Source organism: Sceloporus occidentalis, unplaced genomic scaffold (assembly GCF_023333645.1).
Source record: "Sceloporus occidentalis isolate IW3139 unplaced genomic scaffold, rSceOcc1.0.p SCAF_5, whole genome shotgun sequence".
Taxonomy (NCBI): domain Eukaryota; kingdom Metazoa; phylum Chordata; class Lepidosauria; order Squamata; family Phrynosomatidae; genus Sceloporus; species Sceloporus occidentalis.
The window spans coordinates 283,811-387,093 of record NW_028316985.1 but is presented as its reverse complement, the minus strand read 5'-3'; the positions used below and the strand labels follow the sequence as shown (position 1 = coordinate 387,093).

The following is a 103,283-nucleotide window of genomic DNA, read 5'->3' as shown; positions in this document are numbered from 1 at the left end:
AGGGAGCAAGCTTGTTTTCTGCTGCTCCAGAGAATAGAAGACAATGGAGCAATGGATTCAAATGAAAGGAAAAGAGATTCCAGTTCAACATTCGGAGGAACTTCCTAAGAATAAGGGCTGTTTGACCGTGGAGGAAAGTCCCTTGGAGAGCGGTGGAGTCTCCTTCCTTGGAGGTCTTTAAACAGAGGCTGGCTGGCTATCTGTCCCAGGAAGGGCTTGAATGGTGAGTTCCTGCATGGCAGAAATGGGGTTGGACTGGATCAGGGCCCTTGGGATCTCTTCCATCTCTAGGATTCTATGTTTTCTGTGGGTTTCTCAGGCTATGCGTCTGTGTTCTGGAAGAATGTCTTCTCGATATTTCATCTGCATCTGTGGCTGGCATTTCCCGAGGCTGGGGTCATGGAAGTGAGTGGGGTATATATACCAGTGGGACCCTTGGTTTGGGAGGAAGTGGGGGGGGGTTACAGGTTAATGGTGGAGTGAGTTTGTACTGTGCTGAATGGCAAGGCCTGGAGGTGTGTTGCGTTGGGGATATGCAAGGGGGATTTGCCTCTACTTAGTTTCATGTGCTTGTCTTGTTTCCTTTCAGTGTATCTTCTTTCCTGTGGAGGTTGTCCAGGTGTTTGTGGATTTCAGTGGCCTCCCAGCGCATCCTCCTGACCCAGGAGCAGGACCCATTAGAGGCCAACTGGGGCATCACATGCTGTTTGAAAACACTGAAACTATCAGGTCAGGATGCCTAGGGAAGCCATGGAAATCCACAAACACCTGGACAACCTCAACAGGAAAGAAGAAACCCTGAAAGTGAACAAAGGTTGGCTCTCCGTCCTGAAAACCCCCCAAACCAAGACTCAGGACAAGCAAATGAACAGCCCCAGGCCCAAGGGCTCTCCCTGCAAGACATGGAGGACCAACTGAACAGACACAACTGTCCCCCGTGCCCCTCCCCACAAGACCCCTCCAGGCTGCACCATTCAGTGCAGTGCAACACACAAACCGTTAACCTGTTAATGGTGGGGTTAACCTGTAAAAATCCCCCACTGTCTCCCAACCCAGGGCCACCCAGGATCTATGTGCCCCACTCTCTTCCATGCCAGCATTCTCTGAAGATGCTGCCACAGATGCTGGCGAAAGGTCAGGAAGAAACTCTTCCAGAACAAGGCCCAAACCCCAGAAAGGCCTATGGCTGCTGCCCAGGAAAGCCTTTGGCTTCAACTCAGACGTTGTTAATGTTGCTGCTGCCCAAGCGGCCCAGCTGTCCTCTGTCTTTAAAAATGGGCTCTCCGTCCCCTTTGGTCCCAGACTGGGCAGAGGGGCACGAAGGCCTTGGGGGGCTGGAGGAGGGGGCAGATGGGGGAGGAGAGGGGGTCTGGGGGGGGAGTGCCCAGGCTTTTGGCCCTTCGACCTCTGCCCAGTGTCCAGGGGCTGGGCTGGAGGGGTGCCCAGGGTCCTGGCCAGGCAAGGTTCATGGGGGCAAAAGGGGCACTCAGCCCCTGCTGTGCAGGGCTTTGTGGTGGTGCCCCTTGGCATGGACCCAGCCCTTTGGAGCTCTGTGTCTGACCTGGCCGGAGGGGGCATGGGGGGCAGGGCAGGGCAGGGCAGGGCAGGGCCCCATGGGCTCCCCCTCTGACTGAGAGTCCTCTCGGCCTCCCTTCCTTGGGGCAGTGGGTCAGGGCCACTTCTCGGGGGGGGGGCTTGGCTCCGATTCCGGGAGGCTGGAGAGGCCCTTGCCTCCGGTCACTTTGGGGCTTGTTTTCGTCTCCTGCCCGGAGGCCCCAAAGAAGCCCCCCCTCCCCCGAGGCATGAGGGACCCCGGACCTGCCTTTGGGAAGAGGGGGGAGGGAGGAGGGGGAGCAGCGCCCTCTGCAGGCGCCCCGGGGCCCCCTTGGCCTCTCCGCAGGGAGGGAGGGAGGGAGGGAGCAGGGGTCCTCCTCCTCCTCCTCCTCCTGGCCGTTCGGACGCCTTCGGGGCCTGCTGCTGCTGCTGCTTGCTGCTGCTGGAGGGCAGGGGCTGCCATGGAGGACGCGTCCGGGGAAAGGAGGGCGTCCCTGCTCTGAGCCCCGGTCCTCGGGGCTGCTGCCAAGCCCAGCCCAGCCCCTCCTGCTCCCTCGGAGGCAGCAGCAGCGGGCAGCAGCGGGCAGGGACTAGGCAGGGCTGGGGCGTCCGGGCGGCGGCGGCTGCTCCATGGAGCTGGAGGCCGACCTGGGCTGCGGGGGAGGCAGCCCCTGCTGCTGCTGCTGCGCCCCTCCGGAGGAGATGCTGGAGGCGCCCCGCTGCCCTTGGCCCCGCCGAGGGGGCCACCACCAGACGGCCGCCCAGCGCCACGCCGCCCGCCTCCTGCAGGCCGGCCTGGAGAGCCAGAGGTAGCCGCCGCGGGGGGCCTCCCTTCGGGGGCACCTGGGGGGGCACCTGGGGGGACCCTCCGCCCCCCTCCGGCCCAAAAGAGCCCTCCCCCCCCCCGGGGCTCCAGCCACACAGAGGCTCCCTGCCCTCCGCTGCCGCCCTTCTTGCCTTGCCCTCTGCTGGGCTTCTCGGGGGGCAAGGCTTCTTCGGAGGAGCTTTGAGAGAGAGAGAGAAGAGACCCCCGGGGGGCCCTGATCCAGTCCAAGGCCCTTCTTCTGCCATGCAGCAACTCTCCATCGAGGAACCCCCTTTTGGCCGATGGCCCTCTGCTGAAAGGCAGCCCGCAAGGAGGGCGGCGGCGGCGGCGGGGGGCACTGGGCAACTGAGGCCGGGGGCCAAGAGGGGGGAGGGGGGCTTCTGGGGGGAGGCTGGTCGTGGGCCCCCCACTTGGCTCCGATGTATGGAAACTATCTTGGGGTTTTCTTGGCAGGATTTGGGGGGGGGGGGGTTGTGCCGCCATGGCCTTCCTCTGAGGCTGAGAGAGTGTCCCTCGCCCAAAACATACATGGCTGAGCAGGGATTGGAACCCTGGTCTCCAGAGTCCGAGTCCCAAGCTCAAACCCCTCAAGCCCTTGCCAGGATGGAGACTGGAGAGGGCTCCTGTGCCTCCTTCAATGGCTGCTTGGAAGAGAGCATGTCGCAGAGCCCTGGGGCTGGAAGGGGCCACCCACGCCAAGCCCCTTCTGAAGCTGCCAGGCAGGAATACAGAGAACCAGGGGACCTTAGGGCTGGGAAAGGTGGAAATGGTGTTATAAAGACTCGGATTATTGGAAGGGGCCCCCAAGGGCCATCCAGTCTGGCCTCCCATCTGCCATGCAGGAATACACAGGATCCTAGACTTGGAAGGGGCCCCCAAGGGCCATCCAGTCTGGCCTCCCATCTGCCATGCAGGAATACACAGGATCCTAGACTTAGGAAGGGTCCCCCAAGGGCCATCCAGTCTGGCCTCCCATCTGCCATGCAGGAATACACAGGATCCTAGACTTAGGAAGGGGCCCCCAAGGGCCATCCAGTCTGGCCTCCCATCTGCCATGCAGGAATACACAGGATCCTAGACTTAGGAAGGGGCCCCCAAAGGGCCTGCTTTGCAGGAATATCTACAATCAGAGAAGCCTGGAACTGGAAAGGACCTCAAGGGCCATCCAGAACCGATCCCCATTCTGCCATGCGGGTCCATCAGGTGTTGCTTGTTACTTGGTGTCCAAGTGCCCTTCTTCCCTGCCATCAAAGGCAGAGGAGCTTTATTCAGGTTCCACTGTGGCAACCCTTTGCCACCTTGAGCACCATGCCAAGGCCAAAGCCTTTATGCTTTCTCTCCTGGTGGCACCTGAGCCTTGCAAAGTGGCCCCTGGAGAGGAGCAGTTGCCATGCTGGTCCCCCAGAGAGACGAGGAGGAGGAGGAAAATTAAGGGGACCCCCAACCTGCCGCCCCACTTTTTCTCTGCCAGCTTTGTTCTTCCTGGGGTCTCACCTGGGTGGGCTTTCCAAGAAAGCAATGCCTTTGCAGGGCCACGGTTGCCCTCCTGATGTCAAGGCGCTAGTCCTCAGCGAGTCCTGCCTGACCCCGCTGGACATGGGCATTGGCCCTGGAGGTCAAGGGGGCACTCTGGCCAATGTGATGCCTGCCTGCAAGAAACATCCTGTGACTGGCATGTGCCTGTCTGCATCACCCTTTGAGACCAGTTTAGTCGACTTCAAGACCTACCTACAAGAGCCTGGGATTTGTAGTTTGGGGATTTGTTGTTGTTGTTGTTGTTGCTAGAATCATAGAGTTGTAAGCTGCCCCCAAGGGGCATCCAACCCAACCCTATTTTTCTGCCATGCAGGAACACACAGTCAAAGCACCCTGACAGACAGACGGACATCCATCCATCCATCCATCCATCCATCCTCTGTTGTGTGTCTCCAAGTCATTTTTGACTTACGGCGGACCTATTTTAGGGGCTTTTGCCATTGAGGTTGAGAGAGTGTGACTTGTCCAAGTTGGGTTTTTGTGCTGGAGCGTGGAATCGAACCCCAATCTCCAGTGCTCAGACCACTGCTCTATCAGGTATTGGAGCACTCCAACAGAGGATCCTAAGTACCCTCCTTCCCCAAACTACAGATCCCAGGACTCCCTGAGACACAGCTTTTGCTTGCTGTGTTCCCGCAAATCATTTCTGGACCATGGCAACCCTAAGACAAACTTAACACAGGGTTTTGGGAGAGGGTCACCCTTGTCATCATCTGAAGCTGAGAGAGTGTGACTTGCCCAAGGGTCACCCAATAGGTTTCCATGGCTGAGCAGGGATTTGAACCCTGGTCTCGAGATTCATAGTCCAATGGACAAACAATGTCAGCATGCTAAACCTCTCAGGACACAAGTGCAACAGGTTTGTTTTAATTCCAGTCCTGTGTAGAAAAGGATAAGGCTTGCTTTGGCAGAAGCGCGTCTGAATCCTCATTGCACTGATCATGATCCTATCTGGACTGACCAGGTTAGAACAGGCCCAGGGCTAAAGTGATGAATTTATTTAAACACACCTTGTTTTTGTATCTTATCATCTTTCCATTTATTATACCACAACAGTTTACGACTACTGTATTGATTTTAATTAATTTATACGTTACCTCGTATTTCAGTGTATTTAGTGCGTTCCATGCGCTATATTTCCACATATTTTACCACGTTTGATATTAGCTGTTTTGATATAGTTGATTGACTAACCAATAAACCAGTGGTCAATCAATACGGTCAATCGACTAACCAATAAACGAAGTCCCTGACCTCAACAGCTGCAGCTATAAAGGTTCCCATCATACAAAAGTTAAAAATCTAGTCAGATTATCGGTAGAACTAAAAGCCATCAATGATTCACCCACAAAAAGAGAAGACGCAGCTACGTTTTTCTTCATCTGGTTGTAATGCCCTCCAAAGGAGCCAGCATGGCATAGTGGTTAGAGCGCTGGACTACAACTCTGGAGACCAGGGTTTGAATCCATGTGAAATCCATGGGTAGCCTTGGGCAATAAGTCACACTCTCTCAGCCTCAGAGGATGGCCATGGCAAACCCCCTCTGAAGAAACTTGCCAAGAAAACCCCATAATAGGTGCTTCTTTGGGTAGAAGACACACAACAACAACGACAACAACAACAGCCCCGCCTGGACCTCAGGTTGATGATGATGGTTTCACAGCCTTCCTTTCCCCTCAGATCAAAACAGATTCAAAAGTGAAATCCTTAAAAATGAACAAGTGGGTTCAAGTGGTATTTTCCCACTAGAGTTGGGGTTGCCAGAGTAAAAACTAGGCAGGGCTCCTCTGCTATTGATAATTGTGCAGACGAGGGGGATTTTGGCACCTGTGGCTCCTTACCTGGTTGCATGAGAAGCAGCACTGTCTGAAATCCCCAATTCTGCCCAAGCGTTAACGGCACAGGAGCCCTCCCCAGGTTTCCTTCTGGCAACCCTTCCTAGAGTAGAAGCATTGAATCAGTGGGATTCATTAGTATTTATTAATTTAGTGTTGACTAGCTGTTGTGCATTTGATTCCTTGAGTCTTAGTTGTTGGGACTAAGCCATAAGGTTTCAGTGAAAATACAATGAAAAGCAACAGAAAAGCATCTCCCATTGTGCTTTGAGTGATGGAGGGGCGTCTTCCGGTGCAGCTGTGTGTGTGTGTGTGTGTGTCTCCCTCTCACCGGCTGCGGCTTAGTGGCCATTAGTCGGTTGATGCAAAAACAGCAACGGATTTTGTGGCCGAATTCTGTGGCCATAAGGGATGCCTCTCCAAATGCCCCTATCGCCAAGGCTTAGGAGAGGGATGGCTGGCACTGTCCAGCTGGCAGCCTTCATTGGTCCAAGAGGCCAAGTGTCATCCAAAAAGGAGGCTGGGGGCAGAAAGGTACCCAGGGGTCTTGTTGCAGAAAAGGTGCAAATCCAGGTACCTTTGGTGGGGTGCAATGAGACCCCCCAAATAAGGCCAGAGGGAGAGAAATGCACCTAAGTATTGCCTTTGACTCAATGGTCACCCCGCCCCAGGGCTGCAAAGATGATTTAATTCTCTATTTGTTAAATGGGATTTAATTCTCAATCTGTTGACAGATGCATCAGAAGAGCACTTTCCTTCCACCGGCCGCATGCCAACCACCGGTCACTCTTCCTTTGCAATGGCCGGTCCAGAGCTACTTAGGTTTCTCTGCCCAAGCGCCTCTTACATAATAACCCTTTTAAAAGCTTAATATGAATTTGATGGGCGTTGGATCATGAGACACGTGGGCAGCGGCCGTGTGCCTTGCGGGGGCTGAGGAGGAGGAGGACGCTTTGGGGCAATTGGCCAAAGCCCTTCCGCAGGGGTCATCAGGGACTGGGTCAGCTGCAGTGGACACCAAACCCCATCGGGGTCCACCAAGCCCCATCGCCATCTAGAATTTATTTGGTTTATGCATTGAGTTTATACAGTCGTCCCTCTATATCCACAGGTTCTTTATCTGAGGATATTCTAAAATGTATACATTCCAAAAACCAACCTTGGTTTTGCCATTTTATATAAAGGACACCATTTTAATCCCCCTTTATATATAATGGGAGTTGAGCATCCATGGATTTTGGTATCTAGAAGCAGTCCACATTATTATTATTATTATTATTATTATTATTACTACTACTACTACTACTACTACTACTACTAATGCCCCACTGTATATAATGGGACTTGAGCATCCACAAATTTGGAACCAAACACCAGCAGATACCAAGGATTCATAATAATAATAATAATAATAATAATAATAATAATAATAATAATATCATCTGAAGTCTGATCCAAATTGCCATAGATGGGATCATCCCCAAAAGTAGCGTGGCTTGGAACAGGCCTCATTTTACAACGATGCTCCAGTGCTTCCTGGACCTCTGGACAGAGTCCAAACCACTGATGGTCCAAAGCTCCAGCCTATAAGCCTATAAACCAAGATAATGCCTATATCCTGCCAGTACTGAGTGTGCAAAGACATGCTGGTTGCATAGAGAATGCACCAGGAGAGCTGCCCTGCGGTGCCAAGAGAGAATGGGAGATGCAACTCTGCTTTGGAGGCATGGCATGCATTGCATTCCTCTTTTGCCTCACTCACTTGTTGGGATGAGCATGTCTTTATTTGCCTCACTCACTCAAAGCTGGGATGAGCATGTCTTTATTTGCGCTGACCCACAGAGAGAAAGGCTGCAGGACCTTCCTGTGGCCCTGCAAAGCCTTGCAAAGCTGCTCCCGGCCAGGCTATTTTCTGCTCCAGGACAGATCCCTGGCGTGAGCTTGAGAGCGCTAATCTCCTCCACAGCAGCTCCGGTGCACCAAGACTCATGGGGTTTTCTTGCTGGGATGGGGCACAGAGGTACCGGCCATTGCAGCAGCCCTTGGCAAGAGAGACAGAGGTGGGCAACTGTCCCGGGGCTGCCAGGGACCAAAAATGGACCAGTTTCTCCCCTCACCTGAATACATAGAATCATAGAGTTGGAAGAGACCTTAAGGGCCATCCAGTCCAACCCCAATCTGCCATGCAGGAAATCACAATCAAAGCATCCCCGATGGGTGGCTGTTTAAAGACCTCCAAGGAAGGAGACGCCACTGTAATCTCCGAGGAAAGAGTGTCTTCCACTGTTGAACAGCCCTTACTCTCAGGAAGTTCCTCCTAATGTTGAGCTGGAATCTCTTTTCCTGTACTTTGCATCCATTGCTCCATTGGGTCATATTCTCTGCAGCAGCAGAAAACAGGCTTGCTCCCTCCTCAATGCGACATCCCGTCAAGTATTTAAACAGGGCTCTCATATCACCTCTTAACCTTCTCTTCTCCAGGCTGAACATCCCCAGCTCCCTAAGGCATTCCTCATAGGGCTTCATGGTTTCTAGATCCTTCACCATTTTAGTCGCTCTCCTTTGGACACATGGCTCCAGTTTCTCAATGTCCTTTTTAAATTGTTTTGCCCAGAACTGGACACAATATTATTCCAGGTGGGGCCTGACCAGAGCAGAATAGAGTGGCACTATGACTTCCCTTGATCTAGGGACTATGCTTCTATTAACACAGCCTAGAATCGCATTGGCCTTGTTAGCTGCTGCATTGCACTGTTGACTCATGTTCAATTTGTGGTCTACTAGGACTCCTAGATCCCTTTCACATGCGTTCTTGTCAAACGACATCACGCAGATCCTGCCACTGAAGCAGAATTGCCTGGCATTTTGCATTAACAGGAGTTTGCATTAATGCACTGAGGCTTCAATGATGGGAAAATAGTGTTGCGATCTGAAAGCCTTTCATGGGATCGCAGTCAAAGATGGGGCATGGACCGGGGAGAGATTCTGTCTTTATCCCGTCTCTGTGCTACAATCTCCTTTGATTCTGATTCCTCACATGATATTCTCTGCACGCAAGTTGAACAAACAGGGTGATAATAGCCCCCCTTGTCTGACCCCTTTGTCCACTGAGAGCCATTTGGTCCCTCTCCTCCTCATTCCAGATTCCTCATCAGGAGAACCGAATGGGCCAGTTATGCCAGTGCAAAGGAGGCTGTGGTTCTTGGTCAGGCCACAAGAGGGCAGCAGCTGCCACCCCATTTCCATCCCCAATGGCTGTGACTTTCTCCTGAAAGGGCCATCCTTCAAACTGGACCTGCAACTTCATTTCTATACACAAAGGATTTGCCATTTGAATGGACATCCTCACCTACCAAGGGCATGTATATATACTGTATATATGTCCTTGCCTGGCTTCAACTCCACCAAATGCTTCTGAGGAAGTAGACTGAAGTCTAGGAAAGCTCATGCTGCCAACCCCTTTCTTTCAGTGTGTCTCAAAGGGGCCAAAAGCTCTCTCTGCATATTATTACTATTATTATGATTGCATCTAAATGCACCTGAGGAAGCAGACTGAAGTCTAGGAAAGTTCATGCTACCATCTTTCTTTAAGTGAGTCTCAAAGGTGTTACAAGATCTCTTAACATATTATTGTTACTATTATGATTATTATTGTTGCATCTAAATGCACCTGAGGAAGTAGACTGAAGTCTAGGAAAGCTCATGCTGCCAACTTATTTCTTGCAGTGAGTCTCAAAGGTGCTACAAGGATCTCTCCATGTACTGATTCTACAGACTAACATGGCTATGTTTTAATCCTACATTTTTAGGTGCAACAGGAATCTGTGTGTCTCCCCAGTGAGGATGGATGGGGTCAGATAGCATTGAAATGTGTGGAGTGAGCCAGGCAGCCCTTGTCCTTGCTCAGTCCATTGCTGAGGGACTGTCGCTGGTGGATGAATTCCAGTTCTGCTCTTTCTCTTCCCAACCTGTCTTTGTCTTTCCATTCCCATACACAAAAGCTTTCAGTCTGCCTGGGCATTCCATGCCAGACCTCAGAACAGCCCTCCTTGAGCAAAAGAACTGCAAAGGTAGACTGGAACTGCTACTTCATTTCCATCCCCAAAGGATTGCGGATGTGAATTGACATCCTCACAGCAGAAAGGGTTAGGGTTAGGGTTAGGGTGGCCCTTGGGGTTTCTCCCAACTCTAGGAGTCTATGATTCTAGGTCCGGGGTCCAGCAGGGCAGTCCCTCTTCCTTTCTCATCGTAGGCGTTTTGCAGCAAAAGACCCCAGTTTCCCCACCACCACCACTGTCTGATAATCTCCATGCACACACAGAGACACAATGCATACTGCACTGTGTGCACTGGAGGCCCGGAGGGCGCATGCACGCGCGTGTCACGAGGGGCCAGTTGTGCCCCTCCAGCGGTCAAGACGCTGCCAGGTCAGCTGCCCTCCAGACCCACATGCCCCTCTCTGGCCTCCCCTTTCCCTCCTGACCTCCATTTGAGAAGCATCAATCCAAGGCTTGTTTGCCAGCCAGGAAAATCCCTCTTGTGCCTCCTGCCTGACCAACTTTTCCTGCCCAGAAGGGACTTTTTGGCCCCGGGGGCATCGGAAATTGGGGGCAACCAGACCCCCCCGACCCCCCCTCCCGGCTCAAAGGGGGCCATTGTTGGGCTGCATCAGGAACTTTAATCAAAATTAAACGGGAAATCACTTGAGTTGCATTTCCTCGCCAAGCTAATTTTTTGGTTCCTTCTTTTTCTCGTTAGTTAAAAAAGTTCAGAGAGAAGTGAGGGAAGGAAGAACCAAAAGGAAAGTCCAGGTCCTGGGTTCAAGGAAGACTTGCCTCCCCAATTTCCCCACCTTTCTCACTAGGATAATGATAATGATAATGATCCTTCCTCTCTCACTTTTCCGTTCATAGCATGCAAAGGGACCTTGTAGCCCCTTTGAGACAAACTGTGGAAGAAGTCGTACCATAGGCTTTCATAGACTTGGGTTGCATCTTCACTGCAGAAATAACCCAGTTTGATATCAGGTTTTTTCCTGCCATGGCTCCATCATTTGTAGTTTGCTGTGGCACCAGGGATCTCTGAGAGAAGGCTAAATATCCCACCAAATCCCAGAATTCCATAGTATGTGCAGCTAAAGCACAGTCAAACTGCATTATTTCTGCAGTGCAGATGCATCCTATGTGAGCATGGAGGGGGATTTGGACCATGCGTGGGGCCCTGATCCGTGGCTGGGGTGAAGATGAGGGAGACGAAGGAGCTGAGGAACGACGAGGAAGAGAGGAATGGAGGGCAAGAGGCTTCCAGGAGAGCCAGGCATTGCTTCCTCCATCAAAGGCTCTTTGAAGAGAAGTGCTGCTGATGCAGAAAGGATGCAGGTGGCTTTGAGCATCTCTCAGGTGCTCATTTAAAGGGAAGGAAGGCTGTCTTCAGGGAGCCCTTGCTTTGGAAAAAGCGTCCGGTGCAAACGAAGGCTCTCTCTCTCTCTTGTGTGATATGATAATCCTGCATTGTGAGCACCGTCCTTTGACAAACTGCATGAGGTGCCTTTTGGGGTAGGTTTCCCTGTTTACCCATCTCTGGCTTCCAGCAAACCACAGATTAAAACTTAGTACATTTGGCCCAACATATCTATGCATTTTTTTAACCATGGCTTCTATCGTCCACAATTTGGAAAAGTTCCAAAAAACATCTCAGGCCTCACCTGAGATAATCTTGTGTCCAGTTCTGGGCAACACAATTCAAAAAGGATGTGGAGAAACCAGAGCCATGCGTCCAAAGGAGGAACACTAAAATGGTGAAGGGCCTGGAAACCATGAAGCCCTATGAGGAAAGGCTTAGGGAGCTAGGGATGTTTAGCCTGAGAAGCGAAGGTTAAGAGGTGATATGATAGCCCTGTTTAAATACTTGAAGGGATGCCTTATTGAGGAGGGAGCAAGCTTGTTTTGTGATGCTCCAGAGAATGGGACCCAATGGAGCAATGGATGCAAGTGCAGGAAAAGAGATTCCAGCTCAACATTAGGAGGACCTTCCTGACAGTAAGAGCTATTCAACAGTGAAACACTTTCCCTTGGAGGATGGTAAAATATCCTTCTTTGAAGGTCTTTAAACAGAGGCTGGATGGCCATTTGTCGCAGGGAATGCCTGGATGGTGTATTCCTGCATGGCCTTGCCTTGCAGTCTCTTCCAACTCCATGATCCTATGATTCTAGGATGGCCCTTCTTAATGCTTGCGTGCCCAGAGGCCACAAGGGACCATCCATCCACCCAAAGGGATGCATTTACCCCACAGATGGGCACACATTTGCTTGCTTGTACTTTCCAGTGTTCCTGTCATGTGTTTGTGGTGAGGTCTGGATTTCAATGCAAGTAATTGGCCACGAGATGCCAGTTATTCCAGATTACACGCCTCTCTTGTTTTCCGGGTGAACCTCCCTCCTCACATGATTTTGGAACTTGCTGCCCTTCTTTCAAACGTCTTCTCTGCATCCTTTATACAGAAATCTCAAATACTGTACTATAAAATAATAATAGTCATATCCTGATAGTGCCCAGTTGCAAAGCAGAAACAGTGTCTGGCTGCACAGAGCTGCCTTGGGGTCTCCTGCGTCCAAATCTAACACAGCTGGCACTGCAAGAAAAAAGCCAGAACACGATCTGCCTGGGAGCAAGACCTTGGTTTATGGTGGAAATAGCAAGGAAATAAATAGATGTTGCTTTTAAAAACCCCAATAGTCTGTACCCAGCTGCAGGGACGTAGCCAAAGGGGGGGTCTTGGGGTCCAGACCCCCCTTCCATTAGAAAAATGAATGGTGCATGCTGCTGTGCCACCGCGCCCAAGCCCCATTATAATGGTGGCACTTAGTCTGGACCCCCCCTTCCCAAAATCCTGGCTATGTCCTTGCCAGCTGGTTGGGGGCAATTGACTTACAGATTGTAAGTGCTCAAACGCACTGATAAGCAGTATGAAAATGTACTTGCTATTGCTATTCCACACTCTTGGCTGGAAAGTATTAAAGGGTGTCAGCCTTGCATTTGGCTGATGCTGGACTCCGGTGTGTCCCTGTTTTGCATCCCTTCCATCTTTCTGGGCTCTTGGTGCAAAAGGGTGCCAGACCTGCATGAGAGGCAGATGCAAATCATGGAGGCCAGGGGAGGCTTGGCTGGTCCTCTCTGCCCAGGTTCCTGGCTTCCTTCCCTGCTGCAGAGAGCGATGCTTTTGCATTGTGCCTCAAGGGGAGAAGAAGGTCCTTCCCTGCCTCCTAGTTAATGGCAAACACCTCATCACTGTGGATTGGGGCCATGGCCAGGGAGCGCATAAGAGATGGACCATGCCTCTTCCTGCCCACTATGCTACACAGCCCTCTGCGCCACTCAGAAGCCTCTCTCCAACATGAAGGGCAGCTCACTGTAGTCAGACACCTTGGCCTCTTTATCCTTCTCTCTGATCTGCCAATTGGAAGCCAGTTTCTGGATCAAAGTGGGCAAACAGATGGGCTTCTAGATGTGATCTTGTGTTGTATATTCCCCCACGCACCCACCCCTAAGCTATGATTAACAGGGGATGGATCTAGGACTGTCAGAGCCCCATACTGGGGCAGCCCAGAAGGTGAGCTTTGATTCTTTACAAGGCCGGCTCAGAATCAGGAATCAGAGAATTATCCATCCGAATGGAGACTGAAGAGGAAGTAAGGCTTGGCGTAAGAGTAAGAGAAGAGTAAGACTTGGAAAGTGCAGCTGTGAAGGAACTAGAACAAGATCCTGAAGCGGGAAGAGAGATCATGGAAAGTCAGCATGGCATCGATGCCACTGTCTTTCCAATGTCTCTGTAAGTTTGGTGAGAGCTGGCCAGGGAGGAAAGAAAGGTGGCAGGAGTTGAGATGCGGCGCTGGAGGAGCGTCTGGACGGAAAAGACATGAAGGGGTCCTAGAGCAAAGTGGTGAAAGGCAGCACGGTATAGTGGTTTGAATGCTGGATTATGCCTCTGGAGGCCAGGGTTCGAATCCTTGTTCAGTGACAGGGGTTGCCATAAGTCAAGGTTGGCTTGGCAGCGCTTAAGAACAATCCGGAAGGAGAGGCCTGCATTGCTGCAAAACAGAAAGGCAAGGCTTCTGCAGGCCCCCCTCCAGCCCTGTCTCAGGGCTCACAGCCCAGGGCTCCCTCCCGGGGCATTGGCTGCCCCTCAGACCCTCCCCCTTGGCTCACCTGGGGAACCCCCCCCCAGGTCCCCCTCCATCCCGGGAAACAACTCTGGGGCCAGCATCCCCCCCCCCGCCCCCCGAGGCTGAGCATAGACTTAGACCTAGAGATGATGCCCAGAGAAGCGGCCTCTCTAGCAACCTGGAGCCTCTCTGGCTTCTGGGCCTTGGCAGGAGGATGCCCCTTGGGGATGGAGGGGCCAAAGGAGGCCCCTGGCTGGAGAGAGGAGCCCCCGGAGAGCCCTGGATGGAGGAGAAGGCAGCTCCTCCCTGAAGGGCTGGTCTTCCTCTGCCTTGCCCCTTCTGTCCGGGAGGGATGCCCTTCACTCCCCGGCCGGGGCTCCCTCCCTTCTGCCGCTGCTGGGCCTTCCCAGGGAGGGAGGGAGGGAGGGCCCTGGGGGCGGGGCCTTCCGAGGGAGGGCGGGAGCAGGGCTGGCCCCGCCCTCTCCCCTCCTCCTCCTTCTCCTTCCTTTTGAGCGGAGCGTGGCGCCCGAGGAAGAGCCTCCTCTCCTCTCCTCTCCTCTCCTCTCCTTAGCTGGCCTTGGCAGCAGCTGACTCGGAGCCCCGGAGGAGGAGGAGGAGGAGGGCGGCCAGGAGGCCCCGAGCGGAGCCATGGGCGAAGGGGAGAGCCCCAGGTAGGCAGGCAGGCAGGCAGGCAGGCAGGCAGGCAGGCAGGCAGGCAGGCAGGCAGGGGCCCCGGGATGGAGGAAGGGCCTGGGGAGAGGGGCCGGGGGAGAGGCCCTTCGGGGAGCCCGGCCTGAAGGCAAGGGAAGGGAAGGGGGCTCGCGGGCGGGCGGGCGGGCGGGCGGGCAGAGGCCTGCCTTCCATCCCTGAGGTCTCCTCCTCCTCCTTCTCCCGGCAGCAGCAGCCTGGCCGAGTACCTGATCAGCGGAGGCACCGGCTACGTCCCCGAGGACGGACTCAGCGCCCAGCAGCTCTTCGCCACCGCCGACGGACTCACCTACAAGTAAGCCCCCCAAAGGCCCCCCAAAGGGTGCAGCTCTTCCTCCCTGCCAATGGGCCACTGGGGCCTCTTCGGGGGCTTTGGGGCCTTGCCCTACTCCTTTTCCCTCCCCTTCACGGAGGAAAGCCCCTGGTTTGGGCTGGGATCCGGAGCAGGAAAGGGGTGCCAGTCCGGGGGCGCCAAAGCCAGGGAGCAGGTGACCCTTTCGGCTGAGCTTGGGCAAGGGAGGGCCCTCCTTGGGCCTGGGGAGGTTGGGAGCCCCTTGAGCCCCTCCTGGGAGGAGAAGGGCAGAGCCCCTTTCCTTTGGAGGAAGAGTTTCTTTCCGAGTAGAAAACAGAAACAGCCTTCAGCCAGGTCCTTCCATGACCCCCCCCCCATGAGACCCAGCCCCAGCCCCTCCTTTTCTTCTGCCAGGCAGCTCCACTCTTGGGGCGCCCAAGGCTTCACCTAGGCCTCGGTGCCCCCAAAAGCAAAACCCAAGGCCTTGCCTTCATGGAGAGCGCCTTTCCCGCCTTCATCCCCGCTTTGATTTGGGACTGTCCAGCGCTGCCATGACATCTGCCCCAGGAAAGGCAGCCAACCCTCCTCCTCCTCCTCCTCCCCCCAAAAGAAGGCCACATTTCCTGGCATTATTTTTCATACGGAACTAAGAAATAGTTGAACAACTCTTTCCCTCTTTGCCACGTTTCCTCCCAATGTTGCCAAGAAACAACCTACATGGATTAAGAAAGAGGAATGGAGCCGGTGGTCTGGATGGCCATTGTCTGGCTGTCACCCCAAACAACAACAACAACAACAACAATAACAACACATGTCTTTGTACCTGGCCTCTCCAGTCGATGGACAGAAGACAAATTGTTTGAAGGAGCCCCTTTATTTCTCTCTCTACCAAAGGAAGCCATTTCAGCCAATACTCTCAGGATTGTTCTGGCTGACTGCCACCAAGAGGACCTTGATTGACAGTGACCCTTGGCAGAGAGACCCCCCCCCCCCTTTCCCCATTAGTCCTGGTCATCAATAGTCCTGGTACCAAAGAAAATGGATGTGTTGTTTGAGATTGAATTGCTGTGGTTGGAAACAAACATGGTTGCCCTTGATTGACCAGGCCTTGCAGACTCATGCTGGAGGAGTCTCTATGGCAGAGGAAGGCCATGCTTTATGCCCCTCACTCCCCCTCTGCGTTTGCCAACCTTACTTTAGTCCTCAGCTCTCTCTCTCTCTCTCTCTCTCTCTCTCTCTCTCTCTCTCTCTCTAATCCCTGGCTTTCTTTTTTCTCCACCTGAAAAGGCCCAGCCTTTAAAGCCTTTCTCTCCAGAGGAGGGGGAAAATACACAGTCTGCCCATTAGCCAGATTGCCAGGCTCTCCTCCCTTTCCCCACCTGCTTTTGCTTATTGCATCCCTTCAAATGCTGGAGGCATGCATGCTTCTAAAAGGGTATTAGGCCGGTTTAGGGAACAAATGGCATTTGGCTAGGAATGTGCAGGAGGTTGTTGTTACAAAGTGGGCACAGAATGGGGACATTGCTCCCCCAAAGAAGAAGAAGAAGAAGAAGTCTGACCCCACAAATGAATTTCCCCCTTCAGTCCCCAAACTTCTAGCCTTGCAGAGAAGAGACACTGAAAGACCATCCCTGTTTAGGATGCCTCTGTTTGCTGCACAGCTGGCCCTCCCTTCTTTGCAGCTGCGACTTTTGTGGATTTGATTATTTGGGGTTTCGGAGGCTGGATGGCCATCTGTCGGCAATGCTTTGATTTGGATTTCCTGCATGGCAGAATGGGGTTGGAGTGGATCAGGGCCCTTGCGGTCTCTTCCAACTCTATGATTCTATGATTCTATATGTTCTCTCTAGGAACCTCTTAAGTCCTCCAGCGCAACTCCTGATAGAGGTTGGCCATAGAGTTGTGCTGGAGAACCTAGAAGGGTGCTTCTCAACCTTTGGTCCTCTAGATTTGTTGAGACTTCAACTCCCAGAATTCCTGGACAATGAGCCTAGTGACTGGGACTTCTGGGAACTGAAGTCCAAAACATCTGGAGGCCCAAAGGTTGAGAGCCACTGTAGAGAAAAGACTTCTCTAGGCATTTGTAGGTCCTTCAATAGGATTCCATGATCAACATCTGGCAGATTTGCAGAGAATGAAGGGCTGAAAACCGATCCCATTTGGGGCTCTTTGTGTTTGCTGGGCTTGCGTTCCCTTCTTGCTTTCTCTGCCCCTTTTTGCAAGAGACCTTTTCCAAAGGCTCAAGGCAAGTTTAAAGCTATTGCAGTGCTAGAAATTTGGAAACTGAAGGGAAATTTCATGCAGAGGAGAAAGTATATACATACATATCTATGTACTGTCTATAAAACTATGTTGCACGCTTGAATGTATAGGATTGCAGGATCCCACAAATGTTGTTTTCATACCACAATACAGCGTAGCAAGTTCTTGTTCAAAATTCTCCCCAAAGTCCTTGCAACAGAGTTTTATAAATGTATGTCTATTGAAAAGTTCTGTTAGTGTTACTCCATTGCTCTGTTATTTGGCATATATTGCAATTGAGGGGGGTGCTCACTTTGTTTTGCTGACCCCCATGAATTTCATAGGGTTTCCTTAGGCAAGGAATACTTAAGAGGTGGTTTTGCCAGTTCCTTCCTCTGAAATGCAGCCCAGCAGCACCTGGGATTCGTTGGAGGTATCCCATCCAGGGACTAACCAGCAGTGACCCTGCTTAGCTTCCAAAATCAGACAGTATCTTATGCCTTTAGTCTGTTTAGGTTTCCCTTAAATAGGGTTTTGAAGCAAGGAATCCTCAGAAGTGGTTTTGCCAGTTCCTTTCTCTGAAATAAGGACTTCTGGTATTCATTGGTCGTCTCCCATCCAAGGACTATCCAAGGCTGACCCTGCTTAGCTTCCAAAATCAAAGGGTCTTTGTTCCTCTGAGTGTCTGTATGTGACTTCAAGTCACCAGTTGACTTATACTGACCCTACAGATTCCATAGGGTTTTTCTTAGGCAAAGAGTCCTCGGAGGGGGCTCTGTCTGTTCCTTCCTTTGAAATAGAGCCTGCAGGGCCTGGCATTCTTTGGCGGTCTCCATCCAAGGACCAACCAGGGGTGACCCTGCTTAACTTCCAAGAAGAGACAGGATCCGGTGCGGTGCCTTTAGGGCAGTGGTTCCCAAAGTTTGGTCCTCCAGATGTTTTGGATTTTAGCTCCCAGAATTCCTGACTGTTGGCTAAGTTGGCTGGGGCTTCTGGGAGTTCGAAGCTGGAAAATAACTGGGGGACCAACATTTGGGGACCATTTCTTTAGGGTCTTGGGATGGTTCTCTCTCTAGAAATTGCCCAGTCCTTTGGTTCTGCATCTCCAGAAGGGGAAGGGATTGCAGCCGGGACCCCCGGACCCCCCTCTGCACAGCCCTTTGGGGCCGGCATTTCCCTGCCTCCTCTACTGTCCGGCCTGTTTCCATTGTCAGACATTATTATTATTATTATTATTATTATTATTATTTACTTATATCCCTCCTTTCTCCCAAAGAGGCACACAGCAAATTCAAAACAATGCAGTCTGAAAACGGTTCAAAAAGCATTAAAATGTATATGCGCTGGTCCCTCCACATCTGCAGCTTTGACTTTTGATTATTCATGGATTGGATTCATATGTTCTCTCTAGGAATCTCTTAAGTCCTCCAGCGCAACTCTGCCAGACGTTGACCATAGAGTTGTGCTGCTGGGGAACCTCAAAGTTCATAGAGAAAATGCTTTTCTGGGCCTTTGTAGGTCCTCCAGTATGGTTCTATGGTCAACGTCTGGCAAATATTGACCATAGAGTTGCACTGGAGGACCTGGAGATTCCTAGAGAGGAGGTGTCCTCTCAGGTACAAACGTGGTGTTTTTGTTATTTGCAGCTCCTTCGCCCTTAACCCCAGACAAAGTGGAGTTGTATATATAATTTCAAAACAACAATTAAACCATTTTAAAAGTTAAAACAGCATTGTAAAGTGTAAAATATGTTTTATTACATTATACAATCTTTAAAATCTGAATGACGCAGCATTTAAAGCTCCAACCCTTGTCAGTTTGAAAAGCTGGAAGCAGCACTGCATTGCTGTCATTGTCAATATATTTACATACACACACACAAACACACATTGTAATTGTCAATATATACATATAAATATGTATATATTGAGAGAGAGAGAGAGAATCAATGTTGTATTCTCTCTATATATATATATATATATAAACAGTGGTGTGATTGTCTATATAAACACACACACATATTGTCAAAATCTCTCTCTCTCTCTCTCTCTCTGTATTGACAATCACAGCAAATGGAGTGACTGTCCCAGGTGCACAAGCCACAAGACATGGTTTTGGATTGTTTGGTGGTTGTATGCAAAAGCCTGGTTGGCTAATGCAAATAAATAAACAATAAAAATACACACACATTGTCAGTTTCTCAATCACAGCAAATGCAGTGATGTACACAGCAAATGCCTCCCAGCCTGTTTCCCTTTGCAGTCGTGAGGACTAGAAATATGGCTCCCTTTTCAAAATGGAAGCTGAAGGGAAGACTGCGCCGGTAGACCTGGTTTCTGTTCCCCGCTTGGTCAGAGCCACAGCCAGGAATACTTCACAGTGGTCAAGTCTTTGGCATATTCTGGTTGTTAAAAGAGCAGGAGGTTGATGCCCACCTTTTGGAGTACATGACCGTGGATGTTGTCAGGGATGCTTTGATTGAGAGTTCCTGCATGGCAGGATGGGGTTGGACTAGATGGCCCTTGTGGTGTCTTCCAACTATGGATGGAGCCCTGGTGGCGCAGTGGGTAAATGCCTGTACTGCAGCCATTCACGTTCAAGACCAGCAAAAGGGCCCAAGCTGGACTCAGGCTTGCATCCTTTCGAGGAGGGAGCTAAAATGAGGACCCAGACTGTTGGGGGCAAATTAGCTTACTTGCTAATTAGCTTACTTGCTGTTCACCGCTATGATCTTTGGAATAGCGGTATATAAATAAAACATATTATTATTATTATTATTATTATTATTATGGTTCTACCAGTGGATTCCTGTGCCAGTGAAGGACTGGACTCTATGGCCTTTGGGATCCCTTCTGTGGCCCTGTGAAGTCTGACATAAAAGCATGCGCAGTCTTGTTGCATTTCTTAGGGTGTTTGGTCAGGTCAGGATGCTTAGCAACCCAAAATAGGGGCCACTGTGGGTCCCCCTCCTCTGCCTCCATCCCAAACCAAGATCTCCATCCTGGGCTGCATCTGCACTGCAGCAATAATCCAGGTGGATACCATGGACAGGGATAAGGGGATTTATGTATTGGTTTATGTATGTAAGTATGTACGTATTTTATTTTATGTTCTAACCCTCCTCGATCCTTTTCGGAGAGGCAGGATGGAAATTAAACTAATAATAATAATAATAATAGCAACAACAACAACAACAACAACTGCCATGGCTCAGTGTTATGGGATGCTGGGATCTGGAGTTTGCTATGGCACCAGAGGTCTCTTGGCAGAGAAGGCTAAAAATGTCTCACAAAACTGTAAATCCCAGGATTCCATAGCATTGAGCCATGGCAGTAAAAGCCATGTCAAACCTCATTATTTATAGCACTGTATAAATAAAGCTTAATACATTATTATTATTATTATTATTATTATTATTATTATTATTATTATTTCTGCAGTGCAGAGGTTCACACCTGGCTTCAAACCCATTCCCCGTCATGCGTAAATCTGGGCCATTATTTTCCCCTCCAGTTTGGCTTCTTTTGCACCCAGCGCTTACTATTTCTCTTTCTAAAGCTTAACTGTGTGGGGACCTGAGGGTGGATTTGCTGGGAGGGAATTGTCCCATGCAGAGCAAGTTTAAAGACATTTTTCCTGGGTGTTGGTGGTATCCTAACCAGGATGATGATGATATTTATTTCTATCCTGCTTCCCCCCAAACATTGGGACACAAATTGTGTGAGTAGGAGGCTCTCTGCTCAATGATGCAGTCCTGACATTCAGATTGTGATGAAAGTGACTGTCTTCACAAAGAAAGAGCTGCAGATGCATTTGTTCTCATCAGTATCTTTAGCAGTTTTTCTTATCCTGTCCAACCCTAGAAAAATGTTGTAGTTGTTGTCAGTTGCCTTCAGTTGCCTTTGACTCATGGCGGCGACTGCATGAATGAGACCCCTCCAAACTCCACAGTCCTCCATCACTCTGCTCAGGTCTTGCAAATTCAGGTCCATGCCTTCCTTGATGGAGTCCGTCCATCTGGCCTGGGGTCTTCCCCTCTTCCCCAGCATTATGGTCTTTCCCAGTGAGTCCTTCCTTCTCATGACGTTGGCAAAGTACAACAGCCTCAATTTGGGCGTCTTGGCTTCCAGGCTTCATTTGTTGTAGGAGCCATTTGTTTGTCTTTCTGGCCATCCATGCTATCTCTCCTCAGCACTCTTCTACAGCACCACATAATCGCAAATGAAATTATCTTTGAGGGAAAAGGCAGGATAGAAATCAAATCAATCAATCAATAAAATAAGGGATTGCAAAAGATGTGGACCCTTGGTATCTGCCGGAGTTTGGTTCCAGACCCTTCCGCACATTGATACTAAAATCTGTGGATGACCAAGTCCCATTGAAAACAATGGCGTAGTAAAATGGTGACCTTTACATAAAATCATAGAATCCTAGAGTTGGGAGAGACCCCAAGAAGGGCCCTGATCCAGTCCAACCCCATTCTTTTGCCATGCAGGAATTCTCCATCAAAGCATCCCCATTGACAGATGCCCATCCAGTCTCTGCTTAAAGACAGCCTCCAAGGAAGGAGACTCCACCAAAATCTCCATTGAGGAAGGAGTGTGTTCCACTGTCTAAGAACCCTTACTCTCAGGAAGTTCCTCCTATGAGCTGGAATCTCTTTTCCTGGAGCTTGCATTCATTGTCCTATTCTCTGGAGCATCAGGAGAAAAGCTTGCTCCATCCTCAATGTGACACCCCTTCAAAATACTTAAACAGGGCTCTCATATCACCTCTTAACCTTCTCTTCTCCAGGCTAAATATATCCAGCTGCCTAAGCTGTTCCTCATAGGGCTTCATGGTTTCCAGATGTAGAAGTTCCTCCTAATGTTGAGGTGGAATCTCTTTTGCTGTAGCTTGCATCCATTGTTCCGGGTTCTGTTCTCTGGAGCATCAGAAAATAAGCTTGCTCCATGACATCCCTTCAAATATTTAAACAGTGCTATCATATCACCTCTTAACCTTCGCTTCTCCAGGATAAACATCTCCAGCATCTCCATAAGTCTCTCCTCATAAGGGTTCATGGTTTCCAGACCCTTCACCATTTTGGTGGCCCTCCTTTGGACCCGCTCCGCCTTCCATCTCTGGGACAAGGAAACCTGTCGGCCAAAATGAACAAAGGAGGGGAGATCTAAGACTCTAAAGGGAGGATGCAGTTGAAAGATTATTTTGGCTTTCCGGATCCGATGGCGCAGAGTCCTGTGTCGGAAGCTGAGGGCTTCCTCTGTTCCCTTTTGGGAAGCAGAGGCGGGACAGTGACCCCAGCGAGGCGGAGGCTTCATTTCCTTGCGTGGAAATGCAGTGGGTGTGCAGACGAGAAGAGCGGCTGCGTAAGAGTGTGGGTTTGGCAGCTTTTCTCTTCCCCTGACGACGTGAATGATGGAAGGAGGAAGCCAAAGCGAGTGGCTGTTTGCCTTGGGCTGCTTTTCTCATCTCAGCTGAATTTCTGCCTCTGCCTGCCTTAATTGCGCCTCTTTGCGCACATCGTTCAGGTGCCACTTTTAGGGCCCTGCTCCGTCATGTGGGAAGCCTGGGGAATAGGAGTCCCTTTGTGGGAGAAAGGCAGGATATTAACCCTGGAAATAAATAAAATAAAATAGCATATGGGATAGTGGGTTTTGCTACTATGGTATAAACTGCACTGCAGAATTAATGCGGGTTGGCACCGCTTTAACTGCCATGGCCAACTTCAGAAATCCTTCCTGGCGCGTTGGGTCATTTTTACTAGAGACCTGTTGGAGACATTTGCAGGCATATAATGTTTTTTATGTTTATAGAATCATAGAATCGTAGAGTTGGAAGAGACCACTAGGGCCATCCAGTCCAACCCCCTGCCATGCAGGAAATCACCCTCCGAGGGAGTGCGTTCCACTGTCGAACAGCCCTTACTCTCAGGAAGTTCCTCCTAATGTTCAGGTGGAATCTCTTTTCCTGTAGCTTGCATCCATTGTTCCGGGTTCTGTTCTCTGGAGCAGCAGAAAACAAGCTTGCTCCCTCTTCAATATGACATCCTTTCAAATATTTAAACAGGGCTATCATATCACCTCTTAACCTTCTTTTCTCCAGGCTAAACATCCCCAGCTCCCTAAGTCGTTCCTCATAGGGCATGGTTTCCAGACCCTTCACCATTTTTGTCGCCCTCCTTTGGACACGCTCCAGTTTCTCAATGTCCTTTCTGAATTGTGGTGCCCAGAACTGGACACAATATTCCAGGTGGGGCCTGACCAAAGCAGAATACAGTGGCACTATTACTTCTCTTGATCTAGACACTATATACTTCTATTGATGCAGCCTAAAATAGCATTGGCCTTTTTAGCTGCCGCATCACACTGTTCACTCATGTTCAACTTGTGGTCTACTTGGACTCCTAGATCCCTTTCACACGTAGTTTCATTCAGCCAGGAGTCACCCATCCTATATCTGTGCACTTTATTTTTCCGCCCTAAGTGCAGTACCTTACATTTCTCTGTGTTGAATTTCATTTTGTTAGCTTTGGCCCAGCTTTCTCGTCTATTCAGGTCATTTTGAATCTTGATCCTGTCCTCTGGGGTATTAGCTATTCCCCCTAATTTGGTGTCATCTGCAAATTTGATACGTATGCTCCCAATTCTGTCATCCAGGTCATTGATAAAGATGTTGAATAGCACTGGGCCCAGGACAGAGCCCCACTGGACACTCCACTGGTCACTTCTCTCCAGGATGAAGAAGAGGAGCCATGGCTGACCATCCTTTGGCTTCGGCCGGTCAACCATTTACAAATCCATGTAACAGTTACCTTGTCTGGTCTGCATTTTAGAAACTTGTTTGCAGGAATATCATGGGAAACCTTGTCAAAGGCCTTACTGAAATCAAGATATACTAGATATAGGTCATTTTGAATCTTGATCCTGTCCTCTGGAGTATTAGCTACTCCTCCTAATTTGGTGTCTGCCAATTTGATAAGTATTCCCCCAATTCTGTCATCCAAGTCATTGATAAAGATGTTGAATAACACTGGCCCTAGGACAGAGCCCTGTGGGACCCCACTGGATATCTCTCTCTCTCCAGGATGAAAAGGAGCCATGGTTGAGCACCCTTTGCGTTCGGTCGGTCAACCAGTTACAAATCCATGTAACAGTTGCCTTGTCTAGCCCACCTTTTACAAGCTTGTTTGCCAGACTGTCATGGGAAACCTTGTCAAAGGCCTTACTGAAATCAAGATCTACTACATCCACAGCATTCCCTTCATTTTATCAAAGAAAGAGATCAGGTTTGTCTGGCATGACTTCTTTCTCTGAAACCCATGTTGACTTTTTGTGATGATGGCATTGCCTTCTAGATGTTCACAGACTCTCTGTTTAATGATCTGCTCCAGAATCTTTCCTAGTATAGATGTCAGACTAACTGGAGGATCATTGTTGAGATCCTCTTTCTTCCCCTTTTTGAAGATGGGGACAACGTTTGCCCTCCTCCAGTCGGCTGGGATCTCTCCTGTTCTCCAGGAGTTTTCAAAGATTATTGCCAATGGCTCCGATATTACTTTTGCCAGTTCTTTTAATACCCTTGGATGGAGTTCATCTGGTCCCGGAGACTTAAATTCATTTAGATTAACAAGGTGTTCCTCTACTATCTCTTTACTTATTCTGTGCTGAAATTCCCCTATTCTGTCCTCTGCTCCATTATCCTCAGGTTGAGCACCCTTTGCCTTTTCTGAGAAGACTGAGGCAAAGAAGGTCTTGAGTAATTCTGCCTTTTCTCTCTCTTCTGTTAGCATTTTGCCATCTTCTCCACGCAGCGGCCCTACCGTTTCCTTCTTCCTTTTGCTGCGGACATATCCAAAAAAGCCCTTTTTATTGTTCTTAACCTCTCTAGCAAGCCTGAGTTCATTCTGCGCATGTTGTGGTCCAGATGCCATGTGACTTTGGTGGACGTTGCAAAGCCATGGTTTCCCCGTGACTGTGGTGAAAGCAAACTCAGTTGTGCTACAGCCATGCGCTTAGGCCACTAATGCAGCTACATTGCACTATGTTGCTACTCAACGTATGGGTTGCGCAAGGCAAGCAGAGCACAATTTCTCTGGCAATTGTTTATGTGATTCAGCACCAACGTAGGAACCTGGCAATCATTAGCGTTTACACTCTTCCGAGTGATTCATGTGTGTTATCACTATAGGATTGCCAGGTGTCCCATATGGCCAGGAACGTCCCTTATTTTGAGGGCTGAAAATCATCCCCTTTTATTTTGGGCTGAACAAGATGTCCAAGATCCCACATTTGGGGACGTGAGCTTTTTGAGGCAAGATGAAGCCAAGCTGCCGGAACAAGCGAGCGACTTTGGAGCTCGCTGCCAATGTGGATAATTAGGGTACAATTAAAACGGAGTCAGGATTCCTGATGCATGCTGAATAAGAAACCAAGTGTGGATTTTCATAAACGAGTTGTCACTCCCATATGTCATGAATTTTTACTCTCCCTTATTGGTATTTTGCAAAAAGCCCGGACAGGTCTTTCCAGCATCCCTGCAGTGCGGGACAGTGGCCATAATCCCTGTGGCTGATATGAGAAAGGAAGGGAAAGCTTTAGGTTTCTCTGTCACAAACACATTGGTGGAAGAGCCAGACCAAGATTGAGATGATGATGTTTTAGTTTGGGGTTTTAGTACTGTTCAACTTTAGGGTTGCATCCCCCTTATCTGGAATTCCGAAATCCTCCAAAATCCAAACTTGTTTCATGAGAGGCTGAGATAGAGACACTTTTCCTTTCTGGTGCTCCAATAGCCGCAAAATGTGTTTCATAAATGAAGTTGTTGAAAATATTGTCAGTCCTCCTTATCCACGGATTTTTTTATCCACGGATTCAAGCATCCATGGCTTGAAAATATTCCAAAAAAGTATAAATTCCAAACAGCAAACCTTAATGTTTCCATTTTATATAAGGGACACCATTTTACTATGCCATTGTTTTAATGGGACTCAAGCATCCAGGGATTTTGTTATCCATGGGGGGTCCTGGAACCAAAGCCCAGCGGATAACAAGAGGCCACTGTATATATAAAATTACCTTCAGGCTTTGTATAGAAGGTCTATATGAAACAGACATTAATTCCGTGTTTACGCTCGGATCCCGTCTCCAAGACAGTTCATTAAGTATCTCCTCTGAACAAATCTTGCCAAGGAAACCCCATGATAGGTTCGTCTGCCATAAGTTGGAAATGACTGGAAGGCACCCGACAACAACACAATCCAAAAATGCAAGTGCAGACTCAGGGATGCTGGAGGGGGCTGTTTCTGTTTGCCCCCTCCCCAGCTGATATTCTCATGCCTTGATTTGCAAAAAGGGGGTCCTTCTGTCAGCCCCTCCAGCAATTCGGACATTCAGGTTGGATTCTGCGTGACTTTTGTCATCTGGAAAACGGAGGAGAATGGGGCCCCAGAAGGCCATGCTCCAGCTGCGTATTCTCCACAGCTGGGTGGCCTTTGGCTCCGTTGCTACTTTAGTGTAAAGCAGGCCTGCCACTAAGCCCCATTACCTATGGCCGGTGCACATGAATGCACAAAGTACAATGCAGCAGGGGTTGTGTGCGGCTGCTTTTGTTTTAGGCGTCTGAGCTTAGATGGATCCTCTGGGTGGACGCGGGTGCGGATTAACCCGTTGGGTCATGAGCAGCCAGTCCCAAACCTACTCTAGTGAGACCTTTGCTTTCTGGTCGCACACAAACTTCTTTTTTTGTGCCCAAAATTATTTAAAATGTTTTTAATATATGTTTTTTATTAATTAAAAATACAATAAAAACACTATTTAAAAGTTTAGAGTTTATATGTAGAGTTGTTGCTCAAAGTATAAGGAATACTCTTATATATACTCAGGCAATAATTGTATGCTATCTTATGAAGATGTCGGAGTTGTTAAAGATATACACTTGTCCCTCCACATTTGTTAGGGTTCAGAGCACAAGACCCCTGTGAATATGGGACAACCGTAAGTAACAAAAACACCATGTTTTTACCTGAGAGGACCCACCTTTCTAGGAATCTCTGGGTCCTCCAGGGCTACTTTGTGCTCAACGTCCAACAGACACTGGCCATAGAGTTACGCCAGAGGAGCTACAAAGGCCTAGTAGAGTATTCTCTCTAGGAATCTCTAGGACCGTCCTTCAGTGCAACTTTTAGTTAAAGATGACCATAGAGTTGCGCTGGGGGACCTAAATATTCCTAGAGAGAACATATGAATCAAATCCGTGAATAATCAAATCCACAAATGGGTGACATGTCTGTACATGTTGCAGAGAGATATTGCAGCACCTTTGAGACTAACTGAAAGAAAGAAATTGGCAGCAATTGGTCTCAGTGGTGGTCTCTCTGCTGCTGCTTCTACAGACTGACACGGCTATATCCTCTGTCTCTGTACTTGGCGACGCACCTAGTTTCCAAGTGTTTTATATTGTTTTCACTTTCAAGTTAAAGACCCCAGCTCACCATCTATTGCATGCAAATGCTGCCATTTGCAAGAGATGCTCTGCCTAGGAAGTCATCTTCAGCAGCCGCCCGGAGTTGTTTTGTATTTGTGTCTTTGATGATAATGTTATAAAACAGAATGCATCTAACAAAAGGAAAAAGAAAACAGAACTTGGTGGATCCTCTTTAGTTGGAGGCTTTTGAAGCAGAGGTCTGATGGCTGTCCCTTGGGGAAGATTTCCCCATGGGTTTCTTGCAGCATTGGGGAGCAAGGGGGCTGGAACAGGCGATCCCTTGGGGTCCCTTCTTTTGGCTCTGTGGCAGCCATCCCCTTTGCCTCCCATTGCCTAGCAAAGCCCTAGCAAGGACTCTTTCTTCCCTTGGTAAAACAAAATGGGCAACTCCACAGCGGGGCTGGCTGTCACCCCATCCTCCCTTCAAGAAATAAAGACCTTTTCCTTGTCACTCTATGGCTGAGCAGTGAGAGTGATGCCTCCTTCCCTCTCTTTCTCTCTCTTTCCACAGTGACTTCCTCATCCTTCCCGGCTTCATTGACTTCACAGCGGATGAAGTGGTGAGTTTGAGTCCCTGTCTGGGCCACAGCATTTGCATGTTTTTTGTTTCTGCAGATGGTCTGGGAACCATGAATGCTAGGAGCAGCTTTTCGATGGGGTTGGGTGGCCAGTCGCTCTCCCAGAGTATCCTCTCCTCTGCGAAGGGCCCCATCAGAGGCTTAAACAATCATGTTCAGACTGAATGTTTAGGGGGACCTTCCTGGTGTCAAGAGCCATTCAGCAGTGGAGTATGGACTCTCTCAGAAGGCAGTAGTTTCAACTTTGTTGGAGGTTTTTGGATGGACAGCTCTCAGGAGGACTTCAGACGTTGGTGTCCCTTCAATTTCTGCTGAAAGCACCCTGCTGCCTGTGGCCTTCCAGTGGAAAGACCATGAGCAGGACGCAATTGCATTGGTCCCTTCCTGGTCAGCAACTGGGATGCAGAGGCTGGCCACCTTTGCACCCCAGGGGCCTTTTTGGCCAGTAGGCACCAGTTGATGTGTGCCAGATGTGTGTGGGTCGGGGATGAGGTTGCCTCTGGGCATCACCAGTGCTCTGGCTCTAACCTCTGACTCCTCACAGACGTGTGCCTGTCCTATTGTATTCCCACGACATACCTGCAAGGAAGGCTTGGCTGACAGGTGGTGATTTCCACACTCCAAGGCCAAGCATCGGTGTTTAATTCTGCTTAAGTCCATCCAAGCTGTTTTAGTTTGGGGCAGCAGCACTTAAAGTGGTGTCAGTCTAGATGCACCCTGTGATTACACTCCATCTCTTGGAGCCTTGGGATCTACAGTCCAGGGAGGACTGTACTTCGGATTCTCTGTGCCCAGGATGCAGCCATGGCAGTTAAAGTGGAATCACACCGCTATAATTGTGTATTAATTTTTTAATTTGTTTTATTTATATACCGCTATTCCAAAGATCATAGCGGTGAACAGCAAGTAAGCTAATTAGCAAGTAAGCTAATTTGCCCCCAACAGTCTGGGTACTCATTTTAGCTCCCTCCTCGGAAGGATGCAAGCCTGAGTCGAGCTTGGGCCCTTTTGCTGGTCTTGAACTCGCAACCTTGTGGTTTTGAGTGAATGGCTGCAGTACAGGCATTTAACCACTGCGCCACCAGGGCTCCTGCAAGAGCGTCCCTTGAGTAGGTTGGTACAGAGAGGCTTGCAAGGAACCTGGGCTGGGAGGGCAGGGGGGCAGACCCCTTACTGCAGGGACTGGCACCAGCTGAAGACCCTGCCTGGGCATGACCCACCCTGGCACCCCTCCAGCATGCCTGGATTGCCAGCATAAGGTCTCCTGTCCCTTTAAGAGTGGGGCAAAAGGGGCTTTCAGCAGGTGTTGCCTCTTACCTGGTTGTATGAGAAGCAACACCTGGTGAAATTCCTTTCTTTGCATGACCTTCAAACGTCTGGGAGCCCCTCCAGTTTTAAATATAGCAACTGCTGACCAGGTCATTTCAGGGCACAGGTTAGCAAAGTGTGGCTCTCCAAAGACCATTAATGAGACCTCCAAGGGTTCCTCTGGCACCCCTATTAAGAGGTTGAGACTCCCTTATGCGAAATGCTTGGGGTCAGAAGTGGATTTGGAATATTTATGGACATCCCCTTTTGCACCACCGTTAAAAGAGACTCCCGTTCTCATGCTAGCAATTAGGAAGGGTTGATGGTGCCATGGTGGGTGATGCCCAGAGCAGGGTCTTGAGCTGGTGCCAGCCGCTTAATAATGAGTTACCTTGGAGATGAGACCCGAGTCTAAACACAAAATTCATTTATGTCCCATATACACCTCACATACATAACCTGAAAGTAATTTTATGCACACAGTTTCACGCATGAAACAAAGTGTATGCATACTAAGCTATCAGGAAGCCAAGGTGTCACTCTCTCAGCCACGCATGAAAATTCATTTTGGATTTTGGAGTGTTTCAGATTTCAGCATTCCAGATAAAGGAGCCTCATACTTGGATGGGAGACCTGCAAGGAATAGCAGCTGCTTGGAGGCACCATTTGAGAGGTCGTTGTTGATAAATGTGTTTGAGTCGATCTCGACTCATGGTGACCCTATGGATGAGAGCCCCCAAGACTCCCCCCTGTCCTCCACTGTCCTCTCCTTAATTCCTGCAACCCCATAAAACCCACAGTGACCTCCTCCATAGAGTCGATCCTCCTCCATCTGGCCTGTGGCCTTCCTCTCTCCCTCCTTCCCTCCACCTTTCCTAACATTGTGGCCTTTTGCAAGGAGTCCTTCCTTCTCATGATGAGTCTGAAGCAGGCCTCAGTCTGGCCATCTTGGCTTCTTGCAGGGAGGTCTCTGGCTTGATCTGCTCCAGGACCCCTTGGTTTGTCCTCAGCCCTCTTCATCTCCCTCCAAGGAATGGGTTTTCTCCCTGTCATCTTCCTTCTCTGCCCAGCTCTCATATCCATAGATGGTAAAAGGGAATGCAATGGCTTGTCAGAGTCTGACTTTTGTGCTCAGTTGTCTCTCTTTGCATTTTAGGATCTTCTCTCCTTCTTTCAAAGCCATGCTCCCGATTCTTCATCTTCCTCTGGTTTTCTGGCTGGATTCCCCATTTCTATCAATGCTTTATCCTCAGCTAGAGAACACTTTGACTACTTCTATTTTTCCGTCGTCTAGGTTGGACTTGTGAAGGTCCTCGGTGGTCATTATTTTGGTTGTCTTGTCTTGTTTCAGAGGTGGGACCTGGCAAAACCACCACTAAATGCTCCTTGCCTAAGAAATCCCTAGGAGAAATCCATAGGGTTGCCATAAGACTTGGAGGTGTGCAAGTGCATACACACACACACCTGATTACATTAGGAGTGTGTGTCAATGGAGGGTGTGTTGTCTCCCCAGGGCAAAGATCCGTGATGTGACAGAGAGGTTGACAAGACTGGTCAAGCCTACTGACCAATACCCCTTCCTTTTGGTCCACGTGGAAACTAATGATACTGCAAGACACAGCCTGCAGAACATCAAAAGGGATTACGAGGCGCTTGGTAGGAAGCTGAAAGGAATGGATGCACAGTTGTCATTTTGTCTCTTCTGCCAGTTGAAGGGTCCAGGAAGGGAGAGGAAAATAGCAGATGTGAACAACTGGCTTCGCAGATGGTGCCGCCGAGAAGGATTTGGATTCTTCGATCATGGGCTGCGGTTCCATGAGGAGGGACTTCTTGCAACGGACGAGTAGCATCTCACGCCAGTTGGAAGAAATGTATTTGCCAACAGTCTCAAGAACTTGATCAGGAGAGCTTTAAACTGAGTTCCGAGGGGAAGGGAGACAATATTAAGGAAGGCGAAAGGGATGGCGAAAATAGTCAAACTGACATAGAGGAAACAAGGCAAACAGTGCAAGGACCCAACAGAGGGAGGCAAAAAAACTTGCACAGGCAGCAAGTAAAAGGGAACCATGGTCTGCGATGTCTCTACACTAATGCACAGAGCATGGGAAATAAGCAAGATGAACTCGAACTCTTAGTACAACAAAGCAAATATGATATAATAGGCATCACTGAAACCTGGTGGGATGAATCTCATGATTGGAATGTGGAAATAGAGGGGTATAACCTTATTAAGAGCAATAGGCCAAACAGGAAAGGAGGAGGAATAGCACTATATGTCAGAGATATTTCCACCAGTGAAGAGATCCTGGACATCAATCCTGGAAGCCAGGAGGAGAGCATCTGGATAAGAATCAAAGGGGAGGGAAACAACAAGGATGTTTTGGTGGGAGTCTACTACAGACCCCCAAGTCAGACTGAGGAATTGGATGATATCTTTCTAGAACAGATGACCACACAGTCAGAAAAGAGAGATGTAGTAGTGATGGGCGACTTCAACTATCCTGATAGTTGCTGGAAGTCAAACTCAGCAAAATCCTCAAGGTCTAGCAAATTCCTCACTTGCCTGGAAGACAATTTCATGGTCCAAAAGGTGGAAGAGGCAACAAGGGGGTCAGCTATTTTAGATCTGATCCTAACCAACAAGGATGACTTGGTTAATGGGGTGCAAGTGGTGGGATCCTTAGGTGGAAGTGACCATGTTCTCCTGGAGTTTGTAATACAGTGGAAAGGAGAAGCCAGGCAGAGTCAGACACGCATCCTAGACTTTAGGAGAGCGGATTTCAGTAAACTTAGAGAAGTATTGAGAGCGATTCCATGGTCAGAAATACTAAAAGATAAAGGAGTTCAGGACGGATGGGACTTTCTCAAAAGGGAGATACTGAAGGCACAATTTCAAACAGTTCCAGTGAGAAAGAAAAACGGGAGGTGTCTCAAGAAACCAGGATGGATGACGAAGGAACTTTCAACCAAGCAAAGTTTGAAACGGAAGATGTATAAGAAATGGAAAAAGGGGGAAATCACAAAAAGGAATTCAAAGAAATAGCAGGCATTTGTGGGGTAAAGTCAGAAAAGCTAAAGCGCAGAATGAACTCAGGCTTTCCAGAGAGGTTAAGAACAACAAAAAGGGCTCTTTTGGATATGTCCATCTGCAGCAAAAGTAAGAAGAAGGAAATGGTAGGACCACTGCGTCGAGAGGATGGCAAAGTGCTAACAGAAGACAGAGAAAAGGCAGAATTACTCAAGACCTTCTTTGCCTCCGTCTTCTCAGAAAAGGAGAAGGGGCTCAACCTGAGGATAATGGAGCAGAGGACAGAATAAGTAAAGAGATAGTAGAGGAATACCTTATTAATCTAAATGAATTTAAGTCTCCAGGACCAGATGAACTCCATCCAAGGGTATTAAAAGAACTGGCAAAAGTAATATCGGAGCCATTGGCCATAATAGTCTTTGAGGACTCCTGGAGAAGAGGAGAAGTCCCAGCCGACTGGAGGAGGGCAAACGTTGTCCCCATCTTCAAAAAGGGGAAGAAAGAGGATCTCAACAATCATCATCCAGTTAGTCTGACATCTATACTAGGAAAGATTCTGGAGCAGATCATTAAACAGAGAGTCTGTGAACATCTAGAAGGCAATGCCATCATCACAAAAAGTCAACACGGGTTTCAGAGAAAGAAGTCATGCCAGACAAACCTTATCTCTTTCTTTGATAAAATGAAGGGAATGCTGTGGATGTAGTAGATCTTGATTTCAGTAAGGCCTTTGACAAGGTTTCCCATGACAGTCTGGCAAACAAGCTTCTAAAATGTGGGCTAGACAAGGTAACTGTTACATGGATTTGTCATTGGTTGACCGGCCGAACCCAAAGGATGGTCAGCCATGGCTCCTTTTCATCCTGGAGAGAAGTGACCAGTGGGGTCCCACAGGGCTCTGTCCTGGGCCCAGTGCTATTCAACATCTTTATCAATGACCTGGATGACAGAATTAGGAGCATACTTATCAAATTTGCAGATGACACCAAATTAGGGGGAATAGCTAATACTCCAGAGGACAGGATCAAGATTCAAAATGACCTGAATAGACTAGAAAGCTGGGCCAAAGCTAACAAAATGAAATTCAACACAGAGAAATGTAAGGTATTGCACTTAGGGCGGAAAAATAAAATGCACAGATATAGGATGGGTGACACCTGGCTGAATGAAACTACGTCTGAAAGGGATCTAGGAGTCCAAGTAGACCACAAGTTGAACATGAGTGAACAGTGTGATGCGGCAGCTAAAAAGGCCAATGCTATTTTAGGCTGCATCAATAAAAGTATAGTGTCTAGATCAAGAGAAGTAATAGTGCCACTGTATTCTGCTTTGGTCAGGCCCCACCTAGAATATTGTGTCCAGTTCTGGGCACCACAATTCAAAAAGGACATTGAGAAACTGGAGCGTGTCCAAAGGAGGGCGACAAAAATGGTGAAGGGTCTGGAAACCATGCCCTATGAGGAACGACTTAGGGAGCTGGGGATGTTTAGCCTGGAGAAAAGAAGGTTAAGAGGTGATATGATAGCCCTGTTTAAATATTTGAAAGGATGTCATATTGAGGAGGGAGCAAGCTTGTTTTCTGCTGCTTCAGAGCATTGGATGCAAGCTGCAGGAAAAGAGATTCCACCTCAACATTAGGAGGAACTTTCTGACAGTAAGGGCTGTTCAACAGTGGAAGACACTCCTTCCTCTGAGATTATAGTGGAGTCTCCTTCCTTGGAGGTCTTTAAGCAGAGGCTAGATAGCCATCTATTGGGGATGCTTTGATTGAGAGTTCCTACATGGCAGAAGAAGGGGGTTGGACTGGATCAGGGCCCTTGCGGTCTCTTCCAACTCTATGATTCTATGAGGGGAGAGAGAGTTGTGGTCCTCGTGGAAGGGCTCTGCTGCCCCCTGGTGCCCAATTGGCTTCATCACACACAGTGCTTGCATGGCAAATGGGGTGGTTCCTCCCCAAGACCCCAATTGCCCCACTGTTGGATTTCTGAATGCTGGCCTGAGAAGCCTTTCCCCACCCAATTATTATCTGATCTTTGACACCGTTGCACCCTGGTTTCAAGATGGGCTGCCTCCAACAGTCGCTGGTGTGAAGGCTGACGCGGCTGATGGTCTCAGTTCAGACTTTTAAATTGCTGGCCCTATTGCACACACACACACATAGTGTATAAGTTCCTCCTCACCCTATAATAATGGGGATAATGTAGCTTTCTATTAAGGGTTTGCATTTGGAGGAAGGACTGTAAGGGGGGGAGAGGGACTTTCTCAAAGACACAAGAGGGGCACGTGGCAGAATTGGGGTCTCAAAGTGGATCCCACCCAGTGGTCCCCATGCGTGGGCATCTGCCATGCTACCAGATACACTTGTTTCTTAGCAGATCATTAAAGGAAAACAACTACTAAAGGAAAACAACTATTAAACAAGACAGAGCATGCCTTCAGCACATCGTGTCTTGCAATGCTTGTGGTGATATTCAACAAGGATTGGGGTTGGGGTCCCCCTTTGGCCCTCTCTGGGACCTTGGGGGGGCTGCCCCTGCCATGCCACACTCTCTCCATCCATGCATTTTTTACTTTAAATAAATATGATCCAAATAAGTGGTTTGGATAATAGTTATGGACATTCTTTGGGGGGGGGGCACAGTCCAGCCTTCCCCATGCCTGACCCTAAATAAGTGGCAACGTGAGGAGGACTCCGAGGTCCGAGCGCTTGAGAATCTGGTCCGGTGGGGATAAACTCGTCAGGGCTAATTAGGCCAAACGGACTCGTTGGATAATCTGCCAGCTGAGCTGGTGAAGGTCAGGCCAGGGAGGGCTGTTGTGCGCCTGTGTGTTGTGCGTGGACTTGAACAACATCCATAGATTTGGGTATCCGCAGGGAGTCCTGGAACCAAACCCCAGTAGATACCAAAGGCCCACTATATTTACACTTGGGCTGCATCCACATTGGAGAAATAATCCGGTTTGGCACCATTTTAATTGCCTTGGCTCAAGTCTATGGAATTCTGGGAGCTGGAGTTTGTTGTGGACCCAGAGCGGAGCGGAGCTCTGCTCTGGGCCCCACAACCTATTCCAACTCCCAGAATTCCATAGACTTGAGCCAGGATAGTGAGAAGTGGTGCCAAACCGGGTTATTTCCCCAATGTGGATGCAGCCCTAGTTCCCATCAATATGCATTTATGCAAACACAGGTATTCCAAATTAAAAATAAATAAATCTGATATCCAAAACACTCCTAGTCCCAAGCGTTTCAGATAAGGGAGACTCAATATGTACTTTGTTTTATTTGCTCCTTGGGTGCCATGGCGGAGAAAGACGAGACAGAAATAATTAAAAATAAATAAATTGATTAATTGGTTGATTGATTAAAGGGCAGTAACCCTCAGAGCGGATGCTCTTCTCTTCACTGCAGGACCTGACCTCGGCTCTGACCCGCAAGATCACCTTGAAGACGCCGCTCATCTCCTCCCCGATGGACACGGTCACCGAGTCGGACATGGCCATTGCCATGGCAGTGAGTACCCACCCGGATTTGGGGGTGGCCACGTCCGTGTGCATGGAGAGGCCACAGAAGAAGGGCCAGGAGGACACCCTTCCTCCCTTGTGTCCACCATCATCCCCTTCCTTCTTAAAGGCCTGGGCATGTTCATGTAGCAGCCTGCCCTTCATGCTCTTTGGTTTGGGGCAGAAGTGCCCATCTTCCGGAGATTGGAGATTGAGTCTAGTAAATCTTTTCCCTTCTCTGCGAAAAGGCTGTACTTGTGGTCAGTGGCCATAATGGGTCAGGAAAGAGAATCCACACTGGGCCAGGTGGGCAGGTTGTGGCAACTTCTCCCCATGGATGGTGGGAGTGTAGTGGAATCTCCTTCTTTGGAGGTCTTTAAGCAGGCTGGATGGTCATCTGTCAATGGGGATGCTTTCATGGAGAGTTCCTGCATAGCAGAATGACGTTGGACTGGGTGGCCCTTGGGGTCTCTTCCAACTCTATGATTCTGTGAGTGCTCAGCTGCCTGGGCCCTTTCCTGGTGTGGCAGAGGCTGGCGATGGGTTGGACTGGGTGGTCTCTGGGTGCCCCACCTGGCCTTTGCAGCCCGCCTAATGTCCACTCCTCTCTTCTGCAGCTGATGGGCGGCATTGGGATCATCCATCACAACTGCACCCCCGAATTCCAGGCCAACGAGGTCCGTAAGGTGAAGGTGAGCATCTCTGAAGGGGAAACGCTCGATGGGTTGGAGGCGGTGGGAGAGCATTTTGGAACGTCAACCCTGGAGGGGTTGGGAAATGTCTTCTCTTCTGGGCTGGTATCGATTATAATTCTGGGCTTAGTTTGGTACAGAAAACTGACACATACTCACACACATCTCCACTAAACTTTATGGGTGGTAAGTGGATGCAGCGGGTGGTGCACAGTCAAGGAAAGTATCTTGGCCGTTTGACTGATGGACTCCAGCATCCCCTTGCAGTGACCGGTAGAACTGGCCCTTCGACAGCAGGTTCTATGCAAACGATCCCAGGGCCAACACATCTTGTAGTTGCACGACAGGGTCTTTGCAAGGCTGGATCCCTGTGGTTACATCCAGGGCAGAAGGACACAAAGGATGCGCCAGTGGCCAGGCCAGCCAGAGAACCCAGTAGTCGAATTGTTGGGGACTGACCATCAGAAGGAGAGGAAAGGATGGGGAGGACCTCACACAGGGGCTCAGGTGTGATTTTGGGGGGGGGGGGGGCAGGCTGGCCTTGGACTCCATTTCTGCCGTTTTACTGGTGGATCTGAAAGTTGGAGAGATGATTATTTTGCAGTATCTAAAAGCACAATGAAGCCCTGGAGACCCCAGAGGGAAACTCTGCAGGATGTACATCCCCTCTTCACAGGATGTGCTTTTAGCTTCAAGGCTGCCTATCCCGCAAAAGCTCCAAATTCGATGATGTTATTTATTTATTCATTCATTCATTCATTCATTTCCCACTTTTCTTCAAGGCTCAAGGCATATTAAAATATAAAATGCAATCAAAAAACACATAAAAACAACATACAGTATGAAGATTGATTCTAGACTGGATGGCCATATGTCATGGGTGGTTTGATTTAGAGTTCCTGCATGGCAGGGGATTAGACTGGATGGCCCTTGTGGTCTCTTCCACCTCTAGGATTCTATGATTCTAAGAGAGAGAGTCTCCTTTATCCGAAATGCTTGGGGCCAGAAGTGTTTTGAATTTTGGATTTTTGTGGGCTTTGGAATACCTGTGTTTGCATCAGGGTTGTCTCTCTTATCCAGCATTCCAGAATCTGAAATATTCCAAAACTGTCCACTTTGGTGGCTGAGATAGTGATAGCATCCTCTGCCCAGATCCTCCCCGTGGTTTTTGTCTCTGTTGGTAGCATAGCACTTGCACCGTGGCTGGTGTTGGGGGGACTGAGGGTGGGCACATTTGGGGTGGGTGGGCTTCTGCCAAAGGGACACTTGGAACCCAATGCTTAAAAGTATCCTCAAGTCTCTCCTCTCCTTTGAACCCCCAAATTCATTTCCCCACAGAAATTCGAGCAGGGCTTCATCACGGACCCGGTGGTGCTGAGCCCGACCCACACGGTGGGCGATGTCTTCGAGGCCAAGATCCGGCACGGCTTCTCGGGCATCCCGGTCACTGAGATGGGCAAGATGGGCAGCATCCTGGTGGGCATTGTTACTTCCCGGGACATTGACTTTCTCTCCGAGAAGGACTACGGCACCCCGCTCAGCGAGGTATTTGGGGTGGATGGGTTGGCAGGGATGGGGACGGGGGGCTCGGGTCACCCTCGTTGATTAAGGGACCTTGGTCTCCCTATACCCCACCTGGCAAGGACTTCAAAGGGAGCAGCCGTCTGGCACCAGGAATACACCCAAGCCACATACCCACAGCAGTTTGATACCACTTTTGACCACCACGGCTCCATTCTGTGGACTCCTGGGATTTGTAGTTTTTTGTGACGTGTGCAGCATTCTCTGCGAGGGAGCTCTAGTCCACTTCCCATGAACTAGAAGCCCCAGGGATGCATCCATAGGATGCAACCATGGCAGTTAAAGTGGTAGCAAAGTATAAATTGCACATTCACAGCTGTTGTAACTGCTGTGGCTCCGTTCCATGGGATCCTGGGATTTGTAGTTTGGTCAGCAGCACTGAGAGTTTCCTAGTGTGCAGTGGATGGAATGGCTTTGTTTTTTCCTTGGCAGTGAGCTACCTTGGGTTGCATGTTGGGGGAAAGCAATAAATAATGCATTGGAGCTTTCTAGCAGAGAATTCTAAGTATCCTATGAAAATAAAAATCCCAGGATGGAGCCATGGCAGCTGAAGTGGCATAAATGTTCTGTAATTATGTAGAGGCAGATAGTTTCCCCCTCTGTACTTGCCCCAGTTACCCACCCCATAGGCTCTGTCCACCCACTAAATGGAAGCGGATGGCATGGCTGGTGTCCAGCATACATTTGAGCTATCAATGGAGAGTCCCCATTTCACTGGCCCCCCACCTGCTGTGCCGGGATTGGGATTGTTGGATCCCTAAGGTTGGGGAGGGGTCTCTGTTTGCAAGTCCTCCATGTGTATACATAGCTTCCTGGGGAGCATTTGGAGAGCTGAGTGGGGATGAGCAAAGATGGTCCAAAACTCGCAGAGGAGAGGAGGGGGGGGTCGTCCTGTGGCTAACTGCTCCCCCTCTTTTCCACTTCCCCCCCCCCCCCCGCCCCGGCCCCTAATGCAGGTGATGACCAAGCGCAGTGACCTGGTGGTGGCCCCAGCTGGCGTCACCTTGAAGGAAGCCAACGAGATCCTGCAGCGGAGCAAAAAAGGTGCCATGGGGACGGCAGGATCGTCCATGGGTGGGGATAGGGGCCATGGGGTGGGACAGGGGACACAGCTGCCCTTGACCATCTGGGCATGGCAGACCAATTTGGCACCCAGGGCTCATTGGGGGACCCCCTCCTCACAACCCTCCCCATGTTCTCTGTTGGTTAGCATGATGCCCACCCACCCACCCATGTTCGGTACAAGGACCATGAGATGGGCAACTGCCAGGGCAGACAGACCCTCCTTAGGTAGACTCAGCCCTCACTTTGTCAAATTACTGTATATACTCATGTATAAGTCTAGATATTTACGTTAAAAGATTGACCCAGAAAACCTGAGTCGACTCATCTATGGGTCATCAGTGAAAGTTCTGTATCTTAACTCTTATGTAAAAGAAGGAACCATGCCCTGGTAAAAAGCAAGAGTGTAATGTGTGAAGCACCAACCCGCTCTGCTCTCATCCATCCAGTCTTAAGAGTAAGCACAAAGAGTTATGTCTGCTGGAATTTTATAAGTTCTTTGAGACTGGTTTGGTTTGCTTTGCTTCATCCTTTAGATCCTTTCCTATATGCCTCTCAATTTTACCCTTGACTTATCCACGGGTCATAGCAAAATCCATAATTTTGGACCTAAAACGTGCCCTTGACTTGATTTATAGTCAAGTATATATGGTATGTATTTATTGGTCCCAGATGGTCCTCCACAAACCCTCTAAGGTGCAATAGACTCAACTTCACCACGTTTTTATCCTCCCTCTTGGCCAATTTAAACTGCTTTTGGAAGAGAAGGTCCAAAAAGAAAGCCCCAAAATGGCCCAGCAGGGGCGCGAAATGTGCCAAATGAGCCAACTTGGGTCCCAGTTTGGAAGAAAGGCAAGACATGAATTATGATGAGTGAATGAATAGATTATTTCCTGTGGTGATGGTATGCAGAAGGGGCTGGCAATCCTATGGAGACTTCCTGCCCAACCACTAGAATTTGGAGAACCATGCCATGTTTCTCTATGGTGGTTGTATTTGGAGACATCACCCTGTTATTCTGGAAAATTGGTACTCAAAAGGGTCTTGTATCACCCTTGAGATTAACTGAAAGGTAGAAGTAGGTAGCATGCGCTTTCATAGACTAAACCCTCAGATGCATGAAGTGGAGTTGAAAGTCCAGGAACGGACCTATATGAGCCGGTTATGGGTGAAAATGGCCATAGTGAAAATGCAAAACTTTGTGGGTATGGAGATGAGGTGGGCAGTCCAGTTTAAATGATGGCCACTGGGGGACAAAGGCAGAAAGAAGGATGTAGCCCAAGGCCAAGGAGAACAGATAATCAGATGAATATCGGGATGTAGTGCAGGGAACAGAAAAGGACGTGATGAAGGGGTCAAGGCGCTCATGAAGATGGGGTTAGATAGCGTTGAAATTGGTGCAGTGTGCCAGGAAAACATTAAGAGACTGATGAGAGAAAGATGTTCCTAGCAGAAGCTTCTGTGTACTTGCATCTGATAAACCAGATTTAAGCCTATGAAAGCTTATGCTCCCAACTTGGTTCTCTGAATTAGTCTCAAAGATGGTGAATGATCCCTTTGCATCCACTCTATGGTGCAGGAGGAGTGCCAAAGTACCTTTGCGCACCATAGAGCTCTACAGACTGGAAAGCCAGAGTGTCTCCTTTTATCTCAGAAGAGAAAGGAAGGAAGAATTATGTATGTATGTCTGCGAGAGAGAGAGACACTTTCCCACCCACATGATAGTGAGCGTTGAAGGCGACCCCAAAGGGATGGTCCAGTCCAGAGGTTGTCAGTCTTTGGTCCTCCAGATGTTTTTGACTTCAGCTTCTAGTATGGCCAGTGGTCAGGGATTCTGGGTGCTGAAGTCCCAGACATCTGCAAGACTCTATAGCATGAAGGGAGCATGGACCTCATTCAAACCCTGCCAATTCAGGAGATTTTGGGGAGGTGGCCATCCAACCACTTCTTTAAAAATCTCCAAGAACGGAGGATCTGCCAGGTCATATGACTTGTCCCATTCCACTGTTGCTGGGATCTATTCAGTTGCCTGACAGATGCCTGTGTGAGGCTTCTATGTGTGCAAATTTTAGGAGTGTTGGCAGCCCCAGTGCCAATTTTGGCTAGCATCATGGCAACCATTTAGAACGGGCTCACACCCTTTTATAGCCTGTGGCTTATGGGTCCTTCGTGACACTTCTCCATGTGGCAACCATTGGGGGTGATGGGGGAGATTTCTGGGTTTGAACAGGAGCCGAAGGGGCTTCTCTTCCCTGGCCAGATGTCTTTCCTGGAGGTCCACCATCTCTCCGTGTCCCACTCTTTCCCTTTTGCAGGGAAGCTGCCCATCGTGAATGACGAGGACGAGCTGGTGGCCATCATCGCCCGCACCGACCTCAAGAAGAACCGCGACTACCCTCTGGCCTCCAAGGACTCGCGGAAGCAGCTGCTCTGTGGGGCTGCCATCGGCACGCGGGAGGACGACAAGTACCGGCTGGACCTCCTCATGCAGGCCGGCGTGGACGTGGTCGTGCTGGTGGGTCCCCCCTCAGCCTCCCCGCTTGGCCCAGCGTCCAGCTTTTGTGGCTGGACGGTCTCAGGGAGCCAGACGTCCCACAGAATTGGGCACAGCAGGACTGGGCTGCAGCCCATCATGATGATGATGATCATGATCCTGCCTTGCAATGGCATCCCCCCACAAGAAACTTGCCAAGAAAACCCCACGATAAGTTGCAAACAAGCAACAGTGTCCTGCCTTTCTCCTGAAATAGGGGCTCAAGGTGGCTAACAAGAAATTTAGAACAATTCAGCTTTTAAAGGTTCTTTGTATTTGTCATCTGAGCTGAAGCGCCAACATATCCTTCTGCAACAGAAAAGGGAAGAGAAACATGAAGGACTTCTGTTTAAACAAGTTTTGCTTCATTTCTATCTGGCCTTGTTATGATTATTTTAAATAGTCGTGGTGCAGAAGCATAAAAAGTGCTCAAGCCTTTGCCCCAAAGTGCCGGAAATCTTGCTCGGTCTTCTCCCACTCCCAATCTTCCTCTGGATTTTTATTGTTATGGTTATCAATTAAAAAAAGATGACGGGGGATAGGAATGCAATTAGAAAGCGACGGACAAAAATGGGAACAAGGCTGAATATGCAAAGATGGCCATGTGGGTTTTTTGCATCATAAAGAAATACAAAGGAATCCAGTTGCAGTTTGCTATTAACTAAGAAAATATATTTCTAGCACAGAGGTTTGTGGACTCCAGTTCATTCTTGGCCTCTGATGAAGCAGATGGGAGTCCATGAAAGCTTATGCTAGACAGTTCTTAGTCTCAGACGCTACAGCATTCATTTAAGGCTGCATGTGTATATATGCAAAATTCATTCTCTCTCCTTTACAACCTGTAGGTTATAAAAGGATGATGATAACAAAAAGTTCTTCCATTAATTATTATGCGTTGATGCAGGAAAGCAGATGTTATTACAGTCTGAGTCTCCCTTATCTGGAATTCTGAAAACCGAAATACTAAAAAATCCTTTTTCATGGGTGGCTGCAATAGAAGCACATTTGCTTTCTGATGCTCCAATGCACACAAACTATGGCAGGTTACAGACTGCCATTAGGGACGTCCTGAGGATGTCCCAGTTTGAAAAAGGGGCATCTCTTCCAGACGCCCCTAACCCTATCACGGACAGAGTCCGTGACAAATGGCGGTGGCCGTTCCACACAGCTGCCGCCATATTGACGTAGCGGACGCTGTGCATCCGCACGTTGCACCCCACAAGTGACACCGCAAGTGCACGACTAGCACCTCGCGGCGTCTCTTCCGGGGCCCAGGAAGGAGCGCGATTTCCGTGCTCCTTCCTCGGAGCGTCCGAGAGCCACGCGGTTTGGCCGCTGTGGCTCCCGGACGCTGAAAGCGGAGGCGGAGCCAGACCGCCACAATCCGGCGGTCTGTAACACGCCTATGTTTCATGCACAAAATGATTAAAATATTGTGTATAAAATGACCTTCAGGCTACAAGGTGTATAGGAAACACCTTCTATTAGGTGTATATGAAACATCAATGAATTTCATGGTTAGACTTGGGTCCCATCTTCAAGGCATCTCATTATATATATGCAAATATTCCAAAGTCCAAAATACTTCCGTTCCCAATCATTTCAGATAAGGGGACTCAGCCTATTTTATCATTATCAGCCTGTGTTAGATAAGGTTATGCTCCATCTGAAGACACAGGTCTGCAGCTTAGCTGTGCTCTGGGATTCAGCTCTGAGACTGGAAACCCAAGTTTCAATGGCGACAAGGAACACTTTTGCACAATTAAAGCTAGTGCACCAACGGCGCCCGTTCCTGAGGAAGTCAGATCTGGCCACGGCGGTACATGCCTTCGTCATATTCCCTTTGGATTGGCCAAGGAGGCGACTTCTGCTCAGGCAGCCCTCTTCTTATTTTTTAATTTTTGCTGCTCCAAATGTGGCAGCTCATTTTGCAAAGAAAAATTGGAATAGAGACAGTTAAGGGGTGATAAGATAGCCCTGTTTAAGTATTTGAAGGGATGTCACTCTTAGGATGGGACAAACTTGTTTTCTGCTGCTCCAGAGACTAGGACTTAATGGAGCAATGGATGCAAGCTCCAGGAAAAGAGATTCCAACTCAGCATCAGGAGGAACTTCCTGACAGCAAGAGCTATTTGACAGTGGAACACACTCCTTCCTTGGAGTATGATGGGGTCTCCTTCCTTGGAGGTCTTTAAGCAGAGGCTGGATGGCCATCTGTCAATGGGGGTACTTTGACTGAGAGTTCCTGCATGGCAGAACGGGTTGGACTGGTCTGTTCCAACTCTGAAAGCAGCAGTGGTCATTCTCCCGGGGTCACCTTCTGGCCACCCCTCTGGCCTTTCTTTTCTTCCAGCTGCAGCCCAGTTCTCTTTTTGAGCCACCTTCAATCCAGTTTAGTCTTCTTCTTTTTCTCTGCCTCTCTGTTGCAGTTATTAGCCTTCTCCTCAGCGCTTTGTCCTTTGGGGGCAGGAAGGGATATGATTTATCAATCAATCAATAGAACATTCCTCTTGCCCTTCCTTTGTGCTAATGAGCTCCCCTCTGCTTCTCCTCCTTTCTGTCTCCATGGACCCTGGCTGCCCAAAAGGACTCATCTCAGGGAAACTCCGTCTACCAGATCAGCATGATCCACTACATCAAGCAGAAATACCCGGAGCTCCAAGTCATTGGTGGCAATGGTGAGCATCTCCGTGGCCCCGCCAGGGTGGCACTCTTTCCCAGGATGCCCTGGTTTCGTTTCTTTTCCCTCCTCCGCTTGATGCATGTGTCCTCCATGCCCTCCCCTTCATGCCCCTTGGGGTGCAGCCATGCCAATGTGGGGCTCAGGGTGGAACCTTGTTTTCCCATGTTCCTAGATCCTGCATATATATACCATGAAAACTCTCCTCCGACTTGCTGCCTTTGCCACAGATCTCTTTCAGACATTAAAAAACAGATTCTCAGTGTAACAGCTTTTATTGCAGAAAAGATGTCTGTGACTCTCTTGTCAGATCTAAAGGTGAAATACATAGATGACACTTTTATAGATGTATATGACAATTCCAACCCACAATCATTGGCTATAATGGAGAGTTCCTGCATGGCAGAATGGCGTTGGACTGGATCAGGGCCCTTCTTGGAGTCTCATCCAACTCTATGATTCTATGATTCTAATTTCCCATGTTTTCTCTAAGCTATGATACAATGGTTAGAAGTCCAGGAGCCTGGGAGCAAACCAGCTCTTAGCCAAAACAACCTTGAACAAGATGCACTGCACTATATTAACCTTTAATATCAAACTATAAAACTATGGCCCGGTACAGACCGCCCAAAAAGGGTGGTCTGCCGGCACCTTGTTTTGCTCTGCGAGGAAGCTGCAGCTGACAAACCGAGAGGCTTCCTCGTGGAGCAAAAAGCAGGTTCTTTTTGCGGCGCGATACTGACGCCATGGTGCACCAGTGGTGCACTCGTGATGTCAGTATTGCACCGTGACGTGCGGACACTAAGCGTCCGTCACGTCGAAATGGCAGTGACCATCTGTACAGGGTGCCGCTATTTTGACATACGGAATGTATGCTAGGGTTGCGGGGCATCTGTAAGCGACGCCCCGAGGCAACCCTAACATATCAACAAGACGTGCGTTGAGGTCTGTCTGTACTGGGCCTATATTAACTATATAAACACACACATATATAAAACAGCTTTAAACCTAACGTTATAAAATCCCCCTCCTCCACATTCCTTTTCTGGTCATCTCTAGCAAGTTCTTAGCATTAGAAACATATTAACCCTTTTTCCATCTCACGAACTGAAACCACATTTTAAACTACTGTAACTCCCATCTTTCTCATTTGAAACCCTAAATCACATTAAATCCTTCCTGGCAGGAGTTTATTCCTGACAGCTGACCGGGTATTTCATGGGTCCCTTTGTTTTCTCTCCTATGGGATGCACAGTGGTGACAGCGGCGCAGGCCAAGAACCTCATCGACGCCGGCGTGGATGCCTTGCGCGTGGGCATGGGCTGCGGCTCCATCTGCATCACGCAGGAAGGTGAGACACACACCCCTCCGAAAATACACACACACACAGATATACACACACTCCATCTTGCACAAGAAGAACAGACTCCATCTGGGGCTTTGTGCAAATCCCACAACCTCTTTTCACCTTCGTTTTTATTTTAAAGATTTAGAAACAGCAATGGGGTAAGCAATCCTATTAAAACTTTGAATCAAGCCCTGCCAGCTGGGAATCTGTCATTGAGCAAGTAAGGGAGAGCGGGCGAGGAGGCGGGGTGGCTCTGGTTTATAGAGACAATCTCACCTTGACCGGGATACCTGTCCAGAAGATGGATCGCTTCGAGGGTATGTACCTGCGCCTGAAGACCAGGGATACTATAGGGATTCTGTTGGTATACCGTTCACCCCGTTGCCTAACAGACTCCCTATCCGAGCTGTTGGAGTCGCCTAGGCTTTTCGTCCTGGGCGACTTCAACATCCCACTTGAGACCAGTTTAATAGGTGCAGCTCGGGAGTTCATGGAAGTCTTGACAGCCATTGGCCTCTCCCAATTGGTTACTGGGCCCACACATTGTGCGGGTCATACTCTCAATGCGGTCTTCAGTACGGAACAGGAATATCCATGGGCAGAGGTAGTTAATACCTCCGCATTGTCATGGACGGATCATTTCCTGGTCAGGGATGAACTAAGAGCCACTGTCTGTCTCCCGAGGGGGGGGAGGGCTATTAGAATGGTCCACCCGCAAAGGCTAATGGAACCAACTGGATTCCAGAAAGCCCTAGAGGGTCTGTTGGTTGATAATGCCGGTGACTTTGTCGAAGCTCTGGTGAACACATGGAACACCGATCTTGCCGGGGCTATTGACACAATCGTTCCCAAGTGTCCTTTCTCACCTGCTTTGAATCGAAAGCCCTGGTATTCCAGAGAGCTGAAGAATGTGAAGCAGATGGGACAACGACTAGAGTGCAAATGGCGCTCGACTGGACTCTTATCTGACAGAACTCGTCATTTCTTAATTCTTATAGAGAGGCAATAAAAGCAACGAGGAGATCCTTCCCGTCTGCGCGCATTGCATCTGCAAAGTCTCACTCGGCAGAGCTGTTTAGGGTGGTGAGGGAACTGACGGTGATGCCATCTACCCAGAACCCTCTACTTAACCTGACAACAGTCTGCTGTGATGCATTTAACAGCTACTTTGCAGGTAAAATCTCTCAGATAAGGGCCCACCTGGATGCCAATGTTGGGGCAAAATCAACTGATGAGGTGTCCAGTCAATCCGTTTATGAGACTAGACTGGATCAATTTGAGCTTGTGAGTACTGATGATGTGGACAATATCCTTGGAAAGGTGAGGAAGACGACATGCTGTCTTGACCCCTGCCCATCATGGCTGGCCATCCGGGGGGTGATGCCTTGATGGCATTTCTTACACATGTCATCAATGCATCCCTTAGGGAAGGTTACGTACCATCCTCTTAAAGAAAGTAGTTGTTAGAGCGCTTCTGAAAAAACCTTCCCTGGACCCCCTGGACATGAAAAATTATAGGTCTGTTTCCCATCTGCCATTTTTGAGCAAGATGATCAAGAGGGCTGTCGCTCCTCAGCTCCAAGTGGTCTTGGATGAAGCCGATTTTCTAGATCCATTTCAAACTGGCTTCAGGATGGGATTTGGGGTGGAGACTGCCATGGTCGCCTTAACTGATGACCTCTGTCTAAGCATCGACAGAGGAAGCGTGACCCTGCTGGTGCTATTAGACCTCTCAGCGGCATTTGACACAATAGACCAGGAGTAGGCAATCTTTTTGAGCCGGGGGCCGGGTTGCTATCCCTCAGACAACTGGGGGGCTGAAGCCAAAAAATAAATAATTAAATAATTTTTTTAAAAAAATTTAAATATATAAATAAACCAGGACAAATGTAGGACAACATTTTCAAATGGAAGACACTTTTTTTAAAAAAAATGGAGGACACACGAAAAAATTTGCTGATTTTTTTTAAAAAATGTTAATATAAATGCATATTTCTGAGGCTTCTATAGACAATTGCCTCCCAAAGGCCCCGGCGGCAATCGGCAGCAGGACCGGGCTGGGGCCGGTCTCAAGGCCTCGCCAGGCCGCTTCTGGCCCGCGGGCCGCAGGTTGCCTACCCCTGCAATAGACCATGACATCCTATTGAATCGCCTGAGAGAGCTAGGAATTGGAGGCACTGCGTTGCAGTGGTTCCGTTCCTTCCTCTCAGGTAGATTCCAGAAGGTGATGCTCAGGGACAGTCACTCCTCAAAAACGGAGCTTAATTGTGGTGTCCCACAAGGCGCCATCTTGTCCCCGATGCTATTTAACATCTATATGAAGCCGCTGGGAGAAATCATCCGTAGACATGGAGCGGGGTGTTATCAGTATGCCGGTGACACCCAAATATACTTCTCCATGTCCCAGTTATCAGCAATGGTGACAGATGGCATCTCTCCCTTCAATCAGTGTCTTGCAGCAGGAATGGACTGGATGAGGGAAAACAAGCTCAAGCTGAATCCAGACAAAATGGAGGTACTTAAGGTAGGGGGCCCCAAACCAGGTATCAGGCCACAACCTCCAGTCCTAGAGGGGCTCACACTCTCCTCAAAGGACTTTGTTTGCAGTCTGGGGGGTGCTTCTTGACCCGTTGCTTCAGATGAGGAATCAGGTGACCGCGACGGTCAAGAGCGCCTGTTATTAGTTCCGGCTGATATGCCAGCTGCACCCTTTCCTGGAACAGGGTGACCACAGAACAGTAGTACATGCGCTGGTAACCTCAAGACTTGACTTTTGCAATGCGCTCTGCATGGGGCTACCCTTGTGCCTAGTCCGGAAACTCCAGTTGGTACAGAATATGGCAGCCAGATTGATTACAGGAACAACTAGGAGTGACCACATTACACCTATATTGAAATCATTCCACTGGCTGCCTATTCATTTCCGGGCGCAGAACAAGGTGTCGGTCATTACCTTTAGAGCCCTCCATGGCTTGGGCCCAACCTACTTAAGGGATCATCTCCTTCCGTATAATCCGCCCCGTAGCCTCAGATCCTCTGGGAGGAATTTGTTGCAGTCCACAAAGACCAGATTGACGGCGACCTCCCAGAGGACTTTTCCCGCGATCGCTCCCACTTTATGGAATGACCTTCCGGACGAGATCCGTCAAATTACCAACCTAGAGAGCTTCAAGAAAGCTGTCAAGACGGATATCTTCCGGCAGGCCTTCCTGGAATAGATCCCAGCCATGTAACGCTCCCCCACAGACATATACAAGCGAAGACTCTGCCCACCGTTATTCTATTATTGTAGTATTGTTTTTAGATTGTTATCGTCTGTAATCTTAATGGATGGAATTGCTTAATCCTTTTTTAAGGAGGGGGGATTGTATATACTGTATTTTTTAAAAGGCTGTATGCCGCTTTGATTGTGGAAACAAAAAGCGGGATATAAATTAAAGTTTTATTTATTTTATTTACTATAAACTCCAGCCTAAATCCCTGACTAAGTAGACCCACCGTATCAGTGGGATTTACCTGCGTGTTAGCTCACTGCTTAACAATTGCTCAGATGGCTCTGCTCCAGTTGCGATGAACCAACAAGAGGCAATGAAGGTGAAAGCCCCAACAATTCTCCCTAAACCACTAGAAACCCCTTTTGCAGAATAGGAAGGGAATAGATTGAATGTAAGTAAGCTGAACAATGAATGTGATAGATATCATAAGACATCATACATATAATAGATTAATTAATAGAAGTTATATGCTTGATAGTAGAGGTGCTGTAATATAATGATTGTATGCCTGTGTGTGTGTGTGTATCCTTTTGCATTGGAGGCCTGCAAAGGTGATTTGAGAGTCTTGGGCAGACTGGAAACAAGAGAAAAAGGAGGAGAAACCAGTCACTGAATTCCATTATACAAGATTCCTGAATGGTGGGAGATAATAAATGCACTGGATGACAGTGTCTTGTTTACCTGCTGATTAGACTACTGTAATGTGTTCTACGTGGAGCTGCCCTTGGAATGCATTTGGAAGCTGCAGCAAGTGTGAAATGCAGCAGCTGGACTGGTGTCAGGTGTGTGCTTTGGAGAGTGTGTATTGTTAGTCTTGCAAGAACTACATGGGCTCCTAGTTTGCTTGTGAGCTCAATTCAAGGTGCTACAATGGCTTAAACAGCTTGAAGACAGGGTTTGGGGGAAACTGCCTCCTCTCTGTAGGAACTGGAGATCCTCCAAGGAAACCCCTGAGACTCCCTTTTGCACCAAAGTACTCATTGCATCTTTCTTGGTACATTTAAAAAACCTTTCCAACCCCTTAGTCTTGCCCTTTTTCCCTGTCCTGAAATGGAGCTCAACCACTGTAAATCAAACTTTCCCTAAAACACTAGTTTCTACCCCTAGGAGAGGGAAAACAAACCCTCCCTCTTCATTGTGTACCAATGTATATAAAGCTAAGCCTTTTTTGCATTTTTAGTCTGCTTTGTGTCCCTTTCTGGAGCTACACAAGTGACCACAGTGGAGTTGTTGTTGGGGGGGGAAGCTTTGGGAGAGGGTCAGTCCTTGTGGCTTTGCAACTGACCACTAAATATGTACTCCTCCTCTGTGTGTTTCTATTTGTTTCTGTGCTTTAGTGATGGCATGTGGCCGTCCCCAAGGCACAGCCGTGTACAAAGTGGCTGAATACGCCCGCAGGTTCGGCGTCCCCGTGATCGCAGACGGCGGCATCCAGACGGTGGGCCACGTGGTCAAGGCGCTGTCGCTGGGGGCCTCCACGGGTGAGTTGGGAACGCCTCGGGCAGAAACAGGCACAAAGCAGGAGAAACCAGTCGTTGAATTTCATTATACAAGGTTCCTGACTGGTGGGAGATCTTAAATACATGGGATGCAGTGGCTGGCATACCTGCTGCTTAGACTACTGTAATGCGATCTACGTGGGGCTGCCCTTGAAAGCTGCAGCAAATACCATATGCAACAGCTAGACTGGTGTCAGTGTGTACTTTGGAGAATGTGTATTGTTGGCCTTGCAAGAACCGCATCAGCTCCCAGTTTACTTGTGAGCTTACTTCAAAGTGCTGGTTTTGTTGCTGCTAACCGCCTTCAAGTCAATCCCAGCCCAAGATGACCCTGTGGATGAGACATCTCCAAGACTCCCTCTGCTCCCCTGCTCTGCTCAGGTCCTGCAAATCCATACCCATGGCCTCCTTTATAGAGTCCATTATCCTTCTAACATGCAGCCTTCCTCTCTCTCTGCTTCCTTCCATCTTTCCCAATATTACTGTCTTTTCCAATGAGTCCTGGCTTCTCATGACTTGGCCAAAGTATGACCGCCTCAGTTTGACCATCTTGGCTTTCAGTGAAATTTGATCTGTTCAAGGGCCTATTTGTTTGTCTTTTTGGCCATCCACAGTATCCTCAATGCTCTTCTCCAGCACCACATCTCAAATGAATTTAATATGCATTTATCTGAAATGAATTTATAATGTGAAGTCAAAAGCTTTTGTGGTTTTTTTGGTCTATGTGGCCATGTTCTGGAAGAGTTCTTCTAGAAGTCTTCTAGAATATGGCCACATAACCTGAAAAACCCACAAAAATGCTTGGGGACAGGCTGCCTGGGAAACTGCCTCTGTCCTATATGAGATCCTCCAAGGAGCCCTGGTTGCATGAGGCTGATTGGAGAGAGACCAAGGCAGGGCCTTCTCTGTGGCAGCACCTGGACCCTGGAGCCCCTTCCCAAGGGAAGTCAGGCCGGCTCCGTCCATCTTGACCTTTCCAAGGGCAGCTAAGTCTGTGATGCTTCAAATGGCCTTCAGTCCTTAAAGCTAGCTCTGGCTGCTCTCACCGTTTTGACTGACTGTGGCTTTAAAACTAATTTTATAGGAGGAGATTTTACTTTGTTTTTAAACATTTTTGTGCATTTTCTGTATTTTCAATATTTTTTATTCATTGGCCGTTGCCTCCTTGGTCTGCATGGCCTTGAGAGGGGATAGAGGAATGCTTCATTGACAGAGCCCTCCCTCCACGGCCAACTGTCATCGTCCAGCCGGGAGGGAGGGAGGGAGGGAGGGGGTGGGTAGGGGCTAATTTGGTATTGCAATTTTTATTGTACACCGCTATGATCATTGCGGAATAGCGGTCTATAAATAAAACATATTACTATTATTATTATTATTATTAGAGGAATGCTTCATTGGCCATTGCCCCCTTGGTCTGCATGGGCCGAGAGGCAATAGATAAATGCTTTAATTGTTGTTCTTGTCTTCCGCCGACTACGACTTCTCGTAGGAGGAGGTTTGCCCCTATTGTCTTCCTCTGAGAAAAGAGCATCACTTGCCACCACCGTGGGTTTCCAAGGCTAGGACTTGATTCGAACTCAGGACCCCCGGAGTCCTCATTCGACATTCAGACCACTACACCACACTGCCACACTGCTTTTAAACTGACTTTATGAGTTGTTGTGTGCCTCCATGTTATTTTAGATAAGTTATGGAGACCCTAAGGAGAACCTATCACAGTGTTTTCTTGGCAAGTTTATATAAGGGACACCATTTTACTACACCATTGTATGTAATGGGACTTGAGCATCCATGGATTTTGGTATCCACAGGGGATCCTGGAAACAAACCCCAGCGGATAACAAGGGCCCACTGTAGTTAACATATGTAAAATATATGAAATCATCATTGCACATTAGCCAGCTATATAACCATGTATTTGTCAGCAGTGACAGCAATGTTTCTCTGCTTGTTTAACCTATAAAACTATTCTTCACCTGTCGGGAGTGCTTTGATTGAGAGTTCCTGCATGGCAGAATGGGGTTGGACTGGATGGCACTTGTGGTCTCTTCCAATTCTATGATTCATGTCCCCTTCCAAGATAATACCAACCGGTTGGTATAGACAGTGGTTTTATCTTCACAAGGATCCCGGATGGTCCCTATAGCCATCTCTGGTCAGCAATTTGGCTGCAGCATTAGGGACCCACGCATTGCTATCTCCCTGCTAACTCCCTCCATCTTCTTCCCAACAGCCCTGCAAAGTAGGCTAGCCATGCTGAGAGAAGGAGAACTTTTTGGCCAAGTGGGGATTTGAAACCAGCCTGTTTCTGGCCGGATGCACTAAATCTTCCCACCCTTTCCTCTCTTCCTCCCAGTGATGATGGGCTCCTTGCTGGCCGCCACCACGGAAGCGCCGGGTGAGTACTTCTTCTCGGACGGAGTGCGGCTGAAGAAGTACCGCGGGATGGGCTCCCTGGACGCCATGGAGAAGAGCAGCAGCAGCCAGAAGCGGTACTTCAGGTGCGCCTTTTCGGGGAAAGGGCTCTTGGCCGGCGGGACGCTAAAGCAAAAGATGGGGCGGTCAAGTGTGGGTGCGAGTGTTGGCACCTGCTGCTACTCTGCCAGGTGTGTGCACAAGGACCTGCAGAGGACAAGCGGACCAGTCCCTGACCACAAGGTGCTTGCAATCCTAAGACCCTGTCCAGGGCAGGAAACAAAGGCTACTTTGCAAATGCAGAAGCCTTATGGAGTTTCTTTCCCAGGTGTGGGTTCTTCACCTGACCCACAGAAGGGCATATTGTGGGGAGAAAGAGGGAAGGGGAAAGGTTGGTCCCTAGGGACATGCGGGGGGGGGGGGGCATAAGGGATAGTGGTGGCTTAAGGGGTGGTAAGAAGAAATGGAAGGAGGCTGCAAAATTTGGTGTGGGCTCAGAATCTGGAGTGAGGTCGCTGCAGGGTAGATGCAAGCGTTGCAACTAGCATTGCATGGAATCGCATACATGCCATGGGACTCTTTGATATTACAGTAAAATGCTTCAGCTTCTGGTTTTTCCAGTTGCTCAAAGGATTTGGATTTTTAAAAATCTTTTTAACCATTTTTATTTTGAGCAACAGAAGAAGACGGAAGCTGAAACATTTTTGCTGTAATATTTAAAAAGTCCTGTTTGTTAATCACTCTGGTAAATATAGATTGTAAGCGATTAATTGGCTCCCTCTGGGCTCCAGAACAAGCAAATCAGGGACACTCCCATGGAAACTTGCCCAGGTTTTAAGGCCCTCGAGTCCCTATATTGGAAGAAAGCTGGGATAGATAATGATGATAATAATAATAATAATAATAATAATAATAAGGGTTTTTTTTGAGGGGGAGCAAACAAGTTGAGGGCTGCAAATCTCCCTCCCAGGAGAAGCCAGAAGCAGCTAGACTCCTGTTCTGGACCTGCTGGTTCCTCTCCAAAGAGATGCTGTTTGTGGCTTGCAGGAATACAGTTCTTATTTTTCAAAAACCCAGTTTCCCAGTAAAGAGGAAAAGAAAAACAGTAGGAGATGAAGATGAAGCTTTGAGGTTTCTTTGCTCCATAGCAAAGCCTGAGCGTGGGGCATTTTGTGGGCATTGCCAGGTCCTGGGTGTGGGGTTCACCCTAGGAGAGGAACATCTCCTGTCATCCCTCTTAATGGGGTCCCCAGATCTCACCCACCCTTGGCATGGGTTGATGCTCCAGCCGTTTTGGCCAGGGGCTCGTTTCGGATGCAGCTGGAAATGGTCCCCGTGATTCACACTCAGTACCTGACCAGGAAGGCAGAGCTGAAGAGCAGGGCAGGATGCATGTGGCAGCGGTCAGTGCAAGATGGTGGCCAGGGCATGGTGCCCAAAGCAGGATGGACGGTTGGATCTTTGCCTGAGTCAGGCTTGAGGAGGACAGATTCCAGGTGGTCAGTGGAGTTGGCCTGTCCCTAGACATGGCCATCTGTCCAGTTAGCACCTCCAGGTGGGTAATAATTTTTAGAAGTCACATCCATTGCAGAAAATGTTTCCTAATACAATATGCCCATGCCATATGCAGGCGCACTATAAGCAGCTTCAAGCTTATGCTGAAGCCGTGTGTCAATCAGACATATGGTGCACATGTGTGCGCCTCACAGTGCCATGAGTATGTGCCGCTTTGTTTTCAATGGAGCACAAGCATGCATGGAATTCCCCTTACATAAGGGAAGGGCCCACTGTATGTGTATTTTGTAAGCCCTCTGAAGTTGGCCACAGGTTGCAGAGAGAGAGGAGTGCCTGGCCGGTCAGGAAAGGGGTCGAAGGGTGTCCAGAGCAACCCTCCTGACCATCTCCAGGTGGGGTTTAGAGCAGACACCTGCTGGTCAGTAGCCTTTGGCCGCTTCTGTGTGGGCAGGGGTCCCAGATGTAGCACCCACCGCCTCTTTCCTTGCTTTGCAGCGAAGGGGACAAGGTGAAGGTGGCCCAGGGGGTCTCTGGCTCCATCCAGGACAAGGGCTCCATCCAGAAGTTCTTGCCCTACATGATTGCGGGCATTCAGCATGGCTGCCAGGACATCGGTGCAAAGAGCCTCTCCATTTTGCGGTGAGTGGACCCTTCTGGGGTCAGCCCTCTGGACGAAGGGGGGACCGAGCTGCTCCCCAAAATGCCTCACCCAAGGCATTTTGAGGGCTGGTCGCAGAGGGGTGCAACAGTTGTAATGCTCACAGGTAACACACCTGTCAGCACCACTGTGGCATCATGGTTTGGGTGATGGACTACGACTCTGGAGATCAGGGTTCGAATTCCCGCTTGGCTATGGAAACCCACTGGGTGGCCTTGGGCAAGTCACACTCTATTAGTGCCATAGCCACCTTAAATCCCATTTTGGAAGCAGAGTAGGATATAAATCCAATAGATAGATAGATTTCAATTATTTTTATCACCTTAAATTCTATTTCTTCATTAAAACCATCCCTGCAAACTTTAAGAAAACACAGAGTAGAAAAATAACAAAAAAATTCCCCATTCTAAATTAAACTTATTCAGTGATTTACCTTTTAATATTTGTGTCCGTTTGTAAATATATAATTGTATAACTTCAAAAACCTTTCCTTTGTCTTCAGGCGTTCATTCTTCTTCCATTTATTTGTATGGAATATAAATTTACCATATTTTCTTCTTAAATTCTCAATTGTGACCATCTCAGCAAATAATAATAATAATAATAATAATAATAATAATAATAATAATGGTGTTTATTTATTTATATAAATAAAATAAATACTAGTTGCTGTTATTTCAATAGTGGTTTATTTATAATAATAATAATTATGGGGAAGGTTTTTTTAATGGGTTTTTATTTTCCATATATAAACATTATAAATATATAGGTTACCAACCTTTCTCCGATCACACATTGTATAATTTCTTTTTAATCATTCCGTAAAACCCTTAATTGTCTACTGAAGTCATGTTTTCCCACTATATTCTTTCCAGTTCTTATCTGGAGCCCTTTGTGCTATCACACATCATGATTGTTTTTAATTGTTTTGTATGAGATCTCATGAAAGGCAGATGCAAGGATTTTAAAGGAAGCAATGCTAAACGAAATGCCTGCCCTGCGGCTGATCGCCTGCTGCTGCTTTTGCATGACCTCAAAGGCAAAACTCTGCTGGAAATCTTGCTTAAACCTTTCTGGTTTTTCGCTCAGAAGGAGCAGCAGATTTGGGGGTTAGGAGGCATGGGTGAAATTTTTGGAAACCACGTCAGCATTTTCTTGCATCTCGGCAGCGAACGTGGCGTCACTTTCCTTGTGTGACTCAGAAAAATCTGCATAAAAGAGACTTGGCGCAGAAAAGGCGCGGGTGGCGGTACGCGCCGGAGGAGGAGGAGGAGGCATAATGGGGCTAATTGGCGAATCTCGTTTGCATCTGTAGCTCAGAGTATTTCCGGTCCTTTCTTTTCTCCCCAAAATGGCATTTTAATCCTAATGTCTGTGTTCCTGGATTCTTTGGACTCTTGCATCTTTTCATTAATCCGTGAATGGCTGGGGCTTCTTCTGTTCTCTTCCCATTTTGGAGAAGGCTTCCATCGCCCAAAACAAGGGTCCAGTGATTATGTATTCCATTTGTATACCGCCTTTCCCCTGGAGGGACCCAAGGCGGCTCATAGACCAAACATTTACCATTTCAGAAAAATTCAAAACAATAAAGAACATCTATACACAGTATAAAACCCATAAAAATAGACAAAAGGGCTCAGAGAAAGGGAGCAGGGGGCTCTCGGAGTTTGTGGGGCTGCCAAGGAAGAGCCCCCCTCCGAGCCCCTCTTGGGATTTTCTCTTGCCAGGTCCATGATGTATTTGGGGGAACTGAAGTTCGAGAAGCGGACGATGTCGGCCCAGATCGAGGGGGGTGTCCACGGTCTCCACTCGTAAGTGGCCCCCCAGGGCTCCTGCACCCCAAATACCTCCCTTTCCTTCCTTGCTGCTTCCCAGGCCCCCCTGCCCCCCTGATGCCCCCCACCTGGACCTCCCTGCCCCAAAGCCCCGTTCCTGGCACACTCTGGCCACCTCCTGCCCCTCCACTGTCCGTCCGGGGGAGAAAGTCCACTTGGCAGCCCTGAGAGTAGCAGAAGTGGTCTCCAATTGCATGGGGGTGGGCTTTGAGGAGGGCAGTGCCCTCTCCTCCAACCCCTCACATTTTGTTTGCCCTGCCCTTTGTTTGTGAGAAGAAGTGGAGGGGGGAGACTGGGAGCATTGCTCATGCGCAAAGAAGAGGAAAGTAACAGCAGTGATACTCTTGTCCTGGGTTCGAGTGCTGCAAGCCCTGTGACAGACACTTGCTTTCCCCCCTTGTATAAGTATAGCCTGCCAGTTACAAGTGATAGGCTATGCAGGAGGCAGAAAGGGAGGTGGGTGGTGAGAAGCCCCCTTAGTTTTGCTCCTTAGACCCATATAGGGGAGGCATGCATGCCGCTGCAATAGCAAGAGGGTCCTAAAATTGCCATTTAATGTCCTGACCACCCTCCTTTGGTGGAGGGCCTCCAGGAGTGGCCTTCAATTTCTAGTTTCGGGCTCAGCAGGATTGTGGTTCCCATGAGCTGGAAGGCATTTCCTTGGGTCTGATGGTCAGATTAGGGCCCTGGGAGGCTCAGCCATGGAGACCCCTGAGTGACTGGGCAGTGAGTGACCCTCTCAGCCTTAGAGGGAGGCCAAGACAATAGTATTGAGAAATACTGATTTGTTGCTCTTGTTGTGTGCCTTCAAGTCGTTCCCAGCTTATGGTGACCCAAAGGCAGCCCTATGATGGGATTGTCTTAGAAAGATTTGTTCAGATTGGTCATTTGCCATGGTCTTCCCCTGAGGCTGAGAGAGTGTGACTTGCCCAGTGTCACCCAGTGGGTTTCCATGGCTGAACGAGGAATCGAACCCTAGTCTTCAGAGTCATAGTCCAACACTCAAACCACTACACCTTGCTGGTTATAATATCTATTATAGTATCCAGGTTAGAGTGCTACCATTTGGTTTGGAATGAAGGTGAGAAAGGAGGCAGATCTGGAATGAATGAAAGCCACACTGAAGTCCAGCAGCAGCAAAACCCACTTTTGCAGATTATATGGAAAACCCTGGCTGGTCCAGAGACAGAGAGGGCTGTGGGGCTGGCCGCTCACCCGCCCGCTCTTGCCCGCAATACATGGGCGCTGGTGGGCTTCTCTGGTGATGCTGGGGTGACTGCCAGCCCCCGGTCAGTGGGTGCGGAGAAGAGCAATTGGGGGAACTGGACAAAGGCTTGGCCTCCCCTGGCCATGAGGACTTAGAATGGGTGAGGATTAGAAGCACCTTATGGGGGGCTAGATGTTTGTGTGTGACTCCCAAATAGGAGAAGGAAAAAGGTATAGACTTGCTTGAGAGCGGATTTGACCACAAGAAATACTACTAGTTGTAGACCAGAACGGGGAAAGTGCAGGCAGTGGGCCAGATGCACCCCTTCCAGGCCATTTTGGGGGCCTAAGGCCACCCAACGCTAGTGGAAAATAACGTTTTACATCCAAACACACAGACATATATATGCAAGAGCCGTTGTGGTGTGAGCGTTGGACTACTACCTTGGTCCGCTGTGGAAACCCATTAGGTGACCTTAAGTGAGTCACACACTCTTAGCCCCAAAAAACCTCAATCAGTTTGCCTTAAGGTCACCATAAGTCAGAAATGACTTGAAGGCTCAGAGGAACAGCAACAACACATATACATATATGTATGCATATGGATTACTAACAACGATGCCCTTTGGCCTAGGTTCAAGGGGGTCAGTTTTTCCCTGTTTTGGGGGAGAGTCGTGGACCCAGGAGACCTTTTTTATTTTCAATCAGGAATCAACCAGAGGTTTGTGAAACTGGCCATGAAGGCCCCCAAATGTGGCCAAATTGCCCCGTGGTCCCTGTGGGGTGCTGGGGATTTTTATTAATTTTAAGCAGATTTCTGTTTATTAAAAGGGTCTTAAAATTCTGGGAGGGGGGCACGATGGAAGGGATTCAGCCTCACCTTTAGGCCTTTTTTAGAGATGGGACTTGACTGGCTGGATGCTTTGGGGGTGTCCAGAGTGGCATTTGGGGGCAGGAGGTCGGGGGCACCTCACCGAGGGCCTTTTGCGGGGGGCTTCTGGCACCCTTGGGCCTGGCTTTAGGGTTTAGAAGGTGTGAGGAATGGCATATTTGTAAAGTGGAGAAGCAGAGCCTTGCAACGCTTGCCTTCATCCTTTGGGACTAGTCCCTGCGAAGCAATGAGCGAAGCAATAATAATAGAAATATAAAATGCGTAAGCAGCCGCTTGGGGGAACCTCAGAAGCCAAAGATCCCCCAAAGAGACCTTTTGGGGGGGGTGGTACTTGACTGCTCTGCCCCATTGTTTCTTCCTCCCTTGGCATTCTCTCTCCCCCTTGGATCTGCCCCACGGCTCACCATCCTCCTCCTCTCCTTCGTGTCCCACAAACCTTGCTAACAATTCTGTAGAAATCCTGGTAGAATAAAATCAACATGCTTAACTTCTATTTTATCCCCTGAGCTCAGTGCAGAATTCTCATTGGAGCTAAGCATTAAACAGTTGGAAATGCTGAGTCCAAAGGGCTGGTGGCTACACAGCTGATGCAAAGTCTCAGAGGACCTTATGGTTCAGCACTTACTTTACTTTAGTAAAAACAAGCCTAAAATCCCAAACAGAGTTCAGCAATGTCCAAGTCAGGTAAGGGCACCCACGGTCAACAAACACAGTCCAGGTCAAGCAAAGAGATCAGGAACATGATGGAGAGCTAGGTAGGTCAGATATTCTCGGACAACTCCTGGAGGGCAGGATTGGGAGTTTATAGATCAGCAGCTCAAGGCATTTCTTGCTCTATTGGTGTCTGCTTCCCATAAATCCTCTGAGGCCCCTCAAGCTCTCCTTTGGTTGTCTCCACTCAACAAAGGTACTTAGGGGTGGTAGTCTCCTGCGTCTGAATGGGCAGCAGGACCCTCTGCCAGACCTGGCACTACACTCTGGTCTCTCTCTGAGACATTTGGCTCTAGAACCTCCTCCTGGTCCAGTTCAGCAGCAGGTCCCATCATCCACTGTGGAAGCAGGGCATGACAGTACATCTGATGGCCTCTGGAGCCCAGGACTACCATCCCTGGATGGCTAATGGTGGGGAAACTGCGGAAATGAGTCCCAGGATTGTGACCCGAAAGCGTGGCCGGTTCTTCCAGCGCTCCACTTGCAGAGCCTGGGTCTCCTGAGCTGTTTGCATTCATGGGAGATGTCCCTCAGATACATAAGCATGTTTTTGAAGGACTTTAGATGCAAGCGACGTAGAACCATTTGTCGCTGATGTGACCTGCAGAAATGCACCATGCGCCAAAGGAAATGGTTCATTCCAACTAGAGTGAGAAAAGTAGCAGAAACTGGGGAGCATCCAGTGGAATCCATAGGAAGCACAAGGAGAAACATCTCAAGATGTTCAGAAGATGGTGGATTTGTTAGTAGAAAATCCCAGTGCATTTTGGTCTGTATACGCAGAAGGCCTTCAGAGGGATGCTTAGAAGTTAATTTCAAACATTTATGAAGTACACAGAAGATGATCATGATCATCATCATGATCATCATCTCATATCCCAATATAGGGACTCATTGGCAAACAGCAGCAATCCAATTTGAAAACAGTACAAAAACATTAAGGTGTATAAATATAAAATCTGAAAAACAATTATACCATTTAAAAAGTTAAAACAAGTTATGGATTATCATGTACTGTATTAAAAACCCTATACAGACCTTAGCATCTGAATCACGCAGCATGTAAAGCCCAGGCCTTTTCAGTCTGAGAGCCAAAACATGTTGGCCATTTCTGCTACTAAGACAACCATCTTTTGGCAAACTGGAATAGACCCATTGACTTGTTAAATCAGCAGTTGTGCTCAGCCCCACTGATTCTGTGGGTTCTGAGGTAGGTTTATTGTAATATTTATCTCCAGATTTTTACCTGGATCTTGTTTTAATCTTGCTGTGAGTTGCTTTGAGTCCACTGTCAGGAGAAAGTTGGGATATGAATTAAATAGATAAATTAAATAGGGCCTAGCCGAGGCTCACATCAGCCCCCTAAGTCAGCATAGCCAAGGGTCAGGGATGCTGGGAGCTGCAGTCCAAAGACAACAGGGCTGCATCCACACTGGAGAAATAACCCAGTTTGGCACCGCTTTTCAGCATCCTGGCTCAAGGCTATGGAATTCTGGGAGTTGGAGTATGTTGTGCTCTGGGCCCCACAACATACTCCAACTTCCAGAATTCCATAGCCTTGAGCCAGGAAGACTTAAAAGCGGTGCCACACTGGGTTATTTCTCCAGGGTCCCAGTGGTGGCAAAGTGGCTGCTGGGAGTTGCAATGCAGCAGCAGCTGGAGTAGCAGCTTGCAGTTCTGATGCTGCAGGTGCAGATATTGCAAAGGCTCCAGTTAGGTTTGACTTAAGACAATAAAACAAGAGTCTGTGTGAGGCTAAAGCGTCCAGTCCTGGCGCCTGATGGTCAGTTAAGAGGGTGCTTTTTCGTTCCTGGGAGGAAATGTATGTTTCTTCAATTTGTATTTTGCACCCAGTAGTTGGTAGCTGCCCTCCTTTGACCAGGGACTTAAATCTAAGGCGCTTTGTGTGTATGTAAGAAGTAGGTTGTCGGCTTGTGCTGCAGTTTGGGGGACAGGTGCAGTCCAGGGGTGCAGCTATGGAGGGGCAAAATGAGAGCATTCTCCCCAAAAGAAAAATTTTCTCCCCACAAAGAAATTTCCCTCCAGTCCCCAAATTTATAGCATTGCAGAGAGCGAGGCATGAAACTAGTTGGCACCCAGAAAAGTCTTCCCTTTGCTGTGACCAATTCTTCCCTTGGTCACTTTGCCTGAATGCCTCCATTGACCATGGTCAATAATCTCTCAGCTTCAAGGGAAGGCAATGGCAAACCTACTCTGAACAAATCATGTCAAAAATAGGTTCTTGGATAGGTTTCAGATTCACTGTAAGTCGGAAACAACTTGGAGGCAAAACAACACTCAAACTCAGCCCTTAGTTGCAGTTTTTCCCAAATTCTGGCCTTCCAGGCGTTTTGGACTTCAGCTCCTAGAAGCTTCGGCCATTTTGCCCAGTGGTCTGGGATTCTGGGATGTCCAAAACCCCTAGAAGGCCAGAGTCTGGGAATGACTGCCTGGAAGTCTGAAATTATTGCAATGCTGGGAATGTGGGGGCAATGCCTTCCTTCTTCTCCTCTATCCCCACCTTTGCCATATCTGCAGCCCTGGCATTAGCACTGGCACACATCTCTTCCCTGGAGCTTGGTAGAGCTATGGCTTGCTTGGTAGTGAGCTGCCCAGTTGCACCAGTAGGTGCTTGGTGGTGGTGGTGGGCGCTGGAGGGCCATGCCAGTCTTAGGAAGGCCGCAGTGATGGTGGTAGGGGTTTCCGGTTGGGGGGCTTTTGGGCCGGGGGTTTGTGTCTCTTTCTCTCAGTCCTAGACAGGAACACATTGACCTTGTAACCTTCTCTCTCTCTCCTGCCCACGCCTTGGCCTTCCTGTAGCTTTACATTTCTGCCATGTAAGTAAATCGGGTCCACAGATCCGCCCCATCCCCCCCCCCCCCCACCATCCCCACTGCGTGCCTTGGATGTGGGTCAGTCTTGGCATCCTTTCCGTTGCCCTTTCTCCCCACACTTTCGGATGATGGGATTGTGGGTTGGAGGTAGTGCTGGGTTCCAGACGTGTCCCACTCACTCACCCTCCGGACCCCCCCCCCCCCCCACACACACACACCTCTGCTTTTGCAAGCTTCTCCCTGCTTCGCACCCACAACCCACCCTCCCAGCTGGCCTTGCTGTCTCCGGACGTCCAGGGTGGGTCTACAGGCGAGCAAATTGCAAGGAGGGATGCAAAATGGCTTCCTCCTCCTCTCCTTTGTTGCTTTGTTGGGCTGCGGAGGGGGACCCAGTTCCATGGGGTGTGATACAGAAGCCAAGCCAGTGCTGGACCTGATCCCTTCCTAAACTGGGCACTAGCAGAGCTCCTGGTGGATCAGTAGCTGTGGGAGCGGCAGGATGGATCTGCTGCCCCCAAACCAACAAACCCAATTGGTCCCAAGCCAGTCCTGATCTGGAGTGTTCTCTGGTCATCCTGGGAGGAGGAGGAGGAGGACGCGGTCCTTGGGAAGCCCCCCTGCCAGTGGCATCCCTAGGGCTGGGGTCACTCACGGTGGCCACGCATGCTGTCACCCCCCCCCCCCCGTCTTGACCTACTTCTCCCATTTCACACAAAATCCTTAGCGATGCTTTTCTTGCACTAATGTTACTCGAAATTCATAATTCCCATACAGAGCACTGAATGTAATCCTAACAAGTGCGACATAAACCAGCGGAATTAAAAATTATACCTTCAAATTACAATATCATACAATATAGAAAACCTATATCTATTTACATATACATAGTGAAGATTTGGTTAAAATGAAACGTTTTAATGTATCGTTTTAATGATGAATGTGTTTAATTGAAGTTTTAGGAGAGGGAGGGAATAATTGGGATATTGAGTATTGTATGCTTTCTTTTAATTGTAAGCCGCCTTGATTGTCTTTCTGACAGAGAGGAGGAGGAGGAGGAGGAGGGGAAAATAAAGCTTTTATTTTATTATATTATTTTTATTTTTAAAATAAAATTTTAAAAGAATATTTTTTTAAAATTCAAAAAAATTAAATTTGAAATTTTGAAATTTGAAATTTTAATTTTAAAATCTTTGGGGGGGGCTCCTTTCTTCTCCTACTGAGGTCCACCTGTATTTCTTAAGGCATTTCAAAGAGATACAGGCAAATGCCACAATGTTCCTGCCAAAATACAGGTATTTGAGTGTGTCCCCTGGTGTGGTCTGCACCCCCCTAGTGACCATTGTGTCCTGCCCAGTTCCATCCTCCTGAAGCCCCTTGACACAGCCACCTTCTCTGGGCAGTGAAATCCCACTCTTGCAAATGCTCCGCTGGCTCTGGTCCGTAAAGCCCTGGATGGTTGGGTCCAGGCTGGCAGGGCATCTCTCTCTATGGGTGTCTGTCCAGATCCTGAGATGCTCAAAGGAGAAGGAGGAGGAGGAGGACATTTGGGGGGAGACACGGCAGGACCCTCTCGGCGGCTGCCCCTGACCTTTGGGACTCCCTTCCACCGAGAGGTCAGAACGGCCCCCTTCCTGCTGACCTTCCATGGCCAGGCTAAGACCTTCAACAGGGAAGGACTTTGAAGGGGGAACCTGCGTTGTTTAAAAACAGCACTGTTTTTTAAACTGCATTTTATCATTTTTAAGTGTATGTTTTTAAATTGTCTTAATGTTGCTAATAGTTTGCACGGGGTTTTAAAGAATACCTCTGGCACGTTTTTACCTATACTCTCATCCCTCCATATTTGCAGCTTTCATATTTGTGGCTTTGATTATTCACGGATTTGATTTATGTTTTCTCTAGGAATATCTAGGTCCTCCAGTGCAACTCTATGGTCAACTTTAACTAAAGGTTGCACTGAAAGACTTAGAGATTCCTAGAGAGGACACTCTACTAGGCCTTTGTAGCTCCTCCAGCGCAGTTCTATGGTCAGTGTCTGTCGGACATTGACCACAGAGTTGCCCTGGAGGACCTAGAGATTCCTAGAGAGGACACTCTACTAGGCCTTTGTAGCTCCTCCAGCGCAGTTCTATGGTCAGTGTCTGTCGGACATTGACCACAGAGTTGCCCTGGAGGACCTAGAGATTCCTAGAGAGGACACTCTACTAGGCCTTTGTAGCTCCTCCAGCGCAGTTCTATGGTCAGTGTCTGTCGGACATTGACCACAGAGTTGCCCTGGAGGACCTAGAGATTCCTAGAGAGGACACTCTACTAGGCCTTTGTAGCTCCTCCAGCGCAGTTCTATGGTCAGTGTCTGTCGGACATTGACCACAGAGTTGCCCTGGAGGACCTAGAGATTCCTAGAGAGGACACTCTACTAGGCCTTTGTAGCTCCTCCAGCTCAGTTCTATGGTCAGTGTCTGTCGGACATTGACCACAGAGTTGCCCTGGAGGACCTAGAGATTCCTAGAGAGGACACTCTACTAGGCCTTTGTAGCTCCTCCAGCGCAGTTCTATGGTCAGTGTCTGTCGGACATTGACCACAGAGTTGCCCTGGAGGACCTAGAGATTCCTAGAGAGGACACTCTACTAGGCCTTTGTAGCTCCTCCAGCGCAGTTCTCAACGGAAGAGTTCTGTTTCCACTGCCTTTCTGAGTGGCTCCAGGGAGGTCATCAAGCGAACCTCCTCTGGGAGGCTGTTCCACAATCTCGGAGCCGCTGTAGTAAAGGCCCTTTGCAAGGTTGACACATAGTGAGTAGACGTTGTTTCCATTAAGTTCTTTCCTGATGTTCTGAGGGTGCGGGGCGGATTATGTAGGGAGCAGCGGTCCCATAAGTAACTCGGACCCGAGCCATATAGGGCTTTAAAGGTAATAACCAACACCTTGTATTGCGCCTGGAAGCGAATGGGAAGCCAATGAAGATCTTTCAAAATAGGTGTTATATGGTCAAACCTAGACGAACTGGTGACCAATCTGGCTGTTTGCAGATTTGCACAGTCACCTCTGAGACTAACTGTGCAAAAGAGTTTGCAGCATAACAAACTTGGTCATAGAGAAAGACCTTTGGTCCAGTTCATTCCATGCATCTGAGGAAGGAGACATAAGTCTGCTGAAGCTTATGCCCTGTTCTGTCCAAGCATCTGGGGAAGTAGACCAAGTCTATGGACACTATGAAAGCTTATGGCCAGTTCACACCATCCATCTGGGGAAGGAGACCAAGTCTATGGAAGCTTATGCCCAGTTTACTCCATGCATCTAAGGAAGGAGACCAAATGTACGAAAACATATGCCCGGTTCATGCCATGCATCTGAGGAAGGAGAGCTAAGTCTACAAAAGCTTCTGCCCTGTTCTGTCCCAAGTGTCTGAGGAAGGAGCCCATGTCTATGAAAACTTCTGCTGCAACTTCCTTTGCACAGTTAGTGCCAAAGGTGCTACAAGACCCCTTTGCAGACTGATATTCCAGACGAATACAGTGCAGTCTCTGAATTCCCCATCCTTGGCTGGGGTTTCACCTTTGCCCCTGCCTTGGGGCTTTCTCCCTCCGGGTCACCCCAGACCACAGTGTCCCCTCCCTGAGACCCCCACGCCACTTGCCCCCATCCCATCATCTGGAAGTCCACTGCTGCCCCCCATCTGAGTCCCAAACTGCCCCATTTTCCCTTGCCTCACCACCACCAACTGGCCTATTTTGTTCTCTGCTTCCGCACTGCAATCCTCTTCTGCCTTGTGTTCTCTGTTTGGAGCAGGACTTTTCCCATGTGATGACAATGAGCAATGGATAGAAATTTGGGTCTCTGTGTATGCATCTCTGTGTGTGTAGCAGTGGCAGAGCCAAATACCTCCATGCCTGGTCTGTTTGGGGTGGGGAGTAGATTAAGCATCCAGCAGAACCAGCAAAAGTGCAGAATTTGCAGAGTTGGGCTCCCTTTGGTAATGGGGTGCTCTTGAACCCACTCCCCCCAATACACACTGGGTAGTCCAGGAGGCCAGAGTGGCCGGAGCAGCCATGCTGGGGGCTCAAGAAGGCTGAGGTGCTTTCCCAGGTCTCTAGTTTTGCTTCGGGGACAAGCTCTCAGAAAGGGTGGCATGGGTTTTTTTTGGAGGGGGCGGCGGTGTTGTGGCCTGTTCTAAAGGTATGTACAAAGCATCATGTTGGTTCAGACTAGGGGGTTCCTGTGAAGTCCAATGTCCCCTGTTCCCACCGTGGCCCAAGAAGGTCTTTAAGCAGAAGCCATCTGTCACAGGGAGTGCTTTGATGGAGAGTTCCTGCATGGCAGAAGAAGGGGGTTAGACTGGATCAGGGTCCTTCTTGGGGTCTCTTCCAACTCTCTGGTTCTATGTGGAACCCCCTTGTCTCCTGCTCCATTGAAGCTGCCTATGCCTTTGATACTCAGAGCCATAGACCATACCCTGCAGCGTAGCCATAGGTGGTCCATGAATTTATCCAGCCCTTCTTTTAAGAGCCATTGTTAAATCTCATGGCAGTGTAGTCCACAGTTCGATGACTGCCAAGTATGGCACCTTCTGGCTGCTTTAGAATAACAGAGAAAGAAAGAAATGGGGGCAGAGGAGGAAATGTGGGGCAACCTTTAAAACAATTTGCTTTGTTGTTTTGGTGGATTTCACTCCACTCTTTTCAAATGCATTGGTGAAGTATTTGAAGTGTGTCTGAAGAAGTGATTTGGAATCCAGAAATGCTGGAATAAATGAGTCTTAAAGGTGGCACTGGATTCCTCCATGGGGCTCCTCTCCTTTGTCCACAGAGAGTGTCTTGCACAAGTATTCACACACATACTTCTGTACAAGTGAGTGCACACACTTCCCTCGACTTCTCCCAACTATTTTATTGGCAGTGTTACCACTTGATGCACATGAGAGACAAAGCACTGTGGTAGATGATGACAATGACATCATCATCATCATCATCATCATCATCATCATCATCATTATTATTATTATGGTTCAAAAGTGGGATGGGCACTTGCGAAGGTCAAGGGCAGGAAAGTCCTTCTGCAAAGCACTGTATCTTTTTGCAGACAGTTCCAGGTGTGCTCAGCTGCCCCACAGGTGCTGACCCCTGTTCTTTTCCCTGCCCCCATTTTCCCTGACCCCTTCCCCCCCCCCCCTGCAGTTACGAGAAGCGGCTGTACTGAGGAGGGCTTTCGGAGCGGCAGTGGCAGCAGCACTGGTCAGCGAACGGGTCCCACCATCCCCACCCCACTTGCTGCCACCAGTGGACACCGCCACTGCACCTGACTGACTGGCTCACCCTCCCTGGCCCCAGTGGATGATGGGTAGGGGCTGCCCGTGCGCATAAGACTGGCACTGTGGACCCCCAACTGGTGCTGCCTGGACACACCACACCTCTCCCACCATCTCTGGGGAGTTATACCTTTGGACTGCTGGACTCTCTTTGGCGAGATGGTGGTGGCTCTCGGGGGGTGAGTGGGGGGCACAGGGACCCCACCCTCTGACCTTTTTTTGGGCAGCTGGTCCTCCATTCTGAAGGTGGGAGGGGTGTTAGTAGTAGGCTTCTGGCACTGCAGATTCCCTGGGGGCCGCTGACCACTCTCTCGGCCCTCATCCTATTCTCCTGCTGACCGGCCTAGTGGACTTCTTGCCCCTGGGAATCCCCCTTCATAGTACTGAAGGCAGCTGGGGAGGAGGAGGCTGACCTCCCCGAAATGGCTGGAGGCCGACCTCCTCTGTCCTCCCCTTCTGACAAGGGGTCACCACTAGTTTCATTGTGGGCCCTTTCCTGGCAGAGACAGTCTTCCTCTCTCCATTTTGGCCAGCCTTGAGTGCTGCTTTTTAGCCGTGGGGGGGAAGGCCCTGATGCAAAAGTGGGCGCCTGAGAGAGTCTGTCTGTCTGTCCTTGCACTTCTGGGGTTCTTAACAAGGGGTCAGGCAGTGGACTGGCTATGGGGCACAGGGTCTCCCTGACTGGCCCAGAGACTTGGCCTATCCCACCCAGGTCAGATCCAGGCTGAGCCCAGTGCCTTTAGCCAATGGGCCCCAGGGTCCCTTCCTTCCCTTTTGCAGAAGTCATGGGCACAGCTGCTCTCCCCTAGAGAAGGGGTGGGGGGGTGGGAGGCGTGGGTCGGGGTCTCCCGCCTCCTGTGATGGATGGACGGTCAGGGCGCTTAGATGGCACAGTTGCATTCCCTATGCCCAGCAACACCCCACCTCCCTTTTGAAGGCTGTAGCTTTTGAGCATGTTAGGGTCCAATATTGTGTCTCTCCGTATATTAAATAATAAAAAAGCTACAGAGCATCCTTGGCAAGGCTCCAGTGACTAGTCCAGGGTTGCACCAGGCCTAGGATGGGGAAGCAAGGGGAGACAGCACCTTCTCCCCATCCCTTGCCACCCCCAACCCTGGGTTCTTGACCTTTCAATTCATAAATCAGACTTAGGTCGTCTGTTCTGTCGTGGGGTGCATTGGCAGAAGGGATGTGGGACGTTCTCCCACCCCACCATTTGCATCGAGACACTTTGTGCAACTTCAGGTGCCTCCTTCAGCGATTTGGGATGGAGGGCTCGACGGTTGTCTTGGTATAAAGGCACTCTTGCAATGCCCCTGCTGTGAATCTTGGCATGGAATGGGGGGCTTGGAGGGCTGATTTCAGGGTCAAGTTCCTTTGAAATGGGGGCCAGGCAGGAAGCCATGGGCAGGTCACTGTCTGTGTCTGATGCAAGAAGAAAACAAACAAGCTTCATTTATATACCGCTTCATACCGCCTAAGCAGTGTAAGCAGTTTACAACTGTAAACTAAGATGCATGCCTGAGTTCCCCAATGGACGCAGCTGGGCATTGCACAGAGGGTCCTTGACCAGCTCAAGAGTGCAAAAGCAGGACTGTGTCATGTGCTGCACATGGATGAATATTATGCATTATAATTTCAACAGCACCATTAATAGAGATGGCACGTGGTTGTGCATGTGGGGTGCATTCACACTCTCAGTTGAGACGCACAACTTTGCTATTCAGTGCAAGGGTTATGTAGCACAATTATACCCAACTCCACATAGAGAGGTTCATAGAATCCTAGAGCTGGAAAAAACCCCGAGGGACTATCCAGTCCAACTCCTCCTTCTTGCCAGGCAAGAAGACACCATCAAAGCATGATGTGCAAAGTCTGCATTAAGTTCAAGGTTGCAGAAGAGAAGTTGTCTGTGTGGGCCCCTTGTGCATACAGGGGCTGGTGGGGTTGTGCAACATTGCCAGTCAACATAAAGGCTGCGTAGTACAACCAGTACGTAGCCCCACATGCAGTAAGTCATGCTGTGCAACTCTGAGGTAGGCGTTTGCCCTCGGCTGTTGCCCAAAGAACTCGCATGTATTTCTGCACTGAATCATTTCCTGAAAATTTTTTGGGAAGGGCAAAAACTGGGAGAAAACAAACCCTGCACAAGTTTTGCCATTTGGTTATACTTTGCAGCTGGATTTTACTACCAGAAAACTAATTTTTCAGTTAGGAAATGAATACCTGTCATTCTTTCCACTCAGGAGGTCTGTGGACAAACCTGGACAGGGCAGAGGCCTTGTCCCGAGAGGTGAGGGCCCCCTTTGGTCAAGGCCTTGGAAAACTCCCTGACCTGTCGCTCCTTTCTCCACAGAAGGCTTAGGATCATAGAGTTGGAAGAGACCCCAAGGGCCCTGATCCTGTCCAGCCCCATTCTGCCATGCAGGAACTCACAATCAAAGCACCTCCGACAGATGGCTATCCGGCCTCTGTTTAAAGACCTCCAAAGACGGAGACCCCACCAATCTCCATTGAGGGATTGTGTTCCACTGTCAAACTGCCCTTACTCTCAGGAAGCTCCTCCTAATGTTGAGCTGGAATCTCTTTTCCTGAAGCTTGCATCCATTGCTCCAGGTCCTATTCTCTGGAGCAGCAGAAAACAAGCTTGCTCCCTCCTCAATGTGACTCTCTTCACTCTCACAGCTTAGTCTGCAGCTTTGGCCAACTCTCCAACTGCCTCCTGGGTCAGGCTGCCTTATAAAAGGGGACAAAGACACACAAACACACACACATATTGTGAAGCTGCCCCCAACCCATCTGCTGAAACCTTGCTGCTCTGCCGATAGGTTCTAACACCCAAGAATGCACAAACCCATTACAAAAAACAGCTGGGAGGGAGCACAGAATCCTAGCGGTGGAAGAGACCCCCAAGGGCCAGGGCATCCAAACCCCCCTCTGCCACACAGGAAGACACTATCCAAGCCCTCCTTGTGACTGATGGCCATCCAGGCATTTGAAAACCTCCAAAGAAGGAGACTCCACCATCCATCATTGAGGCAGCAGCGTCTTCCACTGTCAAACACCAGGAAGTTCTTACTGATGTTCAGAATTCAAAGACATAGCCATGTTTGTCCACTGCATGCATCTGAAGAAGTCAGCTTAAATCTACACTAGCTCATGCTACCAGCTTCTTTCAGTTAGTCTCAAAGGTGCTACAAGATCCCTTTGCATGCCTAATGTTTAGGTGGAATCTCTTTTCCTGGAGCTTGCATCCATTGTTTCATGTTTTAATCCCTGGAGCAGCAGAAAACAAGCTTGCTCCCTCCTCAATATGACATCCCTTCAAGTGTTTAAACAGGGCTCTCATATCACCTCTTAACCTTCTCTTCTCCAGGCCAAACATCCCAAGCTCCCTAAGTCTCTCTTCATAGGATTTGGTTGTTTGCAGACCCTTCACCATTTTGGTGGCCCTCCTCTGGACACGCTCCAGCTTCCCAACATCCTTTTTGAATTGTGGTGACCAGAACTGGACAAAGCATTATTCCAGGTGGGGCCTGACTAAAGCAGAATAGAGCAGCACTATTACTCCTCTTGATCTATATTTCCACTGATGCAGCCTAGAATCGCATTTGTTTTTTTAGCTGCCACATCACAATGTTAAAATTCATTCCGTTAGTTCTGGCCCAGCTTTCTAATATTTAAGATCACTTTGAATTCTGATCCTCTCCTACAAATTTGATAAGTATGCCCGCTGTTCTTTCGTCCAAGTCATTGATAAAGATGTTGAATAGCACTGGGCCCAGGATAGAAGCCCACTGGACACCCCACTGGTCACTTCTCTCCAGGATGAAGAGCACCCTTTGGGTTTGGCCAGTCAACCAACTACAAATACACCTAACAGTTGTGTTTTCCAGGCCGCATTTTTTGCAAGGCTATCACGGGGGACCTTGTCAAAGGCTTTACTTAAATGAAGATACAGTACATCCACAGCATTCCCTCCAACTGCCAAACTTGTTTATTGTGGAAATTGTGCTGGAGAGAGAAGAGGGAACTGACCCTCCCTTGCTTCTTCTGCACAGTGAGAGTGATTCTGGCTTGGCTGCAGCTGCCACTTGCATTTCAAAATGCACTTGGAAAGAGGCTGGTCCCAGCGGGACTCTCCCGTCTCCTGGTCCTATGATGGTTGTGTTATGGTTTCCTGAGAGTCAGTGCCAAGTTTGGCTTTTTTGGTGCCCGCATCTGGCTTCTGCCTTCATGCGGCACAAGGGGAAGAGATCCTTCCTGCAATTAGGAATATTCCTTCTCCCCTTCTTGGGCACCATTTTCTGCTAGCATTTCAGGGTCAAGCCTGGCAACCCCTGGGGCTGGTTTTGGAAAATATTATTGCCTCCTTGTGGGGCGTGGGGGCACCTGATCCCATAACCCTGCCCTCTATTCCTGTTCTGACCCTTTCCTCCACTTCTGTGGGTCAGGGTCTGTTGGCTTCTCCTGGCTAAAGTTTTGCCTGGAGCCTGGGAGGGGGCAAGGGCAGACCCTGCAGGAAAGTGTCCAGGGCCTGGGTATAGTCCAGCGGATGGAGGCGCAGGTGCGCGGCGTGGTGGGAGACTGGCCACTCTTGCACCTGGACAGCGATGCCACCCACCCGCCAGGCGTCCAGGAGCTGCTGCATGACTCTGGCGTCGCTCAGCGGGTCGTTGTGGCAGAAGAAGACCAGGACTGGGCAGCGGAGGGGCGGCTGGTGGAAGATGTCCAGGGCGGCCTCGTAATAGGCGATGGTGCAGCGGCGGAAGAGGCGGAAGTAGAGGAGCGTCCCCCGGTGGATGAACGGCCGCAGGACGGCTGAGCTGGTCAACCTGGCCACACCTGGCAGAGAGGAGAGAAAAGGGAGAGGGATTTCAGGTAACAATGCCAAGACCTCCAGGGTGCTGCCCAGACGTGGGAATGCCCGGCTCAATCCCAGAGTCTCCCACCGCCTGCTCCTTACAAGGCAGGCTGCAACGGCAATGGCTTTTTGTTTGTAGCTCCTGGCATGCTAGTGCCGAGGCTCTCCTTTGAGGTGGCAGAACTGATGGTCCTCAGCAGGCATTGACTCTGCAGGGAACTTGTCTTGCATTCTTAGCAACAAATGCAGGAAGGAAAGAAATATCCTTAAAGCAGCAGGGAAAGAAGAAGAGAAGGGCCAAACACTACGGGGCTAAGAAAAGGTAACCCTGTCTTTAATAGACTTCAGATAGAAAGAGCCAGCATCACATATTGGTTTAAGTGTTGGACCAGGGCTCAATTCCTGGCTCAGCCATTAAACCAACTGGGTGGCCTTGTCACACTCTCTCAGCCTCATAGGATGGCCATGGAAACCCCTCTCTGAAGAAACTTTGCCAGGAAACCCCCATGATAGGTTAACCATAGATTCTTAGAGCTGGAAGAGACCCCAAGGGCCACCCAGTCCAACTCCATTCTGCCATGCAGGGAATCACAACCAAAGCATCCCCAACAGATGGTTCACCTTGGCACTGCCATAACTTGAGGGCACACAACAAGAACAACAATGAAGTCCGAGGGGACAGAGCTAAAAACCAGGGGAAATGGAGCCATTTTTAAGGGATAAAATGTACCTCTTCCCAAGTTAAAAGAGACGTTAGACATTCAAATTCCAACCCATTCTCACTTTTAGTGCAAGAGGTGGCTGCATTAATAGTCTCCTGGCATGCAGCAAATGAGCAATCACAACTCAAGCCCTGCAGCCCAGGAGGCAACCTGTTTACGGAGTTGCAAGTCTCAGCATGCCTCTTCATGGGCTCAGAAGTAAACTGTTTTCAAGGAAGAAGATGAGCCGCTTTCCTGGCTTGGATGCATTCGGAGCCAGCTGAAACTGGGAAGGTGGGAAAGGAGCTGCGGCGTCTCCAAAGAGTACTGGTTTTTAACTGACTCTGCATGGGACCAATTGCAGAGCCCAGTTTTCACTTTGGATGCAAGACTGTGGACTGGACCAAGGAATGGTCAGGTTGCGGCAAAGGTGGAGTGTAAGATAAAGAAAGGCATGCTGAATTTTGAAAGTGTGAGAACTTCATTTGAGGCTTTCGCTCACCTCTGCTTTTCCAAAACCTTGAAAAATGGGTCTGAGAACAAATCAGGCCACAACTGCCCCTAGAAGCCACTGAGGCCATTGTACTTTGGAAACCTGATGAGAAGATATGAGAATGCTTGTTCCAAAAGCCAACAGCGCTTGGTAAAATCAAAGGCGTTAACAGGAATTGTGTATTACAGGTGGATGGGCTCCACAACTGCTGCCCTGAGTTTGCAAGACCTTAGCAGGGCTGCAAAGAATGGGACCTCCTCAAGGCCTCTTGTTGTTGTTATTGTTGTTTTGGCTTTGATTTGCAGCACCTCTCTGAATCGGAGCCCTCCAAGATCTCCAGCCACCCACTGCTTTGCTCAGGTCTTGCAAAGGCAGGGCAGCAGCCATGGCTTTTTTTGATGGAGTCTATTGACCTGTAACAGGGTCTCCCTCTTTTCCTATTGCCTTCCACTTTACCAAGCATCACCTTCTTTCCCAGGGAGTCATGTCTGCTCATGATATATATCCAAAGTGAATGGTTGTTGTTTGCTCCCCAGCCAGCTTTTGCTCATGGTGCCCCTCTGAACGAGAGACTTCACCAACAGCCCTGATCAGGCCTTGCAAACTCAAGGCAGCAGCCGTGGCTTTCTTGAAGGAGTCCATCCACCGTAACGGAGCCTCCCTCTTTTCCTCCTGCCTCCTTCTTTGCTGAGCATGATCCTCTTTTCCCAATGAGGTCCAATGTGGTCTGGCGGTATCTCCAAAGTACAACCGCCTCCGTTGAGTCATTTTGGGTTCCAGGGATGCCCTAAAGCCAACTTGGGGGCAAATATGCACCACCTTCTGACTGGGAAGCTGCCCTTTGCAAATCAGGGGTGCGGAAAGTGTGGCCCCTGAATTCCACATTTGGCCCTCATTGTTTGTTTGGGTTTTTAAAGGGTTTTTAAAAAATTAATTTGGATACAAAACATAGAACATAAAACAAACCACACCAAAAATACAATACAACATGTAGCCATCTATACACTAACCTTAGTCTAATTGTACATAGTAACCTCCACTTCTCTAACCTCTGGGTGCGTTATCTGAAAGATCAAAAATAATTCGTCTTTTGTCCTGTTCTTGCTATAAAATAGTTCATTTTGTTTTTTTATTTCCTCCTCCCCTTCTATGAGTATCTTAACGCCTTTTCCATCGCTTAGCTTTAGGATGCCCTGTGGCCAAATGCAACTGGAATTACTAGCTTTATAAGCCTAAGTTCAAGTGAGAAACAGAAATTTTCATTTAACGTCTGTTATTGTTATTCATGTTAACTGTTGTTGTTGTTGTTGTTGTTGTGTGCCTTCAAGTCATTTCTGACTTACGGTGACCCTTGAACCTCTCATAGGGTTTTCTTGGCAGGATTTGTCCAAAGGGGGTTTGCCATTGCGTTCTGAGGCTGAGAGAGTGTGACTTGCCCAATGGGTTTCCATGGCCAAACTAGGAACTGAACCCTAGTCTCTTGGTCACACTTGACCTCTGGAAGCTTAAGCAAAAAATGCAGTTTTCCTTTCCCCCACTCCTTCCATAGGGATTTCCTGGCCAGGCAAGAAAGACCAAACTATGCATCCCACTCTCGGCCCCATGCGCCCCACTCACCCCTCGCCATGTCTGCCAGGCTCCCAGCCACAAGGCTGTCGTAGATGAGACCCCGGATGCGCTCCTGAATGCCAGCATGCTCCTCGGGGTGTTCAGCCAAGTGGACCATCATCTGGGCAAAGGTGTATCCACCGATGGAGAAGGCGTGGATGAGGAGCGGGTGGCCCCCCAAGGGCCCCCCTTCCCTGAGCAGCCCCAGCACCTGGGCAGCATAGTCCAGGCCCCACCGGGGCCACAGGAAGTGCCCCACGCTGCTCTCGGCCACCAGCACCATCCAGCCGCGCGAGACGTAGAGGGAGAGGTACTTGGCCAGGGCATGGGCTGGAGCCCCGAACCAGGGCAGCAGGAGGACCAGGGGGCTGGAGCCGGAGGGGACCCCGGGGGGACGGTAGAGGTGGACAGTGCGGGAGACTCTCATCACGGATGCACCGGGGGACGGGAAGGCTGGCAGAGGGTCGGGGCCGGGGGGTGACTTCTCCTCTTCCTTGAGCGCTGCAGTGGCTTTGTGGCAGCAGGGCTGCACCTCCGGAAGTCCTGCGTTTGATTCAGCGGGGGACATTCTGGATGGAGCTCCTGTCCACGTCTGTCCTGGGATGAGCAGCCCTGGAAAAGAGGAAAGACAGGGAGGCAGAAGAAGGTGCTATGGGGGAAAGACCTCTCCCCAAATCCCCATCAAGGGCCTCTCTAGTCTTTGTCCCCCTTCCCTATTTCCAGAACTACAATTGCAATATTGCCCCCCAGTTACACTAGACCAAGCTTTTGGGGGGTCTCCCACATTCCAAACTGGGGCATAGGGGACATTTTTACTTTAAAGAAAGAGTGACCGATTGGCCCAATATTGTCTTTACTTGTATTCCTTGTGTATGTCTGCGAGGGGAGTGGTTTTCCTCAATGGTATTTTGGGTCAAGGAGAAAGGGGTGTTAGTGGTTGAAGGGGGGCTCAAAAACAGCCTTGAATGACATGTGCAACCCAAGGGCCGCTCATCTGGGATGTTTCCGCATTACTCTGTGTGTGTGTGTGTGTGTGTGTGTGTAAGTGTTAATTCAAAGATACAGCTGTGTTACTCTGGAAAATCAGTCTGCAAAAAGTTCTTGTAGCACCTTTGAGATGCACTGAAAGAAAGAAGTTGGCAGCATGAGCTTTCCTAGATTTCAGCCTAGTTCCTCAGATGCATTTGCGTATGTGTGCGTTTGTGTGCGCTGAAATCCCAGAAAGAGATTCTAGTCCCTATGCTGACAGGGCTGGATTAACCTTTAAGCAAAATAAGCACATGCTTTTAGGGCATCAAGGGAAGGTGGGCACCACAGAACCACTATGCACAAAACAACAGCAATGCAGCAGGGGAGGCTGGATATCTAATGAATTAGAGGGGCACCGAAATCTTTTAAGCACTTGGAGCATCTAAAGGTCTTAATATGTCTCTGCGTGCTTCTTGGCCGAGGAAGGGGAGAGCAGCCAGCCCAGAGACCCCAACCATTCATCCTCACAACCCATGACAAGATTGGGGCTAATGCCTCATGTATGAAGACCCCTTGCCTCCCTGATCTGTCCCAAAATGACCCACCTGGTTTGGGACGAAGCCTCCTTAATGCACCCAGGAAGCCAGGCTGCGACAAGAGCACTTTCACAAGCATCTCTGACGCACCATCCCTGTCTCACAACAGCCCTGCAAGGTAGGAAGATGGCGTAAGAACCTTGCTGTTATTATGTTGTCGTTCACTGGGGTTAGGGGCACAGGACCCCCATGAATGTGGGGAAATCATAAATAACAAAAACACTGTGTTTTTACCCGAGAGAACACCTCTCCAGGAATCTCTAGGTCCTCCGGGGCAACTCTGTGGTCAACGTCCGACAGACATTGATCATAGAATTGCATTGGAGGAGCTACAAAGGCCCAGTGGAGTGTCCTCTCTAGGAATCTAAGTCCTCCAGTGCGATTTTTGGTTAAAGTTGACCATAGAGTTGCGCTGGAGGACCTAGATATTCCTAGAGAGAATATTCTAATAAAATGCGTGAATAATCACATCCGCAAATATAAAGCCACAAATATGGAGGGATGGGTGTATATTAATTTGTATCCCGCTTTTCTCCCAAAATTGGGACTCAAAGCAGCTTACAGTCTAAAACCTACACTTAAAATAGGTTTGCCTTAGGGCCACCGTTAGCCGGAAACGACTTGAAGGCACACACCAACAACAAAAAAGTACAATTACAGTCAGCCCTCCATTTCCACAGATTCTTTATCCACGGATTAAAGCATACTTTGCTTTGAGAATATTACAAAAACATATATAAATTCCAAAAGAAAGCAAACCTTGATTTTGCCATTTTATAGAAGGGATACTATTTTACTGTGCCATTGTACTTAATGGGCCCCTTCCGGCCTTTGGGTTGCCCTTTACTACACCTTCTGCAAGTGGGCAGCCCTGGGTCAACGTCCTCACAGTTGCAGGGAGCATTGCAGGTCCAGGTGCCCCGCGCATTCCTCTGAGGAGGCCTCCCCTTATTTGCTGTTTTATTCCACCCTGAGTCCTTCTTTAACCATGGACTTTGCCTCTTCCACAGCGGCCGGCACACGGGGAAAACACTGGGGCAGGGCGCCTTCCTCTGCACCCCAAGCCCTGGTTAGTCCTTGGATGGGAAACTGACAACAACAACAACCAGGTGCTCTTGGCTCTGTTTCAAAGGAAGGAAATGGCAAAACCACCTTGGAGCAATCCTTGACTAAGAAAACCCTGTGAAATTCATGGGGTTGCCATAAGCCTTAGAGGCACATACATGCTTAATGTGGCACAAGGCCGAAGGGGACCAGATCCTGTCTGATCTTGGAACCTAAGCAGGGTCAGCTCTGGTTAGCCCTTGGATGGGAGTCCCAGGTGCTGTAAGAGAGATTTCAGAGGAAGGAACTGGCAAAACCACCTCTGAAAACCCTAGGAAATTAATGAGGTCTCTATAGGTCAACAGGAAACTTTAAGGCACATATAGACACACAAGGGAGTGTTGGATTGGGACCCAAATGTGCAACTGAATGCAAAGCAAATACACGGCACCTTTGCATGCATCTATGAGCCATGTGAATCCATGCACAATTCCTATTCTGCAACTTGGAGCCTATGGTGGACATTGTGCCTTGGACAATAACATCCAACAGCTGCAAGTAAAGGAACTTACACATGTGTAAGGTACAGGCAAGTCACACTCTCTCAGCCTCAGAAGCAATGGCAAACTCCCCTCAGAAGAAACCCTGTGATAGGGTCGCCGTAGGGTTTCCTATAGGAAGGAAAGGACTTGGAAGCAAAACAACACACACAGCACACACACACACCCCCTGGGATTCTGGCCTCCACCAATCCCAATGCAGATTTGGGGGGGGGGGTGTTGCACCCCTCCATTGAGAGAACTGGGCCCTTATTCCTGCTCTTACGTCCGGTTGTAAGAGGATTGCTAAGTTTGTTCAGAAGTCTTTATCAGGGGGATTTTACAACAAAGCTTTGGTCAAAGTCCAGGCTTTTCCAAACTAGCCCAGCCCCCAAATTCTCCCCATATTTGCAATGGGGAGACGGAGAACGTGGAGACGGAGAAGGGGCTTGCCAAAGCCTATGCAGCACAATGGTGAGGAAGGAGAGAGGAGAGAGAGAAGCTGGAGCATCCCAGGCGGACGGTCAGCCAGCGCACACTGGCCAGCATCACCCTGATGTTATAAGCAGAGCTATTGCTCATAGCTCTGTGGACTGGTCACTTCCATGTCAATGCTGACCTTCTGCATTTTCCCACTCCGTTTTACTTTGCAAGCGCCCTGGAGTCCCCCAACTCCTAAGGGAAAGCGGGAATATGAAGATCAGGGTCGGAACAAATGAGGATCGGACAAGAATCCGACTTGGACTTGCGCTTTTGTAAGCGGATCTGTAAAAATATCGTCCTGATGAGGAATCTGAACTCAGAGGCTACCGTCAGGACAAAAGACGGAGAAACGGAATGGTTCCCAATTGGCAAAGCGGTCAATGCAAGCCTGGATCTTATCATGCTACTTGTTTAACTTATGGGCAGAACGTATAATTGTCACTTGCTATTTGACGTTCTTTTGTTGTCTGTTTTATTGAATCATTTCCTATATTGCTATGTATTTTATATGTATTATCCTACTAGAGAGGCCCCTTCCCCTCCACCTTTCCCTTCTCCTTTTGTGTCCTGTCTTTTTAGATTGTAAGCCTGAGGGCAGGGAACCGTCCAATTAAAAAGATTGTTATGTACAGCGCTGTGTAAATTTACAGCGCTATATAAATAAAGGATAATAATAATAATGATAATGATAATAATATAAGAAAAACAGCTTTGGACGCAGAAGGAGGAGGAGTGAAGCTAGGAGGAAGGGATATCAACACTGCATGATACGCAGACGACACCATACTCCTAGCAGAAAACCTTACAGACCTGGAACAACTATTAAGGAAGATCAAGGAGGAAAGTCCAAAGGCCAGGCTTATTGTTCCACATAGAGAAAACAAAAATAATGACCAAGGAGAATCTAGACAAATTTAACCTAGACAATGAGGAACTAGAAATAGTAGGAGAATTCCCAGACCTGGGATCAAACATTGATAGAAAGAGAGACTGCAGCCAGGAAACCAGAAGAAGATTAAGATTGGGGAGAATGGCTATGAAAGAACTAGAAAAGATCCTAAAACGCAAGGATATACAACTGAGCATGAAAGCTAGAATCATACAAGCCATTGTATTCCCTATTCCCATGGATGGATGTGAGAGCTGGACAGTTAAGAAGATAGGAAGAAACCCATTCCTTGGAGATGATGTGGGGCTGGAGAAGAGGGCTGGTGATCCCATGGACAGCAACCAAAAGGACAAACCAATGGGTCCCAGAGCAGATCGAGCCAGAAACCTCCCTGGAAGAAAGCCATACTTTGGAGACATCATGAGGATGAAGGACTCCTTGGAAGAGACCATAGTAATGCTGGGAAAGGTGGAGGGATGGAGGAGAAAGAGAGGAAGGCCACTCATTAGATGGAGGACGGACTCTATGAAGGAGGTCACTATGGGTTTTATGGGGCTGCAGGAATTAAGCAGAGCAGCGGAGGACAGAGGGACTTGGAGGTGTCTCCTCCAAAGGGTTGCCATGAGTCAAGATGGACTCCAGAGCAGTTAACAAACAAACAAACAAGCGAAGGTACATCTGCAGGGATCATGAGTTGAAGACTTCCAGCAAAGCGCTGCTCTTGCGTTACTACTCAGGGGAGCCAGCAAAGTGGCTGGTGCACAACGGCACTTGCTAGCGAGTGTCCCAATGCACATTGTTACTGATGCACATCAGCCCTGTTGTGTATCGAGACACCGGCCAGGGCATGGTGATGCACATTAGTAGTGCTCCCAAAGCACATCAGGACACTCCTGCCATTGTCCTGTTACACATCTTTGCAATTCACTAACAGGCTTTCTTAGTGCCTCTGCTAGGTAGCTAAGTATCTGTGCAAAGTTACATAACATAAACCATGACAGAGGGTTACGGGCAATATCTTTATCAATATATGCCTATGTTTAAATGCTTTTACCCCTTTGGGTAAGATGCAGAGAGCATGAAAGGTGAGCTGAGAGGCAACAGATAAAGGCTTTCAACAAATAAAGAGATAACAACAATGACACCAACTTGAAACGGTATAGAAAACATCTATGCGTGCCTCTGTGTGTGTGTGTACCTTCAAGTTGCCTGTCGGTTTGTGATGACCCCATGAATTTCACAGGGTTTACTTAGGCAAGGAATCCTCAGAGATGGTTTTGCCAGTTCCTTCCTCTGAAACAGAGCCTCGAGCAAATGGGATTTGCAGTGGTCTCCCATCCAAAGACTAGCCAGGGCTGACCGTGCTTAGCTTCCAAGATCAGGGAGGATCTGGAGGGTCTTTAGGCCCTCTGCGGAAAGCATAGGAACAGTAAAAGAGAAAAAGCTCCCCTTCTGTGCCCCTCTCTGCCTCTTACTCAAACGCACACAAACACAGCGACACACCCAGCAAAGCAAACAGGCGAGAGCCAGAGAAACAAGGGAGCAGCCTGGACCTTCCTTTGGGTCCTTTGCCCAGCCTTTGGACTGAGAGGGAAGCCATGGAAGAGGAAGGGAAGGCAGGCCGGCAGAGGAGGCAGAGCGAAGTGCGCATCGGGGGACTCACCCCAAGGGACCCTGGCATCGCCATCCCTCCAAGAAAGCCAAGCGGGCAAGGAGCCAAAGGTGACTGGCAAGGAGGAGAAGACATCCCCTCCCAATGCTGCATTTGGTACATTTCCATTTGGCTCCACTGGCGCATTAATGCTCCCTTCTGCAGAGTGGGAGCAACATGCAGCCCATGCAACTCACACAGGTCTCCGCAGGCAGAGCCTCACAGACTTTGCCCTTGTTTTTGAAGCTCAAGTGCTCTCTGTGTGTGTATTGTATATGTGAGCGGGTCCTGACCCTGTTCTGCTGACGAATTATCCCAATTAACAGGGCCTGAAAACAGAGCCTTTGTTTCCTTCCTCCATCTCTGCAAGGCCAAGCGGCTCACTCTTTTTGGGAAGACCGCCAGGGAAGGCCAGGCACCATAGGGCTAAGCTTCAGAGAGAGGCAAGGGCAAAGAAAACCCTCCGAAATTCAGGGGGCTGCCATCCATTGACAGGAGAAGAGAAGGTTAAGGGGTGACATGAGAGCCCTGTTTAAATATTTGGAGGGATGTCATATTGAGGAGGGAGCAAGCTTATTTTCTGCTGCTCCAGAGAATAGGACCCAATGGAGCAATGGATGCAAGCTGCAGGAAAAGAGATTCCATCTCAACATTAGGAGGAACCTCCTGAGAGTAAGGTCTGTTTGACAGAGGAACATATTCCCGCAATTGAGATTTTGGTGGAGTCTCCTTCTTTGGAGGTCTTTAAGCAGAGGCTGGATGGACATCTGTCAATAGGGATGCTTTGATGGAGAGTTCCTGCATGGCAGAAGAATGGGATTGGACTGGATGTTTCCTGGGTCTCTTCCAACTCTATGGTTCTATGAGCATCATGCACATTGTGATTAAGTCAAATCTCCATGGGTCTCTCTGGCATTCCTCCCTCACATCCAGCTGAGTTGCAGAGAAGAAACAGGCCAGGATCCTGGCTGGGGCCGCACCAGGGACATCTCCATAAGCGGAGCTCAGTCTTGGGCTGCATTGCTGTGGCTGATGTTGTGTGCCTTTAAGTTGCTTTTGACTCGTGGCAAACCTATCCTAGGGCTTCCTTGGCAAGATTTGCTCAGAGGAGGTTTGCCATGGGCTGAGAGAGAGTCAAGGGCTGGGCTTTTATGATCGAGCGGGAGTAGAAAAACCCTACTCTCCGGAGTCATAGTCCAACACTCAAACCACTGCACTACGCTGCCTCTCTTGGGTTGTGTTGTTAGGCAGTCTGATTGCTGAATGGCAACACTGTGTGGCAGAATGCAACAGAATTGGCTGTACTATGGATCAAGGCTGCATCCACACTGGAGAAATAACCTGGTTTGGCACCGCTTTCACTGCCATGTCTCAGTGCTATGGAATTCTGGGAGTTGGAGTTTGTTGTGGGCCCAGAGTGGAGCAGAGCCTAAGGAAGGAAGGCCCCGCAGCAAACTACAACTCCCAGAATTCCACAGCCTTGAGCCAGAAAGAGTTAAAGCTGTGCCAAACCGGGTTATTTCTCCAGTGTGGATGCAGCCCACATTTGCTTTCTGTTCCCAGCGGTGCAGAATCCGTTTGTAGGTCTGCGCTTTCCATCCCCTTCTCTTGCTCTTTGTTTTCAGGGATCGGCATTTCCATATTGCAAGCAGTTTCCCCCAAAACCCAGAGTTCTGTTTGATAGATTCCAAATGTTTCTCTGTTGGAATCCTAAAGTACTTTGTCTTCTTGCGTCTGAAGTTGGGAACTTACACTTTTTGCACTGATTCCGGTGAAGCCTTGCAGCCACTTTTCTTGGGTTTCTCATAGTCAGCTGCGTCATTTTGCTGCATAAAGCAAGGAGGCCGTCAACCCTTTGATCCTTTTCTTTACACCAAACGACATTCGCTGTCCGCTACAGTTTGCCAACGGTTGCTCCAACATTTTTGAAGTCTGCCAGCCTCATTTTGCAAAGTCCTGTTCTGTGACCATTTCCAGATGTCTGCAGCTTTCCATGCTTTTATGTATTGACCATGTAATACAGTAGTTTCTTTTGCTACATCATGTTTACAATTGTAATTGTACGATTTTAACTGTTGTTTTTGTGTGTTTTATGTGTGTTGTTAGCCGCCTTGGGTCCCACTTTGGGAGAAAGGCGAGATAAGAATAACATGAAATTAAGATTAAAGAATACCTGGAGAGCAGCAAAAGGCCATTTAATCTGCTGTGAAACAGATGACCAGACAAGGAAGCCAGGCGTTGGCCAGAGCCCTCCATGCGTTGCTCTTCTGTCCTTTGGGGCTTTTGCATAGAGATAGATCTGTCTGTGTTTTGCATTGTTTTCTTTATTAAAAGCCATTTTATGTGTCTCTCGCCCTTTTCCAGCCCCAGGGACCGACCCAAAGCAGCTTATCCCACCAGGGCTAATTTCGGCATTAAAGAGACATTAAAGTGCATTTAAAGCTTCCCGCAAATAAAGCGGAAATGGCGAGGAATTGCGAGGATGAGCATCACACACAAGTGCGCAAATAAAGCAATACTGGAAACGCATCGTTGCTGAAATCCCAAAAGTAAAAAGATGCACATTAATGCTTCTTTGTGACCGCTTTAACGGCAGGTTTTGCGTGCCGTCGTATGAAATCGTTACACGTAATTGCGCAATTTTGGGGGGATATTCACAGGACAAAGTCCTGATCTCCTTTGTGTGAGAAACTCCAAAGCGCTTACAAATGTTTTAAGGGTTTAGCATCACATTTTGCAAACATTTTCATGGCTGACCTGGAAGGAAGTTCAGCGCATGCCTCCCAAAACCTCTCCTCTGCTTATGGCTTCGTGACAGCATCTCTGTAATTTGGCCACATGGAAAGCAGTCCTTTGAGACGTTCAACCGGGATTTCAACAACTACCACCCTTCAGTCAACCGGAACGATCTGCACAACAAGTTCGCCTTCTCAGCACAACAGTGCAACTGCACAATGGGTTTCTATGGGAAGAAGGACTGAGCGCTAGACTTCAGGACCCCACTTTCCTCCCAAGAGTCGCCTTATTGTTTATAGCCAAGCCCTTCGGAATACAGAAGAGTTCCCCTGCATTGGATTACAACGGCCATTAGATCACAATTGAAGCACACAACAGTTGTCATTATTATTGTTATTGTTGTTATTAATATGATTTTATTTCCTTATATCCCGCCTTTCCCCAACATAGAGACTCATGTCCAGAAATAAGATTATTAACATATATGAATTTATGAAAATAATTAAATTAACTGAGTTCTTGGAAAGGAAACACTCTGATCCTTCCCAAAAGGAATAGTTAAATGAACATAATAACTCTAACTATACTACTATTGGGCTAGAATAGACTTTTGCTGTTGGTAGAATTTATATGACGGGATATATATATATATATATATATATATATATGTAATTATACATTGTAATATAGATTTAGAAAGTGTTCTTATTTTGATAGAATGAATATATATATATATATATGGAAAGGAAATCCAAGCAAGAAAGTCTACTTTTTAGTTTGTTAGTAACTTGTCGGGCGTTATAGACTTGTTAACAGATACGGGGACCTGCAATAATAATAATAATAATAATTATTATTATTATTATTATTATTGTTATTTATAAAGTGCTGTAAATTTACACAGCGCTGAATATACAATCAATTAACACAGATAAACTAAACTTGCCCATGGCAGACCTTCTACGAAACATTTGATTTTGTTGCTGTTTGTGTTTGTTTGTTTTCTGTTGTTGTTGTTGTTGTTATAGTCTGTGTTGTTTGTAAATAGGTTGAATGAATGTTGTCTCTGTACCAATGCTCTTTTTTATTAATTTAATAAAATAAACATTATATTAAAAAACAACAACACCTGGATGGATTCAGGGACAGTGGCTTCATGGCACACCACACACACACACACACACACACACTATTGCAAGAGTCACTAATGCATATATATATATATATATATATATATATATATTTTAAAGGAATCTTCTCAAAGATTTTCAAAGTGCCTATGAAATAAAATCCAATTATAAGAGGTCCAAATCAGACTGCAGAAACAATCCAGTTTGAGACCCCTTTATAACTGCCCTGGCTCAATGCCAGGGAATTCTGGGAACTGTAGTTTTGTGAGACATTGAGCCTTCTCTGTCAGGGAGCTCTGGTGCCACAGCAAACTACAACTCCCAGGATGCCCTAGCACTGGGCCTCAGACTGGATTATTTCTACAGTGAGTTTTAAGCCTTAAAGGCGCTGCCACTTTTCATTTTCTTTTCCTCCTTCGAAGGTTAGAACACTTTCAGATAAAAGTTCTCATGGCCAAAAATGGACCCAAGAAGCGGTTAATGCTCAATAGAACTGAAAGCCAACCCCGTTTGAACAGAGCCCTAGGAAGGCTGGCCAGAATCCTATAGGCACTACATTGCTCTGCAACTATGGGCCTGCTTACCGTAAGGCCAGCAGCTGCCAAGAGCAAGGGTCACGGGGGGCCTGTTCCCCTCGCCTTGCCCCCTGGCAATCCCCGTCGCAAGGGCCAGGAACGGGGGCCCTGTCACAACAAGGCCTTGCAGCACTTGGCCCCAGAGGTCGCGCAAAAAGGGAAGGGAGCCCCATTGACTGAAGTGGCTGCTGTCCGGGGGCTTGCACAATCCCTATGCAAGGACTGAGGATCACGGAGTGGGAGAGACCCCAGAAGCGCCCTGATCCAGTCCAAGCCCTTTATTCTGCCATGCAGGAACTCCCCCTCAAAGCTTCCCCATTGACAGAGGGCCACCCAGCCTCTGCTTAAAGACAGCCTCCAAAGAAGGAGCCTGAAAGGCAGCATCTTCCAGTCTTGAACAGCCCTGACTGTCAGGAAGAATCTGGTGAGATTACTGTTGAGGTAGGATCTCTTTGGCTGTATTTTGCCTCCATTGCCCCATTGTCTCCTCTTCTCTGGAGCAGCAGAAAACAAGCTTGCTCCCTCTTCAGTAAGACACCATTTCAAGTACTTAAAGAGGGTTGTCATACATATCACTTCTTAACCTTCTCTTCTCCAGGCTAAACATACCCAGCTCCTTGAGTCGTTCCTCATAGGGCTTCATGGTTTCCAGATGCAGCTGTTCTTCTAATGTTGAGTTGGAATCTCTTTTCCTGTCGCTTGCATCCATTGCTCCCTTGAGTCCTGTTCTCCGGAGCATCAGAAAACAAGCGTGCTCCCTCCTCCTCCTCCTCAATATGGCATCCCTTCAAGTACCTAAACAGGGCTCTCATGTCACCTCTTGACCTTCTCCAGGCTAAGCATCTCCAGCTCCCTACAACCTTCTTCATAGGGCTTCATGGCTTCCAGACCTTCCCCCATTTTGCTGACCCTCCTTTGGACACGCTCCAAAGCGGTTATGGCATTGCAGTCACTTAAATATTACAACGGGAGACTTAGAAATCTGATTTTAGGCATCCGAGGAAAAGGGACAGGCCAGGGAAGCACATTCATGTCAACCCAGCAAACAGAAGAGTCCTTGGATGTGAACGAGTTTTGAGATCTCACTCTCTGCAGTGCTAGAAAAATCTGACGCCTGAAGAAAAACAACATCCTTCGGGGGCAAAGTCCTCCCTTTCCCCAAATCTGTGGGTCTGGGTCTGACCCACTTTCCTGCCAGAAGCAGCGTTCAACAAGGCTGGCAAGGTGATTAAAAGCAAAGCAAAGAAGGAAAGGACATCAACGCATCACTTAGACCATAAAAGCCTTAAACCCAAGGACTATTTGAGAGGCCGGAGGGGAGAGAAGTGTCTCCTTGGTGCCCTTTTGCAAGCAGGGAGACATCTGCCAGGGACTGCCATCAAGGAGCCTGCCTTTGATCAGCCTCTCAGCCGTCCTCCATCCCTTGATACTCACGCCTTTAAATAGGGAAACATGGCTTCATATCACCTCTTCCAAACCCTCTCTTCTCCAGGCTGCTCAAGATGCCCGTCTCCTTAAGACATTCCTTCCAGGGCTTCATGGGTTCAGGCCCTTTGCCATTTGGCTTGCCCTCCTTTGGAGCCCTGGCCCCAGTTTCCCTGCATCCTTTCGGAATGGCAGCAGCCACAACTGGGCCAGTTTTCTTCTGGGGCATCATTGGGTGCCATCTGCACCTTTGGGCAGCATGGCCTCTATTCCTTCCTTCAAGGCATTGGTCAAGATGCTGAAGAGCCCTGGGCCCAGGACAGAGCCCACTGCTCTCCAGGAGGAAGAGGATGCCCTGGCTTCGGAGGGTCAAAGAGTGCCATCCTGTGGCCCACGGTCCATGCGCTTGTCTGCAAGGAGAAGGCAAAGCAAGCCATGGCAGCAGGGTCTTCTTGGCAAGGCTTCTTCCCCTGAGGCTGAGAGAGTGTCACTCCCTGAAGGTCGCCCAGTGGCTTTCCACGGCTGAGCAGCGCATCAAACCCTGGCCTCCTGAGCTGCAGCGGCCCAAGGCTTAAACCACTAGGCCCCGCTGCCTCTCTGAACTGTCCGAAGGCTGGCTGTGGGCCTTGGCTGAGAGAGTGTGACTCTTGCCCACTTGCAGCCCAGGCCCCCCGGCTGACCAGTCCGGCCTCCAAAGGGTCCGAGTCCCGTCTCAGCCATGGGGCCCCTGGGTCACACTCTCTCAGCCTCCTCGGGAGGCCCCTTGCCCAGGGCAGCTTGGCCAGAAGGAGGAGGAGGAGGAGGAGGGTCTCTGGGGCCCGGGAGGGAAGGCAGGGCGAGGGGCTCCCTCCCTCCCTGCAAGGGCTGCCCTTGGCTTTCCTGGGTCCTCCTGGCCAAGGGTCCCTCCCTCCCTCGGCGAGACTGCGGCGCCCCAGGCAGCCAGAGAGCCAGAGGCCCAGCGGCGGCGGGCACCCGGGACCCCCAGACCCCCTCCTCCTCCTCCTCCTCCTCCTCCTGCTCTTACCTTTCGGGGTCTGGCTGTCTGGCCGGGAAGGGGCGGCCGAGGCCTGGCCTTCTCCTGCTGCTCCTGCTCCGCCTGGATCCGGGCTCCTGCTTCCAGGGTCAGCCTCCGGCCAAAGAGCCAGGATCGGACGGCGGCGGAGCTCCCCCTGGCGGACGGAGAGGGAGAGGCAAGGGAGAGAGAGAGAGAGAGAGAGAGAAAGAAAGAAAGAAAGAAAGAAAGAAAGAAAGAAAGAAAGAAAGAAAGAAGAAGGCGCAAAGGCTAAGGATGAACAAGGACAACCCAAAGAAGGAGGAAACAGAAGCAGGCAAAGGGTTCTCTAACAACTCAGGATCCAGCATTGATAGAAATGGGGAATCCAGCCAGAAGACCAGAGGAAGAGGAAGAATCGGGAGCATGGCTTTGAAAGAAGGAGAGAAGATCCTAAAATGCAAAGAGAGACAACTGAGCACAAAAGTCAGACTCTGACAAGCCATTGCATTCCCTTTTACCATCTATGGATATGAGAGCTGGGCAGAGAAGGAAGATGACAGGGAGAAAACCCATTCCTTGGAGGGAGATGAAGAGGGCTGAGGACAAACCAAGGGGTCCTGGAGCAGATCAAGCCAGAGACCTCCCTGCAAGAAGCCAAGATGGCCAGACTGATCATGAGAAGGAAGGACTCCTTGCAAAGGGCCCTAAGGAGGGAGAGAGGAAGGCCGCAGGACAGATGGAGGAGGTCGCGGGGGGCTTGATGGAGGACGCAGACGGATGCCTTGTCTAGAGGGTCGCCATGGGTCCAGATCGACTCAAGGGCAGTCCACAGAAGGACTTGGTCTCAGGTGCCTGGAGTGAAGATGTCTTGCCCAGAAAGGAGACTTTAAACCAGGGGTAGGCAACCTTTTGGAGCCGGGGGCCGGGATGCTGCCCCTCAGACAACGGGGGGGGAGGGGGGGCGAAGCCAAACAGTAAATAATTAAATGATTTTTTAAAATTTAAATAAATAATAATAAACCATTCCTACATTCACTGCACACATCATAGTTTGAAGTAAAAAACAAAACGGGAGCATATACAATGCGCCTGATGGAGGGCTCTGGCGACCGCGACGGGCCTCCTACGGGTGTGCTCTAAAATGGCGGCAAAGCCTCGCGCAACCTTTGCCGTCCTACCCAGCGAAGGGAAAGGTCAGGCGAGACTCTGGCCACCATTTTAGAACACAAAATGGCTTAAGAGAGCCTCGTGGAATATAAAAGGGATTAACTCCAAATTTAAGCGTAGTAAAATATTTCATGATTTGTTGAAGAAAAAACCGGACAAAACATCTTTGCAGGAAATAAAGATAAAAAAGAAGGACTCCGAATATTTAAGAAATAACAAGTTAGGTCAAGACTTCTATTCTTTCAATGAGAAAAGGAAAAGTGGAGTCGTGTTAGATATTAATAATCATATAACTGCAAAGAACATTTTGGAAGATGAAGAAGGCCATGATGTGGGGTGGAAATTCAATTAGATGGTCTTAAATATCTTGTGCTGGGAATTTATGCCCCAAATGAAAAGCAGTCTAAATCTTATAACGAACTAAATGACCGATTGAGACAAGAAGGATATGGAAATATTATAGCTATATTGGAATTGGAGACTGGAACGCAGCCATGGACCCGATAAAGACAGGAAGTCTGAAAGGAAATTGGGGGGAAACAAAGGAAAGCTCCCATCCGTCTTTTTTGAACTGCAGGAAGAGCTGAGATTATCAGACGCTTGGCGAGAACCGTACCCTGAAAATGCTGGAGATTGATACTTTCCAGAGGCTCATAAATCCACCTCCAAATTCCCAAAACGCTTATAGCTAAAATAAAAAGCATCGAGGTCCTGCCCAAAGTTATTTCGGATCACAATCTGATAATGATGGTTATGGAAGGAGAAAGAAAACAATTCAATTGGCGATTAAGTGACTTTTTATTGAGTAATAACAAAACGATTGAAGAAGCTAAATTAACTTTAAGAAATTACTTTCAAGAAAATTGTAATGAAGAGGTTAAGCTGAAAACTAAATGGTAAGCGTCTCAAGCGGTCATCAGGGGTTCCTTTATTCAAAAGGGCGCAGAAAGGAAAAGGAACCGGGATCAAGAACTGAAATTTGTAGAAGATGAAATTAAGAAAACGGAAAAGGGATTAAAGAAAGACCCGGCGAGTGAAAAACTTGATAAGCAGCTAAAACTTTGGAAAAAACAATTAGAGAAGGAGGTGACGAAGCAAGTAGCAAAGAAAATTAAAACGTTAAGACAGAAACATTTTGAATTTGCTAATAAAAACGGGAAATGGTTATCGAACAGATTAAGACATCAGAAAGAGAAAAATACAGTTACAGAAATTAATAATAAAGGGAAGATGATAAAAACCCAAAATGGAATAATGGACTGTTTTCAGAAATTTTACTTGGATTTATACAAAAGGGAAGACATTTCAGTCCAAGAGAGATAACCTCATATTTGGACAAACAAAAAGGTTGAAGAACTGTCCTTGATCCGGCGGACGAAGTCAGATGCAGCGTTCTCCTTGGAAGAGGCGGAAGAGGCTGTCAGAAATTGAAACCGAATCAAGCCCCAGCTCCAGACGGATTTAACGCAAATTACTACAAAATATTTAGAGATGAACTGAAAATACCTTTACTAAACACTTTGAATGATATTAGAAATAATGATATCCCGGAAACCTGGAAAACTGCAAATATTACTTTAATCCCGAAAGGACTTACAGATAAATCAGAAATGTCAAACTAGAGACCCATTTCCCTTCTCAACCGGACTATAAAATATTCACATTTATTTTGGCAGCTAGATTTAAAAAAGTTCTTCAAGATTACATCAACCCCGACCAGAACGGCTTTTTACCGACTCGTCATATGAAAGAAAACGTTAGAACACTAATAAATATCATGGACTTCTATGGAAAAAATAACGGACGGAAACTGGGTCTTGTTTTTGCAGACGCAGAAAAAGCCTTTGAGAAAGTAAACTGGAACTTCATGGTAGAAGTACTTAAAGGAATGAAAGTGGGAACAAGTTTTCTAAACTGTATTGAAAAAATTTATACAACTCAAAAAGCTCAATTAATAATTAATGGTAAAAGAGCGGAAACATTTAACATTTTTAAGGGGACACGACAAAGATGCCCTTTATCACCATTACTCTTCATTACGACTATGGAAACTTTAGCAAACAACATAAGGGCAAATAAAGAGATAGTGGGAACAAAAGTAAAAGGAAAGGAATACAAAACTAAAATTTTTGCAGATGATTTAGTGATAATACTAGATGACCCGGTTAAAATAAACAAGAACAAAACGGCGATATTAACCAAAAACCTCTCAAAAGAAGAAGAAGAAGAAGAAGGAATTGAGGAAGCGACAAAATGCACGGTCAAAAGCAAGATAAGATATTTAGGGATTTGGTTAACAAATCAAAATACGGACCTCTTTCAAAACAATTATAAAAAACTTTGGGCTGAATTCAAGAAGGATTTTAACAGATGGTCTAAATTAGATATTTCCCTTTCAGGGAAAGTTGAGGCAATCAAAATGATAGTTCTTCCTAAGATAAATTTTCTGTTCCAGATGATTCCAATCGTTATTAAAGAAGAGACATTTAAGAAATGGCAGAGAGAAATTAAAAACTTTATATGGGATAATAAAAAAACCAAGAATTAATTGGAGAACTATGACAAATCCCAAAGAAGATGCTGGAGCTGGAGTGCCAAACTTAGAATTATATTACCAAGCAAATGCGTTAAACTGGATGTCCGACTGGATAAAACTTGAAAACCAAAATACTTTAAGAATAGAAGGTTTTAACAATAGATTCGGTTGGCACGCTTACGCATCTTATGGGAAAGCAAAAACCCACAAAGGATTCTTACAACATGAAATTAGGAGATCTTTATGAACAACGCGGGGAAAAATAAAGAAGAAGATTTACAGGGAGTTGCCTCTATGGACCTCCGCACAAGAAGCTTTTTTTGGACGATGGGAAACAACAGAGAGATGGTTGAAATATGAAGACCTGATATTTAAAGGGCAAGATGATATTTCCCGAATGAAATCAATAGAGGAACTAAACCGATTAGACATGAAAGTGAACTGGTTTTCTTATACTCAACTTAAAGAATGTTTCAAGATGGACATAAAATTATTTGGAATCAACGATAAAATGGAAGAGTTTGATAAATTATTACTTAGTGAGGAAAAAAAGAAAACATTGAAATTATATAAATTTTTGCTGAAATTAGACCAAGAACAAGAGATAGTGACAGATGCCATGATTAAATGGGCCTCTGACTGTGGAAATGTTATTGATTTGGAGATCTGGAAGCCTGCGAGGAAGAAAACAAAAGAGTTTGCGCAATCCCAGGCTCCGAGAGGAAACTATTGGGAAATGGAGAACAGGTGGTAGTACCTGACTCCAAATAGGTTAGCTTTTATAAGTAAGGTAGAATCAAATACATGTTGGAAATGTAACTCAGCTAGAGGATCTTGGATGCCCCAAATTAGAAAAATATTGGAAACAAATACACTTGACAATCGAAAAAATATTGGACATTAAGTTTGAATTGAGGCCAGAAATCTACTTATTAAACATGACAAACTAAATGCCAAGAGATATAGAAAGGAAACTTGGTAAATTAATACTATACGTGATAACAGCTGCGAAAATACTTGCTGCCCAATATTGGAAAGAACCTGAAACACCAAATATAGATCTTTGGCTTCTGAAACTCTTGGATAGGATAGAGATGGATAAACTGACTTTATATTTAAGAAACACAAACATTGATAGGGCTGAGAAAGATTGGTTCTCAATAATTCAGTTTTGTAAAGCAAAGTGGTTTAAGGAGGGGGTTCATTGATATTGAAAAGCATGGAGGATTGAATAACAGTAACAAGCAATAACCTTAGTCTAAATCGATAGTTTAGGAACTCTTCGGAGGGACTTCATAGATTAAAAATAAATACAAGTTTAAGTTTCTGAGAATCCGACGATAAGGATGTTTAAATCACAAATTAGAATTACGGGCAAAGGAAGTAATTGATTGTTAAGAAAACTTTGGTAGGATTATATATGATATAATGTATAATCGTGAAAATCATGTAAATAGCTGTTTTTAATTAAAAAAAAATAAAGGGGGAAAAAAAAGAACACAAAATGGCGCCCGGAGCGGCTCGGACGCTGCGGCGGAGCGTAGGGTTGCCATAAGTCAGGACCTTCAAACCAGGACAAACGTAGGACAAAATTTTCAAATGGAGGACACTTTTTTAAAAAATGGAAGACACACGAAAAAATTTGCTGATTTTTAAAAAATGTTAATATAAATGCATGTTTCTGAGGCTTCTGTAGACAATTGCCCCCCTTGCCCCCCTTGCTCCCCCTTGCCCCCCCTTTCCTGCCACTTCCCCCCTTGCCCCCCCTTGCCCATTGCCAAAGGCCCCGCCGCTTGCACAAGAGGCCTAAGGTCCCGGGATTGGGGGGGAACCGGGCCAGGGCGGGCAGGGGCCCCCCAAAAGCGGGATTGTCCCGGGCGCTCCCGGGATACGGGCAGCAATCAGCGGCAGGACCAGGCTGGGGCTGGTCCCAAGGCCTTGGCGGGCCGGATCCGGCCCACAGGCCATAGTTTGCCGACCCCTACTTTAAACCTTATGGTAGCCTTAGGGCCCTCATATGTCAGAAATGACTTGAAGGCAGACAACAACAACATGAGCAGCCCTAGAAATGCAAAATGCGTGGCGATAGCAATGAGGTGGCAAGCGGAATCTGGCAGCTGCAAAGGCAGCCTGGGTCCAAGGCGTCGCAGGGCTTTTGGGATTCAGTTTGCAGGTTCTGAACCAGAGGGGAAGCCAGGGGAACGGGGCAAAAGGCTCCTCAGGGGCCGGGGTTTCCACAAGTGTTGGGATGTGTGCAATGTGCCAGGAAACCACTGTCCCTGGTCCAAAACACATGGCAGAAATAATCCAATTCGAGACCGCTTTAACTGCCCTGGCTCAGTGCTAGGGGATGCTGGGAACTGCAGTTTGTTGAGGCTCAATGTCTCACAAAACTACAGTTCCCATAATGCCCTAGCATTGAGCCAGGGCAGTTGAAGTGGTCTCAGACTGGATTATTTCTGCAATGTGTTTCAACCCGCCATGGATGGACTGCAGTTTATGCATATATTCCAATGTTATATTTCTCTTTCCAGCCGTCGTTTGTAGTCCTTTTGCTCAAGGACTGCTGCCCTGAGGTCCAAAACGCCCAGGAAGATGGAACTCTTCTGCAACCCGTATTTGCCTCTTCCATTCCTAATGTCTGATGGATGTCCATTTATCCTCTGTTGCCCAAATGCAGATTGCTGAAGGCCGCTGTCGACACAAGATGGACGATAGGCAACTTCTTTCTCTCAGTTACTCTCAAAGGTGCTGCAAGATCTTCCCTTTGAGGGGCCAATAAATAAACTCTACGCGAACACTGAGGTGGCAATAAACAACTTGGGAGCCAACTGGCATCAAGGGGCACCTCTTCATTTCCTTACCTAAATTCCTCACCTTCCAACTAGGGCCCTCCGTTCTGGTAGTCAAGGTCTGCTGTCTCAGCCCAGGATTTCCTCTGCCCCATCTCGGATTCACCCCTTTTCACTTGCTGCCCCTCCACTCCTGGAACCTTCTTCCCCCGCGAGACACAAGGGCCCTGATCACTTCTTTAACCAGCTTCAAAACGGAGTTGAAGACCATCCTGTTCAGAGAAGCCTTCCCAGGCATTGCGTAATTGTCACTTGCTATTTGATGTTCTTTTGTTGCCTGTTTTATTGAACCATTTCCTGTATTGCTATGTCTTTTATATGTATTATCCTACTAGAGAGGCAGGCTAGCTCCAACAGGCCTCCCTGGAAGACGATTAACTAACCATCCATTATGAAGCCAAGCCCTCCCTCCAGTCCATCTCCCCTGATCCAGGCATCGGAGATAGAGAAGAACTGCTGGCCCCCATCCCCTTTCCCTTCTCCTTTTGTGTCGTGTCTTTTTAGATTGTAAGCCTGAGGGCAGGGAACCGTCCAATTAAAAAGATTGTATGTACAGCGCTGTGTAAATTTACAGCGCTTTATAAATGAAGGTTAATAATAATAATAATAATAATAGGAATTAAATCACAGGCATCAAAACACGCAGCATCTGCGGAATGGCCTTTTGGAATAACCCAGGCGAGGAATTTAAAGCATGGGACGACGGCGGATGGGCTTCCTAACCCTCAGCAGTGTTTTGCAATTTATGTGTTTAATATATAGGTGATACAGCAGACTGTAAACAGTGTGTTTGGGGATAACTCACACGAGACGTTTAACCACCGAATAATGATGGATGGACTGGGTTGAATGCACAGCCCACTCTTTTGTAACTGTTTAATGCCTTGATGATGAACTCGCTGCTGCTTCTTTGTTCCTTCTTGGAACAAAAAGGGTTTCTACGTTTTTATAAATTTCCTTTCCATGTATCCATAAGAGAAAGGCTTTTAAGGTGTTTCACATTTTGCAGCCTTTTCATAGAATTATAGAGTTAGAAGAGACCCCAAGAAGGGCCCTGATCCAGTCCAAGCCCCTTCTTCTCCATCAAAGCATCCCCATTTTGACAGATGGCCTTCCAGCCTCTGTTCAAAGACCTCCAAGGAAGGAGGCTCCCCCAAAATATCCACTCAGGGAATGTGTTCCACTGTCAAACAGCCCTGACTCTCAGGCGGTTCCTCCTAATACTGAGCTGGAACCTCTTTTCCTGCAGCTTGCATCCATTGCTCTGTCTTCTAGTCTCTAGAGCAGCAGAAAACAAGCTTGCTCCATCGTCAATGTGACAGCCCTTCAAATATTTAAACAGGGCTATCATCATATCACCTCTTGACCTTCTCTTCTCCAGGCTAAACATCCCCAGCACTTCCCTAAGTCGTTCCTCATAGGGCTTCATGGTTTCCAGACCCTTCACCATTTTAGTCTTCCTCCTTTGGACACATGGCTCCAGTTTCTCATTGTCCTTTTTGAATTGTGGGGCCCAGAACTGGACACAATATTATTGCAGGTGGGGCCTGACCAAAGCAGAATAGAGAAGGACTATGACTTCTATTGATGCAGCCATTCTTTTGTGGTCTTCTTCAGTCTTTCCATAGATCTTATTACAACAAAAAGCAGCAAAGTGCTCTGAAGCTGCCACCCAGAAACGGGTGAAACGTCAGGAACAGATTCTTCTAGAACACGGCAACAGAGCCCCCCAAAACCCCCACAAAATTGTAGCAATAAAGTTCTTCCTCCTTAAAGCTAGTCTTTGTTCTGATCTGACAAAAACCTTGATACAGAGGTCAAAATCCAGGAAATATGCATTTGTGAAAAGGTTAAAATACTTGAGGATTCAAAAGTTGCGAACAAAGAACAGTATTGAGAAGGAATAACTGCATTGTAACATCACAGTGCAACAACAACAACAACAACAACAACAACAACAAAAGATTGGTTTGTAATTAATCAGCCTTGCATCTTTCTGTCTGTGGCCAAACTGAGTCCCCATCTTGTTGGAGGCAATTGGCTAACAGCATTGTAAACTGATGGCATCCAAACAATGGCAGCTTTATCATTTCTGGTCTTAGTCCAGATGGCAGGAGGGCTGTCTTTGGCTGGCACCTCTCCTTTTAGCCATCATGCCCACACTGGGAGAGTCTCAAGTCGAGGAAGTTGAATGTCCATTTGCAATTCAAGGAAGGTGCAAAGACTTCTTGAGCAATTCAGTGGAGCCTGTGGCTTCACAAAGGAACCAGACAGGATGGACTCCAAGGAAACACCTTCTTTGAGTTGCATTTCCTTACATTTCCTTGCCTTTGGAAACCGACCAGTGACCGCTTGGCTAAAAAAGGAGAAGGTGCCAGTCTGCAGAGAGCCCTCCCTGCCATCTGGACTAAGACCAGAAACAGCAAAATGCAGGCCTAGGACTAACATCTTCAATCTCTTTCTCATTTTGCCTGATGAAGAAGAAGCCAGTTGAGCTTCGAAAGCTTGCAACGTGTCATTGTGCATTTTGGGTTGGCCCAATGAAGGTATCATTGCTTGGATGTTATTGTAAACCGCTTGTGCCAGGAGTGCTTAAGTGCATGGATGAGCGGTGTATAGAAATGCACTTGCTTTCGCTATTATTGTGGTGCTCTGTTCTTGCGTGTGCATTGAGTCAGGATTCCCAAGCCCAGTGTCTCTCTGGGCATTTGCACAAGTGTACTTCATGCACACTTCCAATGGGAAACGGTGCTGTTGCTGTTACAAGGGTTGCAGCTGCCCCATAAAAGTGGGGTGCTGCTGGGTTTTTGGGGGTCCCCAGTTCCATCCAGGAGGAAAAGCCAGGGGAGGAATGTGGAGGCATCGCTAGGTGGCACTCGAGGGAAGCCCAAAAGGGCCTGCCTTGTTGACCAGAAAGCAAAGGGGCCTTTTTCGGTGCAAAAGGACAGCTGCCAGCCAGAGCCCTTCCTTCAGTTCTGCCCCAAAAGCAGCTGTGTCTGAGAACTGTATGCATTCAAGTTGTTTCTGACTTAATGGTGACCCTAAATGTAGCATTTAGGGCCTAATTACCCTAAAAGCCCCACCGGGTCCCATCTTGTCTTAGAAGCTAAGCAGGACCAGCCCTGGTTAATCCTCGGATGGGAGACTGCCCGGGAATCCCAGGTGCTGTAGTCTCAATTTCAGAGGATATACAATGGTATACATTGGCCTCCCCTCCAAGTACTAACCAGGGCTGACCCTGCTTAGCTCGCAAGATCAGGTGGGGCCGGGTGCTTTTGGGACATTTAGAATCTCTATATGCGCATGCGCCTTCAAATTGCCTGTTGACTTATGGATTTGACCCCATGGATTTCACAGGTCTTCTCAGGCAAGGGATCCTCAGAGGTGGTTTGGCCAGTTCCTTCCTCTGCACGTGGGATCTGTTGACAGTCTCCCACCCAAGTGCTAACTGGGACTGGCCCTGCTTACCTTCCAAGATCAGATGGGATCTGGTGCCTTTAAGGTATACATTTAAGGAATATGGGAATGTATGTTTTAATCTTGTAAGATGCCCTGGTTGCGTTGCACAGAGGGGTGGGAGAAAAATAATAATAGGGAAGATCTCTTTGTGTGTGCTTCAAGCTGTATATTGATTTATGAGAACCCCATGAATCCCACGGGGTTTTCTTAGGCAAGGGATGGTTTTCCCAGTCCCCATCTCTGAAATACAGCCGAACCATAACTGGAATTCACTAGCAGTCTTTCTGGGCTTGGAGAAAGTCCTTCTTCTTGGACTGTCACTCCCAGAATCCCCTAGACAGCTATGCTATGCTGATTGGGGGATTCTGGGAGAGGCAGTCCCCAAAGTCACCTTTTCCTTGTGCTCCTGAAGTCCCATCCTGCAGCGTTTGGGGAAAAGGGACCAAGGGCAGATCTTGAGGCCTTCCAGTTGCTTGTTGACTTATGGTGACCCCTTGAATTTTAAAGGGTTTTCTCAGGCAAGGAAGCCTCAGAGGTAGTTTTACCACAGTTCCTTCCTCTAAAATCCAGCCTCTGGCACCCGGGATTTGTTGGCGGTCTCCCATCCAGGTTCTAACCAGGGTTGGCCCTGCTTACCTTCCAAGATCAGATCTGGTGCCTTTAAGGTATTTAGGCCAGGTAGGGAAAGAGGTATGCGCGCGCCTTCAAGTTGCTTGCCAACCCCATGAATTTAACAGGGTTTTTTAGGCAAAGGATCCTCAGAGATGGTTTCCCTCCAGTTCCTTCCTCTGAAACACTGCTTGCAGCACCTGGGTTTCCATGTTGGAATGGTGTTTCCCATCCAAGGAGCATGCATTTTGCAGTGGACATTTGGACCACTGGTGGGTCCTGGTTCTCTGAAGGACCATCTCTCAAGGTCTTTGGGGCAACCCCCTTAGCAAAACCTTTGCCTGAGGGGCAGAGCCCTTGATGGGAAGCCAAGCGGAGGGCGAGGAGTTCCCTGGCAGATGTGTCCCTGCTTGCAAAAGGGCACCAAGGAGACACTTCTCTCCCCTCCGGCCTCTCAAACAGTCCTTGGGTTTAAGGCTTTTATGGTCTAAGTGATGCGTTGATGTCCTTTCCTTCTTTGCTTTGCTTTTAATCACCTTGCCAGCCTTGTTGAACGCTGCTTCTGGCAGGAAAGTGGGTCAGACCCAGACCCACAGATTTGGGGAAAGGGAGGACTTTGCCCCCGAAGGATGTTGTTTTTCTTCAGGCGTCAGATTTTTCTAGCACTGCAGAGAGTGAGATCTCAAAACTCGTTCACATCCAAGGACTCTTCTGTTTGCTGGGTTGACATGAATGTGCTTCCCTGGCCTGTCCCTTTTCCTCGGATGCCTAAAATCAGATTTCTAAGTCTCCCATTGTAATATTTAAGTGACTGCAATGCCATAACCGCTTTGGAGCGTGTCCAAAGGAGGGTCAGCAAAATGGGGGAAGGTCTGGAAGCCATGAAGCCCTATGAAGAAGGTTGTAGGGAGCTGGAGATGCTTAGCCTGGAGAAGGTCAAGAGGTGACATGAGAGCCCTGTTTAGGTACTTGAAGGGATGCCATATTGAGGAGGAGGAGGAGGGAGCAAGCTTGTTTTCTGATGCTCCGGAGAACAGGACTCAAGGGAGCAATGGATGCAAGCGACAGGAAAAGAGATTCCAACTCAACATTAGAGGAGAGTAAGGGCTGTTCGACAGTGGAACACACTCCTTTCTTGGAGACTGATGGAGTCTCCATCTTTGGAGGTCTTTAAGCAGAGGCTGGGTGGCCATCTGTCAATGCGGTGCTTTGATTGAGAGTTCCTGCATGGCAGAAGAGGGTTGGACTGGATGGCCCTTGAGGCCCCTTCCAACTCTATGATGCAGTGTATTATGATTCCATTACAAAGACGCCTTCGGCATGAGGAAGCCACGACTCTGGGGCCGTTGAATCTGCAGCCAAGGTGCCCATGCCACAAATGCCTCCCCCCCCCCCCCGGTTTCTCCTGCTGCCCAGGGAGAAGGATGCCTCCATCTTCCCAGGAAAGTTGCAGAGGGTTAAATGGTGGCAAGCACTGACACAGCACTGCAGAGTTTAACCAGGTTTTTCTGTGGGCTTCTCCTTGTTCCCAGTCGCTGGGGGATGTGGGTCAGAGGGGCTTTTGCAGTTCTGGCCTGGCTCTGGCTGGAGCCCTTGGCTTGTTGTGCCAGGCTAACCCCTTGGCGCCAGGCCCTGAATGCTCACTTTCAGGGGCAGCGAAGCGAGGAAATCCCAGCGGCCAAAGGGAGCGGAAAGAAAGGCCGGCTTGGAAAGAAGCCCTCTGGCCACGAAGGACGGCTGTGGAGGCCATGGCCCCGTTGGTCTGCGAGAGAGTGGGGTCCATGGGTTGGGGTCTGACCCAGGGAGGCTATGGAGGACCACCCTGTTGAAGCCAAGCTCTGCAGATCGGAAATTTTATTCTGCTTTCTTCCTTTTCAAAAAAGCAGCGGGGCTTATTTTTTACAAAAACAGAAGAAGTGGATGTGGTGAGGAAGGTGGCCTTGCAAAAGCAGGAGCCATGCTTGAACATCTCTTGGACAACATGAGCATGGGAGGGATGATGTGCCTATGATGCATTAGGGTTGCCAGAGTGAAGGCTGGAGAGGGCTCCTCTGCCTTTAATGGTGGGGCGGAAGAGGGAACTTCTGCAGGTGCTGCTCCTTATGCAATCAAGCCCTTTTGCCCTGAGGTACTGAGCCTGGCCTGGCAGAACTGCACCGCAGGATTGCACCTGAAAAGCCATCACTTTTATTATGGCATGAAGCCTGTGCAGGCCAGGCTCAGTATCACAAGGCAACCCCTTCCCAACCAATCCGGACCTTCAGCATGTGGGTCCACCTGTCATTAAGAAAACGCCTTCTGCACACGTTCAGAGGCACTCTCTCCCTCACTGCAAGACTGCCTTTTCCTCTCAGGTTCTGAGAGTTCCAGTCCTGCCCCATGCCTTTCCTCTTCCTCCTATGTCTGGCCATGTTGTTTTGACCCCAGGATTCGGGCACTTTTGCTCTGCCCCCGTTTAATGGGTGCAGCGAGGCAGAGAGAGGACAGCCTAGTTGTCTACTTTGCCCGGAGGAAAGAGCCCCACAGAACCAGCCCCTGAGTGGAAAACTGGGTCTGCAAAGCCTGACCATCGATCAATGGGCATCCATCACCGATGGCAGAGCGGCTGGTGGAGGGAAAGGACAAATGCCAGCCTGCAGAGGAAGGAATCTGTGGGTCAGGGAAGCAGCCCAGCCCCAAGGAGAGGAAGGGATGGACCCAGGCAGCTGAATGGCAAGGAAGGAGGATGCCCCAGAAAAAAGGGGGAGAGAAGAACTGCACAGAAAGGGAGAATCTCGCTAGCTGGTGCTGCCAATGACCTGCATGCCCAGTCTATGCGCTCTGTTTACTGTCAGATTAAACAGTTAGGAATGAAAGTGTGGAGTAGTGGTTTGAGTGTTGGACTAGGGATCTGGAGACCAGGGTTCAACTCTCGCTCAGCCGTGCAATCTGCTGATTGACCATGGGCAAGTCACACTCTCTCACCCTCAGAGGAAGGCAATGGCCAACCTCCTCTGGACAAATCTTGCCAAGAAAACCCCATGACAAGGTTGCCATAATTTAGAAATGATTAGAAAGCACGCAACAACAACAACAACAATGAAAACCCTGTATGAGGGAACAACAACATGACATCGCCCATTGCCAACACCTGGGATTTTGGATAGGATTCCATTCACTGATGATCCAAAACTCCAATCAGAAACAGTAATAGCAAGGAGGAGGGACTGAAGACTTTGGGACATTTTTGGAAGATTGTGTGACAGATCACACAACCGTGAATGTGCGCACAGCAGCTAATTTCAGGAAAGTGTTGGCAGCTGTGTTTGCAGCGAGGGAGAGAGGCAAAGAAGAGCATGATCCTGGCCACTCACAGCTGAGAAAGAGAACTGCAGCAGAGGAGCTATTGCACAGAGGCAGAAAGGGAATAGCACCGATTGGGAGCCCATTGACAGGTTTGGCACATCATGGAAACCATGCATTCTGAGGAAAGATTTAGGGAGCTGGGGATGTTAAGCCTGGAGAAGAGACAGTTAAGGGGTGATATTGATATTGAAGTGATGTCATATTGAGGAGGGAGCAGGCTTGTTTTCTGCTGCTCCAGAGAACAGGACACAATGGAGCAATGGATGCAAACTGGGGGGAAAGAGATTCCAGCTCAACATTAGGAAGAACTTTGTGAAACTAAGAGCTGTTTGACAGTGGAACACACTCTTTCCTTTCAGAGTGATGGAGTCTCCTTCCTTGGAGGTCTTTAAACAGAGGCTGGATGGCCATCTGTCAATGGGGGTGCTTTGATTGAGAGTTCCTGCATGGCTGAAGAAAAGGGGTTGGACTGGATGGCCCTTCTAGGGGTCTCTTCTAATTCTGTGATTTTACGAAAAGGTGCA

At 48.5% G+C, this 103,283-nt stretch overlaps 2 protein-coding genes across 11 annotated transcripts; one reads left to right on the top strand and one right to left on the bottom strand.

The window, feature by feature from the left end:
• The first annotated feature begins 2,237 nt into the window (after window positions 1-2,237).
• On the top strand, window positions 2,238-69,106 carry LOC149311494 (inosine-5'-monophosphate dehydrogenase 1-like). 8 transcript variants are annotated; one of them, XM_089527296.1, is made up of 16 exons: window positions 2,238-2,363; window positions 14,815-14,916; window positions 28,151-28,199; window positions 35,963-36,064; window positions 36,672-36,746; window positions 38,085-38,291; window positions 39,284-39,371; window positions 41,705-41,904; window positions 44,510-44,601; window positions 45,850-45,953; window positions 50,563-50,706; window positions 53,081-53,225; window positions 55,150-55,293; window positions 57,040-57,123; window positions 62,777-62,793; window positions 67,964-69,106. In XM_089527296.1, the coding sequence occupies exons 1-16, from the start codon at window positions 2,257-2,259 to the stop codon at window positions 68,086-68,088; spliced, it is 1,785 nt and encodes a 594-aa protein (XP_089383422.1). In that variant the 5' UTR covers window positions 2,238-2,256; the 3' UTR covers window positions 68,089-69,106. The 8 variants fall into 8 exon arrangements, with proteins under 8 accessions (XP_089383422.1, XP_089383423.1, XP_089383421.1 ...); XM_089527297.1 differs by having other exon boundaries at window positions 14,812-14,916; window positions 44,510-44,600; window positions 45,858-45,953; XM_089527295.1 differs by having other exon boundaries at window positions 14,812-14,916.
• Window positions 69,107-71,760: 2,654 nt separating this feature from the next.
• LOC149311493 (transmembrane protein 53-A-like) lies at window positions 71,761-88,933 on the bottom strand. Of its 3 annotated transcripts, none has more exons than XM_089527292.1 (4): window positions 88,822-88,933; window positions 77,335-77,436; window positions 75,770-76,372; window positions 71,761-72,939 (listed from the first exon to the last, which is right to left on the bottom strand). In XM_089527292.1, exons 2-4 carry the CDS (start codon window positions 77,402-77,404, stop codon window positions 72,569-72,571), a joined length of 1,044 nt encoding a protein of 347 aa, XP_089383418.1. In that variant the 5' UTR covers window positions 77,405-77,436; window positions 88,822-88,933; the 3' UTR covers window positions 71,761-72,568. The 3 variants fall into 3 exon arrangements, with proteins under 3 accessions (XP_089383418.1, XP_089383420.1, XP_089383419.1); XM_089527294.1 differs by lacking the exon at window positions 88,822-88,933 and adding an exon at window positions 87,807-88,179; XM_089527293.1 differs by lacking the exon at window positions 88,822-88,933 and having other exon boundaries at window positions 77,335-79,984.
• Between the last annotated feature and the right edge of the window lie 14,350 nt (window positions 88,934-103,283).

What these genes read in the sequence shown, in the direction of transcription:
- LOC149311494 (XM_089527295.1), top strand. Translation starts at nt 2,257, where the DNA reads ATGCTGGAGGCGCCCCGCTGCCCTTGGCCCCGCCGAGGGGGCCACCAC. An exon ending in ACGGCACCCCGCTCAGCGAG is followed by an intron (nt 38,292 to 39,283) that starts GTATTTGGGGTG and finishes CCCCTAATGCAG; the next exon opens with GTGATGACCAAGCGCAGTGA. An exon ending in AGCCAGAAGCGGTACTTCAG is followed by an intron (nt 53,226 to 55,149) that starts GTGCGCCTTTTC and finishes CTTGCTTTGCAG; the next exon opens with CGAAGGGGACAAGGTGAAGG.
- LOC149311493 (XM_089527292.1), bottom strand. Translation starts at nt 77,404, where the DNA reads ATGCTTGTGAAAGTGCTCTTGTCGCAGCCTGGCTTCCTGGGTGCATTA. An exon ending in GAGGCTTCGTCCCAAACCAG is followed by an intron (nt 76,373 to 77,334) that starts GTGGGTCATTTT and finishes CCTCTTTTCCAG; the next exon opens with GGCTGCTCATCCCAGGACAG. An exon ending in CCTGGCAGACATGGCGAGGG is followed by an intron (nt 72,940 to 75,769) that starts GTGAGTGGGGCG and finishes CCTCTCTGCCAG; the next exon opens with GTGTGGCCAGGTTGACCAGC.